The sequence below is a fragment of the Anoplopoma fimbria genome, chromosome 24 (genome assembly GCF_027596085.1).
Source record: "Anoplopoma fimbria isolate UVic2021 breed Golden Eagle Sablefish chromosome 24, Afim_UVic_2022, whole genome shotgun sequence".
Taxonomy (NCBI): domain Eukaryota; kingdom Metazoa; phylum Chordata; class Actinopteri; order Perciformes; family Anoplopomatidae; genus Anoplopoma; species Anoplopoma fimbria.
This window is the reverse complement of record NC_072472.1, coordinates 21,750,296-21,894,474: the sequence shown is the minus strand read 5'-3', so window position 1 is coordinate 21,894,474 and position 144,179 is coordinate 21,750,296. Positions and strand designations below refer to the sequence as shown.

The 144,179-nt window shown below is 43.0% G+C and overlaps 2 protein-coding genes across 4 annotated transcripts; both read right to left on the bottom strand.

Moving 5' to 3' along the window:
- Positions 1-30,304: 30,304 nt before the first annotated feature.
- Positions 30,305-62,075, bottom strand: usp25 (ubiquitin specific peptidase 25). Of its 3 annotated transcripts, XM_054625203.1 has the most exons (26): positions 61,816-62,075; positions 57,520-57,597; positions 56,706-56,850; positions 56,178-56,301; positions 54,733-54,895; positions 53,066-53,152; positions 49,883-50,020; positions 48,775-48,851; positions 48,529-48,602; positions 47,842-47,993; positions 46,331-46,458; positions 46,112-46,207; positions 45,792-45,956; positions 43,814-44,052; positions 43,614-43,684; positions 43,281-43,509; positions 41,984-42,253; positions 41,277-41,416; positions 39,772-39,948; positions 38,201-38,296; positions 36,932-37,110; positions 35,651-35,729; positions 35,454-35,533; positions 35,021-35,144; positions 32,677-32,869; positions 30,305-31,247 (listed from the first exon to the last, which is right to left on the bottom strand). In XM_054625203.1, the coding sequence occupies exons 1-26, from the start codon at positions 61,855-61,857 to the stop codon at positions 31,075-31,077; spliced, it is 3,519 nt and encodes a 1,172-aa protein (XP_054481178.1). In that variant the 5' UTR covers positions 61,858-62,075; the 3' UTR covers positions 30,305-31,074. The 3 variants fall into 3 exon arrangements, with proteins under 3 accessions (XP_054481178.1, XP_054481175.1, XP_054481176.1); XM_054625200.1 differs by lacking the exons at positions 38,201-38,296; positions 39,772-39,948 and having other exon boundaries at positions 30,307-31,247; XM_054625201.1 differs by lacking the exons at positions 38,201-38,296; positions 39,772-39,948 and having other exon boundaries at positions 30,307-31,247; positions 48,775-48,848.
- Positions 62,076-71,534: 9,459 nt separating this feature from the next.
- nrip1b (nuclear receptor interacting protein 1b) lies at positions 71,535-110,671 on the bottom strand. The gene is made up of 2 exons (XM_054626542.1): positions 110,615-110,671; positions 71,535-77,930 (listed from the first exon to the last, which is right to left on the bottom strand). Exon 2 carries the CDS (start codon positions 77,493-77,495, stop codon positions 73,848-73,850), a length of 3,648 nt encoding a protein of 1,215 aa, XP_054482517.1. The 5' UTR covers positions 77,496-77,930; positions 110,615-110,671; the 3' UTR covers positions 71,535-73,847.
- Positions 110,672-144,179: the final 33,508 nt, after the last annotated feature.

Here is a 144,179-nt window from a genome sequence, read left to right as displayed (position 1 = left end):
ACAAAGCGGTTAATTTAATTGATTCTGTTGTTTCCTAGCGGCTAAATAACCCTTCATAAATCGCATGTTTGCAGTGAGACAACAAGAGCAATGCTCATAATGTCTAGCAGTTAAGCGCTAGCTTTAAGAGCGTGTAATTAGCATGTAATTGACGCCTTGTTTTCAAGCAATAAATTAGAACAACTTGACGGGCCGTTTAGCTAATAAAAGACGCTAAAAGCTGACCTACATGCGAGCTCTTTGGAGGTTAGCGGAACTGAGACGAGCAGCCAATTAATCCTTTAGTTGATCGAAAATGAATCGGCAACTATTTGAACAATCAATTCAGTTTGGCCCCATAAACTAAGCTTTCACCCCAACTCTGAACGAAGAGGAAGCATGGTTGTGCTGTTGCATATTTAAAGCAGTGCTGGGTGCTCGTGGTGTTTTGGGTGTAGATGAGAAAGAACACTGAGCTCCCCATGAGTAAATACCACAGACTGTCACAGTGATAGCCTGGTCATGTTAGCATGCTCGGTGCTAACGCAGCCCTGCATCGCGTCGTGTTGGGCCCGCTGTCCTGTGCTTCCTCTATAAACACCAGGAACCTCTCTCCAGGCTTTGATTGTGACCTAACGCACGTAGCCACTAATTTGCTGATGGGTTTAAAAAAAAGCCCCTCAGTTAAGATCACTTCCCCAGATAATGGGAAGAGTCGCCCCCCCTGTGACCTGAGTGGAGTGTCCTTTGTCTCACTCCCAGTGTTTGCCTTGGCCCATTGTGTCTGCATTATCCAGCACCTCCACCCCTCCCTCGCTGCCCGGCTTTAGCGCGTCAAACCTCGCTGCACCACACTGGACTGCCCCCAAAAGAGGAAATGCTAAATGCAGGGAAGCCATTTCCCAGTGTGCCCCTGAGCTCTGTATGGCCTCCCCTCCCCCGTGGACCCCAAACCCCCCCCCCACGTCTGTGTGACGACCGTGGGGCCGAGGTGGTGAAAGGAGCCGAGCTGTTTTAAAATGGTGTAGGGAGTCATGGGGCTAGAAACACTGGGCTCGACACACACACACACACACACACACACACACACACACACACACACACACACACACACACACACACACACACACACACACACACACACACACACACACACACACACACACACACACACACACACACACACACACTGATTCCACAAATTCTGCAACCCCTTTGCCGGCAAACAAGCAGGACGAGCTCCTGTCAGCTCAGAGACGAGCAGACAAATTGCTAATGATCTCTTGACCCGAGACAACGGCCACGGTCCAGAATAGAAATTTGATGGAACACAAAATAAGATGTGTAATAATATGTTAATCCTGTACACCGAAGCACAAACAAAGATCAGCACTTTTTTGACATAATGTGTTTAAATAGCAGTAGTAAGTATCATCATAGCACGCTTTCACTTATAGTGACAGGAAAAAGTTGTGGGGAAAGGGATAAAAAAAGTAAACGTTCCCTTTCTTTCTTTTCTTTTGTCCTTCCCTTTCTTCCTCTCTGCTTTGTGTCAGTGAGGACAGCTGGATAAGAAATGGATCACTGGTAAAGGGACACAGTCTCCATCACAGACATGACCTCACCCCCTTTATAAGCAACCCATTGGGGGCCATTTGTGCTAGAATTCAATGCCGTGTTTTTGTGTGTGTGCTTGCTTGCATGTGCCTGCATGCGAGCTGCGTCTGAGTTGTCTTTGCGATACTTCGTTTGCATGGCTCTCGCTTCAAACGCCAACATGTTGTTCTGCTTTCCTAATTCATATGGCAATAATAGGTTTAACTGAAAATGTAGCCATGGGTATTCATATATTGCAAAAAACATCTGTGTTGCTTTCCACTGAAGGGGCCCAGGAATTGGCTCAAAGTCATTAATAATTCAATAAAGAATCTGACTTATGATGCATATCATCTGTCATCATTATCTCAATGTGAAATGACATCTTGCATCCATCTGTCCTCGATACTATTAATCAAAGTAAGTCGTGCTATTGACCCATGATGCTAGGACTGTATTTCATAAAGTTTATAAAGTTGTTTCCATGAATCCATGGAAGACATATCACGGCCCCTCGGGTCTCTTAATGCGTAGCTTTCAGATCCATGTTGAAGTATTGATATTTCTTTAGATAATCACTGGCCACATGGTGAGGAGTAAAAAATGATCTCACTGTCTCTAACATAACGCCTCATGTCTGACGCCACATTTACTGTGGCTGCATGTCCGTTAGATCTACTGAGAATCCTCTCTGTACCTGAAGATGCCTCCATCCTGGTGGAGGGAGCCACAACACTGCTCAGAGCTGAAGGCTCTTGACAACAGAAGCTTGTAAGTTTTAACAAGTCAATGGAGGGGACTCAGAGATGTTCCTTACCAGCATAGCACACTAAAAAGTGAGTGGGAGAGCATCCCAGTGTCTGGTGCGTGCTGGAGGACCAGAGAGTCCTGACTGGGCCAAACTATTTCTTCCCCAGTTTCACAATATTTTAGGGAAAACAAGACAACTCAAACACTTAATCAACCACATAAGAAAAACCCTCTCAAGAAACATGATGATGTGATCTTTGATCAACTGATCGGCGGCCAAACACGGGGCTAGTGTCAATGATCTGAACCATAGATGATGATTCGAGCTTTGAGCAGAAGAAACCCCAGTCTGTAGTGGCACCACATAGGTGACACTAACTGTTGAAAACTCGTGCTGTAACGAAGCAAAAGTACAGGTTTAGCCACCACAACCACCCAGATCCCCCTTCCTTTGTTTTCTATTGATCTGGCGTCTGCTTCTCCCGCTCACTGATCGTCATAAAAAGTCAAAAAACTGCGCCTTGCCGGGGGAACAGCAGAGTCAGTTACACAGTCATTGCAGATGAAATAGCTCCGCAAACTGCTGTAGATGCGTGTGCCAAGGTCGCTTAGTCCCTCGCACTACTCAAATCAAATCAAGCCAAGCCGAAATGGACATCACAAGGAGCTTCAAAAGCGGTTGATTATCGGAAAAACTACTGGACCAACTTTGGTCCGGACTACCTTCTTGAGCGTAATCATACAGATGGTCACGTTGGTAATACTCTGCTTTGTGCAGGAACTGGATCAAAAACCTTAAGAGGTCTTTCCAAGGAAGTGATGATTGTGCCTCCCAGTTCTGTCCAAGCACTGAAGAGAGACAAGGGTTAGGAACTCATTCGGCTGCATGAACAGCTGCTTTGTTGGAGCAGTTATTCTACTACTACTCACATCATATGCCTTCCTGGAACAGCAAGGATTACCATTCACTCACTGTGTGCCCACATTAGTCAGCAAAACTAAACTAGAGGCATGTCCCTTTATCCAGGCTCAAGACGCTAACTGTCCACCATTGGTCCGCCAGTGAGGAGCTGTGGTGTGTCATTAAAATACGTCACATTTTCTTCCCATTCACAACAGAAAAGGCCCCCGAAATAGAATGCAGTGGTGGACCTAAAGTCTGAGGTTTGTTACTCAACATATTCCTTGTCCTTCAGGTAAAAACTGTCTTGTTCTGCCTGGATACTGGTGTGGGACAGAAAGTGATGTGGACAGAACAGGAGGGACAAACAGGGTTGTCACTCTTTGTGTTTAAATGCTATTTTGTAATTCGATCACAAGTCGAGCAAAACAATACTGAAATTATTGTGACAACTATCTTTACAAAGTTATTTGAATTGCATTATGGTTGCAAACAGAGTACGCACAACTCGATTTACAGAGATGGATTACTCTTCGATCTCCCAAATAACCCTCGACGTGTGTGCACCGCCAGCCATAATCCTGTACCCACCAGGCGTACCTTTTTTTATAATGGTGTTTTTGTCTTTTGATTCTTTTTTTATTAATTAAAATTACTTGATATGCATTTACACAAATACAGTTGCAGTCGGTGATATGTATTTTTGGGGGGCTTTACAATGCTCTGGAGTCTGATCACACAAAACAGGAAAAATACTGCGTACAATTGCGCCTTAATGAATGGGGTGGCAGTAAATAGATGTTTTTTTTAAAGGCTAAACGCCAACAAATATGGATGAAAGCAGGTTATTTTGTTAGGTAAAATCATGTTGTGAATTTTTTTTAATTATTTCATATATCCTTATTGGAAATGTTTGGATCACAGGAACGGGAAAAAAAAAATCATACGCAGCCACCACTGGAATCTAATCTACAAATAGTATAATACATATACATTAGTGTAGCCTGATCACAATGAAAAGACATGCCTAAAAAATGTTGATTTAGAATTTAAATGTCCATGTTACAAAAGAAGCTTAAACCCTACTTTATATTGTATTCACTGATTAGGAGGGTACTCCGTTTGCTATTTGTCGCTGTCCATTAATGTTGCCGTGGTGTACTGTGGAGGGAGGGAAGGGCCTCCAAAACGTCCAAAGTTTTTGCTTCTGTCTATCTTCTTACCTGTTTAGCTTGGTTGTTTTTCAGGCCTGTTGGCTGGTCTTTCAAATGTGTGTGGTAATCAGAGTTTTATGGTGGTGTTGTTTCAGTATTGTTAGTGCAAAAAAACATTTTAATAAACAATTAATCTCCCTCTATCTCTTATTTACTCACCGAGTTGACGGCGTAGGTAAACGTGGGAACGTAGCCGTTTAAGGTACCCTCAAAGCGCGCGGGCCTTTCTTGTGCACGCTATGGGATGGAATTTTCCTGCCGCTGCCGCACCCAAACAACGTGGTTTGTTTCAGCGTGTCGATTTTGTTATCGCGTGCCACAAAAGTTACAGACTGAACCGGATGCAAAGCAGTCGGTTCTAAGAAAGAGCCACCAGTCGTGGAAAAATAAAACCTGCTTTTTGGGGCAACGCCAATGATTTCCAATTGCAAACACCACTGCAGGGAACAGAGTTTGGGTTAAGGAGATATAAACACCCAAAGTTTTTCAGTTCTAATTCTATTTCTTGTTTCCCTGTAGGTCTGTTCAGGTATTCTGGCTATCAAACAACTCATGTGGAGTAGCAGTGGCACTATTAACATGCATGTTTTTCTCTTGGTTGACTGGCAGAAAAGGAAACCACCTCCTATTTCCTGAATAAGTCAGATCCTGCCTTCTGTCAGAGTTTCTGTTTCCATCCTGAATGGCACCTCTGTCATTCACATGGCAGCAGGAGGCTAACAGCTAATAAATCACTGCTACTAAGTGAGCTTTTCCTTTCACTGCATGCAAACAGCAACCGGGCTAATTTATAACCAGAGGCAGCATGAGGGAGAGGCTAAAATTGGCTGTGCAGGTCAGGCAGGTTATCTTGCGACATGTCTTAATCTGGCATGAAGGACAAAAGATTATGAGTATCATTCATAAAAACATGAAAGATGACATTAAATAATCCAGGCTCTGTAGATAGAGAATGAACTGTACCATACCAAATGACTTAATAGTGACCCACAAAACCCTTTAGTCCTTTTCTTTAGTAAACAGCACCTGTGCTCATATGAATTCAGAAAAGTTTACTCACCTACAATGTTTGTTTATATTAAGGTTCAAAAACTATTAGGGGACACATTATAGGAAAAACATAATTTTTATGCACTGGTCAATTTTTTAATTTAAGCTATTTTGCTTCTTCCATAAACTTATTTCAGACTAATGGAAAAACATCCAAAATACCCATTTAGGTGTTTGTTTTACTACTGTCTCTATGTAGTAACCCACCAAAAGTTACCATTAGATAAAGCCTCATTTGCATATTTAAACAAATAAGTTAAACATAAGTAATCAACTGGGGAAGTTTCATGGTGATATTTATTAGTTAATTGTTTTACTCTATTCACCTGTAGTGTCTTCAAAATGTATGTAATTCTACAAAACATATTTTTAAAAGGCCATTTTCTCTAAATGAGTTTTTTCTCAGACTCTGATCCATAAATCTCTATTTCAGTAGCTCTTACATATACCAAACTTTCGGGTTCCTTCCTCTCTACATTCTGGAGGTTTTTAAAAAGGGGTTTGTTCATATAGCGTTCATAGCCTGATTTATACAACATTTTATTAAAAAAACATGATGGCAAAACTGTTTTTCAAAGTGAGTTTCAAATCTTTTCTCGGTTTTTTACTGCAAGGGATTTTGTTTGTTTTAGAGCACCATCATTTGCTGTTTATTGTTTATATATTTCAGTTTGGGTGATATTCATCCTTTGCATTTCTATGAATCATAAATCACAATAGTTAAATGAATAAGGGGAGACACCCCAGGTAAATAAGGTAAAAACAATGAAATAATAGATTCACCACGAAACTTCCTGACTTACTAAAATTAAGACAAAAATGTTTTTGTTGCAATTCATGCTTCTATATTTTGTCACGTTATACAGCTGAAGCAGTAGCCAGCTCAACCAGGACTGACATTTTTTCACAGTAACTTTATTAAGAAGGTGTGCAGCGCTGCTTTATTAGCTTGTGACCCACATGCCCGAAATAGAGAACTAGATTCTGCAGCGGACAGTTTGTGTGTATTTATAAAAGGAGTAGTAGTGAGTGAAATCCTGAAAATGTTCCCAGCCTGCTTAGTTAGTTAAAAAGACAACAGTTAGTTATGCTGCACTAGAGAGCACACTGTCATTGCATTCATACTGGCACAATATTTTTGCTTTAAATACCACTTTTAACAGGAGCAAGGAGCCTGTTAATGGCGGTCGAGACACTTCATTCCCACGTTACTAAGATGTCTAATGAACGGAGGGAGCGAGGGAGGCACAGAGTGAGTCCGCCACAGAGACGGGCAGCGATTTCATCAAAGAGATGAGGGAGCGAGGTCAAAGCCCCGAACGGCAGAGGAACCATCGAGGTGGGACACGTAAATCACTGCGCTCAAGTTCAAGCTCGGCTCGTTTCACGGACGCACCACGCAAGTTCTCTTAGTTATTCTGGGAGCAGAGAGGACTGAATTAATGCTGCAAACTTGTGAAGAACTTTTCCCCCACAGAAAATTACAGTATATTATATACAGAATTCAAGAAATTACAAGTTATTTTAAAGTATTTTGTGAGATTCGGTTAAGGACAAGTTTGTTGAAGGATTATGGGGATTTTCCTTTGTTTAAACAGTTTTATCTCAGGCAATGATCTGGGAGTACAAACCTAGCTTTAAAAGATGTAACATTTTTTATTATTTATTATTATAATAAAGCAAATGTATGGGGAACATTTTTGCAATATTTCCTGATCACCCAAATTACAATAAAATCTTGAATATATATTAAAAAAGAAACAAACGTTTAGTTTTAACACCTATATGCAAGTCCAGTTTCACTTACATTTATCACATTGTTCAGTCAGCCTGCAGTGATGCATTACTTTGCACTGTCAGCAACATCCAGCATGACTTGTTTCTACGGCGATGAACCAACTGCTAAAAATCTACAACAAGCAACCTCTTAACAGAGTCCCAACAACACCTGGACTCATGAAGAACTGTATCCTGGGCCAAACTTGGAACCTTACGTTTCTTTCTGATTATCAAAAATAAGTCTGCAATGCATTTCTCATCTTTGAATGTCAACGTAAGCTTCCATGGGGACATTTCTGTAAAATAAATTACTTTAAAAAATTTTATAATGAGACATTAAAAGTGTGTAACAGTTTTGCCAAAAATCTGATGCTCAGTGTCTCAGTACTTCACTCAACCAACATGTGAAAATTCCAAAATCAGGAAAAAGTGAAACCGCTGAGCGACTGACCAACTTCAGCAGCGAAATAAATGGCCTCCACAACAAAGCCAGCTGAAACATGCAGAAAAGCGTCAAGGTTTTGAGGCAGGCACATGTTCCACAGTGACAATGTCATACTTAAAAGAAAAGAAAAAGACAAGTGTTCAAGGCCATTGTGCTGCCTGGACCGAGTGCCCTTCTCTTTGACCCCTCCAGATTCCCTTCCCCCACCTACCCTCGCACTCTACCTTGACCCTCAAAACTTGTGGTGCAAATTCAAAAACGCACAAAGCCACCTCTTGTCGCCAGAGCTGACTAATTCATTCTGACACATTAAAGGGAAGTGGAAGAAAAAAACGATCAAAAACCGAGCAGCGTCCGACTGTGAGACTCTAAACAGGTAAATGCTGGCAACGCATGAATCAAATCAACGAGGGATCAGACAGAGTGAGGATCCGGGGCATGTGGAGACTCCTGGTTGGCCTACAGAACACAACTTCCCCCACCCAAAAAAATTGCTAAGAGAGGGAGAGAGAGAAGAGCTTACCTAGTAGATCCTGACATCCGAGCCCAAGAATGACAGATTCCTCTCTTGCCTATCTCTGATCCACTTCCATTTTTCGGAGCTCCCATATGGCACCCCCCACCCCTCCAAGAGGCAGAAAGAGTGCGACCGACGGAGAGACAGTCAAACACACAGGGAGAGGGAGAGAGAGAGAGAGAAGAGAGAGAGAGAGAGAGAGAGTGGGGTGGGGGCATTATTCCTGGTGTGGAGATGAAGGGGGCTGTTGCAGCTGTGCACCCCCGTCAGTATCTCCTCAAATCCAATCCTCTCCTCCATGTGTGTCTGCAGACCCACAGAAAAAAAAAAAGGCAACGGAAACAAAGTGATCCTCTTACACACAGTCCCGAGAAAGAGAGAGAGAGAGACGGGGAGAGGGGCGAGAGAGAAACATAGAGAGGGAACGGCAGGAAAACAAGTGAGCTAGTTAGGAGGCCGAGGCAGCTGGAGAATAGCAGGTTCAAGTTTTCGGCGTTTCCCTCTGCTGTGTCGTAGGAGTGGGAGGGAACAAGCCGGAGCATCTAGAAAGCCGAGGAAATAGTGCATAATACCTTCTTCTTCTCTCTCTCTCTCTCTCTCTCTCTCTCTCTCTCAATATGCCTGGCTGCAACAACCCCCTCCTCCGGGCGCTGGAATGCAAGGCAAGAGTTTCAAGAGGCCCAGTTAGACAAGCCTCAGAGTCACTGCACCTTGACCCCCGGGTCAGACACTGTGTGTGTGTGTGTGTGTGTGTGTGTGTGTGTGTGTGTGTGTGTGTGTGTGTGTGTGTGTGTGTGTGTGTGTGTGTGTGTGTGTGTGAGGGAGGGGCAGGGAAGTTAAGTCTGTGTGTACTTAAATTTGCAGGGGCCAGCCTGGCCTCACGAGATCACATAACCGTACCCACACAGCCACTTGACGGTGATAATACTGCTGGACATTTACACCAGTGAAGCGAGTCACGATCAATGTTACGCTGATTGGAGATAAGATGAGATGAGATGGAACTTTATCAATCCCAAAGGGAAGTCTTGTGCCGGAGGTTGATCGAGGATTACCACAGAAGAATAGGAAAAAAACAATAGAGTAAAAATATGAAAGTAATAAATATAAAGTGTATACTGACACCAATGCATAAAAACAGCAATACGAGTAAAATAAATCAAGCAAAATAAGTAAACTTAAACCCAAAAAGTATATTACAGCAGCATAAGATAAAAACTAGAGTAAAAAAAAATCATAAATAAATAAATTAATTAATAAAGCACATAAGACCAGGGCCTAATAATAACTAAAATAGGAAAGTCCTTTTGTGCATGAGATTGAAAGTATTCAAATTAATATTGCACAGGAACAGAGGAATAGTATTAAGCTGTATTACATTACTCCCTATTCTGCTTTTTTACATTCGTTCTCAAAAAATAATTATTTGTTTATTCATGATTGTGTGGTTTGCTATTACAGATGTTTAAATGACTGAATTTGAAGACGTTGTCATATGGGCCATAATAATCTAGAGATAGTTAAGAGTCAGTTTGACAAACACAAGATATATTTTGTTTGTTTTTAAAGTCATTTTACAAAATTAGCTACTAAAAACCCCCACCATGAATAATAATACTGCTATAAATGGAGAGCAGGAGGACATTTCTGAAAACACTATATTGACAACAAGTACTCAACAGCAGCATGTAAGATGTTATGAGAAAAAAATAAAAAAAGACTTCTAATGGGCTCCATTCTAGCATTTCACACGGTTTTGTTTGGACGCTGTGCTGAAACAAGTTTTTGAATCCCTCCAATCCGGGAAGGTTTGCGTCATTTGAATCAGAGAAGCTGGTACTGTTGGTCAGGGCCCAGTATTGTAGCTGCGCTGCTTGTGAGAACCTATTCTTTAAATTCATTCAAGTGTCCCAGCTAATACGGGTCTCTCTCTTGCCCTCTCTCTCTCTCTCAATCCCTCGCCCAAACTCCCCATCAGTAAATACCTTTTAGCAAAGTAAGACATGTTCACTAACAGTTATAAAACAAGGCATCCTGACTTATGACTGTTTTTCTATACCAATATTTGAGATATAGATTACATTCAATAATGAATGAATACATTTTTTTTTCCACTTTAAAAGGAGACATTTTCAAGTTCATGTTCTTGTGTTTTGGGTTTCCACTAGAATATGTTGACATGCTTTAATATAAAATAAACACATCATTTTCCTCACCTTGCCTGTCTGAAAATACCTGTATTCACCCTCTAAAACGCTCTGTTTTAGCGTCGTCTCTTTAATACCCCCTGCTGAAAAATCCCGGTCTGCTCTGATTGGCTGACGAGAAAAATATGGCGCACCTTTGCAAAGGTAGATCTCGAGCTGTGGGTGGAGATACACAGATGGTATATTTGAATGAGTCTGCATGTGACATGGGAAGGGGAGCCAAATCTGATTGGCTTGTTGAATCACATGTTTTCAAGTTTAAAATGTAACATAATGACACTAACAAAACAAAGGAAGCCTCTCACAATCACTTCCAGAGCTCAATAATATGACTGTAAAAGGCAAACCAAAAAAACAGATCACTTACCATATTTCTGCTGCCCTGGCAGTCCTGACAGGAAGATCCTGTTAAATGAAGAGTACACATTAAGCACCGTCCGAGACCCAGCTGTGTGGCCCCCATGAAGTGGGGTATAATGAGGTTATGGACCCCACATCCAAGGAGATGCCTTGCCCAATTGGACACTCAAATGCTTATATAAAACCTGGGTTTTATCTATTTGCATTTTTTGATGGAGCTTACATAACAAGATTTTGTTTTGGTGAAGGAAAATAGAAAATGGCGTTGCAATATGTGTTTTTAGTAGAAGAAATGATATGAAACAATTATTTGAATTGAGTTTATGCCTCGTCTTCTGCGATTTGATTCATTTGTTGATTCAATGCTTGAGTATAGAAAACAAATATATTTTTATTTTCAACCCCTCCCAGGGCATTAGTTAATACAATTATATTATTTTTTATAAAAAAAACAAGAGAGTTGTGATATTAGTCACAGGTGGGTTATTGTCAGTAAATCATTAACTGTTTTATTTTTTACTGAAATGTCAGTGTTTTGTCTAAAACCTTTAACGGTCTGTGCTGCAAAACTTACTATGTACATGAATGTAAGCTACATTATTAATGATGCAAGAATAAAACATTAAAAGTGTTATGAAACCATTGGCATCTAACAGTAGTTATTGCATTCTGTTATGTTGGGATAATTTGGATTGCCTGTCCGACTTGGTGAATCTCCCAGACTCGCTATTAAGACTTCAATTAGAAACCCTGTCTGTACACACGGGTGAAGAGTGGAATGCTGAGGGTGCCATCCTGGGCCTCATTCTGTCCCGACATAAGCTGCTTCCTCTGGGTTTTTTCATTCATTCATAAAGCATGTGTTTCTGCAGCATTGTGCCGCTGACAGCCACTTCTATTCACCTCTAACCCAAAGTGACAGCCATGGACCACGGACCCAGAATGAATGGTCAGATTCTCATACCTATATTTAAACAAGAACAAAGCTCTTCAGTCTTTTCTAGTAAAGGACTTTAGGAATGTTCACTGCAAATGGAAACATCTTTGGTAATATGTTTGCTTGTGAAATTTTTGTTTTTGAAAATATAATGTAAAGCAAACTCTCTTCTTATTAAAGAAGGCTGATAGAAATGTGATTATTAAATTAAAGTACTTGATTCAAGAAAAATAAATTGAATGAAATGTCCATGCCTTGCAACTTTCTATTCATTTAATTTAGGTGTGAAGTGATGTCAGTCTAAAAAGCGGAGCTATCCATATTATTCTCATCTTCTAAAAGGTGAAACATTTGTTTCAGCCCTATTACCCTCTCTGTTCACAGCATTGTTGGAAAGTTCAAAAATTATATTTTAGGATTCTGATAATATTGGGCCCTTAGATCGTTTATTTTCTGTGCATTCATTTCGGATGTGAGTGGTTACATTTGCTCGAAAGATTTGTGCTTTAACTCGTAGTGGCGCTTCACATTTCCGCTTAAATAATTGCCACAGTCTCTGAGCATATGAGACATACTGGTTTAAACTACCAATATGAAAAATGAAAATCTAAGAGTTTGTCCATTGTTGGTTAAAGGCTCTGGATTCGCTGTCTACGTTTCTCTTTTTGGAGCACGCCATTTGAAATTACTTCTCTGACTCACACATTTCTCCGACTGTTGGGTCTCTCTCCCCATCTATCCATTTTGTGAATATCTTACTCGAGTCGAGGGCGAGGCTTATCGGAATACACATATTTGAACGGACTAGTAGCATCAAGTGAGATGTAATTGGTTGCGGTGTTTCCTGGACCTCTGAACGAGTGCTGTAAAGGTTGGAAACGCTGCGCCGGTTGAAAAAGAAGCACTCCATCAAAATTCAATAATGCTCAATTATCAATCGGGTTTAGGTCTGGGTCTCGGTCTGGGTCCCGACTCGGAACGTGGTTCCTCTATTAGTGACCCCCGCCATAAACCAACCTCCACAATGCAGCAGTGGGAGTGTAATGAACTGTAAACTCATATATCATATACATGGCTTACTTTATACAAGTCCAAAGAAAGAAGTTAAGTTTTAAATGTATCATAACCAAGCAAAGGTTAAATATCTTGTATTGCATTATAATTTGGCTTCAAAATATTTAGTCAAATGTAGATTTTTAAGACCTCCTGTTGCTAAAGCATTTATAAACGCATTGACCGTCTTGGTAAAATCCTCCGACATGTTAATGGTGCTTATTTCAGTGAACTATTTATGACGGTCACGTCTGAAAAGCCGTGATTGCCCGTGCAGTGCGCGCCTAGTTACAAAAATTCAGAGGAGCACAACCAAGCGCCTCGACCACTTGTGGAGCCTTCGAGCACGAGGCGGCAGCCATGATTTTGTCATCTTATGGCGCACCCACCTTGAGCCGCATTCACGACAGCAAGTATAAACTAAGCTTTAGTACTACGGATTATCCCACCATGTCACACCCAGTAATGATCCAGATAAGGGATCCGCATCAAGAATTTTTATGTATTAATGTTTTAAATAATTTAAAAAATCCAGCATCTGGATTTTTGTGGCCATGCTGATATTGATATTTGGGTATGTATTATATGGAAGGACACTGGTTCCTTTCTATCGATGAAACTGAAGCAGCTAAATGGAATTCAGCCATCATTCATTCTATTAATCACACCGGTGCTCTCCTTACTGTGACATGTCGGAAATGTCTTCTATGAATAAATATGCATTAGCTTTTCTTATCATGACAAACTGTGATATCGACTGATATCAGCAAACATAGCATCAAGGACTAATCTGGTCTCATCGATATGGTGAAGCTTTAAATTGTAAAATGGTCTCTAATTTAAAAAGTCCCATTTGTCCCGTGGCTGTTGGGATCAACTAAACAGGCTAAATCTAACCTAACCTGACAGATTAACATTTTTAAAATTCAATATTTGCACATAGTGATATAATGATAAAATAAACTAGCCTATATTGTTGTATTTCTCCTCACCCTTAGTGTTGTTGTCCTCCTTCTATGCTTATTCTGCTTTAACAGTACATGCAGCATAGATGCATCTCAAGCCTGCTGCTGCCCTCCACAGGTAATAAACACACCAGTTACCTGCCAGTAAAAATCACAGTGACAACAAGAAGCATCTGAGAGTCAGTGTATGATCTCCTCCTGACTTCTGCATATCATCTACATTAGCATTACATTACAAAATACCAGAAATGTAGAATGTCCCACTGTTTCTGATCTAACCTTGTATAAATTCAGCACATAAATCAGGAGTTTACTTTCAAGGGAAAGGAAGGCAGGCTTTTTTTTCATTGCAGAAACGCAGGAAGAGCTCGCTCTCCAGGACTTCCTCTGGGAACTCCAACCAGAACGTCTGCGCAAACACAATCACTTTCATTACAGCGGCTCTGACTGGAGCAAAACGTGTGCTGGGCATTGGTGAGGACCAAACACTGGTGGGACTAGAACCAGGGGGACTGTGAGGGAAGGGGTGGTGAGTAAATGACTGAAGTCATCCTACATATGCTCAACAGCCACAGCAGCACAAGGAGGCCGTCAGGAGGCCGTCCGTGGGGGGCTGTTGGTTGCCCAGGGCACATTGCCCACTATTGCCCAGCTCCAAAACCACGATGCTCTTGCGCCTAGTCTCTGCTTATGGCTGTTTAAAAAAAGAGGAAACTGTTACACTTCATCTTATCCTGCGGGGAGCTGATCAAGAAAAAAACAGGGGCAGACTCTACCGTACGTTAAGGTTACAGATAATTTATGATGTTTAGATGTAAAAAGTACTGAATTATATTACTATTTTAAGTCAATGTACCTTATAGAACAAAAAACTCCTGCACACTGTCTTCTTCACTTGCATATAAATGTATTTTAGTCACGACGTTTCGGTACGTAGACCTTCATCAGGTTATTTTTAAAAATAATCAGGTTATTTTTAAAAATAACCTGATGAAGGTACCGAAACGTTGTGACTAAAATACATTTATAGGCAAGTGAAGAAGACAGTGTGCGGGACTTTTTTGTTCTATATTGTCTACCTAAGGTATTCTCCTACGCACCTGTCGTCCTACTGGAGTGCAAAAGTTTTGCTCTTTTTAAGTCAATGTACCTTGAAATAAGTTTCAAAAGGCCCCAAAGCACTGAAACACATGCAACTCAACTGTATACTACTTACTGTGTACTTCTACTTCAGAGTAAAACATTTACCTGACAGAAATATTACTTGTTACGCTGCACATAAGAATTTTACTCAGAAAATATAACAATTCAAATATGATGCTTTATTATACATTAAACTATCCAGCATCATATCAGAAAAAAGCTCCACCTTGAACAGACATTAAGCACATTTAAGTATGTTTGGTGATGAAGCCTTCCTTTCACTCTTCACTTGAAGTGAACATTTGCATGAAGTTTGACATTTTACAGTGCTTTATTAATGGTTGTACTATTTATAGTTAACAGTTTTACTTCAGAAAGAAAGTTTGGAAAACTGTTAATAAAATAGTTGTAAACATGAGTTTATGGTCTCAATCTCTAGTTCCAAGTCTTCTTCAATACAGCATGATGTTCATTTAGTAAATTATGGTCCATTTAGAGTCAAATAGACCATAAAGCAGAGTATGATTTAGTAACTGGATCAGGGATTTCTTAAAGAATGGACTATACAAAGTATGAGCAGGGGGGTCTTTTTCTGAAATGGTGGGAATAGATGATGGAACTACGCAAAGAAATGTGATAAGAGCCGTCTTATTTAACGTCATGGTGAATGATATGTTTAAGGAGGTGGGTTGTGGTTTGGGATGTTGCCGTTCGCAGTGATGGGGCCATTTGAAAAAGAGGGCTAGCTTGCTTGGTTGGAAAAAGTGCCATTGTCGTCGGAGAGAAGACCATCTATGGGGGAGGAAAATATCATTCTTCACCTGAACGGACGAAAGTCGGCAGCGGTCTAAGCTGATGTTGTGCCAGGCTGTGATGATGGTCCATCAGTGAGAGTGTGGGTACTGTTGGTAATCTTTAAAAGGCTACTAAGAGAACGGTCTGGCGGGCCGCAGGAGTCCTTTTCACCACACACAAAGAAATGCTGCTCGTCTTTTTCTTCATTAGCTCCAATGTTAAGCGCCTCCACGAACCTTGGTGCAACTCAGGTTAACACTGGATAAAAAACTAAATTCCACAGGTCTTTCTGTTCTGTTTTCTATTTTATTTTTCATATCGGGTTTCTGTAAATTTGATGTGTGAGTTTCCTGCATTCAGTTAATACAAGGCTGAAACTGAGATATTTTGGTTTGGCTGTTATTTCTCATCGTTAACTGTATAACTGAATTATATACTGTTATTTAAAACAGGATTATTCCCTTAACCTCTCATTTGTTATTAGATGAAGACTGAGCATATCACAGAATTAAAAGAGGAAGCCCATGCACTTTTTTAGTTAGTCTTCAACAAAAATACTTCTTCTGGTGGGGATAAATCCACTGAGAGGCTCCAAAATAAAGCAGGGAAGAAAAATGAGAGAAGGAAATTAGGTAAATTGCTAACGGCTGCTTGACTGTTGGTTTAGTGGCACGTCGGCTCTAAATGAGGGAGGGGCAGCAATTTTCCTGGCAACTTCCCTTTTTTGTACAGATGTAAGATTGATTCCTGCAGCGATAACAATGAGTACAACTGACTGTAACCTCAACTTGTCACAAGGTTTAAGGTAATTTGCTCCTGATGCAGTGCAGACCCATTTCTACTAATTCAATAATTTACCAGATAAAAGAGCAGTGTGTTCATTTACCTGGATAGCGTTAGCCTGCTTAGTAGCTAGGTGGTTAATTAGAACCAAATGAGGCAGATTAACAAAAAACTGTAAATGAGGAAAACCTAAGATGCATTAGCTGTTGCCAGGCCTGTCATAGAAGTATGCAGGGAAATGAGGAAAGGCTGCATCAGTTTGAAGGTCAAGCCCGGGCAGAACAGAGAGCAGAAACAAAGGAAGAGTCACTAGATTTAACTGAAGGAAAACACAATGTATTATGGGAGAGTTTGTTTGGGCTCAATATAAAAACAAATAAGTGTCAAGTAAACCTGGTTGTTATAATTTTGACATTTTGGGGCAAAATATACAAAGTCATTTTCAACAAATACACTGACCGCCTGTACATTTTCAAGGTTAAAGCCACAGACTCATTTCCTCCCCAAGGCTTTACTGGGTATTCTGAAATGTTTCTTTATCCTGTTATTTTTTTCGTGGCCCCATCTCGCCGCCGCCAGTGAGGCATTATCTAAGTAGACAGACGTCAGTAGGAGGGGGTTAAGAATTGGGTTTTAACAGCCGCAGCAATTTCCATAGTGATACAGACGTCCCTGCAGACAGGTCTGACTACTCTGGCCACTGGGGCAGTGTGAAGTTCTCAACAATTGATTGGTTTGCATGAAATGTGGTATACCTACCTTAAATTGGAATCTTGGCTTACAGCTGCCAAGTTTTAGAGCGAGTTCCAACTACGGTTTGAAGTTTGGATTTTTGTCAAAGTCATCACTTAATCACTTAATCTTCACAGTAGATTGAATTCCAAAGTTGATGCATTGGGCTTTTATATTTCATGTTGTTTTCTTTGAACTGAAGAGTACAATGACATAGGTTTTAACCTTGATGAAATATTGAGATGTTCCTATGCTTTTACTTTCTGCATTAAGAAAACAATAAATCAAACAGAAATACATGAATTGAACAATGCAGCTTCAATTTATTACATTCTATAAGAGCTATAATAATCGTTAGTTTACATTCATGTACGTCCAAAATATCATTACTTCATCATTTTATCCTATTTGACAATTGCGTGAAATTGTCATATTTAGTGCAGGAATTTTTGAGTCATGGCCAAAATGTGTTTTATGAGGTGACGGTGACCTTTGAACAACAAAATATAATCATCACGAGTCCAAGTGGATGCCTGGGCCAAATTTGAAGAAATTCCCTCTGGGTGTTCCTGAGATATCATGTTTACAAGACAGACGGAAGGACAACCCGAAAATAGAATGAAATTGAAATTGAAATAAAAAGGGAAAATAAATCAAACAAAGAATGCCTTCAGGATTCAAACCAGGGATACAGCAAGAATGTGGTAAGACCACTAGTTCAACAGCACAATCCCCAGCTTTAAGTCCTGCTCCCATTTGAGACTTGGTTTAACCATGTAACTGCTGCTGATACATATTAACCAGCTTACGAATTGGATTTGGATACAAGTAAAACCTTTTGGGGGATTGTAATCATTAAGAAACTGGTCATTTATGTAGTTCAAACACATTGTGTCTTTCATGGAAATCAGTCTGTTTGAAAGTTACTATAATTGATATACTAGCCCGGCAGCTATCGCAACCAACATCAGTCATGCACACAACTTCTTCATAGTCAGTGCCAGCATCAAGTTTACCGTCACATGTCAAACTGTTGATATAAAGAAAGGTTCTTTGAGGACAGCCTCATAAATACCTCTAACACCGCTTATTCCCTCTTCCTGCCAAACAGCCGGAGGGTTCTAAATAAAACTAGATATGCCAAGTGAGTTGGCAGGGGGAACAATGCTCTTAGTGAGTTCCTCCGTGATCTGTGCCACGAGGTGGGGGAGGGAGGGCAAATTAAAGAAGAAAACTGTGGGCTGGAAGGGCTTAAGGTAATGATTTATGGCCTTGGGTTTCAGTGAATGTTTCTTCATATATTAAAAGCATCAGTCCTTTTCTTTATTGAATGGAAGCCAAGACACTGTTTTTCTTGATTGTGACATTCGCTATATGGGAAATTGAACGCTGAATGTCTGGAGTGCTTTTTGTGAGAGTTCTTATTGCTCCGCCTTCCTTTCCCTTCGTATACATCCACACTTATACGTTTCCGTTTAAAAACGATCTCTGTCCACGCGGGCGTTTCAGCATAGTTTTTTTAAATGAGCATACAGGTGCTGGTGTAAACAGAAAGTTTACAGATAATACGATAGAGTATTATACTACTTTAATAAAAAAACGGTCATGCTTGATACTTAAGAACTTCCTCTAAAATCTTCCTCCATAAACTCAAACAGACACATTTCGTGGAAGGTTATAGAAGTTATATTTTTTAAACTTAGTTACAACCCTGCAGGTCTTGCTCTATCTCTCCCACACAGACATCAAATTTACTTTAAAATTAACAGTTATTCAACGAAGCTTACTAGATTAAGGGTCCATACATTTGGTCAACACACATCGGTTTCCTTGTCTTTTCTCTCACTCGTAGCTCTGCCGGTGGCTGAACTCTCTGTCGTACTGGAGAGGAGATATTCTTTTGTTCCTTGAACTTCACAATAGTTGTGGAGAACAAAATAAGCATTGATTAGTAAAGGAAAGTCCTCCGTTTCGCGTCTAGTGCCCTCCTCAAAGCCTTAAACCGTGACTTCAGACGTCCGCTCCGGAGGGCTGATAACACCGCTGGACACGCCGCTCGCTAATTGCTCCAATAACAGCTGATTCCTCCGCATGTCAGCAGCAGTAGGATTATAAAACGCAGCATTTAACTGCACAACAGCTGCTAGTAAAGAACGCAAGGTCAGCCACGCCTGTGATCAGTTATCCATGTGGAATTAACCTGGTAGTCGATTGTTTGTTTTCTTACGGAAAAGGATCACATGGTAAGGGCGTGACAAATTAGGGAAGGACACGTCGTATCTCCTAAGACCCAATCAAATAGCAAACGCGGGGGCCTACGTCATCGTTTCCAAACTTCTTTGTTTCCGCCTGTCCACACCATTCAGGGAAACCCGGCGTTTTCAAACTCCTCCGTTTTCGGTGCCCGAAAACTCCGGTAAAGTGTGGACGCTCGGTGCAAATGCAGCAAAAGATATACGTTTTAAAAGGAAAACATAATAGTGTAGACATGCCCTTAGTATGCGTTCAGGACTTCATTTCTTATTAGCTGCTTCTTAAAGAAAAAGTATTCAATAGCACCATAGAGTTACCTCATCAAGACTAAGAACTTATTACAAAGGATTAGCCAGAGGAAGCAATGCATTTTATAAAAATAAAAGGTTAAAAATATGAAATACATGCAAAAGCTGCCACTATCTGAAGTTGCTTGAAAGGAATTCCAGAAAAGAAAAACACACTGCTTTTGCCATTCTCTTTGTTTGTCTTTGTCCTGATAGCATCACTTTACTTAAAAAGGTATCAGACAGAAATAAGGTTTCTACAGTGATCATACATTAAAAATATAGCCAGTTGTTCATCACTGGTTAAATAAACAGCCACAACAGGCTATGGTCTGGCTTACTACTACAATCCTATAATCACTTTTTGCCATTTTTTCCCAATGAAAGTATCTAGCCCAAACTCCAACAGTTCCTAAAAGTTGCCAGACGACGTCATCCATCCATCATATTCCGCTTATCAGGGTTAGGTTTCAGAGGCCTTTCCCCAGCAACGCTTTCCAGCTATTACAGGGCAGCCCCCGAGGTTTTCCAGACATTTCATTTCAACCGCTTGTATCCATGATCTCATTCTTTTGGTCACTCCCCAAAGCTCATAGGTTAGGGTTAAAACATAGATGGTTTTGAAATGTGTTTGACTTTGCGTCAAGAATAAGGACTCAGCTCCCAATGTGGTTATACAAGAATCGAATTGTAGCAACGACCCCAGTACCCCATATTCTTGCAGCGCTACCCTGGGGACACGGTCCGAAGCCTTCTTCAAGTCACAAAACACATGATGTAGACTGGATGGGCAAACTCCCATGACCCATCCAACAGTCTACCTCTACCAGGGACATGGATTGGTCTTCCCTCCCGAGTCTCTGCCTCCTCAATGGAGGATGTGTTGGATGGGTTCAGGAGTTCATTAAAGTGCGATTCAACAATATCCCCAGTCCGGTTCTGCAGTTCTCCTCCACTTCAGAACATAGCCTGAGCAAAGCCCTGCTTTCCATTTCTGAGTCATGTAACGGTTTGCCAGAACATCCTTGAGGCCAACTGAAAGACCTTCACCATAGTCTCCCCGAACTGAAGCCAATCCACTAGCACAGAAGTTCAACAACAAAGCTCCACTTGGGCTCAGATCAGTCAGGTCGTTCCTCACCATCAACCCTTTCCAAGTTTTCTTCATTGTAAGCGCTGAAGAACCCTAGCAGAACTGTAGTCCCCAGTCGGCGCCCTTTCCAGAACTCCACTCCTAGCGCTTTGCATGGAGGTGATACCAACTATATCTAGTCTGCACTTCCTGCACCAGCCCTGGTTCCTTCCCTGCCAGGGAGGGGACCTTTGCCTGCCGCCTTACACATATATCATACTCTAATTTGCATATCGGTAACATCACCTCACATCATTCAGCATAAAGCTTAGTGGTTGTGTTAGTTGCAGCAGAGGAGCGATCCCTTATAGCCATATAAAAAGATAGGTAGAGAAATCTTTAGTCAAATAATGACAAACTCACTAAATGGACATATTATATTTGAGGTAAAAAAAGTTTAAAAAACACCCTAACACACACAGACACACACACACACACACACACACACACACACATTTAAAAAGGAAGGTGTCAATGTAACCATAGAAACTCACTACAACTGCTCTCCCACAACTTCTGACTGCCTGCGCACAGCGCAAGAGGACAGGGAGAGCCATGGACTAGGATTACTTTAAGCAGCACACATGAAAATGAATTACAGTTCAATATATAGATATATTTCTTTCTTCTTTCTCGGAAATGAAGTCGCTAAGAGTGTCTTAAAAGTCGCCAAGTTGGCAACACTGGCATGTGCTTCATCCTGTTGCAGTCTTATCGTGGCAAACACATGTCTGGCCCTTTCCACGTGTTCTGATTGAAAGAACACAGTGCCACATTGTGTTTGTGGAAAGAGACGGGTGGCTCTTTAAACCTTTTACTAAGGGATGGTCATGTATGAGATGACCTCACTGCCTTTTCTCCCCCACTTGTCTTCAAACTCCCCGACAACGCTGAGCTGACGGACTCATGAAAGTCAACAAGGCAAGAAAAATGTGTTTAAACGATACAAAAGCAAGTGACAGAAAGTATGCCCCAGTTTTGCAGTTGGAGTTACCTAATAAATAATAGGAAAAGCGCATAAAGACCGCAGCCCTCAGCGAGATGCTTATTTCCCAGGCAACCGAGCCAATAGCGACAACACAGCCAATCCCATGAGAAGAAAGATTTATGCTCAACATCACTCATTACCACCAGAAGTTGATTAGAGTTGCCCTCGCTGACGTACCCAAAGAAGCAGATCTCAGCAGTTTGGTGGCAGCTGCCTGGCTTCCCGTAATGAGGCAGTCAGACAGCCACCTCGTCTTTTGTTTGTCTGCTGATGGAAATCTTGTTTGGCCCAGCTGCATCTCCATGGAAGTGGCACCTTGAGAGCCCCCCACCCCCCATCCCTCCTCACCTCAGGCTCCTTCTCCCACCAAGTTTTCTCATCACATCCCTGGTGCGAGGCGGTAGCTGCTGTGAAACACCAGCCCCTGGCACAGAGCCCAGATGGCATTTTTCTCCCTGCACAACTTTTATCTGACCATAAAACACAGCCCAACGAGGGCAGGACTCTCCGAAAAGCGCCATGAAGCACAAAGTGAACGGGCAGCAATTTCAAATCCCTTTTTTCACCATCAGCTATTCCCGAACCCGACTATAAAGAGGTGCTTGTTAATTGATATTCAGTTTAAGGGGGATTAAAGACCCATGCGGACAAAGATGTTAAATATGTGTTCAGAATGGCTGTGTGAACAATGCCCTCCGCTGCTTTCTATTCAGCCCGATTGCAAATTGCCAGCAGCGTGAACCTGGAACGGTCCGTGCTCTGAGAGGCTTCGGCCTTATTCAGCTACTGCAGCTGCAGACGACTGAGCTCCCCACAACACACTTGTTGTTGTTTTTTTTCACATTTTAAAGCATGAATTCTTTGACGACCACAAAATGCTGACTCAACTGAAAAGTGTGATATTTAACTTTACTGGGCAAGAAATTACTGTGTAAACATTTACTATCCGCAAAGTTGAAACCATACGCTGTTTCTTCTGCAATCTATTGGCTTCAAAGGCCTCGCTGCGAAACTCGCCGCAGTAGCACAGTGGGGCCAAAATGACCAGATGATCTCGCAGTAATCGTTCCCAGGTAAATAAAAGGCACTTAAGTATTGTGATCATTGAGTTATTTGAATGTATCAAGGTCTAATGCTAGGCTATTGGTAGGACTGCGTAGGAGTAGTGGTGTAACGGACCATTGTCGATCCACGGTCTGAGTTGCGGATTAATTACACAGTTAAACAGTTACCATCAAAGCGTGAAATATAGTTTTACTGACAATCTTTATCTGCCAATATCCAGTAAAATATGTTATTAGGACTTTGGCATTTATGCTTTTCTAGTCTCAACATAAAAAGATATTAGGGATGAATTATGACCTGTTTACAATACCTCTATAATACATCATTAAAACTAGTAACGACAAGATTTGTTTTAATCAATAAAATACAATATCTTATTCCCTTACCATTTGAATTGTGTGTTTTTATGAAGAAAAAAAACCCACTTAAGATGAGTATAACAAAGTAAAAGGATAACATTTAGAATATCTGATTTATTACTGACTTCAGAGCAGTTAAAATGACTTTTGAGACGGTGGCCAAAAAAATTGTCTGGAGCTTTGACCAGCTGCTATAATCAAATAACAAAGGGATCTGTATCTGCCAATATAGATCATCAATAATCGGCAATTAGTATCAGTATCTGAAAGTGATATTTTCTCCCTTTTTTGATTTTGTGCTGATCCAATCTGTGATCCGATCCGTGACTCTTATCCGTGATAACATCCGAACCCTGAGTCAGTAGCTCATTGGGTAAGAATTCCAGTTCTGACGGATAAATTCTTAACTTTTCAAATAACTATGATGTTTGACATCACTCATCACTGTTTTGTACATATTCTAGAAGACTCTTCAGTCTATCTGAAAATGACTCTACTTCTCTCTTGATTTATTCCCTCAGTAAACATTGTAAACATGAGTTTATGGTCTCAATCTCTAGTTTCAAGTCTTCTTCAATACAGCATGATGTTCATTTAGTAAATGATGGTCCATTTAGAGTCAAATAGACCATAAAGCAGGGGATGCTTTAGGGCGGGGCAACTGTGATCGACAGGTTGCTGCCGCTACCAGAGCTGTATCCGGCATCAATACGTCGCTCATCAGCATTCAAAATATTGTAAGTTATGTTCATTGGCTGCAAAAAAAAACAAGAACATGGTGACGGAAAATCGAACTAGAAGCTTCAAAACTAAAGTCCACAAACCAATGGTTAAAATCTCGATGACTACATGCACTTCTTTTATAGCGTCTAAGACAGCGTTGCTAATCCAGTACCTCCAGCCAGGAATTGAACTTTGTGAAAAACTGGCAACCAGTGTAAGCTGGCTGGACCAGGAGTGATGTGTTCTTACCTCTTAGGGCCTGTTAAACTTTGGGCAACAGCGATCTGCACCACTTGGAGTTGGTAAAGGAAGCTCTGGCTGATAGCAACATAAAGTAGATCACAGTGGTCGAGGCGAGAGGAAATAAAATCATGTATAACTTTTGAAATCGGAAGGAGACAAAAGAGATCTTTTAGAGTTTCTTCTTAGCATGAGGGATGCCCCCCCGATACCCGTTTCTAAACGGGAACCGATAAGAAAGTGGTTAATAGGCGGGGTGTCGATAAGGTTCAGAGTTTACGGTTCTGCTATCGGTACTTTAGAAGTTACCGAGTTAAAAACTGCTGTAAACCTCTTTCCTTTGTCCCTATCTTTGCACGAGGGGCAGAGTCGTGTTTTACTTTAACACACACACACACACACACACACACACACACACACACACACACACACACACACACACACACACACACACACACACACACACACACACACACACACACACACACACACACACACACACACACACACACACACTTCGGCTCAGTACTGCTTGTTTGTATATTGTCAGGCTGAGGCTGAAGCCATGACCCAGCCCGCCCCCCCTCCTCTACCACCACCGGTCCCGGCCAGAGACCCCCTCCCTTCACCACCACCGGTCCCGGCCCAAGTAGCAGCGAAGATGACACAGGAGATAGTGAACGAGTGTCACAGGGCTGTTACAGTTTATTGTGAAAGGCCTGCGCTCATTCAAAACAGTGGAGTCAAAGGGATTTAGGTAACAAGTCAGTCAGTGTATATTGAGTAGTTTGATGCATAGTTATTAATAAGGGGAGCAGCTGTGATGTTATAAGTTAGTGTTATAAGTTAGAACACTAACTTATAACAGCACAGCAATGTTCATTCTTTTTTAATGAATTGTCTTTTTTTTTCTCACAAAATAATCAAAAAGAACCGATAAGCAGTATCAATAGTAGTATTAGTATCCATAAAATCCTAACGATATCCATCCCTACTTAGCATTCTATGACATTTATTATGTTTTGTTAGTTAATGATATACAATACTAAGACTTTTATAATGCCATTATATTTTATGGCATACCATACTTGACTTTTTAATGATGACATAATATGTTATTAAATATGTTCATGGTTTACTGTACTTTCTGACACAATAATCAGCTTCAATAATATTCTCGGGAAGTGTAAATCACACAGAATGATTACAGACCATATCCTATTATTTCATGATTTTCAAAAAGTTCATACAAAGCAAAAGAGGAGATTTTGTCCGCTTTCAATATTCAACAAATTAGAAACATGCTACCTCAGAGTTTCCTATTCTAGTCCTAGTCCTATGGACTCTTCCATAGTTCCCACAGACCGTGTAAACACCGGTCTACTTGCTACCATCGATGATGTAATTAAATGAAGTCATCAGGATTTTGACTTGCATTAATTTCAGGTTCAACTACGTTGCACACTTCCAGACCAACCTTGGTGCCTCAATAAAAAGTATTGGACTGACTGCTTATCTTTCACTGACTTTAAGTTCCATGTATTTTGACGCTGACTGATTAATAAATCTAGTTTGACAGACACTAGATTTTGTGGCCAAGTGTATCACATTATAAACAGAGTTTTAAAAAATATGCTGGCAGTAAGCTAGTTAGCAACAGACTCAGGGAACAAGCAGTGGGAAAGTTATTATTAGTATTAGAAATTACTCTTAATAGTAAAACTATTAATACCGCACAGTAAAAGTCCTGCATTCAAATGTTTACTTCAAGTGAAGACTGAAAGAGAGGAATTATCAGCACGATGTAATTAAATGTACTTAACGTTTGTTCAAGGTGGAGCTTTCAATTCTGATATGATGCTGGATAGTTTTATGAATAATCAAGCATCATATTTTAATTGTTATATTTTGTGAGTGAAGTCTGGATCTGCAGCATAACCAGTAGTATTTCTCTCTCAGGTAAATGTTTTGCTACAATGACTTCCTCTGAATAGAAGTACATAGTAATTAGTATACAGTTAAGTTGTATATATTCTAAGTGCTGAGGGGCCTTTTGTAGCTTATTCGGGTCACCATAACGTCCATATGTGGGGCGGCTGTGGCGTAGTGGAGAGCAAGGTAGTTCTCCAATCAGAGGGTCGGTGGTTCGATACCCGGCTTCGGCAGTCAATGTGTCCTTGGGCAAGACACTTAACCCCAAGTTGCTCCTGAAGGCTTGCCATCGGTGTGGACTGGATGATGAATGTTAGTTAGAGTCTGATGGTGGCACCTTGCATGGTAGCCTGTCATCAGTGTGTGAATGGGTGAATGATATGTAATATACTACTGACTGTAAGTCGCTTTGGATAAAAGCGTCTGCTAAATGACTGTAATGTAATGTAATATGTAAGTATCGTAATAAGTTTATAGCTGTCAGAGGACCTTAAAGTTGGGGGCCACAGTCAGTTCCCTGATGGTAAAGTCTGGCCCCTGGTGTATTTCCTGTGAACCAGGTTTCCCCTGTTTTTTTTTACCTTGAGTAGCTGTGACTGTGAACATGGCATGTTTTAAAGCCACACTGTGCTAGTCACATCAATGTCTGATGGCTAAACTGCAAACATTTCTTTGGCCACAATTGGGATTTTTTTTTGGTTACAAGAATCGTTTCATATTCACAAAGACATACCCAAATTAATTAAAATGAAGTAATAAGGATAGGGATGTCAATATGACACCAAAGTACTCAAATTACTATTTGTTTTTAAGATAAGATAAGATAAGATAATCCTTTATTAGTCCCGCAGCGGGGAAATGTGCAGGCTTACAGCAGCAGAGAGTTAAAGTGCAAAACAAGAGACATAGTAGAAGAAAGACAAGATAAAAATAAAAAATGAAAAATAAAAAATAAAAAAACAAGTATTATAAATAAGCAATAAAAACAGTAGAAAAACACAATAACTGAAATATAATATTTACAGACAGAAAAAAAAACTACATTATTAGAATACACATGTAACGCCGCGGTCTTGACACTTACTTAAAAATGGCCGCCACTCCGTCCACGCCGTAGGGCTCCTCCAGAAGCCTCGTCATCCAGCGGGAAACAACTGTGCATTTTTAGAGACTTTATAAAACTAATAAATACAATGTCTTCTGTCATTAGTTATCCATTTATCCGTGTTGAACTGAGTTGTTCTCGTTACCTTTTAGCTTTAGCCCGCCGAGGAAAACGCAAGAAGTATCCACGTACCCATGATGCATTGCTGTCTGTGCCTTTCAATACCCATACTATGATAATATATCAATTTATAGTTTGTCAAATGCAGTATGCCAAAAATACCAAGATGCTATGCTGCATTAAATCCCGCCCCGAAATGTAAACCTACAATAAAGGATGAAGCCACCTGAAATTTAAGCACAAATGTATTTCTAACAGATAATTAAACCATATTTGTGTGGTAAGGGTGCAAAATAACTACTGGTGACGCTAAATAAACATGATAGAGCCTTATAAGTAAAGTGCATGTATATATTTAAGACATAAATGAACATGCTATTGTATAAAATTCACTGAATATATAATGTAAAGGACTTGGCCAGGTATTTGTCTCAGCTGTTCTCCCATTCTATATCAAACTGCAGGTCATGCATCTGGTCCTCTGAGGTTTAAATTTGGATGCTGTTAAAAAAAGAAAAAATACAGTTCAAAGTGCTAATTAAGCCTGTCTATCAGTATCATGACCTGTATTAATTTGCCACCGTCTCTACTCCATAATCATAGTATTTGGCCTCATGCACCACTTCAAGTTAGTAGAAATAATGTGCAAAAATGAGGGGATGCTGCCGCCAATAATGATAATTAATGCCGCATAAACATTTGCAACCCCAACCAGTTCTACTTAGAAGGGTCTCTGAAAAGGCCTACTGAAAGATGGTTACATACACAACACAAAGCTATCTTATGACAATGATTAAATACTCGTAAACAGAAAGGTATTCATCTTCAGGCACATGGCGAAGAGTCAGCGCATCAGGTGTCACAGGGAGTCTATAGGTGCTCAGACAACGGAGGATCAGTAAAGAAAAGACTATTGTCACAGTCACTTTGCTGTTTCAGTAAATGTAAGGATGGGTTGAAGAGGAGTTTTCTCATCTGTTTATTGGATCTGCTTCAGTGCGATTAGCAGGAAGGATGGATATATTAGCAGATTAAGCATGGTGAGGCCTGGAGGTTTAAAGAGAGGTGTGACAACACCAAAGATGCATTAGGGCAACCGTCAAAATGGCAGTAATGAGAAACTGTTAGAAACAGCTCCACTCACCTCAGTTTATTTGCTTTGTACCACAGGGAAACCAACCAGATACCGTGCTGCTGTGAGAGTGTTTGTTTAGTTTTCGGTTTCCATGTTTTTCTTAGTATGGGTGTGGACATTTTAACTAACTGCTGCTTGTTTGTTTGTGGGGATATTTAACTCGTTATTTTACACTTTGTGATTAAAGCTGTTACAGTAAGACGCAGTGTTGAGAAGTAATACAAGTAAAGTACAGTAATTAAGTTCAATTTTCAAGTACTATATGCTCTTCTATACTCAAACTAAACTACAATTCAGAGGGGAATATTACAGTTTTACTAAACAAGGTACAAGATACGTTTTAGTTTAGTACATCTTACACGAAGGAAACATTTTTTAAAAATGTAAGAAAACCCAGCAAGGATTCTGTCCAAAATCCAAATAATACAGATTTGAGCTAAATCATTTTGTATTTCTTTGGGTTATTTACTCAGGAGTGACTCTTTGGAGGGGCCTGACCCCAACGTTAGGAACCCTGGACTAAATTACCTAACTGAATATAGAATTGTTACATCTAGCTCCACCTCTAAAATAATACAACGCTGCCTACACTCAATGCACCCCAACCTCATAACAATAACAGTACTTTGTATGCCTGAAATGCATTTTGATGATATTTCTTTAACTTTTGTAAGATTTTTTAAATAGAGCTTTCACTTACAATATATTATATATGAAATATAGTATTTTTTACTAGAAGTAAAGGATGTGAGAACTTGTTGAGATGGGCTCCTCAATACATAAAAAGGCTCTTATGCAGGATCAAATCAAGTCCCTATGAGCCAGGGTTTACAGTTAAACTAATGTTTACACTACTAGTTTTTTTAAATCAGCTTGTGAGCAGCAACATCGGTTCAACACTCAAACATCCATCCAATGACATGACTGTGGCTGAAAATGTGGCTTCTTGCTTTAAAAAAGGCCAGAGAAGACAAGCTGGCAACTGGTGGTTCAACACTGGCACAGGGAGATGTGGAGGAATGCACAAACAATGGCGTCTTGTCACTAGAGGTTCATCCCAGGTCACCAGCACACTCTGTCGTCAGCCTGAGTCGAAGTAATCAGAGTGTGTGCAAAAGTTTGGGTTCATATTTTGTGATCCTGTGACAGCTGAATAAATATCAGTTTTGAAAAAGCATGTGATGAGCACACTGAAAGCAAGCAAAACATCAGCTTGTCTCATGAACACAAAGGACGGGCGTGGAGAAGGCGGCAACGTGTGCACGTAACCAAATCTGTGCAATACACTGGAGAAAATACATTACTCCAGATGGATGACTTTTCACGGTTTTGAGTTATGGCTTGGAGTAAAATTCAAGACCAACGCACTGCATATTAAAAACTATTCGAAAAAAGGATTTTTGATTTATGAGCTGCACGATGCTGGTGGCAACGTTTTGGAAAAATGCTTTCCTGCTTTCATCACATGGCTTGTTTGTAGTGATCAGAGTTCCCGGAAATTTGTGTTGCTCCAGGAAATTAGTCCAAAACTGCATCATTAAATAAAAGTTATGAAAGTCTGATTCAAATAAGATGCATAGTACCAGCTGAATTAGCACAGGATCACATATAGGTCTCTGACCACAGATCTCAGGTCAGTGTGACACAGAAACTCTACTTACCATGCTAGTGCCAGTAGCTCTGCCCATAACCTTTATGTCTCAAATAAATAATCATAATAAGAAGAAGATGGTAATGTGACACCTTTATGCAATATCAATAATAATGATGACGTCAGAGCAAACAAAAGAGAAATCAACATCAGGCAAAACATTTGTTTATTTGGCCTAAAAGGGCCATAAATAAAACTTTATTCTCTCGATTTATTAACAAGCCACAGGAAGTCCGTGGCCGTCTACCACAGCACTTAAAACACCTCATTCTGGCGCAGTCCACTGAGACATGAGACCGTTCTGAGATACTTTGAGCCGCCCGATAAATCTGAAGGCTCTCATCCTTACTTCCTTCCTTAGAAAAAAGAAACAAAAACGTGGTAATACTGTACCAAACTGGAGGCGGAGCAGCGGGGTGATCCTTTCTCACGCAGAGGAGGGGGCTTCAGGAAGGGTTATGAGTGCGGTTGGGGAAGCTTGAATCAAACAGCAACAACAACAATAATAATCAACTATGAAAAACCCTCAAACGTGTTTTCTTATTTTTTTTTGTTAAAAAAGCTGAAGCAGAGTGTGCTTGGCTTTCAACCGCTGCAGGATGACCAGTTTTTTTTTTCCATCTCCTCTCTCATTTCTCGACTCCCTCCTCAACAGTCCACCCTCCTTCCTCTGTTCTGTTTTGCTTCGAAATAAAAAGTGAAATAATATTTATAATGATAAAATCTATAGCAGCAAAAGAGTAACAGAGGAGTAACAGCTAGAAGCGTGAGAGACCCCTGGATTTAGAAGGAAGGCATGGGTTAAGAGAGTTCCATGGATGTCTGCCGGGGGTTGGACCCCGTGATGGCGGAGAAGCGTCCGTCCGTCCGTCCGGAGCTCATCTCCCGTCGGTGGGCACCCTGCCAACGGCAGCCATGACACGGCTGAACCGCTCGCTAAGCTCCAGCGTGGAGTAGGTGGGCAGCTTGGGAGGGTCGTGGAAGCTCTTGATCTCCGTCGAGCAGTCCAGCAACTTGGGGAGGAAATCGGTCAGCTTCTCCTGGAGGTTGGCTGCAGCATGAGGAGGAGGACAGACAGACAGACAGAAGCAAAGGGAATTATTAACTGGAGGGGCATCGCAGCACACAAAGTGGTGAAAGTCAGATTCCTAAACGCAGAAATCACCGGGTAAATATTTTCCGTGTGATATCACGAGGCAGCTTGGAAGCATGTTCCGCAACAGAAACAGATTGCAGAGCTAATGATAATACTCAGCTTTTTTCCTGAACACGAGCCAAGAACTGTTGAGAAGGACCAATACTGGAACACGCTGATAAAAGCTGAATCCTCTTCACGCGCATTTCTCTAACAAGAAAGTATTTTCCAGGAAAGAATTCTTTGTGCAATCTGACAGACAATCGTTGGTCGTATGTGGGGCGGCAACTCAAATGTTTGTCCTTCGATCTATCAACTTATTGCTTGAGCACTAGTCATATGGTGTTAAATGTATTTGTGCCATTTGATGAGGCAATATACTGACAGTTGGCAACACTTTACTTTAGGCGTGTATAAAAGCAGAATATAGATGTATAAAGATGTTTTTAAGAGGGCTGCAACTATTCATTTTCAACTTCATTTTCCTCAAAAAATGAACACATTGTTTTCTCTATGGAAAATGTCCGAATGTGAACAATTCTTAGCAGTTCAAAGAGCTAAAGGAGATACATTAAAATGACTTGTTTAATTTGACCAACAGGTCAAAATCCAAAGACATAAGTAAAATCACATATGAAAAAAAATTGTAAATCATCAGATCATATGAGTTTAGTTTTGCACATACATTTTAAGCGAATTTCCCATCTTTGGCGGTCAGTAAATGATGACTAATCAATTATTAAAACACTTGATGAACAATTTGCTGACTCATACAAGTGTTTAGTTAAGCATTTTTCAACAACTATTACTTCTTCTCTGGTCATTCATAAGCAGAGGCTGGTGTATAAACAGATGATGAATGCCAATATAGAAAAACGCTGGTCTAATTATGTTAAAAATGTTGAGTTATAATTGTTGGCAAATACTCTACATTATTTAACACATAAAATGTTTTCATAACTACATGATAGTGTGTCCACAATGTAAATGCTAAATTTAAGTATCAACTACATGTCTTGTAATCTGTAATAATTCTCTTTTATGTTAGACTTTTAGTACTATGACTTTATAACAAAGCAGTTATTGCTGGGAAGCTCTGAAATCATCTGGTCTCCATGAATGTTTACTAGATTAAACAACATTTTAATTGTCAGATTTCCCAGGACGAGTGGAAACGCTGCCCGACCTCAAAAGCCCTTGGACTGTGTGAACTGAGCTGTGGCCCGGTTCTGGTGATCTTTGGCACGGGTAAAGGGGAATGTTCTAGTAACCTAGGACCTCAACTCTCCAGAAATATCTAATAGGCCATGTCTGTCCCTTCCATCTCCGTCTCTCAGGGACTCACGTTCCATCTCCTGGCCCAGGTAGGAGCACCAGCGGTTCCTCATGTCCTCCACTGCCAGCAGGTCCCTCTCTGTGTCGTGGATCAGCAGCAGAGGGATGCAGGACACCACCAGCTCGTTCATGATGCCGAGGCCCGTGGTCACCTCCGGCTCTTCTCCAGACTCAAACATGGCCGCAGCTTGCTCGTTTAATTTCTGTGGGGGGGACCGTAAGGAATCTTTACTGCATGAGATTATATGAGTTACTAAGACAATTGTGTAATACATTAACATTACTATAAAACAAGGAATCTCTGTTCTTTTGTATGAATGTCTGTATGTTCTTCACAACTAGAGAACCAATCTACTGCACACTTGGCAGGTGTGTTGCTGGGGACCAAAAGGATGAGACACACGACACGTTCAAGTATAAAAAAAACTTTGAATTAAAGAGCACTCTGTGCAACAAAGGGGGCGGGGCCTCAGGGGCAGGATAAGCGTGCCGTCTGCAGTTTCACTTCTAACTGTTGGATGCTGGGTGTGCCAACGTTACTCTTCTTCTCTTCCCTGGAGTCAACAAGCGATCAGTGGTTCTGCCGCATGAAGCCAATGCTTCATTTCTTAAACCTGCATTCTCTCTGCTGTCCATCAGGGGGCGACTCCTCTGGTTGTATAGAAGTCTATGAGAAAATGACTCTACTTCCCTCTTGATTTATTCCCTCAGTAAACATTGTAAATATTAGTTTATGGTCTCAATCTCTAGTTTCAAGTCTTTATCCAATACAGCATGATGTTCATTTATTAAATATGGTCCATTTAGAGTCAAATATACCATAAAGCAGGGTATTCTTTAGGGCGGGCTTACTTTGCTTGACAGGTTTGCTGCCACTACCAGAGCCGTATACGACGGCTCTACGTCACTCTCCTGCATTCCAAATATGGTAACTTGCGTCCATCGGATTGATGGACCCACGGTGACTACGTCCACTTCACAGTCTATGTCGACAACACCGTACGCAGTAATAGAGGGAGCCCAGCAATCGGGCCGCCCCGGATGGTTTCCCCGCCAATAGAATTCCTACTACTATTCTTTGACGTACTTTCATTTAGGGGATAATCATGGGGCATGTTTCAGAACTACAGTTCCACCCTTAAGGGAAGAGCGTTACAGTTTGAAAACTCTGCTCTGGACTCATGTATTAGAGGCAAAGTTTGCTTCAAGGAAATGAAGATTACAAATATCATTAAGATTTGTAATAACTTATATCATATTTGTGTTGTCTTAGTTAATTGTTTTTGTTGCAAACAATATTCTTATGTTTTCATTTTCCTTTTCATTTATTTCCCTATTCTTGCTTTTTTCTTTCTGGTGATGTTTTGCATTTGTTCAAATAGATAAGTATAGACAGCTAAAGCACCAGCAGTAACCTCAGAGTCATCATTGATCTCACAGAACATCCTCCTGCCACTAGAACTGAAGAGGGTCGTGAGGTTCTTGCAAGACTGTGGATTCAAGCTTTCTTGCTGTTCTTGGCCAGAACCACCTTGTCGTCACAGACAAACTCCCTGACCTCCTCTGAGGAAACAAGCCTTTTTTTTTTTTTTTTTTTATGCAAGCCAGTTTGGAACCGGGGACTGTAGGGCTGGTTATGCATAAAAAACCCCACCCAAGTACATTAACTGTGTCAATGTTAGCAGTGTTTTCAATTAAAACAAGAGCTGAGGGTAAACAGCTGAGCGGACAGAGCCAGAGGTTCTGGCCAGAGATCTGAGATGACCGTTCGGGGCTGTGCGGGGCTTAGGTTTGAGGTTAGCCGAGGACACGCTTGTGTCTCATGGTAATGTGTTTACACTCACTGGCCCTCCTGCTTCCTATTCCCACTCCAATGATTACATTATGAGCACAATGCTGGTGTAAGGTTACTGAGTGCACCGCAGAGGACCAGTGCGAGGCCGATTCGACCAAAATACCCCTCAACCCCTAACCAATAACACACAGAGAGCAGCCTGGAGCTATGGTGGGGGTGAAATGAAAACGGGCTTCACAAAATCGCAAAACGCTGAAAGGATTTTCATCTGGCAGCATCAGACGAAAAAAAAAAAAAAACTCAGAAGAATCTTTTGTGGGCTGCGAGCAAGCCAAAGCAATATCTCAGCGAGAGCAAATTTGATTATCGTGCCACATCTCGGTGCTGAAGGAGAAATGTCTGGCCGTGTTAGTTTTGCTGAGTCACTTTAGCGGGGGGGGAGGAGGAGTCTGATACGGAGTTACGGGGATCACAGGGACAGAGCTGCTGGACACAAAGGTAATACCATCTGTATCCACTCATTTCAATAGAAAATCCACACATGCACACGTTGTCTCACCAGCAAACACTCTCGACGGTAATGACCGAGCAGCTCCTCGTCGTGCCCTCTGTACTGCCCTTTAGACAAAAGCTCCTTGTTGTACTGGTATGAGTAAATCAGATACATCAGAGCCTCCATGTAGCTGGGAAGAGAAGATAAACAGATGTTACATTCAGATAAAAACGGTATCAAAGCTGCACTGAGGACTTGTGAAAGGAAACCGTCTCACAGAGGAAATAAACCTGATGAACTCACTGCTAACTACAACGCTAGGAGTTGGCGCCCTCTGCAGGGGACATGTCAACATTTACTGGCCACTACAGACAGGGAATTAACTGAAGATAAATGTCACGTGCAATAGAAAACTCATGCGAGTTAAAGGCTTAACAAAATAGTTAAATGTTTCCGCTACTTGATATTAAGGAGGAGCAGAGCTAAGGTGTCGCCATACTTTGTCTTCTGAAAGAGCTCCAGGCCAGTCGTCATGAAGATTGTTGTCTCGCGGAAATTCCGGTAAGCCTGATGCCACATCTGATGAAGATAAACAGAGGTTACCGAAGGCATGCTCACTCAAACACATATCCAAAAAGTCCCATTGACCAGACTCAAATCTTCTTTTTTTGGCAAATAAAAGAAACTGCTTCTGACCTCGTATTCATCCATGTTGACCTCCTCGGGCTTGATTAAGTCCAGTTTGGCACGTGCCACATTCATTATGCTCTTACATCTGTTGGGACACACACACACACACACACACACACACACACACACACACACACACACACACACACACACACACACACACACACACACACACACACACACACACACACACACACACACACACACACACACACACACACACACACAACGACACAGGAAGAGGAGTTGGCATTAACAATGAGATGATGAGTCACTGCGAGGTACTCCTGGAGATGAAACAGTCCACCCTGCCCCTAGGCCTCAACATGGCCTAACAAATCACTCTTTAGTGCTGAGAGGAGAAGTGAAACGCTCCTCCGGAGGCTCCTATTGAGGCCACACGCACACGTATATCTAATTATCTCGCTCAAAATAGCAGAGGAGGGAGAAATCAATTCTTCACTCATGAATATGGATCGAGGCCATCGAGCATGGTTGAAAAGTTTTAAGGGATAGTAACGGGCATCACCAACCCTAATGACATGAACAGCACAATGTTAATAGGGAGGGAATCTTGATATTTGCCAGCAGTAGATACAAAAAAAAAATGTATTAAAAATGTATCTGTCTCCTAAGATTTGTGTTTGAACAAAGCAAAGAGGGATAGGAAGGATTTGCAGCAGTGAAGTGTTGACCAGGCGAGACAGTCAGTCTGTGCTGAAAGTGAACTAGTTTGTCAGAGGGAAGGTCTCTGCTGCCCTCTGCCGGATATTATGAGTATATTAATTTAGCTTTCGTCAGGAAATTCATTCTATTAAGTGACTAAGAATCAAATGCACTTAATTGTATAGCAGATTTATATTAAAACACATTGTTAGGGCGAGTACACATTCTTACTGACACTTTTTATACCATAACGTAAACTGAAGACAACTGACATATTTTATTGATATTTCATATTAAATTTGATGCATAATAACAGTACAGAACAACTGCTTATAATTTATCCAAACTGTGAATGCGATAACTTAAGGAAGTTTTTGTAAAACGAGCAAATCGATGAGTTTTGACCAGATTATTTCCTGAATATTGGATATGTGAATATTGGATCAGAGATGAGTTCTTCTTTAGGAACTTTTAATTAAATTCTCTGACAGTGTTTGTATATAAAAATATATATACTGCATATTGAATATTATTTTAAAAAATGTTTTAAAGTTGTCTTACACCCCTTAAAATCAAGAGGCACCCGTGACCCCCGGTTAGGGAACAAGAGACCGAACCCACCTCTCATCGAAGGCCAGGTTCCGGTCAGCAAACTGAGTGAGCAGAGTCCTCTCCAGAATCTTCTTGGGCGCCTGGTTCTGGATGAAGTAGACGATGATGTGCTGTAGTCGGTAATCGTTCTCAGGAGGCGTGTCCTCCTGGGCAAACCTCAGCAGACGAGCATACTCCAGCTTTATGGCCTGACCAGAGAGACGGAGAAGTGACGAGTCATGATTAAAAGCCAACTACGGTTTAGATGGTATGGGCATGGATACTGCTGCTTATTCCGGTCCTCTTAGGTCGACAACTTAAAAAAGGTCACCTGCAAAGGATTTTACTTTGCAATTAAAATGAATTTGTGACGTGATAGTTTTTATCTTAGTCGGATGACTGAGTTGATTTCTGGAGTCATGACGCACTTACAAATTTGTGCTCTGCAAAACATTTCAAGAGATCAAATTGAAATGGTGGGACTGCAAACAGTCTAATGGATTCTGTAAATGTTGGACTTAGCCGCTGCCAATAATGACATGTTGACAACAAACATTGTGTGTGTGCAATCATAAGTATGCCATCTTCCCTCTGTGCTGTGGAAAAGTCACAGGTTCAATGAGTATTCAGAACCAAACACACAACACAGCTAATGTGTGTCTGTGGGACTTGTGCTTGAATATCAAACACTTAGTTTGTTCACTTGCTCTCTTTTGAAGCCCTTCTCTCTCTCTGAACTTGAAAATAAAAAAAAAAAACTGTTGAATACGCAATTTAACAAGATTATTATAGAGTTGGAGTCAATTTAGGGACACTTATTTGCATCTTGACTTTTTCCCCCATTAGAAATTGATCTCTCTCTTTTGTTTCACCATTCAACGTCTGTATTGAGAAGTGGTGTGTAGCACAGTCACGTTTCTTCTCGTGATACGAGAGGCAAGTGCTCGATTTAAAAGGACACACTTGACTACTAGAAAGTTCAAAACAAAATGATTTTGGCAAACATCGGGGTTCTCAACAGGATGTGGCAGATTTTAATAATCTAATGTGCTGCTCAGAAAGTTGAGCGGTTTGGAGCTGAGCACATGTGCCGCACAAGTCCGAATACAGATAAGTTTCCCATCACGGTTTCTCCGTTACTGTAATAGTTTCTAAAAGCTGTAATAGTAACTGTAACTTTTTTAAATTGTGTATACTGCACTGTCAGAAAGTACACAGGAAAAGACCAAGACCATTAAAGAGAAGGTGGATGGAGGTGGAGTGAGCACGTGTGGAATGAGGAGAGGTAGAAGTGTGTACCTTAAAAAAGGCGGTCTCTGGCCCGTTCTTTTCATACACGCTGCTGGATTTGCCAATGGCCATAATTACACCCTGCATGTTGGGGGTCATCATTGCCTGCCCGGGGAAGCAGGAACCATGTCAAACAAAAGAACAGGTCCTCGTGACGAAACCGAGCAAAGGTCACCCACTGTGTTATGTGCTCAGAGGCGCTACGATGGAGCGTGCCGCAGTCAGGGGCATGCCAGTCATCACTTCGCAAGTCCATGCATTTGGTTAGAGCAACGCAAGGGACACGGCTAGTTGGTTCAACGGCACAATGCACAATCATCACGAGGACGACGTGTGAAGATGAAGGCAGCCATGTGGCAGCTGTGTGTGGCATAGGGCTGTTCAAAATTTGTTCTAAAATAGCACATTTTTACCACGTCCATGACACCGTGTCCTTACTGGCCCTGAGCGACGTAGCAACGTTAGCGCTCACCTTTTTTCAGACTCCCTGTTTCTATTCATTCCTGTCGCTAGCTTTGAAAGCGCTGCAGTGGACGAGGAACGGCTGATTGGTGGATTTGAAATGAGAAGTGATCTAAACGTTTCCTCCTCATTTCAATGCAAATAAACTAAAAAGGAGGCAGCTTGATGAAGGGGGAGGACCTGAGAGCTTCCTACTTTCATTTATTTCCAGTAAATATCACAATATAAAACATGATTTCTGTTTAAAATGAACAAACGTAAGAAGACAGCAAGTTCAACTCATTTAAACTTTTAGGTGTTTGTGTCTCCAGCCTGATCTGGAGCGCACAGCTGATACCTCGTCACCAGGTGGTATGTTTACATGACGTAATGTAACACTTGCTGTTAGGACACAGTGTCTCTCTCTCTGTGGTTGAGTGCTCTGTCATCATTACGGTTGTTGTGTGTATATATACATACACGTATATATATATACATATATATATATATATATATATATATATATATATCTATATATAGATATATATGTGTGTGAGTGTGTGTGTGTATATATATATATATATTCAAATTTAGAATATTGATTGACAGCCCTAGTGTGTGTGAGACAGTGCAAGAATCTGGAATACTGAGCAACAGCAATGCACTCAGAACACACTGACCTACAACTACTGCTGTTATCAAGCCAACCAAATGAAAAAAATAACATTTTTCCATGATAACTTAAAATTCTGTGCAGAATAAAGTAAACTTCCTCCATGTGTGCATTTGGATTTGTACGCTGGTGAAAGTTAGGTATGGACGTAGCAGACCTTTCTTTGCCTGCAGTTAAAAGGTCAACCCGCCTCCGTGCCAAGATGCAGACTAGCTCTTGGAGAGACTTTTCACACGAGAGTAACTCAGGAAGGCCAACAGAAGAGGTCCACCTCATTAAGCAGCTTGTTCAGCCTCGAGCCAATGCTGAAATCAGCCGGCGTGAAGGGTTAAGATTTTCTCAGGTGTGAAAAACCTTAAGCAGAGCCGTGTGAACGGGCAACGATGCTCTCACTCCATATGTCAAACAGGCACAGACTTCTCAGCACAAAAAAAGAGAGAGGAGGATTTGTCTGGGCGAGGGCTACCTCGTCATCGTACCCCCCCTCTTCTGACTCAATGACAAAGGTCCCCACGTTGGGAATGGCCACCTCGACCGTGCGCTGGCCAGGCGACTCGTCCTCCGTGACCAGGTCAGGGGGAGGGGGGGCGGAGGTGGAGCACACCTGGAACTCGGGCCGAGGGGAGGAGGGAGGGGGAGGAGACTGTAGAAAGAATGGTACAGATGAGACAGGAAGGACAGAGTACTGATGGAGAGCAGGGAAGGCATGTAGAGGAGGAAAAACAGGGAAATATGAGAAAAGTGGAACACAACTGTTGACAACAGTGAGGGAAAAACTCCTTAGTTCTATTACTGTACCAAAGTGCATTATAGAGTTCAGCTGAAGATAAAAAAGAGGCTTCGGCAGGCTGAGTTACTCAAGAAGAATGTTTTAAGTGGCCCTATTATGCTTTTCCACTTTTACCCTCTTCTTTAGTGTGTTATATATATATTTTTGTACATGTAAAAAGTCCGTAAAACCTGAAGTCCACGCCTAAAAGGAGTTACCCTTCCCCTCAGAATCACTGCTCCTGAGCTGCCTGAAACGGCTCCATTGAATTCTCTCCTTCACTTCTGTAACTTTATGAGGTCATAATGTTACGGAAGTGACGTAAAACTCCTTCCGGCTAGTTTGGCCCTCAAACAACAAAAGAGAGACGGAGCTGGAGCTCTGGAGGAAGAGTTTTTTTTAAATGTGAAACGTCGACCAATCAAAACAGAGCGGGCTAGCTGACCAATCAGAATAGACTTTGCTTTCTGGAGGGAGGAGCAAGCACTACAATGGAGCATTTCAGAGAGAGGGTGAGAAGAGGTGCTGCAGGACAGCCAGGATGAGAAAAACAAGGCGGATTATGAGCATTAACGCATGTAAACATGTTGTAACTGTAACTTGAGATAAAAATATGCATCCGGAAAATAGCGTAATAGGGCCTGTTTAAGTTATAGTAATAATAGCATTTTTTTCCCTTTAGAGCAGCTCAACGCAAAACTGTGCTGTTATTGAAAAATGTGCTAATCTATTTTATGAACCTGCATTGACTGACATTTGGCCACTTGCGAGCAGCTGAAACAAGCTGAACACAACAGAACACTGATGTACTGTATTGTCACCTTTTAAATTCTTATGGTGAACCGTCATGCTGTTTTCGATTAGCTGCATCTCTAGTAAAAAATATTGATTACCGCGTGTTTGTCTCTTGTATCGACACTTGAATGTTACATATTAGGAGCCAGAAATGTCATCACGTTTAAAAAATGCAATATAAACCTGAGCAAACAATTAATCCAAATAATGGTCTCTGAGTTTACTCTCTCAACAGAAAAAAAAAAAAAAAGACTGGATGAAATAAAACAGGACAAAATAAAAAACACAGGTGGATACATCTCAGTTTGTTGATTTGCATTAAAAAATGACATGCGAGAAAGACAGACTTGGGTGACAACAACTTTGTGTAAGAGCGGCGTACGGCTTGTTTTGCGTGTTTTACATACAGCGTTCAACAGTGCCTCGGGGCTCCTCTCCTCTTGCTCAGCAGCGGCCCTGGAGATGGCCCTCTCTGTGTCTTCCTGCAGGTGTTTGGAGTCATTGGTGGGCGATGGCTGCTCCATGTACTCTGGCTCCTGCTGGGGTACTTCAGGAGGGCAAACAGCATCATGAGAGAAACAAAAAATGTAAGTTTTCTTTTCACACAAGCATTTTCAAATGTTTTTCTTTTCTCACAAAGAGCACTAGGTCTACATGTATCTGCATTAGAGCACGATTGCAGAAATGATCCATAGCGTTCATAGGAGTACATGTAGGACTCTCTTATATTGGACAGGTGCCTAGAGTTAACTGTTGTTGAGGTTATAACAGCAATAACAAAAACCTTTCACAGCCCAATGTGCCATGTGTCTACCATGTGTCTACTTCCATAGAAATCCATTTAAGTGCTGTGTGTTGAATCATAAACATCAAAGATCACTTTCTTACAGCCAGCTATTCAGGCCAAGACCTTTTACTGTGATATACTGTATATATTGTATACAATAATACACACATGCCACAGGGAGTTCCATGGCTGCATGCCAATATTTCATTTCCTTAATATTTTTAAACTCTTAAGGAAACAATAGTTTTTTCTGTATTCATCCTCCTACCAAGTATTGATTTTCAATTAATCATTTATACTCTGTACTCTGTGTGTCATGACCCTGACCTGTGTTGTCTGGAGGGCTGGACTCAATACTCATGGGCTGAGGGGAAGAAGACGAGGTTGAGGTGCTGGATGCTGCCGAGGCGGCTGCAGCTGCGGCCGCAGCTGCAGCCAGGGCAAGCTTCTCTTGCTGGGCCTTGCGGACCTGCAGGGCGTCCCACTCCTCGACCTCCTTGTCGAAAAGCTCGTTGTCCTCCCTCACATACTGCTTCAGGTCCGGAGGCAGTTTGTCCATGCCGCTGAGTATCTGCCCTGTTTCTTTATCGAACTCCTCTGCAGAGACAACACAGGGAGAGAGACAATAATTGTAAGCTTATTGCTGCAATGTGATTTTCTTTATATATATATATATATATATATATATATATATATATATATATATATTTTTTTTTTTTTTTTTTTTCACTTAGAACACTAGAAAACAAAAACTCTTTTGCCATCAGACTCAAACTTACTTTCTACAGGAGAGATGGCAATACAAAGTCTGAGTAACTTAACCGGAAGCTCGTGGTTAAGGCTATGTAGTTACCAGCTACTCTCTGTATGTGTTTAGGCCACAAAAAACATCTGTGTTCATATCTACATTTAGATGTAGAGGGGGTGGCTGGAAATTGTCGAGACTGCTCATAGAATAAACTAAATAATATTATTATACCATGTACCTAAATGTATCATATAATACAGCATTAGTTGTAATGACAAATGTAATATTAATAACTTAATAATTGTTATTGAGCAAAACTCACTTAAAGGAGAATAGCTGGTCCACCCGAAGGTCAGCCCGACTTAAGTGAACCTGAGCAGTTGTTGCTAGCTTCGAGCTAAAGGCCTTCACTTTAAACAACAGTAGGCGAGTTAGACATAATAACTTGGCTTGTGTCTTGAGGAGTGTAGCATTTATTCACCAACAAATAAACTGTACACACATTGCACTGCTACGTTCACAGCTTTGAAGTTACTGCTTACTTCATATTTATCATCACACACATGCTCTCTCTCGAGCAGATACAGGTGATAACCTCACAGCTAACAAATTGATGCTGTGGAGACTCAGTGGCCGCGTGTGTCCACGACAATGCACACAGCAATGTGCATGTTTTGTGCAGACACTGCAGCTAAAAATGATGGATATAAAGCGTTTGTACATCAGTTATAGTTGCAAGTGGGCGGATTGCTAAACCCTTCAACTACAGCCACCCTGCATGCAAGGCAGGAATTTTGTTGGTTAATGATTGGTGAACATGTGTTGGCTGTTGGTCAGAAAAATATTTCAAAATCAGCATCCCTAGTCCATGTGTACCTTCTATGAGAAAGGGCTTCTTGTCGTTGATGTACATGAGACAGTAGGCACTGGCGTTGCGGTAGCCTCCGAACGAGTCCCGGACCAGCTCCTCCCAGGACGACTTGGTGACAGAGATGTCGTTGTACTTCATCCAGCAGCGCTGGTGTGGGTCGTAGATGTAAGCCCAGTAGTGACCTGCGTTGGCCTGGCCTTCATGGACGAGCACTGCATGGAGCCGGTATGGAACCTGGAACAACGCAGAGGAGATTTGAAATGTTGATTAACAAGCAGAGAAGTTAATTCTGCTTTTTGTATTTCAAATATGTCCGATTCCAGGAAAGTGCTGCTCACCTGCATCATGGATTTGTCAGAGTACATGAGCTCAATGGTTCTGTGGATTCTGTTTATACTGCCCTGCAGATCTGGTGGGAAAACAATCATATCCAATCTATCAGTAAGTGCCTTTGGCAGTATTACAGAGGTATATGTAATTCATGCTTATGACCTAAGCATACAGGGTTGTGAATAGGAGGCAGGTACTGTAGACCTACCACGGGTGTCGTTTTCCACTTCACTCCTCCAGCGGTGCAGGCAGCCCTCCAGCACCCTCAGCTCTTCGTCGGTGATGTGACGCGGGGCAGGGTGCATGGGGAGGTCGGGGGGTAGCCGGGACTGGGTAAAGGGCTTATGGATGGGCACTCTCTGCTGCTGGGCTGCAGTGGGAGCTGGGCTGGGACCTGAGGCAGGGCCTGAGCTCTCTAGGGGAGGCAAGGGGTCCTGCTCGGCTGTGCTGCAGGGGGCAAGAAACACACGGTTTATCACATTAAACATAAATAAAAAAGGTCTGGTCCAGTTTTACAATACCAACTTGTTTGCAGCTTAAGATAATGCTACAAGAATGAAAAACTAAATCCTATTCAGGCTAGGGGTCTAAATCAGAAACCACCTGAAGTTGTGCCAGTAAGGTAAGCAGAAGGCAGTGGAGCAGCATTATTAAGGCAGTTCACAGAGCCTCAGTGTTGAGTGTCTGAAAGTTATTTTATTATGTTTGTGTATTCTGAACACACAACCTCTGCATGTCAGTCCGTCCTGGCAAAGGAAGGTTTACATTTGGTCCCGGTTAAGTGTTTTTTGGGGAGTTTTTCCATATTCAAGTCAAGGATCTTAGGACAGAAGGTGCTGTATGCTGTACAGATCATAAAGACTGAGGCATATTTGTGATATTGGGCTATATAAACAGATTTGCCTGTGTTTGTGTACAGTAGTAGACAGGATGCGTCTATGCCTTCAGGTAAAGATGGCTAAAATAGTATTCAAATCAAATTGGATATATCCCTCTTCTTAAAATTCCATCAAACATGTATTGCAAAAGTTCTCTCTGCTACTTAAAGATCCATTTTTTAAAACATTAAAATAAATAGAGAAGACAAAGGGCTGAAACATGATCCACGCCAACTTCAACGCTAGGCCCAACTGGCACACACGCCCCCGGTGAACACACTCAGGTGCTCTTATGCACTGGTTGAGAGCACAGCTGAGGCTTATGGGAATGTCATCAGTTTAACTAGTATGTGGTCATTTATCAAAGTATTGGAGAAATTAAAATTTGACTGATGGTGGTGCTGGATGAAAAGTCAGGGGACCTCCATGAGAAGGGCATGAATGTCTAAACAAACTGACATGGCGATCCATCTTATGGTCATTGATTTAGTCTGGACCAAAGTGATGGGTGGACCGACCGACCAATGTTGCCATCCCTGGAGCAATACTGCATACACACAACAACACTGAAAGAACCAATCAGATGAAAAGATTGGTTCTTCAGTGGCATGTATGAGTAATTAACAAAAATAAAAGTCGTGATGAATAGTAGTGATGAATCTACAGAGGACTATCAGCTGAATCTGCAGCTGTTTTGGCTTTACGGAGCTTCAGAGTGTGTCCATTGCATTGTTTAGCTACGTGGCCTTAAATGTACTGTTTTGGTGAACTCTCACCGTTATCAGTGTCATTTTTAGCCGCACAAGGTAGCTCTGTAAAGCCACTGTACACAGACAGACCCAGTTATAGACCAGCTGGTGAGCTTTTAGCAGCTAAAGAGACAGCAGAGATATAAAACGGAGATAAAATAGAGTGAATATTGGCCTTAACGTTGATCCGGTGGTTAGAAACATGAATCCAAATGAATGTTGCTTTGTAACTAATGTATGTTGGAATACACATCTGTTTCCTAACAAGTTTGCTATATCAACTTAAAAAGGGGATATGTCAATGAGTTCACAACTCCCAACAGAACCGAATAAATCTGTTATTTTAGGCTGAAATAGTTACCAAAACCTACTAAGAAATAGAAGGAAAAAAAACCTTTGTAAAAAATAAAAATAAAAAATAAAAAAAATAAAAAAAGACTTCATCAATTCAACCAGCCATTTGTTACAAGTTTGTGCAGTTGGAGGAGTTTGCTGAATCAGACTTACTAAAAAATAGGATAAGAACAGGAAGGGTAGGCTATCTTGTTATGAAACTTGCCTCGGTTGGGACAGCTGTTGTCCTGTTGTGCCACCGGGGGGCGCTGACGAGTCAATGTCCTCCACTGGGGAGGTGCACACTGGCTTACTGGAGGCAAACTCCATGGCGTACTGGAGGACATCTGCCAGAGGGAACCTCTTGGGGCCGGAGCCGTAACTCAGATACCTGAGAGAGAACAGAGAGAATGAGAGAGTGTACACAATGCCAAGAGAGATAGGAATAAGAAAAGAGGACATAGAGACAGACGCAGAGTTAAACATTTCTCTCTATGGAGAGCTTTGTTGACTTTGGCTAAATGATCATAGGTAGACTAGCAGTACCTCTCCAGTCGCTGTTGAAGCAGTGTCAGATGCTCTTTAAGCCTCCTGATCTCCTCCCTCTTGATCCTGGTTATATCCCTGTTCCTGTCCATGTACCTATCAACAGAGAGACCACAGCAGAGGCTTCAGTCTCAAACACACTTGGAATTGATTGTTTTCCCCAGAAGACATAAATCCCGTAGATTATACAATCATAGCCAGCACTAATATTTGTATTACCTGTCCATGTAGAGCATAGAGGGGAACTCCAGCTTGTTATGGATCTTCTCCGGTCGGCCCAGGGCTTGGTTGAACTCAAATCTTGACAGTTCAAAGGTCAACACAGGAGGGAGTTCTGTGAACCAGTGCTGGAAGAAAATATAATGTTGATTTTGGGATTAATTCTCTTATCGTGTCAGGATATAGAGTTTGGTAAAGATATTTTCTCTTTAGAGTAGAGTTTATATATATATATATATATATGTTTCACCACTTGTTTCACCACTTGTGTACGTAACAGTCCTGTCTATTTTTACCTTTATCATTCCAGCATTGTTGTCCTTTTCCCTAGCTGTTAACTTTGAGAGATGCAAAATACCGGAGTCAAATTCTTTGTAAGTGCACACATGGCAAATAAAGCTGATTCTGATTATATTATGCAGCCTTAATTACTATGATTGCATAGTAGACTAACGGTGCTTAAATTAAAAATACGTAGTTATCAGTGTCACTGAAAAATAATTACATCACTCCAAAATAGTGACCGTAACCTTAATTGACCAGCTTTATGTGGAGAAGGCTTGTATTAGAGACAGGCCTTTATGTCTAATTAAATACACTTGGTCATATTTTATAATGAAGTTTCCTTCTTCTCTGATCTGCTCCAGTTTGCCGTTACAGTTTTGTTACAGCATTATGCTGTTGATACAAGCTCAACGCTTCCTGTATCCGTTTCAAATTAAAAGCCTTAGTGTGTCAGTGGATAGAACCCCTCCTCCTCCTAAAATGGCCTGGAGCCGGAACGTGTTGAGGAAAATGCAGCGACTTGTACGGTTCTCACATGGTACTTTAAATGTAGCTACTGCCATCTTGTGGGAGTCGTACTTTACTACAACAAACAGTTTGGCTGGCATTAACACATATACACCCACAATGACTGAAATAGGATAATAACACTTTAGATGAGTAATCCGGAACACAAGTGTTGAAAATAACATGATTATATCATCAAATTATTAGTGAATCGTGAATTTCTTCACAACAGAAACTTGAGCAATATCTGATCAGATATTTATATGGGTTACATTTTTCTTGGGGTAACCCTGTAGTCCTATGTGATGTGGATGGACTGTTACTCCTGCTCTGCCTCGAATGCTCCCTCCCTCCGTCCCTCCCTCCCTAGCGATGGCTGGTGCTTTTCCAGAGGGCTGGGTGCAATACTCATCTGTGCACTGGCCTGGTAATTAGCTGCTCCCAGCTGCTGTGGGACAGCGTCGGCAAGGCCACAGCTCACCGGAGGGTCACACCCAGAATAGCACAGGTGTGACATCAGGACCAGGAGGTCAACCCTTTGGAGAGGATCCACTTCCTCAATCCTAAATAATATAACCTGATTGTCAGCTCTTAAATTACTGCTAGTGCACCTCAACTAAAATGAACTTTATCCATTTTATTTAGTTGAACTGATTTCGGTCATCATTTCCTGCGCAGTTCAGTGAAAACAACCGTAGTCGTACTGCTTTGGCACTGACCTCTTGTCCGGACCTGGCAGAGTTCTCTGCCGAGTGCAGGGACTCGATCTCGCCCTCAATCATTGCTGCCTCCAGGCATTCATGAAGATCCTTGAAGCCATTCACCTGCAGTGGGTACTGCCCGAACATCTCTGTGTTCTCAAACTTTTTACCTGTGGAATTACAGAAAGAGTGAGAGAGTTCATCACACTGAAAGGTCACAGGGGTGCCAGTTGGGCAGAACAGAGCGAAAGGCAATGAGCGTGAAAGCAAATGCAATAACTCCACACTCGTTTGCTTCCAAGCGGATTTTCACTTGTTCAGCAGTCACTCACTCATCGTTACACAGCTGCACAGACCTCCCTGCATCAACTACTGGTGAGAAGCCCCCCCAAACAAAACAGAGGGAGAGAGGAGTTGCTAGCGGACATGCAGATGAGGCATTAAGGTCCACTGGCCCAGCTTTTCAGTGGCTCTGGGCCAGTATTGTCACGCATAATAAGCACAATGTCAATCAGCCATCAAGGTCTTCCACGATCAATGCAGCCGCTCCCCTCTTTTACATGGACCGCGTCTCATTAAGACAAGGTCACCTTTCATTACTAGGGGCAAGGACGGCCCCACGCTAACGCACCGTGTCTCTGTGGTTCCCCCCAACCCCCCCTCGCTGTCTTTATTTGCTGTTTCGAATTGAACGGCTCATCTCACCTTCCAGGACCCCCACGGCAAGGAAGCGACCATAGAAAAGCTCCACCATGGGGTTCTTTGGCTTCTCGCCCTCCCTGAAAGCACAAAAAAAGGAGAAGTATTTAAAGGAGGCAGCTCTGATTCAGTTCCAATGTAAACAACGTTCATTTGATTCTCTGCTTTAAAACTTGCTGCCCAATAACACAAACGTGCACATATCTACTGCATGTCCACTCTTTCGACCTCTGGATCGAGACTTGTGGCTACCTGTCTTCCTCGGCCTTCATCTGGAAAGCGTCCTCCAGCCAGTCCAGCAGCTTGTGGGTGAACTCGCTCACATCCTGCTGTTGAGGAGAGCATGGACGGACACATGCAAAGTGAGAAATTACAGGGCTGCCTTTGGGGTGTGCAAGTCACAGGGTCAAACTACGAGACTGAACTGGACATAGAAGCAAGACGGTCCAATCAGTCAAATCATTGTTACGTCTGTCATCTGCTGATGAACACTTGTGAGGTGACTCGTCTTAACGGAGGAGCTGGCAGAAAGCTGAACTTCAAAGGCGACCCGCATGCCACGAGGCCATCATCTCATAGACATCGATGCCAGCCGCTAATTCAGGTCAGTGCCTCTCTGACTAATACAGAGTAGTGACATGACTGATGAGAGTGGAAGGCAGAGGGCTGACCTCAGTTAACCCCCACAGAGACTTAATGCTTATGTAAGAAGAACAGAGCGGTCTTGTGCATCTGACATGTTACCTAACATTATAGGATATTCGCACAAACGGCTAATTCCTAGTTGATATAGTTTTTTGCTAAATTCAGAGGATCGGGGATTGAGGATTATTAGTTATAGATGAGAGAGGTTAAGTGTCTCTGATCCAGTAGAGCTGAGTCAGTAGAACGACAATGAAACCGAGCAGTCAAGTCTGTGGTTGAAAGGACTGAGCGCATAATGGATAACAATGACAATGAATGATTGAAGTGGCCAGTGAGTTTGCTCAGTCTATTTTAAATAACTTGGTGATCAACTGTATCAACAGCAGCATTAAGGTCCAGTACAACAACGAAAAGTTTGGCATCTGACTAAAACATTTCTAATCATTGTTTGAGTTCAGGAAACTATCCCATTGCCTGGAGACCAATTTCTCTAAAATTGTACTTTAAATTAGAAGATTAGAGATTGGTCTGTATTACTGTTAATGGATCTAGGCTAGTACAGTCTTAGATGTTGTCGTAAAAGTGATTAATAATTGTTAGGATCTCCGCAGAAGATCACCTCCAACCTGCTCGCTATAATGACGTTCTTTTCATTGAACGCTGCCCGTGCTGAGGGAGTTTTATCATGTGGGGCAGGTTGCATAGAGAGGCTAACCTGCTGCGACTCGCTGGACTTGAAGGCGTCTTTGAGGATTTCCACAGCGCGTGATGGATCCACATATTTCCTCTTGGACCCCACCATGAGGGAGAAGAGGTTCCTCAGCTCCTGCATGAAGGGCAGGTTCCTGTGTTCCTGGAAAGGGTTAAAACAATCAGAAATTTAGTGAATCAGACTTCAGACGAGCCAGCGTTCCTCATCTCAGAGAGAAACTGAAAATATTCCCCAGCAAATGAATATCACCAGCCCAATTTTAGATTCAAGGTGTCAATGTTTATTTGAAACAAAGAGTGAAAGCATTTTGCAGTTTTTACTTTTAAATTTACTTGAATTAAACATTTAAAGTGGGCTTGAATGAAGACTTACCAAATAGTTAATAGATTCTAGTATTTCAGTGATCCTTTGTGTTTTAAATATCCAGCATTCTTCTTTTATCAATCACTGATGTGGGTTTTCTCAGTGCTTTTTGAAACATTCCCAATTAATGATATTTTAAAACAATTTAAGTATATATTGTCATCATGTACACTCAACTGAGGGGTGAGCTTCTGTAGTAGCTATGAGAAATGAGATTAGCAACAGAAGATGTGAATGATCCACCAGTGTCTTGCAAGCGCTGTAGTGAACAAGTAGTGAACTCCGTGCATAGGATGTGAGCCTGACGTTAGCGAGACTGCAGTTGAGAGAGAGATACACAGCTGTGAGGAAACTTACTTCATACAGCTGGGCAAGCGGCGGTCATTGCCGGATATAACTGAGAAACTTGTTAACATGTTTTATATACTGGTCTGGGCTTATAAAAATAAAAAGGGGAGATAAAAGGTGACCCAAAGTGATTTGGGTCAGAGCTTCATCAAAACTGAACTATTTGATTTTTAAACTACATGAGCATATACAAATCTTATTCATGGCTTCAAATGTTGTGTTAACTATAAGCTATTGTTTTCTTCTTCATGTATCCTCTATTTAAATATGCATGACATAAGTGTCATTTGAGGACCATGGTTTTAATTAACAACAAAAGTTGTTGTAAAGAAAGGTTTCTCTGAAGTCTTCATCGGTAATTTGTGCAATGTCACCATGGTGGCATTATGAGAGTGAGATAGGGAAGTAACGTGACTTAGCGGTGCATTATAACATCGCACTTATTTTTACGTGCTAGTGAGTCAGGGATGGATGCTGATGATAAGATTAGATTCTGAGCTCCAGCAGTGTCACATTGCTTAAGTAAAAGGTCAGTGATTAGGACTGAAGGGACTGATATGAAGAGAGGACTGCCACAAACCACACTTCCACAGCAGAGGCTTAGACCAGATTAGCAACAGGCTGCTAACCCAATGGTGGGTGCTCAGCATCTTCTTTGATTGTCCATATTCTCCCCACTGACAACGACTCTGACTGTAGCTGGACACATTTGAGCACCCAGATTTGTACAACTTCAGGACACACACACACACTCTCTCTCTGCCTGCTCATTTCTGTTCTGGTGGAGGAACCCCGAGGTTTAAATCAAACATTTCACAAATGGAGGGAATTCTTGTAGCTTGCTAACAGTGAGTTACATGAACTATCGGGGTGAAACGCTAAGCTGCAGTGAGCTTAGGGCACAATCACACAGCTGCTGAATGGTGGCTCACAGCTCCAAGAGGGTCAAGCATCCAGAGCTAAAGCACTGGTAGCTGTGGAAGACTAGACGGGATATAAACAGAACTGATGTGGTGGCACACACACTGGCGACTGAACCAAAAAGCATTTAAAAAGCATCACTCTCTCACTTTGTAATTGGTGGAGGAAAGGTCAGGGTCCTTGCTAGGCCTTTAACGATTCAATGACAAACGATTCAATATCATCGTTGTAAAGTGAAAAAAAAACACGATACATTTCATGGTCTATAAGATAAGTGTGTATTTTGAAATTCCCAAGGGACGTTTGTTGCACCATTCCTGCCAAGCACACTCCCTTTCTAAACATTTAAACAGTGCTGCCGGCTTTAGCTATTTGGGTTAGTGATTGGGTGTAACAACAGCGAGTGTGAGACGGCTGGTTTAGAGAAAGAGAGCGTGTGAACGGAGCAGTGCAGTGTGTACAGTTTATTTGTCAATGATCGGATGCTACAACTCCTCAAGAGCCAAGACCGGTTCTTGTGTTTCGCCTGCCACCTCCTAATTAAAGTGAAGGGGTTTCTTATACTCTATGGTTAAACCAAAGAACTTAGCCATAGACTTCAACACAGGCTCACTTAAGGTGGGTTGACCTTTAAGGTGGACCAGCTATTCTCATTTTAGTGACAAGCTGCTAACCAGCATTGACCAGAAACCAGACCTCCAACTACAGGTTGTCTATTTTCATTGTTTGTATGAAAAAGCATAGATTGATTTTCATTCAAATGTCTGAAAGAGCCTAGTATTAAAACAGTCAAATCACATTTTAGTTGCTTTTGTGAGTTGATAAAAATGTAACCGATCGTGTTAAATAGGCATATGATGACGTCTAATATCGATCGCAGGCCCCTGAATTGAATAAAAATCCAAATCTTTTCTGTAGATCATTCTCATGTATTTTGGTTATGTCCTAAAATTGTACAGTTTTGGGGAAATGTCCATATGGTTACTGTCAAAATTCTGGGATATGATATACCTAAGTCATGTATGCTGCTTTACTTTGGTAGTATGACCGGAGATATTGTGCTAAGAGAAGACAGGTATCTGCTGAAAATCTTGTTAGCAGCTTGTAAGAAGGCTATCACGAAGAGATGGTACAAGGAAGAACCACCATCACAAGATGGTTGGCTGTTAATTGTGAAGGAAATATATGATATGGAACTGTTAACTCACAGGATAAGATCCCAAGAGGAGCGATGTCACGAGAACTGGGAGAAATGGACAATGTTTACATCTCAACGATAAGACAGGATAAAAAACCCTGAATATATCTCAAGACTTATAATGCTTTTGAAGGAACAGAGCAATCCGGAGCCCTTTTGTTTTTGTTTTTTCTACCCTTTTGTATGTATGTGATCTACCTATGATGGAAAAAGCAACAAAAATAAAGTGTTAAAAAAAAAAATCCAAATCTTTTCATGGCAGACTTTGTAATATCAGCAAACTTGTTATCGTTCTCCAAAGAACTGATATAATGACGTATGGTGATTTAACTTTTGCTTTCACCGCTCCGTCTTACCTTTTGGTTCCGAGGAAGGTCATGGACTCGGGCTGGCGGTGAGTAGTGAAGCACCAGCCTCTGGAACTCCAGCAGGTTGAACAGAGACTTAAACATAGAAGAGGAACAGAGATGTGTTAATAATATCTAATAATAAAGACAGCCTTGGCCCACACACATTGTTTCATGTCTGAGAGAAACCATGATTAAGTGCAGTGAAAGCTCTAGTGTTGTCTTAATGAAGAGAGGCCTTTCTCACCAACAGCAGGCATATAATAACCTAAGACCTTTTGCAAAGGCTTGTATTACAACCTGTAAAGCTGGGAAGCTGCAATAACTGCAACAAGGTTTCAACTTTGTATAAATATAGTCACACTACATGGTACACTTTCCATGCATGCTATACTGCCTCTCAGTCACGTTGCGTCTATCCTCTACATTTTCCAAATTAAAACAAGGCTCTTAATCAAAAGCTTACGCTCTCTGCAATTACATCAAGACCTCCCATCTAGCAATTCCAACCCATGCAAGTCAATCTATCTCATGCCTCTGCCAGCTGTGGTTCATAAAACAGAAATTAAAGTTGGACCATACACAAGTATGACGTCAACCTGACACCTTTCTGCACGACTCGGAATACCATACAGACAGTGTTTTTGCAGCATGGGATACAAGTACTGAATAATAGTCTGATGTGACATAAGTATGGAAGGAAAAGCATTATAGAAAGTGTTACATAACAAGCAATATCACCTTAAAAAACAGGATATCTATCTTAGTTTGGTGTGATTTTGTTTCAAGTAAGGTCTATGAAAGTGGACGTTAAAAGTCCTCAAGAGTTGTTTACTTCTGTTCTGGAACCACGTGCAGCAGGATCAGGTTTAAGCACTGCCTCCGTCTCAAGGGTGGGGGGGTTACATTACACCATGTGATGGTGTATCCAGTGTTCATCTAGCATATTTCAGCTCAGGTCACATTCTACCACTGCATCCGCCAACAAACAAGACACTGAGTCTTTGTGACAGCTGGGCTTAAAATGTCCCAGTATTTTTCAGCATAAAAACATTCAGAATACCGTCTCTCCCATGACTGCTCCTGAGGATGACCGCAGCAGATGTAAGCATCAATCATTACGATTAAATGCCACCTCATTAAGAAATGCAAAAGTCAAGGCCTATGGGCCCATTTTTGTAGCAGAACTAATTGCAAATGTGCATGGAGAGTTATGTAACTGTATCTTAATGCGTGTGTGAACAATTTGTTAAAGAATCTCTTAAAGTGGACGGAGACTTGGGAAAAGGAATCTGCAAATGTTTGTTCAGAATGCATTTATACGTAATCAATTTTCTAAATCTGTAAAAAATCTCCACATCTGCAGTCAGATTTGCAAGTGATTCTTATAAACATTTACAAATATGATTATGCATAGATTAAGATACAGTTACACAACTCTCCACACACATTTGCAAATAGGTCTTCATAATGGCCCCATGAAGACCTCAGCTAGTTTCCCCATTGCCGAAGAAGTAGTAGTAGTAGTAGTAGTAGTAGTAGTAGAAATGGCAGAAACAAACAAGGGAACACGAACAGAAAGAATTGTCTATAGAAATGCTCTTAAGTAAAGCCTAATGTTTTAATTATCTTTTTAAATGTTCTTGGACCATAAGTGAGTATGTGTGTGTTTCCACCTGAATGACAGCACTGAACCAGCAGGTATTGCCAACATTTTTCAGCCCCACGGGGCAGGTGTCTATCCTCTTCCTGTCATGTGGGTTGGGTGAGTCGCTCCAGACTTCAGTGTGGGTCCGCTTCAGACTTGCCTTGTTCTCTGCTATGCTGGCCTCCAAAACTCTATAAAAAAAAATTAAAAATTAAAAAAAAAAGGCCATTTGTTTTTCTAAAACTAGAATAACTCTAGTAATTGTGAACTTTTCATTATCTTATCCTATTAGCCATTGTTTAAAATCGTCCTAATTAGCATATGAATTCTTGAGTTATGGCCAAAATCATGGTTTGTGAATTCGCAGTGACCTTTGACATCCAAATTCTACTCAATACATCCTCGATTCCAAGTGGACGTTTGTGTAAAATTTGAAGAAATTTGGCGTCAAGGCATTTCTGAGATGACATGAGAATGGGGCGGACGTGAGGTTGAGGTGACCTTGACCTTTGACCTCCAAATTGTAATTAGTTCATCCTTGAGTCCAGGTGGATTTTCCTCGAATATCGCGTAGACAAAAATGGGTTGAACGTGAGGTCCCAGTGACCTTGACCTTTGACCTCCAAAATCTAATCTAAAGCTTTATCCCTTCCCCACGGCTGTTGCCAAAACAAAAAAATGCTCCCTTCCTGATAGCATCCTTCAATTTAAATACAAAGAGTAGAAAAGCGTTTCTCCAACGCGACACAGTTAGCGGTTAGCAGGGCTCCTGTCAACGGCCAACATCAGTTCTATCAGAATGGGGTTTAATTAAACTGCCACTGTGGGTTATTAAGGGTTGTCATTTAAAATATCATATTCATGGAGGCTTTTATTCTCCCCTATCATGACATAATAAGCTAATCACATGAATTACAGGTTAGGTGACTATTAGCAATGCCTTGGATGGTGAATGAAAGGAAAAACATGAGGTTTAAGTGGTGACTTCAAGTATTGATTCCATTATTCCACATTAAACCTCAAGCCTTGTCTGGCAATGGTCAAATTATTCAAGACCCAATTTTAAAAACTGATTTTCTTTCAAGACAGAACGGTGCTCTCTTTGCAGAAGTGATTTGTTGTTACATGTAATTATCATGTGATTCACAAGAGATCTTGCAGAGTACAGATGCCTTCTAATTAGTGCCAGCTGATGTGATCTGCACCGGCCACAGTTGTCTTTTTAACCAGTGAATCATTTTTCACATTCAATCACTGTAATTGTTAATAGAATGTGGAGTGCGGCTGCCAATAACATTGGCAGGCTGAGAAGAGTAGTCCTTAGAATCTGCTCAGGACATCTCCGATTACAATAGGGGTCTTGTGTTCCTATTTTTTATTTATTTTTCATTTGTGCAAACTGTTTTTGAAACAGTATGGTCAGATGTTGTGTCCAGAATATTTGTCATTAGTCAGTAATGCTGCTAAGCCCACCTGCTGATGGCCTGCTCCTCATCAGTGATGCCAGTCTCCCTGAATGCCCGGTTGGACTCCTCCAGGCTGAGGGCGATTGCCCTCTGCAGGTCATCTTTATCATCCCCGGTCAGGTCAATCACATCTGCATGAAATAAATACACACAAGCTGTAATTTGGTTTGCATGAACAGGATTTTACAAGGTTTCATGGTTTGTACTGTACAGTTAATGGAAGTGTTCAAACCTCTCAAGTTTTTTTTCACATTTTCTTTAAAGGATACTCATTTTCAACCAGCTTTGTCACAGCAGTGATGGCCTCCCTCCATGTTGCCAGTACCCTATCTGCCAACAAAACTCTGCCGGCAAACGAGCGCAAGCTCTGGGGGGGTAGCAACAAGGGGGAGGACGAGGCGCTGTTCGTTTCCAAACACTGCCCACACTGTGATGACACAGAGCTGGTTGAAAATTAGATGTGTCAGTTTTCTTTTAAACATCCCTGTGAGGTCTCTTGAGCTTCTGTGCTTAAAATCTTAAGTAAGCCGCTCACTTGTGTCTGCCTGGCTGCCGACGCTGATGTATCTGTCGCTGGCCACCTGGGTCGTCTGGTAGTAGGTCGCCTCATCTTGCTGAGGAACCTTGGCGTTCTTCTCCGTCAGAAACGCCACAGCCTCGGCAAGGTCTCCATTGCTCACCTGCAGTAAAAATGTGTTTGATGAGGCTCATGTCAGCAGGTATAAACACAGGACAATAAATATCCTGCGCTCAAGTTCACTCGACATGAACTTGAGGCTTGTTTCAGCTCAAGCTTTAATGTATTTTCAGCTTTAGTTTCTGGGTAAGACTCGACTTCAGCTGTTGTTTAGGATAGCTTAGGCTTACAATAGTTGAGGAATACAACTGGTTAACAAAGAAGGCAGTGATATGGAAAAAGTTTGTTGATCTAATGTAAAACTGTGTAATTATGTGTGTGGTTTTAGTAGCAACTTCTGTGGAACAACTTGTCTCGGTGTTGACCAGAGATTAACACGGACCAGCCGTTTCTAATGAATGGTTCAAAATTGGGGTTTGAGGTAGAGAAGCTTCCCACCTGTCGCTTACATGAAACGGGTCTTACAAGGAACATGTGATGATGCTTCTGAGAGAGTGGAGCCGCTAGTTTGCTGTGTGTGTATATGGATGATTTATGTGAAAACAGCTTGCAAAAAGAGAAACTGTCTCTGCTTTAGGGAATATCTGAATGTGTGCGTGTGCCAAAGAGACAGACGGACAAACAGCAAGAGAACAGTGTGTATATATATATATATATATATATATATATATATATATATATATATATATATATGTAATGTTTCATGGTGTACCTGCAGCGCCTGCTGAAGCAGCTGAACGTCTGTGGTGCCTGTGACCTCCCTCAACTGGTTAAGTAGCGTCTGCTGGTGCTATTGAAGGGAGAAGAGGAGAAGAGGATACAAGGCAGATTAGAGCAGAGCATGATGGGAGACAGGGTATCGGCAAATCACAAAACAATCCTAATGTCACATCGCAACGTTTTTAAATTCTAATTTAACATGATTTATATGAACTTGAAGCACAGATAAATGATCTAATCTGAGCCGCATCTAATCAGACCTGTCGATTCTCATCCCTATTAATGAGTTCACTGAAGTCTGATGACCTACCGATGTCAAACCCAGCTGGACCGTATGGCCTCAACACACAACACTTGACCTGGTGCAGCAGGCTACAGATAAGAGTGGCAGCTCAAAGGGGTTCTCTTTAGTTTGGGACTAGACACTGTAGGTTGTTTTCACACTGCACTACACGCACCCATGGCAACGACGCACACCATCTACGTCACAGACGTTTTTACACACTTTTAATGGAGTTGCTACAGCTACTACACAAAAGGTAATGGAACCCATTCATGCTTGGGAACACAACAAGTTATGAAGCAACACAAAACAAGCTTTCATCCAACATGTGTTTTGTGTTGTGCTCTTGCTTGTGGATGATAAAGGTGAACAAATCTGGACAGCTCCTTTATTAGTCATCAGCTATCGCAATTCTCCAAAACTACTGAACTCTCAAAGCAAATGGCCTCAGATCTGAGAGATGCATAAAGAGAACTGGATACAGTGTCGTAGGATAAAAAAATAAAATCCGGTGAGTTACAGGCATCTTTTTTTAAGTCTATGTGAAAAAGTAATTTTGGGCCCAATGGCATCAAGTGACGGACCGGAAATTGTAATTCCATTTGTCCACTCTGTAAAATTTGCTTGAAAGCCCGACACCCTTCCCAAGAGTTTGGGACAAAGTGCTCTCTGGCCCAAGAGTGAACATGGCCTAATATCACATTGCCCCAGACACAACATTTTGTTTACAGTGATGTCAGATGATACATAGGACCACATTCTGCAGGGGTCCAACACATTACTTGCCATCAGCGACACAAAATAACAGCGCAGTGATTTGGAAACTACGCATAAAATACCAGCTGGTTCAGGTCAACAGCCCTTGTACATAAATGCATCATACGCAAACTATAGATTAAACAGAATTAAATTCAGGTATGCAAAAATTGAATTTGGGAAGACTTTGTTTTAAAACAGAAAAACAGTTCACCACAAAGGAGGATTGTGTTAGTCTTTTACCTGGCACACCCAGAACAACATATCTGAATCAATGTTAAGGTAAGGCTTAGTATATTTAAGTCATATAGAACTGTCAGTCATGCACCCAAAACATTGTGCACTGCAAGTATTTTTCAGATTGTGTGCCTTGTCAAAAATGTAGTTGAGTCTCTAATTTTAGTCTACAGCACAACAATATCAAATTTAGATTACTGTATTATTAATTCAATAGTCAAGCACTGTGGGCAAACAGTTATTTTCCATTAATTGTTTTGAAGATGCTGTCACAGAGGGACCACTATTAAACTGGTGTTTTGTAAACCTGAATGTAAAAAACCAACTAAATCTATGGAAGAATATTTATCATCACTACAATATTATCATCACAAAACACTAATAATTGGAAAACTTGCATTTACATCGGAGCACTGAAAGCTTAGTCAAAGACATCAGAAAAGTAGACTGGTATATGACAATATGACAGTTCTCTACCAACCTCATAAAGGAAGCATTACTCTGATTTATCTGACATGTCACAGTAGACAATAACAAATAATCTGGAGGCAATGCCTGACAACCAGGGCTAATTAATAGGAAATACATTGTCTAAAATAAAGTTAAGAGAGAAACTATCATGAAGAAAACACAGCTTTTTACAAAAGCTCCAATCACAACAGGTCACTCTAATTATGATGGCTGCCTGTGTTTACAGTGTTGATATTCTGAAGAACTCCCTTACAAACAATTTATAAGATTGTAACTCGTGCTCTTATAAAATCTCTACAGCTGACAATGGTTCAACCCCTGGAGACAAGTAAACAAGAAGATGACAGTTTGTTTTGGTCACTGTCAGAGACTGAAAGTATTCCGGTTTGTTGGCAGGGAGAATGGCGGGGTCAGTGAAGTGAGAGTGGAAGTAACACCTGTGACAGATTTGGGCCGAGTCATCCACAAGCAGTTAGTCATACGTGTGCATGCGCACACACACACACACACACACACACACACACACACACACACACACACACACACACACACACACACACACACACACACACACACACACACACACACACACACACACACACACACACAACTCATCTCCATGTGACATGCCTGGCATGGTCGTTTGTCACACTGGTCATCTGCTATTAAGAGTTTGTGAATAACACAATAATACTCTGCACGACCCTGGTACAGGGAACAACTTTAGGGGCTTTACAGCAGGTTACTATCGGGTTCTCACAGCTGCTCTGTATGTGCATGTAAAGGAGGTGCAAACAAAAACTATTTGCACAGACAGAAACACAAGATTTCAACATTTCACTATCTGCAGGCTGCTACATGAAAACCTACACCACGCTCTCATGAAGCAATCTAATAATGGAGCACATGCAAAACAATCATGTATTTGTCAAAACAAAACATTAAAACTATGACGCAATGGCATTTTATTCATACTTAGTGCACTAGTATTACTCAGAACTGTATAAAATTGCTTTTTTAGTATGTCTCGGATGTCATTGTTGTTACCCATGGATTCATTTCAGCCCCAAAAGGTCAGACTGCATAATGGGGTTTGTGTTACACTGCTACTTATAAGTTTGAGTCATCAACATATGGTTAAGTATTTATTTGCTCCAGACTTCTGACTGGCACGAGCCCATCAGATATTCACCTCACACTGCTAGCTGATGTGTTTTTTAGATAAGGCAGCTGTGTCAGATTTGGTTTTAACACACTAAAACACAAACATCCATCTTCCGTAACCGCTTATCCAGTTAAGGGTCGCAGGGGTGCTGGAGCCGATCCCAGCTGTCAATGGGCGAAGGCAGGGTACACCCTGGACAGGTCGCCAGTCTGTCGCAGGGCTGACATATAGAGACAAACAACCATTCACACTCACATCCACACCTACGGGCAATTTCAGAGTCTTCAATTAACCTAAGCTGCATGTCTTTGGACTGTGGGAGGAAGCCGGAGAACCCAGAGAGAACCCACGCTGACACGGGGAGAACATGCAAACTCCACACAGAAGGTTGTCCAGCCCGGGAATTGAACCCGGGCCCCTCTTGCTGTGAGGCTAACCACTACACCACCATGCAGCTAAAATAAAAAAAAAACACAAACAGAGTGACTTAATTGCATACAGTGTGGTAAAACATGACTGTGATTACATAACCTTACTTGTGTGTTCTTCACATTGGGACTAGCAGAGTAAACTAATCTCAGCAGTCATGGTGTAAATCATAGCATCGACCCTAACTGAACTGTGGTAAATTGAGAGCACGATCAAATGTAACCTAATGATCTGCCTGAACGGTTATGAACAGTCACACACTTGGCAGGCAACCTGGCTGACGTTACTCAATCCCCGCCCAGCATCGAGGCTGCGTCCCTACCGTCGCCGGCTGGCCATATTTTGTAAACAAAGATATCAGATATGCATTGAGAAGAACCTAGGAAACATTTGCTCCCGCCCACACGGCGTATCCAGTTGTCCAAACTCAACGTACACGTTGCACTCATCACAGCAAATAAACGACGTGACGTTACTCTACAGCGTCAAATGCAGCTAGATGACGACACTAAACACTACGTTCAATCGTTCACTGACCTCGGCCTTGTTTATTTCAACTGACGACACATGTAGCCCCTGGTGCTACTGCTACAAAGGGAAGCCTTTCCCGCAGTAATACGTGTGAACACGCACACACGGCTGTGGTTTAACTCCACTGTGAGGTTAGCTAGCGTTACGTGGTGCCGTTAGCTAGCGTTGGCTAGCAACAACATATTGGCTAACGCTTTACGCTAGGCTAACGACAGGCCTTGTTAAAATAAATTGCAAGTTAGAAACGGCTCCTCGGCAACGTCCCGTAACCCAAGAGAATAAAACGACACTTCAATGTTAACCTACTAACCGAGAAGCGGACTAGAAAACTCTGCTGGTCCTTTGAGCCCTAAAACTAACTGGCTATACATTTAGGCTAACGTCAGCTAGCCACCAGTTAGCTTCAGTAAGCTTACCTTCTGAGAATGCTGCTGGAGGACATTCTGCTCCACGGTCATGGCGGGTTCAGAGATAAATTCAATTCAATTCAAACCTGGAGTAGCAAAACGCACAGGATATTCTTTTTATTGTATTCAACAAAAGCGAATTAAACACGATGCTAGGATGTCCCCTCCTTCAGCAGCGACATCACGGGCGCCATGGCAGAGTGACTAGCGCAGGTCGTCAGCAGGCATGAAAACATTGCTCTGCTTTGGCTGCGTTCCGGGATCGACTACTCACGTCTGCCCGGATCGCTCCTACGTCACGGATTAGATATATAAAAAAAAAACATTATAAGAAAATAAATGTTTGCCTGTTGTTTATGATTTTATCATTGAACATATCCTTTCTGGGTTGTGAAATAAAATATAAAAAATACATTTTACGTCAAGCAAATAGCTCATGTAGATAAAATCCTAATGTTCTGTAAGGACACTAAACATGCTTTATTAATACTTTTTGTATTCTAGAAAGCTGTGTTGCTCAATATTTACCCTACCTTAGTTGTGTTGGCTCTGCAGGTAGGATTGTTTGTTCTTCTTATCCACCAAACCCTTAAGGCGTTTTTGATATTTTGTTTGTGTTTTTTTTCACTTTCCTGTTATAAATTTCTCATTCTGAGAAAAAGGATTTCAGCCACAGCTCCTTCAAAATGGGTTGCACTAGCCGTAACAAAGGTTTCAATGCAGGAGAAGTAAAGTAATCACATAAACAACAAGTCTAACCGCAATGGGTACGACCCATCCGATAAGATTATAAAGATATCTATTATATAAAGAGTGAAAACAAACACTCAGATTACCTGCTTTGTGTGATGTCAATGAACTGATTTACTCAACATCATAATATTATAAATGTATACCAAAGTTTAAAGAGATATGATGCAGTGAGATGATGGACATCACCAATCAGGAATGTGACTGATTGCAACTGCAATTTTTATTATTCAATTGTTATTATTATTATTTCATGTCAGTCACTGCCTGGTGATACTGAGACTTTGTCACTACTTTATTCAATAAATATCCCTCATTATGATATGTCAGCAACATGACAGCACCTATTAGAGAAGACAGGACATGTTGCTGTATTAATGTGTCCCAGTGAGCTATTCTATGATTTACCCTCCCCTGTATTTAACCACTAAAAGCACTTTTATGAATAGGTGTGTGCTTAAGGGTTGATAAAAGTTTAATTTACTTCAATTTCATTTGACAAACACTTCACTGTGGCCATTGAGCTTAAAAATTAGTTTGGTCTGATATCTTTTATTTTGTGTTCTTTTGGTCAATATATTTTGTTTGAGCCAGATAAAGACGTGGACAAACCCTCGTGCCCTTCAGTATGCATACACTGTAATGTTGCTCAACCGCCGACTCCTGCTCTTTATCTTCAGCTCCTTTAAGTCAAGAAGTTGCATTCATCCTGCAGGAGGTGCTATAACTACAGCACAAGCTTGTGAAACCTCAAATTTACATTTGGTTTCATATTTAAATGTGGAGTAAGAATCACCACAGAATCCACACAACCACTGCTGGTCGTTTTTGGCTGCTATTAAACAGACGTGGAAAGTAACTAAGAAAGTGTACTCAAGTAGTGTACTTAGGTTCATATCAAGTTGTATTTTACTTGAATATTTCTATACCTCGACTCCATTTCAGAGGGAAATATATATTATATTATTATATATTTCTCACAGTTGTAATACATTATAATATTTTCATAATGCATTATAATTACTTTTATAATGTATTATAATGTGATCATTGGGAGCTTTGGGGGAAGTTATGAGGTATAGGCAGATATAATACATTAATGATACGATACAATACTTTTACTTAAAGGGCCAGTGTGTAGCATTAAGGGGGAAGTATAAGCAGAAATGGAATATAGTATTCATAACTATGTTAAATGATTTATAAGCTGAAACTAATCATTTGTCATGATTACGTTAGCTTAGAACAGGCTGTTCATATCTACATAGGGAGGAGGGCCTCTTCACAGAGTCGGCCATGTTTCTACAGTAGCCCAGAACTGACAAACCAAACAGTGGCTCTAGAGAGAGACTTTTGGATTTTAACATTAACTGAAGGACATCATAGTTCTCCTAAATGTGTGTTATTATGGTAAGGATGGTGAGATGAGGGGCTTTAAATTGGTTCCAATCTTTAACCTCACCACTGTATGCCAATGAATCTGACACACTGTCCCTTTAAGTAAAGGGTCTGAATACTTGCTCCACCATTTACAAAAAAATAACCAAGGAAGTGGAGGTGATCATTTCACAGTGAATCCAATGTAAATACAATTTTCAGTTTAACATAAGCCACCATGTGCCCGAAGCAGTTTTAAAAGTCTTAATGTCATCAAATTGTGGCCCACTTATATATGAAAATAATGGATAAAGGGTCTAAATTCAGTTGTCTGACGAGCAGAATAACACCTACGTCCAAACACTGGGCTTTCAAATGTGTCAGCTGTGATTAATTCAGAGCGAGATGGAAGAGAGCAGTCCTCTCCCACAGAACTGGGTCATCCTTTAGATGTTCAGGAATAGCATTGTTTGTAATAGTCATAACTGAGGCAGCCAGTATGCTTTGTTAACATGAACTGTGTCATCTAACTAGCACATATAAATATTAATGGGAATAGTCAGAACTGTGTGGTGTTATTGGGGGGAAGAATTAAGCAACACAAACACATTGTGCAGGAAGATTTCATTAAGATTTGAGCATTTCATTACAGGTAAAACGATTATTAAAATCATGCTAGAATGCCACTTGGCTACATCATACTAGATATCACTACATTCTTTTGATTTTTTTTATTCAGTACAAACATTAGCTGCCATCGTTCGGCCTTCCTCCAGCAGATGGCAACACCCTCCTTTGGAGCTCCAGCCTGCATAATGAAAGACTCCCACAGTAGCAGCAGGAATGTGCAAGAGACAATGAATCATGAAAATGATTCCACTTGGTAAATCAAGTAGCATTATAAATCACAAAGTCTGCTTCCAATTTTTTTTCCAGCGCTGCACCTTAATCGATATTTCATACCATCTACGTTGCAGTGTGCTGAAATATTGACTGACCAGCAGAGTGTTTGTGAGGGAGGGTTAACCTAAGCACACAGAACACGTCCTATAAAAACAGCCTTCCAGTGTTAGCGGACGCATCACACAGTTTGACCTAAAGGCAGGAAGTAGAGCTATCAGTTAGAGGGATCTGGGAGGCTGTCAGGAAACCAATCAGAAAAATAAGTTGATGAATCAATTGGCAAAGTCAAGCGGTGGCGGTCTGGATAGATCCTCGGCTGACAAGAGCTCAGACTTGTTTGTTGAAGATCAAAACAGATCCTGAAAGTGAGCCTGGGGGCTGAATGATAATAGCCTCACCCGCACCAGGACTTTTTAAAATTCCCATCTGCTCTCTGTCTCATTCAGTAATCCAACACAAATACAATGCAAAGCACAAACTGTCAATTTAGAAAATCTGGGATAGTAAAAACCATAAAATGAACAATATATCCGAACCAAAGTAATGATTTGAACATTAGAATTTGATGCAATTTCATCAATGATATGACAACCAAGATGGATACAGATATTGTATACAAACTGTATACAGCTGATTGATAAAAATGTGTCATTTCTTAACATACAGGTCCCACATGTTTCTTGAACCCCTTTTTGGAAACATATTGTATATTGTTGATTAGAATTTAATGTTGGAATTCAAATTTATCTGCAGCGGATGTGAAGCTTCTGGGGTCCCTGATGATCTGTTGCCCCAGGACATCTGCTCGCCCTCTGGGTAAACCCAGCCTGAATGAACAGAAATATTACATTACTTCATGTATCATGGGAGCAGAATAATTCCGGTCTTTTCTTAAGGATTCAATGGAGATGTATGTGGTTATAGATATAAGTCGCTGTCTGACTTTTACTTTATTTCACTCGATGCATGTTTCAGCTGGTGTCTGCATTACTGGGATTCCTGAAAAAGAACAAGCAGGTTTAGAAAAAGAATGGATGACAATGTTTTGAGCAAATATCACAGTCAATGGTGTATAGCCTATCACTCTAATAAGACCCATTCCAAGGCCACCAGGTTGAGTTTGTTCCACATATACACATTTTTTTAGCAACAATGTTTTGGAAACAAAATCTTAAAATCCATCCATTGTCATCTTCTCTGCCCTCTTCAGTCTGTTGGTGCACTTGCCGGGTTTTATTCTTTGTCCATGTTTTCCTCCGGGGGTTTTATAGACAGGCTGCAGATGGATACCGTACAGTTATTGTGACTGAAGAGATTTATTCTTTTTTATTAACTAAGGGCTTGTGGCAATTACACGCCTCTGAATGTGGCTGACAAAGCATCATCCATTATCATCCATCCTTCTTCAGAGCTGACCATTGTGCTGCTCACTATAAAAAATGGAGCTGTGATAATTCTTTTGAGTGTAGTCTATCACATACAGTAATGGCTTTACGTTCAAATGAGTTGGCACAGTCGCTGTGATATTTGATATAATTGTAAGGCTCTCATCTTGAGGTAGGCGGTTTCTCCGAGCACCCTGACACTCGTGATCCTTCACAGAACTGCTTAGCTGGAAAATATGAACACAGGTAAACCAAATATGCAGCATTTCAGGGGCGTAAATGAAGACAGCAAGGCCACACAGGGATGCATCGGAAAAAAGGGCCTGATGTATATCCTTGTCAAGGATATACATGTATGTGTTTATGCTGGGACAACATTCCAGGAAAATCTTTGTTTATTTAATTTTACAATATGTGTCTGTTGATTTCCTGATTTGTTCTGTTATGTTGTTTGACATTTTTAAAGAAAGATGGAAAAAAAGCCACTTCAGATATATAAAAATGACCTCTCATAAGTAGTGCCTTTTGCTATATATTCCGTTTAAATGGCAAACCCTTCTCCGTCTTAGTTTAGTCCGCATTTTTAAACCTATAATCAAACTATTTTCGTCTAAATTTCTTATTTTCTTTGCTATTTTTGTCATACAGATATGCATTGATGATTGCTGGGTTATATGTTGACCAATGTGAAGTCTTGAAGAATTCAATCAAATTCAGCCACTTTCTTGCAGTAAGCCCCAGAGGTTACTTTCAACACCGCTGATATTTATCTCTCATAAAGCATGAAACAATAAAAACTGATATGTCATCTGAAAAGCATTTTTTTTCTTCAGACTGAAGCTTGGACCGTATATGAGGTCTCCTTCTTTTTACTAAGGCAAGATAAGCCTCGGTGTGTTTTTGCGGTCAGGGGAAATTACAGTGCCACGACGAGATCTTAGTCGCTGATCCTCATATTTAATATCAAATGCAGACGCGGATGTCTATCATAGATGTTAATATGTGATACAGAAAATATGAACACGGTGTACCTGAGAGGCATCACAGCACGGCAGGGTTTTTAGTCGAGGAACACATGTGAATATATTTCATTGGAAGCAGTCATGGCTGCAATAATACATAGTTCATTTAATTATGAACAACACTGATTGTGTCCTTTCCCCTCGCTCTCCGGTGCAATATGAGCATTGATTTTATGACAGAGTAAAGAATGAAGTAGTTAGACCCTACCGTGGCTGGATGGAGGGCGTCCTGACAAGATCTTTAAGAAGATTTCAGCCTTTTTTTCAGGTTTCTGATTCCCGTTAAGGCAGACATTCACCACTTCCACCAGTCCCCTTTAGTAATAAATAGCATTTCATATCCTTTATGATCATTTTAAAGGCAAAGTTAATGACTCAAACCAGAATCTGTCCATGTGAATTTAGGAATAATAAGGAAAAGAAGGAGAAACTGTCAAATGTTGCAATCATCATTTCCATATCAATGCACAACAGCCGTGTTCGATTTGAGACAACACTACACAATTCATGCACTTTGCAAATAAAGTACACACTGTACACAGTGTACTGCATGGAAGCATACTAGTGGAAGTTGAGACAGAGCAGTCTACAGCCATGCTATTGGCTCTGTGGGGTTGGTGCTTTTAGCTAAATGCTAACAAAAAAACATGGCAACATAATCACATTATTACATAGCTGTAATAATTGTTAGCATGCTACAAAAGCCAATTAGCACTTAACATAAAGTACAGCTGAGACTGATGGGAGTTTTGCAGGTATTTGGTCATTAACCAAAGGAAGGTCAGTGACCTAAGATATTATAATTCATCCGGAGGGGGACTGTGAAAGTTATTACCAAATTTCATGGCAATCCATATAGTTGTTGAGATTTATCAGTCTGGACCGTAGTGGTGGCCTGGCATCCACAGAGCCACGCTGCTAGCATGGCTAAAAACAGTCAATAAATGAAATTAGGAGCAATACCACCAGTTGGACGACAAAGACTGTAATTGAGATTTGTAGCTCTCATACTGCTGTTTAGCATAACTTAATATATCACAACATATTTCCGTCCCCTCCGCATATCTTACAATTTGATTGCTCAAATGTGTTAAGTGCTCTTCACATGCTTTTTGTGATCCCCTCTGAGTGCCAGATGCAGCGTTATGATATTCTTCTCTGTACGACTTCACACCGAGTGGAACATCAGAGCACAAACTCAAACGTGTTAAATTTGGCATGGTGCTTTCCAAATGGCCCATAGCCCCCGCAGCACAAAGTTCACATACCGAGCCGCTCTCAGCCAGACCGGTTGACACTGGACTGCCCTTTTCACATTCTACCGGGGGGGATTTTCAGAAATGTTTACTTGCAAAGTTCATGACCCTACAGATCAACCGCCGTGTCATGTGATGAAACATACAGGAAATGAGTGGTGAATACATTTCCTGAAGATTTTTCAGAGTTCTAATTTTGGTGAGATCCCCGACATTTCCGCTTTCTGTTCGGCCTGAACAAAAACATCAACGTCAGATTAAAAACATGGAATCAAAACCTTCAGACCTACGAGATAGAGCTTCTTTGAGAAGACTTTTACCCAAGAGAGTGCTTCCACGTCCTGAGAAGCTCGCGGAGGCAGAAGACATTGGCAGGCCGGAGACTTGACCTTGTTACTTCTCCCTAAGCCATTTGTAAAACATTTACCCTTGCGCTTATCTGACACTGCAAATATCACGCATGTTCTTCCATGTAGTGTCAGCCGGGATCCCTCAAGCTGACAGGCCTGCACTGTGGACCACAGGGACTCTTACTTGTCATGAATATTATATCGGGTGTGTAACATGCCTGCATGTGGCCACAATAAGGAAGCTTTGCAAAAAATCTCGCATTGATCTGAGAAACTGTAAAAAAATAAAACAACTGTAAATTCTTGCACTTTACTCCAGTCGGCTCTTTGGTTAAGTCTTTTCACTTTGTGACCTGTTGTTTCCACCCGTTCTTCACGAATTCAAGATTATTAGTCATGTATGACTAATCACCGCTTCATGCGCAAGGCCATGGGAAGTAGCAGGTCAAGAGGGTATCAGGTATTAAGCAAAAGAAAGGGCTTAATCCGTGCTGCCACTTGTCATATTTACACAAAGTGTCAGAAGAATGGGCTGAGTGTAACGACAGAAGGGGGGAGGAGGAAGGTGGGTGGTGCTGCTGGTTTGTTGCGTGGTTTCTGTGTGTTTGTGTGTGTGTGTGTGTGTGTGTGTGTGTGTGTGTGTGTGTGTGTGTGTGTGTGTGTGTGTGTGGAGGGAGGGAGGGAGGGAGGGTGAGTGCCACAGCTGCAGGCCAACAGTTGATCCTGTCCGGGAAACAGGATCAGCCAGGTCAGGGCGAGGAGGAGGGGGTGGTAAAAGGTCATGACCCTGTAGGCGGGAAGTTAAGGAACAGACTTTACAAAGAGGTGCATCTTCAAAAGCAAAGGCCCCATTGGGGGGAAACCAGTATACGGTTGGGAAAATAAACCAGTTTGACCTCCTTTCTTGGAGCAGGAGTTTCCCCCAGGTGTTTGCTCTAACCTCTTTATTGTCGTCTGACAATAAAGAGGTTAGAGCGCTGCTCACATGCACGTTCGCCCTGCAGCGGCTTTACTTCAAGTCAAAGTACGGAGGGATTTTTAAAGTTACTTTTACTGGTATCTTTTAGGAGGAAAGTATTTTAGCATTTAATTAATACATCCCGCCCCTGTGACACTCCAAATGGGGTCATGTGACCCATAAAATGCTAATTACATTGTGTGTGTGTGTGTGTGTGTGTATGTATGTTTACATAACACGTGAGGTCAGACCATGTGCTCAAAGTTCAAACACTCGCATGAGGAGAGGGTGATTGAACATCTGTGAGCATATTTATCCCACCGATCACCATGACAACCGGTGACAGATAGCTCTGTATGGCCTCCATGTGAATAAACAAGGCACCTCAACAAGAGGGTATCTCAATTCCACGCATAATGGTTCTCAACGTTCCACGTTTTCCCGTGATGATGAGCCCCTGATCAGGCTCGTTCAGTGCGGCTGTTAGGATTGTTAGTGTGAAGAACGAGCCTCTGCAAAGGCGGGAAATAGTTTTTAAAAAAGTGCCTCAGAAATGTCTGTTGTGAGTCCGTGGCCTCTAGTTGAGTCTTGGGTGAACCTGCCTGACATCATTTGGCCTCACGCTGAGGTCAGGAAATCAAAGAGAGAAGCCTCAGACAAACGGCCGATTGTCAAGTTTTACACCTTGACCTCAGCTTAAACTCGCGACCCCCTCCCTCATGTTTGCCGCCCGCTTTGGCATTCACAGGAAATCAAGGGGTTACTGGCAGTTCAGCTTCGATAAGAATCTTTGAAATGAGAGAAGTTCACAGAGGGGGAAAGGTTACCAGGAGTTTAAAAGAGAGTGCAGCCAGTCATGGGGAGTATTAAATAAAAAAGGGAAGTCAGGGCTGAGAAACTGCACTGCGATTTCAAAAGCGCACCGCGGACAAAAAGCCGTCTGTTCACCCGCCTGGACTTTGTATTCAAAGCCCGGTGCAAGGGGAAGTTCTAGCCTGAACTCATCTTCACCTTTAGGCAGTCTCAAGATACGGCTGATTTACTGGAGTCAAGAAAAATGATCAGAAACGGATACTTGCTACACTGAACACAATATTTTAAGTTCTGTATTGGCGGAGCAACAACGTCTATTTGGGGTTCTGAACAACAGACGTTTTGGTCGTGTGAGGCTCGTCCTTGGGTGCTCAGTGTACATCTGGTGACCTCCGTGTGTCCTCCCTCCGTTCAGTGTCTTTCCTGCCTTTGTTAAGACTCAGCACTGTAAGTGAACAGCAGCCAACTCAGAAGCAGACGTTTCAGGGCAAATACAGGACATCCTCTCACTCCACTCTAACAGGGTCTTTGATTACACAAAGTGCCATTTGGCTTTGAAGTCCCTTTTAAACAAACAGTATTCTTTCTTGTGAGGCAAGTCAGATATTGGGACGTATGCTGCCCACCAAAGACTCACATTACAAAGTTAAATCGTTCACCATGTCAATAAATTTATTTAATCATTGAATTGTGTGAAGTGATTTCACATGAATTAGAACTAGGCAGCGCAGGACCCTTGGACAAGAGAATATAATTAAACAAGTATTTCAAGTAAATTAGAGGAATATAAATTTGGCTTTTCCCAGACAACATCTTCTAATATATAACATACACCCCCCCCCATGTGTGCATTAGATAAAAAACACACACTTCTGAATAGCAAACTAGAAAAAGAGGAACACATTCATACTAGGTCATGCATTTTAGTACTTTATTTTTGAGATATCAGTGCAAATGAACACCAAAAAAATGAAAACATAAAAAAAAAGAAAAAGAAAAAAAGAAATTATGTTTCAGGTCTTCACATGAAAAAATGAAACATCTTTTTTTTTTTTTTATATATATATATATATATATATTTGCTGCTACAAATGTATTTCTCAGATGCACAATGCAGATCTATGATTGTACGTCAATCCCCCCACTATAGCCCCGAGCTCTTTCACAGAGCTTTTGTTAACCAGTAACAGAAGAAAAAAAAAAAAAAAAAAAAAGAAAATCACAAAAATATTCAATGCACGTTTATTTTTCACACATTTCAGAATTAACTTGCTTGAAAGTCTCCGGTTATTTAGGGACTGCTCGTTTTCTAAACGGACCTCTCTCTGTGATAAAAAAGACCTATTTTTAAGACTTGACATTTTCCCCCATCACCAGTAGGGATACACAGGTAGTTCCCATGCGTCTGCATGCAACAGGCAGCAGTGAGGAGAGTCAGACATTATTACACAACACAGCGCAGGATAGATTATCATTTACCACATAGAGACACATGCAAAGAACAAACCAACCAAAAAAAGATGGGCATAGCATCCTCTGCCTTTGTATGTACACTTGTACGCATATAATTCATATTTACATAGGGCATTAAAAACTAGGGCAATATCTTTTCTTAAACATTACAAAATAGTCATCTTTCATACTGAAAGTACTATTTACACAAATATATTTAACCATTGTGAAAATGTATTAATAATCGAAGAAACGTACTTCATAGGTATATGTATTAAAAAGATCACAAGACTAAATGGATAAAGCAGTGTGTGACATTACTGAAAAGAATACAGTACAATAAAAATAAGGAGCTAGATAACGGGTATCCCTCAAGACACCAAATGTCTTGGTGATTATTGGGGGGCAGGTACACATATCCAGCTGCTTGGAAAACAAAGATGTACCTGTGGTCTTCTCTTAATTACCATGCAATTCTTTTGACATTTTATGAGTTAAGAGGCTGCCACAAAAAAAACAAAGATGTCCATAAACCACAACAGTTGAAGAAATGATGATGAAAAGAATCACAAACTGTCAAATTCTCAACAGATAACGATACTGACATTTCTTTTTTTCATTACATGCCATTAAACCATTCTGGAAAAAGGACACCCGAGGACTCGGCTTTCGATAGTGCAAACTCTAGGTGGTCCTTCATGTGAAATGAAAAGAAAAAAGCAAATGTGCTTCACTCTTGAAGTTTTTGTGTGTACGAGGAGAGAAGTGGTGGGGGTTTTACCCAGGATGGTAAGATAAGTTTCTCAGCCATTTAACTGTTGCTCCAGAAACCTGTTTACACACAGTTGCTCAATGGTAAGCACCACACGCACCCTGTTGACCCATCTGCTCAAAACTGCACAATCTGCAAAACACATCGCCCTGAATTTGCACTGTCGAATATTGCCCTTAAAACGTTCAATTCAAACAAAAGCATAACTCAATGAATTGTGACTATTCAAACCTCCGTTGCTATACTCTCCCTCCACTGGTAATTATACCACACTGTGAATCTCGAGGAGAATCAAGACTAAGCATTCATCATGGTAGGAGCCTTACTGAAGCTACTGCAGTTTTCAAGGTCCTCCAGTGAAAGAATTTATCATGTACATTGTTGTAATAGACCGCCGTGTCTGCCCTAGAATGACTTTATTTGGAATCTTATCTAAAATTGATGGGCCTCTGTCTTATCTGAAAATGTTCTGATGGAGAAAATAAATAAATGTCCACTGAACTGAGCGCTAACATTTTTGGAGTCATCAATAATAAATGTTGCCTGAAATGTTCTTCCTAAATCTTTTATGGCAGGCAACAAAGGGGACATGGAATAGTGATATGTGTAGAATTGAGATACGAATAAAAGTGTAAAACAAGACCAAATTGTAAAAGGATGACTTCATAATGGACTGAATGAAATATGTAGTGCATGATAATCACTGAAGGGAAAGGTTCAATTTGTGACAGTTTTGCTTGAATCAATTAGACATTTTTGCTATGAAAGACCTGTTTTGTACCATTCTATGACATCGCTATTTAAAATTCAGAAACCAATGCAAGTATGCATTTGAATTGGAACTTGCTCTATTCCACCAAAAAATTAAAAAAAAATCATGTTTGCATTCTTTGTTATTTGTCCCATCAAACCAATTTGGCAAGTCATTAAAAAAAAAAAAAAAAAAAAGGAGAGTCAATGAATTCGATTCCGCTTTGTATTTTGTCTATAGTTGATACAACTTCTACTCATATGATTGGCTCAGCCCCTGGCTCTCATGGCTGTGCTTGTCATTGTGGTTCGGTGATTGCGGGATGGTGCTCAGACTGTGTTCATAAGCATGCATGTCACTGATTGGCTCTTCTTTAACTCTGACCATAGAGTGGGTTCCCTCTGCCTGATCCCGCACCTCCTTTCTCAGCTGAATGCTGCCCTTCTGCAGCATGTAATACAGGATGGGGTTGGAACGCGAGAGCCTTGGAGAGTCCGGGTTTGAGTCACAACCCTCCTCCTCCTCCTCCTCATTCTCCTGACTACTCCATCTCACAGGGCTCTCAGGCTCCTGCTTGACAAGAGTGGGCGGGTCCCGTTTTTGAGCGACCGGCCATGGAGCTGGCTGGCGGCTCCAAGGGGTGCGGATAGGGCTGTCACCTGCAGGGGGGGTGGGCAGTGGTCTGAGATTACTTGGAAGCCCTGAGTTAAGGGAACCATGGGGGTGCCAGCCCGGCAGGTGGAGGAAGCTGTGATTGTGGGCGGGCTGACTGAGAATGCTGCCGTTGGCCTTGCCATTGGCCTGCAGGACAGAGGGACTGGGTGTCCCCCGGGGCTGCTGGGACAGCTCCTTCAGACAGTTGTCAGAGAGCAGCAGCTGTTTGAGCACATTGAAGCCCCGACTCTCTCTGGTGAGGGTTTCACTTGGTGGACTCCTTGGTGGAGCCTCCTCTTCCTTCACGTTCCTCTGATGGTCAGGCTCCTCCTGAACAGCAGAAGATGCAAAAATGTTTATGTCGCCACTGTCTACTGCTCTTGGAAAGCTGGTATGATTCAAACTGTCAGTCCGGTCAGAGCAGAGGCGTCTCTTCTTATGACTGGGGCTTGGATACTCCCTCTGTTCCTCTTTAACCTGCCTGGGCTGGGACTCAGCCTGCATAGCAGAACTGGTATAGTAGGTAGCAGTCTGTTGTTTAAGCAGCTGGCTGAGGAGGCCATATTTAGCTATGACCTCTGCAGGACGTGGTTCTGTTTTGAAGTCCTGCTGACAATCTGAAAGGGGGCTATTCTTCTCATAGCCACTGAGTCTCTTTCTGCCACTATAGTCCTCAGACATGGCCAAGGGCGGTCCCACCTCTTCCGCAAACTCAGATTTGACCTTCACATCCAAAGGGGGCCCATTGGCACTGTCACAGATAAGGGAGGCACCAGGGCTCTTCTCATAGCAGCCCCCTGCTACCTCCACACTCCTCCTGCCACTGCCACTGGGCCTATCTTTGCGGCCCACTGTAGCAGTGGCCGAGCCTGTTCCTAGAAGAAGCTGCAGCACAGTGCGCCTCTCTAGAAGGTTCTCGATCTGCGTTGAAGGAGAAGAAGCTTCCTTCTGACTGAAAGGTGTACCACTGCCCGAGGGTCCGTCTGAGAGTGGAGTGGTGGTGGTCCTGTGGATTGGGGCATTGAGCCTTTCCAATAGGGCAAGGGGCCTGCTGGCATCTAGCTCCTGCCCATGCCCTTTGCCTGAGGGGATGGGTGGGGAGGAAGACGCTGTGCCACACTGAGCCAGATTTTGTAACAGTTTACTGGCACTGAAGGCAGGCTCTGAAGCCTTCTCAGCAGGGAAAGCTTTGGATTTACACAAATCCAATGGGCTGGATTGGACATGGGGGGAGGGGTAGGAGTACGGGGACAGTGCCCCACTAGTGTCCCTGCTGAGTGGTGAGTAGAGGGGCTGGGCTGGGGCTACAGGTCTATCTATGGGGCTTTTTGTCCTGGTCTCCTCCCAGGGCACGAGTCCCTTTGGTTGGCCACGAGCCATGGTGGTCATAGTTATATCAACAGGCGAATCAGGGTTACCTACGCTTTTATTTATCTCATTATTCCTGCGCTCAAGAAGAAGCTGCATAAGTGTGACTTTAGAGTGTGATTTTAGGTCCTGGCTCATTTCAGGCTCCTTGATCTTGCACAGCTTTGATCCTGATGGCTCTGGCTTCCACTTGTTTATTAAAGATTCTGTTAGTTTGTCCAGAGAGGAGGTAGACATAGAGGAGGAAGAAGATGAGGAAATAGCAGTGGAAACAGACGGGACAACAGTAGAGGATGATGAAAAGTTTGCGTTAGAGGGTTGAGCAGAAGCTTTGGGAGAGAAAGCAACAGGGGCGGAGGAAAACACTGTGGTTGAAGAAGAGAGGGTAGAGGTGGAAGAGGAGAAGGAGATGGAGGAAGAGTGGGCAGTAGTTTTGGGCCCTGTGTCTCGTGTATTGGCCCGGCTTCTCATGGAGAGGTCAATGGGAGAGCAACTTGAGTAAGAACTCTCTGCATCACTGCTGTCCTTGGTCAGGCTCCTCTCCTGGATGGAGCACTCACTGTCCGATGTGACTGAAGAGGAGCCGCTTGGCGGCAGAATGCCGCAGCTGTCCTCCAGGTGGCCATTCTTGGTCAGCTGCTTCTGGTTGTTGTGGTTGTTGAGAAGCAGCAGCAGCAAGCTGCTGCATGTCTGCGGGGGACGGGTTGGACGTGAGTCAAAGCCTCGCTTCTCCCTTGGTGGTTGGCTGAGAGTGGGGTTCGGAGCATGTGGGGGAGTGGGTGGGGAGCTTTGGCTGTGGCCACGCACCAAAGAGGGGCTCTGTGGACTGGACAGCACCCGTCGAGGGAGTGTTGTTGTTATTGTGGTTGTTGTTGTCATTCCATTTTGGGTTGTTAAGGAGCTTAGTGTGTCTGGAGCTCCAGGCAGAGTCCCTCCCACACTAGGTGGCCTGCTGTCCTGGCCATGCTGCTGGTTTGCCATGGCAGCTAGTCTCTCGCTAGCAGATCTTCCTGAGAGCTGGGCTTTGAGCGCATGCTCTCTAGAGTACTGCTGGAGATGGGCTTCGCTGGAAAGCAGCAGGGCCAGTTGACTGCAGGCCACACTGGGCTTGGGTGAAGGTGCCGGACTAGAACGGATTTTCACCATGTTGGCCACTGCCTTCAGACGCTCCGCACAGGACACAGATTCAGCAGTAGTAGGGGCAGAGGGAGGCGTGGCACTGTGTGCTGACCGAGGTGATTCTGGGGGCCTGTCCTGACTGTGTCCCCTGCGACTGTAAGGTGTGTTGCTGTGATTTTGAAGTTTGCTCTTCCTCATCAGGCCCTTCAAGCGGCTTGAGGCAGTCCCATACACAGGAACTGGCTCTTTATCCGCAGGCGGGGCCTTGGATGGAGAGGAACACTCGCTGGGGGAATTATTAGAGTGCTGAGACATTGCCACACTCTGAAGCCGTGAGCTGAATGACTGAAGCAGGGAGGCCAACAGGGTGCTCTCCCCGGCATGAGGAGATCCCTCTAGTGTTCCATTTTGCAGGCCTCCCCCTTGGCCATTCAGCTCCATTGGGGGTGAAGTCATCCGCTGGGTCCCTGGATCATTCCAGGCACCAGAGCGCAGTAGGCGGGCCTTCTTCAGGTGCTGCGAAGAACCCAGTGTGGGCCCGTTTGTTCCAGCCTTGGGAGCTGTGGGGCCATGGTTGGGCAGTTGAAAAGGCCCGCCCACCTTGTCACCCTGGTCCTGGTTGCTGTGGGCAGCCTCAGACCTCCCGCTCACCGTGGCCCCAGGCCCGGCTACCACTGGATGCATCAGTAAACCTTCCAGATAAGTTAGAACAGCTGAATCCTTGTGTGTCTCAGGGCCAGGCTCCTCCCCATGAGTCATGTTCAATACTAGGATCCCCTCGTATGGTTCAGCACTGCTACTGGGAAACAAATGTCCACTAGGTCATCTGGTTGATAGTGGCATGTACTTCCTATATACCATAAAGAAGTCTTCAGCGGGGTGAAGGACGCGCTGACCAGATTGGATCCCTTTCTGTAGTGGGCACAGTCAGCACTGTGGTGACACAGCAACCATGGTTGGAGGCAATTGGGGGCAGGTGGGCCTCCCAGGCATTGTTGTTTGCCTTCAAACACTGTAGGTTCCCAGAAGGCCCAGCTCCACGATTATGCAAGAAGCAAGTGAGGAGTCAGCGGGATTTCACCACAAAGATGTTGACACATTCCGTGGCTTTGGATGTTTGGGATGTCTATCCTAAGGCCTGGCTGTGGTCCTGTCAGTGGCGCCTTTCAGCTTTGCAGATCTCACATCGGGGACCTATGGGAGTGAGAGAGAGAAAGAAGATGGAGGGAGAGATGGTTGGGTGGAGAGAAGAGGAGAAAAAAGGAGAAACTGTGTGAGAAGCGGGGATTTGCACAGCAATAGATCACATTCATTTCATCACCTTGTCTGCCATCTCTGTTACTTAGCAACATTTCAGATTGACTGCACACGGCTCCTTCTCCTCTCTGCACTCTCCCCCCACAGCCACCGAGCAGACGACAAATGTAGATTAGGCCTGATTGGATCCAAATTGAAAATTCAAGCCCACTACCTTGAAAACATTCAGGTCCTGAGCTGTAAGCCCCTCACAGTGATGTCTTTCAAAAGTGAAGGGCCTTGTGAGAGCTGTGAATAATTTCTTATGCAGCTTGTCATTTCAGTGGATTATCCCCCCCCACCTCCACACACCACCTCCTGCTCCTTATACACTTGAGCAGCATCTCACACGACGCAACCCTAGACACAAAACAGGAGCCACCCACCCACTCACCCGCCCACATGCACACAAGTAAGCATTAATCACGCATGCCTAGACACAAGCATGAATATGCGCATGGAGACATACATGTACATGCATATTCTTGCATGGATTAAGTGAAAACCGGTCTGGTGGCTCAGTCTCAGGTATTAATACCTGGCCAGCTGTGAATCCTCGAAAAAGCTTAGCCCCTTTGAGCCTGGATTGTTTCTGAATCATAGACAAAAGCAAAACATGAACTGACATGACGTGATGCGACTCGTGTTTACGGGTACAGTAGAAAGGCAACGGACATCCACAGCAAGGATATAGCTAACAGACAAGCTGTACTTGTGTGTGTGTGTGTGTGTGGAGGGGGGGGGGCTTAAGGATCAGGTGCACCTGTCACACCACACCACTGTCAGGAGGGCAGAGTCGATGACACTGGGGTGAGCATTGTGCCAGTTGCCATGACAGTGTCAGCGGCGCTGCCCTGGGAGACCTCTGCTCTGAACCCTGTCAGCGTGGTTTCCGTGGATACAGGACACCTCCGACAGTCCTGGCCGCGTCCCATAAAGGTTAATTAATACAGAGCTTCCCCCTTCGCCTCGGCTGCTGTCCGTGTCCTTTACCGATGCCGTCCTCACCTTTGGTGTCCGCTGAGCGGACCGACATAGCAGGTCACACAACAGGACAGCAGCCCTTGATTATGACGAAAGGCCATGGCAACCCACACGGCCACCGGCCTAAATACTTCACAGAGAGCAGTAGCTAGGGCCAAAAACAACAAGGCAACAGGCTTCTAATCAGGCTGAAATCCATCCCGGTGGCCATGGTCCACAGGTTGTCATGACAGTAAGGGCAACTAGGTGGCACTTTTAATGCCACCTTGAAAAGGAGCTGGATTTAAGTTGATCAGTGCGCAATTAAGTCTGAGTGTAAGCAGGAAAACAGGTTGGCGGTTTTAAGACGGCGCGCTAATTAATGGAAGAGAATCATTTTCCCCGAGATTGGCCCATCAGCGTCAATTACAGTTCAAGGCCATTTCTAAGCGGATGACCTAAATCTGACAACAACAAAGCCAACCTGGTCATACTGGGCCATCTGACGTCTGCTGTCATGCTAATCTTAGATGCTAAGGATTAGGGGTATTTTTCCCGCCAGTGAGCTTAGCGCAATTATAATAGAACGCCCTGTAACACCAAGTTAGATCAGCGCAGTAAACACTTACACATGTTTACCTTCAACACAGCTTGGCTATGTAACTAACATCCCCCCCCCAGTTAGTGAGAGACGAAATGGAAAAGGACAAGAAACACTGATCCTATTTCCAACATGGGAAATTCTGTTAATCTGTCTGCTGCTGGCAGTGAACCTTTGGAATTACAGTTGACCTTGTCTATGTTTTTGCCCAAAGAAACTTCAATACAGAGCAGACAAGGCAGCACAGGGACACTATGACACTGCACTATACTAGTTAATATACAGCAGAGCCATTGAGCTCACTATCTCACACAAAGCACAAATAACTCTTTAAACAAAGTGTGGACCTTCGGGCTCTTGAGAGACACAGAATGACGGAGCCGGTGTCAAAAAGCCCCGTGACAGCAAGGGCAAGAAAAAATATGTTCTCCTCAGTGACAGAGCTCGGCTAACAAATAAATGACCTTAATATAGGGAGAGCTGTCCTCTGAGCCGAGCCCCTAAAGCATACGGCCCTCCTCCTCTCCTCACTCACAATGTGTGATGTGTGCATTACTATTACATTATCTCCCCCAGTGTATACATTGGAAATGACCTTACACATCTGTTAACATGTCATCTCATTGGTGGTGGCACCCCAAAAAGCCTGACCTCCACCCCCTCCGCCCGCCCCCTCCCCCACCGCGGGACACCACAGCGCCCGATGAGCTGCTCTACGGTTTCTGTGGTGATTACCCATTATCCTTGACAATGTCAGCCAATGACAGAGCAGGCACCATTCTAAAGTGATTTTTACCCCTACAGTCGGCCACGTACGTGGGAGAGGGAGGGCAGTGTGATGGGGAGGTGGGAGGGGTGGGTGAAAGCACCATCATCCCCTGGCTGCTTCGTTTGTTTCTCCCCGTGTTTCCCTCCTCTTGTGCTTAACAGACACCGTGAACAGAAAAGGTCACTGCTCTCTCAGCCGCCGCCAGAGTTACATAGAATTACCAGAAGGGGCGACGTAAAAACGTGCCGATGCAGATGTCAGGGATTGAATCTCAATAAGTGACCTTCATTCCCACCGCTGACCTCCAGATTGCACCCGCTGACACAAAGGCATGAACACACTTCCTGTTTAATACAGCCTCCCTTTTATCTCCAAAAAAGTGACTTCCTGAGTGACCTTCATTGTCTGGAATGGTAATCCATTTAAAATGTATGAGACCAAACAAAAGAATTAAAAAGGGGAAGAGCCAAAAGGAGTGGCAGTTAAAGTCAAGGTCATTCACTCCGCCAAGGCTTTTCTACTTGACGCAACAGCTGGTGTCCATGCAAGGCTCCGGGCGTTAATAAAAAGTGACAATGCTGCCCAAGCGGTGTGTATTACTAATGTCTGACACCAGCCTGGCAGATGTGTTCTCCCTGCATTTAAGGGGAGTCAAGGTTAAAGGAATTTAAAAAGGAGAGGCGATGCCTAAACACTATTATATCATGTAATCTGCGGCCCAGCTCGGCTGCACATACTCAACAGGGTAGCTCACTTACACATGCGGCGTGACCGCTATTTGTAAATCCAATATGGCCTGACATGATTAAATAAGACAAAACATAAGCTACCTGACCAAACGCCGTTGCTCCGGGCCTTCCGCAACGAGAGAGCGAGTGCACCGGAGGAAAGTTGAATTAAAAGCTCTTTGTTCACCTTGAGAGGGAGGTAAACAAGAGGAACAACACGCTCCCGAAACAGCGGGAGAGCCAGGGCAAGAAAATGTTTCTGCAGATAAGTCAATCAGGACGAAATAACAATGCAACGCAATACACACACACACATGCGCGCCCACACAATGAGAACTAGGGCACTCTGACCCACTTCTAAGGATGCACTGACCAAACAAGTCATGCATAGCACACATGCCTCCATGTGCACACACACAGAAAAAACCTGCGGATGCACCCCAGATACAGGAAATGTGATGCACGGATCAGTCAGAACTCTTGTGTTAAGTAGCACAGGCGATATAATAATAATCCCACTCAGGGCACTTGCGTGTGAGGAACAGTGTGAGATGACTGAGTGCTAAGATTACAGACTTGGACAAAATGGGACCAGAGTGCGAGGGTTCTCGTCCTGCATCTGGCCTCGGATGAGGAGCGCGGGGGCGGATTTTTAACTTCATCTGTGCTCATCAGTACAAAGAGTTCTTGGGGTCGAGAGAGAGAGCGAGAGCGCAGAGGAATTTGTGCACGCTGATGAGTCATCTAAGCAGTTCAGAGCCCAGCTGACTGGCGGAAGACCTGGCCAAAGTAGCCAGAGCAACAATGAGATCACTGCACTGTATCGTAGACTCCAGACAGTCTTTCCCCCTTTTTACCTTACATGCACAGGCTTTGCACGGTGGTGCTTACGAAAAATGTTTGTGTCCACAGTAAATATTTGTGTGCCATTTGGAAGACCCACCCAAGGGCCATTTCCTGTGTGGCTGAGAATTAGTGCATCAATTAAACACACACACACACACACACACACAAATTCTTTCTTAATGAGCCGTGGCCGCCATCAATCTATACCTCATTCATTTCTATTGGGCTCCTAGGTAATCTTCTGCTTCCATCGGCTGTCCAAAATGGTGCTCATTTCCCTCCTGAAACAACACACATTTTCCATTTGTAAACACTGGTGGTGGAAACAGGAGCGGATGATCGCCCCCGTGGCCGGCATCGCCGAAAGGCCGAACTCGGCTCTGGAAGCAGACTGCAGCGGTGATGTCTGAGGGAAACGGGCCACTTTGCAATTGAGATCAAATGTCCCACTGTCAGGCGGCCCTGAAAGCTGGATAAAACCAGCTAAAAACCTTGGCCTTTAATGAATCATTTCCATAATATCCTTGGCATCAGCCTTACGAGGGCGATCGCCGTGAGTCAGCAAGATGTCTGCCTTTATTGGGTTAAAAGAGTACTGCTGCTCTTTTTTAACTGGGAGTCATTTGGGACGGTTTGGAGTAATGCGGTGCGTGGCAGAGGTCTAAGTGACAGAAAAAGAAGAGGACATATCTCTGTTATCATTTTGCCTTTTCATAATGCTCCCATTGACCTACTTTCTATTTTTTAAATCACCCTAATGCTCGCTCTGAGTGATGTTGGGGAATGATAATACAGGGTACGTGGGCTGTGAAGGGACATTCCCTTCCATTGATCAAAAATGCCATTTGTGTTTTATTTAAGTAAGAATTCAGTCCTATTCAAAGTCACACAATTAATGGAATCCTTTAAACCAGTTAGATTAATTTAACCCAATAAAGTATAAAACAATTATGTTTAACCTTTTTGGGGGATTTCTCTCAAGCAGCACCAATCCAGTTGGCAGGGCAGAGCGGAGTACACGCCAACGAACAGGGGACTTCCATAAGATTAGTCCTCAACCTGGCCACCCACGACGCCCAAACCCAGTGCTCACCTGCTGGTCCTGACAGTCCAGGTTCATGACCAAACCCCCCTTTAGATACAAGTTGGTACTGTGGCACAAACATAGAGGCAGGATAAGTAATCTACCTTATTATCCACTCCACCTAAATACTGTCCATAAGAGACATGAGGCAGTAACACAGTGTACACCAACAATGTAGAACTCCATCTCTTGGAAGGTTTAAGTATATGCGCCATTTAGAGCTACATTGTGAGGGAAACAAAATGAGAGAGTGCTGCTCACCATACTTTCCCCGTAATGCAAGGCTTTTAGAAAACATTGATCAAACAAGCTTGCCCTCCTGCCACCCAGAAGGACCTTGAACCATCCGTGCTCCCTGTTGTTATGCAACCTGGAGAAGACCCAAGTGTCAGCTTTAGGCGGGCCTCCTCAGCTATTCAAGTTCACGTTGTATGCTTCACACGATTCTCGTCACAAGCAAAACACTGGACAAAACTCATTTTAACTAGTTATTAAGATCAGATAACCGGAAGATTATAATGCAATACCTGCCGCCGCTGCTCAGTGGGAGCAAATGTGTTTTCTGCTGAAAACACAAAATGCTATTATTTCTGGGACAAACAAAAGTAGTTATTGTGACAGGCCTGCTTGTCACACTGCTTTGAATTTTAGTCTAAAAGCAAAAACTTGACTAAATATGACCAAAGCAGTTAGTCAACTCAATCAACATTAAACAGAGTTATTCCCAGAGAATCTTTACATTACTGCAAACAGGCCAATTTTTCAGGAACATAAAGTTTTACATCCACCATAAGGGATTGGAAGTCACACTACCTCTCTCTTCGCACATTTCACCGCTTATATGAGCAGAAGTCATCTACTGCAGACTACTGCATAGCCTAGTATTTACAAAGTAACTTTCAATCCAAAAAACACTGTGATCTAGAGATCTACGGTTGGGATTCTAAAGGGGATTTTAAAAATATACTGCCAATATGAAAGACTTTTCTCTTTGTATCATCACTTTTTCTAGGCTTAGGAGTCAGATATGAGAAATGTAAAACAAAACAAGAGTGTAAGAATGCCTGTGCACACGATGAGATACAATACAGTTCTCTACCGGCATCAAATGCTGCAGGAAAGTGAAGATGTTACATTTCCAACAAACTCTCTCTTTACCTGCGCCAATATCACCATGATCCCCACTTGAACCGGAGATAAATCCATTATCTTCTAGACATTAGGGCAGAGCCCACTAAATTTAGCTGACCTCCTCTTTATATTTAAACGTTCCACTCACAAGTGAGTCAAAAAGCTAACGCAGCATGGTTTTACAATAAAAAGAGATGCGAGGCCTTGTCTGAGCTGCTCTTCGTATCGTCCAGTATTTGTGGATGTTGGAATTCATAATTACAAAATATGACCTCAGACATATGTCTACACGCGACTGCCCCTCTAGATAGCCTGGACCAGTCATGTTTAATCGGGCGGAGAAAAATTATTAGTGGAATAAACCACTTCAATGGATTTTGGCAGCACAGTGCATGTGGTTTGGTTCATAGGGACTATTTATTCTTGTGCATCACGGCAGGGGTAGGTGTTTGCAGTCCTATTCATACATATACATATGGATCACTAGTGATAATAACAACGCTGAATCATAAATATGCTTCTGCATTTCAACAGAATCCCATTTAAAAACAGGTGGGCTGGATATGACTGCGCTTCATCAACTTTTAATGGTCAGGTTGTGTCAGTGGACGGAGGGTTGATGATTTGGGCAGATCAGTGAACACAGAGATCCGTTCAGTGGCCACTGACTACTGAACTGATTAGTGCAATTGGCTTTGAATTATGATTTCACAGGGAAAGACATGTTCTGGGCCAAAAAAGTAATCACTAAGAAGTATGTGAAGATGAAACTGTCTTTCTTTACGGTGAGGTTTAGTCGCCAATAAAAAAAGGAGAGGCAGTTGTCAAAAGTAGTTAAAACCACTGCTGGTTTTCTATCTAAGTAGAGGTTAACCCTCTGATCCCCAAGCTGTTTTGTTTTTGTTGCTCCCGTCACATTTTGATCTCTGTCGCTTTGATTTCCACTGCATTATATGAGTTCTCAACCTCAGCACAGCCATGGCTAGAAGTAGAGAGAACTAAAAAATGTTTTATTTTGTGCAGTATAACACAGTTACAATGCCATAAATCATAAAAAAGAAAGAAACTCTTTCTGTGATCATTTATTTTACAAAAATTGTAAAATGCTAGAATAGATATATCATAACATGTTTTTGTGCAAGTGTGCAAGAAGAAAGGTTTTCTGACAATATGATTTGTTGTCGTAAAGATGAAAATCTGACAATAATTATGTTTTTTGCAGCTTCTGGCTGTAGTTTGGGTGATTGTTTATGGAAAACTTGCTTTTCAATAGCCCCGGCGGGTTTTGGGGTTCAGAGGGTTAACCGCAGAAATCTGCCTACACCTGGCAGCCCAGGTGTGGCCCGATTGAGCAGCTTGAATGAAAACCAGCAGGAGCTCCAGGGTGAGTGGTTTGAAAAAATATATATATATTCCTTTGTTGCCTTGAAAACGACCAGGTTTCCTTTAACTGTAACCAAGAGACAAACACCACACCGTCAGCCCTGACTCAGACGAGCTCGAAGGGCCAAGGCTCGCGGGATAAAGAGTCTGTCTTCACTCAGTTGGCCCGTCGACTATTAAATCAGACAGGGAGAGATGGGCAAGGCCGGCACCCGAACTGCAACAGGCCTATTATTTCCCTGTAATGGAGGAGCTGGAGAGGATGGAGGCAACTATCCGCTGTTAAATGTAGTAAAAAGTTCCAGACAGAGTAAAAAAAGCCACACTAAGCCGAATGCTAACACACCTATTCTGCTGCGGCTGGGGGGGCCGATCGCAGACACACATCGGGCTCCAGCACCTTGTCATCCTTAGCTGTGGAGGCCGATACAGGTAAAGTGCAGTAATCAATTTGCTCGACTGGCAGGAGTGCTCCTTTAGAATACTAATCAGGCCTCCCCCTCCCCCTCTCGCCGTCCCCTCCGCCTTTCTCCTTCACCTTTCTCATGACTTGACACCCCCCTTCAACACCCCCACCTCCACCTCTCCAGTGCCCCAGACCTGACCAAATGCTAAAGGAGGGCGGGCTGTCTTCTGCACAGATAACTGCTGCCACTAATCAAGCCTACGTGCACCAGGGCGTGGGATTAAAAGAGCTTGCACAGCTTGACTCAGGCACCGAATGGCGTTAGCGTGCACGCTAACAAACATGCACACACATAAGGTCAAAATAAAAACCTATAGGGAAGCCAGCGTCTTGTCCTAGAAACACACACTAACCCAACAGCCTCAGACGAGCAAACAACACAACAAGGTCAACTTAAAAGCTGATGTTGGGTGAACATTCTCGGTGCTATAAAAGAACACACACACACACACACACACACACACACACACACACACACACACACACACACACACACACACACACACACACACACACACACACACACACACACACACACACACACACACACAAGAAGATTAGATCTAAATTTACTCCGCCAGTCAGAACGGGACTCGGTGGTGAGCCACCCGTCTCTATCTCTCTCGGAACACATGTCACGCAGGGAGCTGCAGTGTTGTGCGGTGTCTAAAGCACGGGGGGGGGAGAAAAATAAGAGGAACAAACTTGACTGTGAATTGACAGGGCCTTAATTCCCGTTCGTTTTTCATTTGGAGGGACGGCTTACAAGGGGGGGGGGTTTCTCTACACCATATCAAACACATACCGGAGTTGCCTGGAGGCAGTAACAAAGCGCCCTCGATGTTACACCGCGGACACACAGACACACACACACACACATATATATTTATATAAATACAGGCGATAGGAGTGTGTGACAGGGGGGAGAGAGAGAGAGAGAGAGAGAGAGAGAGAGAGAGAGAGAGAGAGAGACACAACGCCAACCTATGCATCAGCAAGGATATTTCATTATGTACATAACGAGTGCCATTAATCGCTCTTAACAAGAGGACACAACCTCACCTTGGCAGTCCCTCACACACACACACACACACACACACACACACACACACACACACACACACACACACACACACACACACACACAGCAGGGAAGGTGGGGGTGGGGGTGGGGTTGGGGGGCATGGAAATATCTACAGTGCGCGCAGAAATTAAAATTCACCACACTGTGAGGATCTGCCGCCTACTTTTGACCGAGCGCATCGCGGTCCCCCGGGTGGGGGCGAGCCAGCAGTCACGTAGAAGCCCCTCATCTAATGGAGACGCGTAAAGACACATAAAAAAAGAGGAAATAAATATATAAATAAGAGTGTGTGGGGTGGGGGTGGGGGGAATGCCGCAGTGGCGGTTGCCGGTGGGGGCTCATGCCCTTGACATACTGACACGGGCGGAGGAGGGAGGGGGAAGCTGTCATGTGACACTCTTGTCACTCGCTTGATCACCCGCCCGCCCTGCCCGCCCTGCCACCTGGCAGCCCCCCCACCCACCCCGACATCTCGCCCACCTTCGTGCGACCTCATCCTCCGCTGACCTGACGCCACTTTGCCCCCCACCACCTATGCCCACCGTCGCCACCCCCGCCCATCCTGCCCCTCTGCAGTCCCTGCACCCCCCCCCCCCCCCCACCCCCGTCCGCCCCGCCCCACCCCTAGCGCTCTGTCTCCCCCTCCTCCTCCCCTCTCCCTCCCCCCGCGGCTGTGCAGCAAGGTCAGGCGGGTCACCGTGTCCTCATCTGTAATCCGCTGCCATTCGTCAGCAGCCCCGGCCCGGGCTGGAGGAGAGGGAGGGAGGGAGAGAGGAGAGGGGAGGAGAGGCAGGCGCTCCGACGAGGGAGAATGCCCAATTAGGCAGCTGTCACACACACACACACACACACACACACACACACACACACACACACACACACACACACACACACACACACACACACACACACACACACACACACACACACACACACACACACACACACACACAGCACAGCTCAGCAGAGCTGGGAGAGAGAAAGAGAGGAGGGGAGGGAGTAAGGCTGCAGAATCAGCCTACTGTCCACAGACGGGGGTGGGGGGGTGGGGGTGTACATGAATCCTTTCAGCTGTGAGTGTCTGTGTATTAATATGTTGTGTGTGTGTGTGTGGGGGGAGCAGTTGGGGGGTCAACTCCAGTTTGGACATATATGTCTGCTATCTGAGATATGTCAACAGGAGGGGCGGACTTTTGAGGATACAAGTCGAATTTGATGAAAGTGCAAGTAGTCTTAAAATGAGACTAGAGCAGAGTATTCAGCGGGGCACTTCTCTGTTCTGTAACCACAAGATGGATGAGATGATCAGGGAGGACTGGCCGGGTGCTACTGGGAAACAGGAAAAACACCTAATTGCCAGTTAAACCAATCCAAAGGCTGGGTCAGCGGGTACCGCGCCAGAGTGGACTGTGGATGTTGTTCACAGTACCAGACGAGCAGCACATATCAAACGGTTGACAAATATCCCATAATTGGATCGTTCATCACCGGCGTACACATCTGTTTTTGAGTAATGGGGAAACAAATCAGCTAAAATGATACAGAGACGACTCCCACGCCGGAGAACCGGGGGGGGAAAGATTTACGCCGGAGCGGTTCAGGACTCGTACCTATTGATTGTTTGGTCTTAAACGTTTCCTCGTTTAATTGAAAGTAATAGTCAAAATGGTGCCATGCCAGCGAGGTCGACGAGCAGATGCGATCGAAACGCAAGGAAACTCTCCTCTTTCCTCAGTTCCACTTCAAATGTCAAAGTTCATCAGGGTTCAGTGGAGCTTCAAATCCAGCTTTGAGTGGTTGCGGTTCTAAAGGGTTGCATCACACCTGTGAGGGACACTTATCCCATAAATCCTGTCTGAGCAGAAGGTACAGTTCATGGAGACTAGATGTCATGGAGTTCGGATGCATATGTTGCTCCACCCTAGAGCTACAGGTGTCTAGGGGCCAGGCGTCCTCCCTGCTCCACGCACAGGATGGAGGACAGTGAAGGCCGGTTGCAATAATAAAGTTAGAGCATGTAAAGGGGATAAACAGTGAAACCCCAGAGCGACGCTCTGCAGACGGGACTTTCCCTGCTGCAATTTCAATGTCAATTTATAATTCATCACTAGAAGTGACTTGTTCCAAGGTACCAGCACTTTCGCTCATTTTATTTCTGTATTCTGTGGCAAAATATAAACCCCTTCACTGTTTACTAGCAGAGTTGGGCAGTCAAGCATGCAACACAGCACAGTAACATCACATTGCCCTTCTCAGTGCAACTGGGAAGACTCAGCTGGGACAAACAGTCAAATGACAAATATGACAATACCTCAATATGTATACCATGTGGAACCTCAGTTTTCTCTCTAATACTGGTAACACTTGTGGGCACTCGGAAAAATGTTCATATGGATTCCATTGCTTTCCATTTTTTGTAAAATTAATTATAAAATAAATTCAACTTGCGATATTCTTTTTTTATGATTTATGGCATTATAACTGTGTTATACTGTACTTAAGACATTGACTTTGCTCTACTTTTAGAAATGACTCCATAAAGGTGCAGAACTCATACAGCAGGGAAAAACAAGGTAACAGTAAGCAAAATGTGACAGAAAAAGATGGAGATGGAGCTAGCTATCACATGTTCTTTGCAGGCTCTCAGCCACACGTACAGTCAGGGATCATCTAGGTTTATTTAGAGTTGGAAGATGTGTGAAGCTAAGCTAGCTGTTGACACTCAGTAAATCCCTATAAACTGCAGGCTACCTGCTTGTTAAACCACAAGGCCCTGTTATTTTAGAGGCATCGCTGACGGAGCTGGGCCGGGCAGGAGGCAACGAAATATAATGCATCTCTTTTGCTGCTCAGTAATTAGTGAAGTAATCAGTAACTGATCACAGTTTTCTAGTGTTAGCAGTAGTGTAAAGAAATAGTGCAAAAACTACTAGTTTGATTGTATGGGGGGTGAAAGGTTATTTCTGAATTAACCAGCCATAAAAAGTTATAATTTGACATTAAACACCATTTATTTTACTATAAATCTAAATCTAATATAATATTAGATAAATATGTAAAAAAAATACTGCAATCCAGTCCTCCTCGTATACTTTGTAACAATGTAATAGGACAAGGAATGTCGTGAGACAAAAGATACGATGATGTTTATTAAGGTCACTGTAAATCCCTATCAAGTCCCACAGACACACCACAAGGCCTTATGGGAATACTTGAGTCATTTCTGTTGGGCCGTATAACTGACGCGGCTCCACCCACCTCCCTTGATTGTTATTATAATGACTCAGTGTTTTGTCGGCCAGTTCCTGCTCTGCTCCTCCAGCACTGAAAGTACCTAAAGTGCTCCCAAAGTCTAAAGATTGTAATCTGCGATGTCATATTGATGCATGGCCCGAAGCGGCTCCATTAGCGGCCGGGGAGACTGACTTTGTGGACTCATACGATGTCTGCCTGTACTTTTTTTTTACATCTACAAGGGAATTTAGATGATAGTAGAGGCTATTAGTTCTGTTCCAGAAACCATAGCCTTATCTTCGTCCAAAAAAATCAGCCCCATTACTTTCCCCTTGTACTTCTTTTCCAATCCATTGTATGTTGGTGTGAAATCATAGGTGAGGAGGTGTTTCTCATTACTGGCTATGGATGATAAAAACGGTATTAGTCTAGAGGTAATATCAAAATCTCAAGGCCAAATTTTCGGCGGTATAAAAATAATAACTTGATTCTATTAATAATGTGATACTTTACTGGTGGAAATCCTCTCCACTTTTCCCAACACATGGAGGTCAAAGGTCAGCTACATGTCCGAGCCCCTAAACTGGAGCTGGTGGTGATCCAGTGTTTCTCTTTAAGGGAGACACTACAGGCAAAAGCACTGTTCTTCATGCACTGCTCGTTTTAGAGATTTACATTCCATGGCTTGTCTTCTTTCAGACTAGTGGAGAGAAAACATCCAAAATACACATTTAGTTATTTCTTCTACTACTTTGTTTATTTTTGTCTGTAGATTTCTACTAAACTCCCCAGCAATGACCATTTGCTAACGCTGCATTTTCATATTTAAATATCACATTTTAGAAAAGTAAATCATTGTCTTAATGTCAGTAATTAACTGGGGATGTTTCATGCTGATATATATTAGTTATTTTTTACTCTATTCACCTTTTGTGTTTTCCAAATGTATGTTATTTAAGAAAAGATATCTTTAAAGGCCGTTTTCTCTAAATCTCTAAAGACTTCTTATCTTTGTTTGGGTTTTTACAGAGGTGTTTGTTCATATTGTCATACATGATTTATACAACAATTTCTTACTAAAGACCTGCCAAAATGTTTTTTTTATGGCTGTTGACAGTATTTTGGATTGATGAAGTAATACAAAGAGTCTAATATGTCAACAAAATGAAACAAGACTTTTGAACCTGAGTTTAGCCAATATATAACCGAGAATAATGCAAATTTCAAGGCTATCTGTTAAGAGCCACATTTGCATTAAACATAACATTTTGGAAAACTTGTTTTACAAAAGAAAATTGTCTTAATGTAAGTAATCACCTAGGGAAGTTTCATGGTGGTATCGGTTAGTTTAATTCTCTACCCTATTCAGCTGTAGTGTCTCCTCTTAAACATCACATCAGTACAGCATTCTGCTAAAAACAGGGACTTGATCTCAGGTCCTCGGGCTGAAGGGTCGTCTCTCACCGCACCACTGTGACGCCTTACATGAAACCCTGATGTGTGTGCTGCTGCAGGACGAGACGCTGTTCTCTCCATGCAGTCACCGTGTAATGGGCACTGCAAGTCGATACCCGATTGACCGTTGGACACATGACTACAATGTAAACAAAAAGGGGACGAGCAAGTTTACACCGCGTTATCTGTTCTCTCAGTGCAACTGCATGACATTCAGTGATGAGCTCTATTTCGTTGCTCTAGTACAGTGGTTCTCAACCTTTTTTCAGTGATGTACCCCCTGTGAAATATTTTTTCAGCCAAGTACCCCCTAACCAGCGCAAAGCATTTTTGGTTGAAATAAAGATGTAATACACAGCGCTGTGCCATCAGTGTCTGATTATTAAACTGTCAACACTGAAGATTGCATTGTGGCATTGAATTCAGTCCATGAACTTACACTTATATTTTATTGAATATTTATTAAATAACTATTTTGAAAGGATTTTTGAATGGATGCTAATTTTAAATATATTCTTTAAAAATCTCAAGTACCCCCTGGAGTGCCTTCACGTACCCCCAGGGGTACACGTACCCCCATTGGAGAACCACTGCTCTAGTAGCACCTGCTTGATGGAAATTTGTAAAAAAAATATATATATATATATATATATATAAAAATGTGTATAAAAATAGATTAAGATTGACTTTGTAATATCTGTGGAGGGACTACAAATGGAAAACGTGCAATTATCCCTGAAAATTAATTATGAATAAATATATTTGATAGGGATTTTCATCTGTCAAAAAACAAGTAAGAAACGCTAACGCTTAGCAGAAATTCTCTTTTAGCTTACGATCACATACATGCAACAGATACGTTGACCTTTTTGTGTCTCAACACTGGTCATATTTCAGTGTTTCCGACCCATTAGCTAAATATTAACAGAAGGATTATGATGATTTATTTCATCATAATCTATCACGTATCAATCCAAAACTAGAATGCCCCTGTCAACAAGTCATGTTTCCCTTTACATCCATGTCATTAATTCATCGTTTTTTCTTATTAGACATTTGTGTAAAATTGTCAAAATTAGCATATTGATTCTTGAGTTATGGACAGAAACTTGTTTTGTGAGGTCACAGTGACCTTCGAGCACCAAAATCTAATCAGTTCATCCAAGTGGATGTTTGTGCCAAATTTGAAGAAATTCCCCTCCAGGCATTCCTGAAATATCACGGGAACGGTGCGAAAAATAAAAAAGACGAATTACAGTGGAATAAAAGCGCTATTACACAAATCTCCACGTAGAGATTTTGACTTTGTCATAGTAGGGAAAGCACAGGTGTTACTGGTAACATTAACGCTGGCTCTGTTCTATTCAAGTGTCCCACCGAGCCGTGACAGTGAGCCAGGACCCTGAAACTGAAGCAGCTAAATGGAATTCGGCCGTCATTCATTTTGTTATTTACATCAGTGCTTTCCCTACTAAAACCTGCCAGAAATCCCTCTGTTTTAAAAAATATTCTCAACTTGTTCAAATGGACACTTCAGGAACCAACTGGGCGTGCAGGGAAGTTTTTCAGGCTTGACATCATCAAAATGATGAAAGATTGCACTGAAAATATTTGTTTTCTCATTGCAGCCATTTAGAGGCTGCTCCTAATCAGAGCTAGTTCACTATAGTTGAACTGTTAAACAGCACAGTGTGCTCATTGGAGTGAAAATTGGTCAAAAAGGTTCAGATTCACTTCAGCTAAAAACACACTTTATAGTCTAGTCGCCCAGCTGAAGAGACTTTGGAAGCGTTGCCATTGGTTCTCTGTCCCTTTAAATAACTTTTTCCCCCTCTTCTCTACCTCCCCCTTCCTCCCCCTTGAGGTTTTATCACTGTGACTCTTCTCTCTTCCATCACACACACACACACACACACACACACACACACACACACACACACACACACACACACACACACACACACACACACACACACACACACACACACACACACACACACACACACACACACACACACACACACACACACACACCCTGGATGTGTGGCTGGCAACTACAAAGCAGTTAGCCAAGCATCTCTTGGCTCCGAGCAGAGAGAATAAGACACTCTCATTACTGCCCTTAAAAAGCTCCTGCCCTCACAAAAAAAAGAAAAAAACACTGTAGACCCAGACGACGGCGGAGAAAAGTCACGGGAAAGATTCGAGGAGTAAAAGGCCACAACTCAATTGTGTGTGTGTGTGTGCATGTCTGTGGTTGATGGTTTCTCCCCCCCTCCCCTCGGTTCCCCTTTCCTGTTCCTCTTTAATGTCACAGGGCTGGCTCATATGACCTTGAGCGGCAGCGTTGGCACGGCAAGAGCGAGAGCTGCCTCGCCTGCGGGCGCCCTTGAACTGGATCTGCGAGACAAAAAAAAAAAAACCTTCACGCGGCCCGATAGACATCTCAGGCCTCCTCCTCCTACACCCCCTTTCTCCTCAGCTCTTTTATTCAATCTACGCGACTCCTTATCTGTTCCCCCTGGTGGGAAGAAATTTATCAGAATGCTGTATCTTTAACCTCGCTGTCGGACTGAGATAGAAACAGAATTTCAAAATGTCTGACCGGCCTGCACAGATTTATTTTCAAACTACCACCTCCTCCTCCTTAATGCACAAGCCCTGTGCGGTTTCCATGAGATGGCCATCCAGTCCAGAGGTGTTGTTTACGTACTAGTAAATTCCAGACTGTTTCTCCCTCCCCGCTCTGCTCTGAGCCGTTGGCACACGCCAACCTAGAGCTTCAAAACAAACCCCCCCCGACCCCTCCACTCCAAGGATGAGCGCCAATCAGGGTTCTCTGACGAGGAGATGGGGGGGAGGGGGTTTGACAGGTTGACGATGACCTGCCGGGTCCCCGAATGAAGACCTCAGATTTTCCAAAGTAAACACCGCAGTGCAAAGTCCAAAGTCTGGCTCCGCTCTTGTGTGTGAGTCCAGTCTACTGTAAAAGCACAAAGAAGGCTTTTTTTTTTTTTTTATCAGCATGCAAACATTGCGGCACCCTCCTTGCGACGGGGACTCAGTACCATCAGGGTTCAAATAAAACAGTAAATATTTGCATTGCCTGTTAGAGCAATGTGTTCAATACTGGGTGTTTGAAAAAAATCACGAAAGGCCTTTTCTTTTGAGCAGAATGCGCACACAGCGCGCAACAGCGTGTGTGTGTGTGTGTGTGCAAAGGACTGTACTGGAGGTCTGGGCACTCTGAGACCGGCCCAGCCCTCCTGCTGGTTCTCTCCATGCCTGACCTTTTCCAAACTGTAATGTTATCACATGTCGCATGCAGGCCTGCTGGAAACCATCTGCTAAAGGCAATGTGGTAGCTCCCTATCACCCAAAGAAAAAAAAAAAAAAAAAAAAGAGAGAAAAAAACCCAAAAGAAAAACACTGGCCGAAGTGGCCGTGTACTGGTTCTGACTGGTTTACATGCTCAGCGTGTCCCACCTTCACATGCTGAAAAGACAGACGGAGCACTCCCCACAGGCTGTCGTTGAGCGACCTGAGCCGTGAGCAGTCTCCTCAATTAGCGCTAAGGGGCTTTTGCACAGAGACATGAAGTTCTGGGGCTAAGAATAACACGAGACAGGTCTGCTGCCCGGCGGAGGCAGGGCTCCGAGCTGTGGAAGCGAGAGGGGCCGGGTGAAGCTAACCGGAGTCCCTCTCCTAATCTGACCCCCCGCCATGTTTAGCCCCACCTCAGGATATTATGTTATGTTTGCTAGTTCGACACCTTGGCTAATAGGCCTGTTTTTCTTTTGCACAGAGCGAAACCAATATGATTAACATTTGTTTGCACTGATATATGGATGCAAACTCTAATGAGCCGTCTGTTTATTTGCTGTGGAATCCCCTCCCATCCAAAACTTAAATCTAGTTTTCATATCAGGGATGGGGGCATGACATACTAAAAAGGCCCACTATAGACCCCCCCCTCGCAGAAAAGCCCAAAAAACTGTCTGTGTTGTGGAGGCACCACAGCGTCCTGGTAGATTCATTACAGGAAGATTTGTTCCACATAGTGAAATATGAGTGAGCTCTACTGCCTGAAAATTGCATTGCTCCATAAGCAGACCCCGATGCAGGAATAAGCCCTGATTCTCAGTTTTTTTATTTTATTTTATATATGAGCTCAAAACAACAGCCGCAGCAATTATTTGCAAGGAAGAGATCAAAACCAGTGTTTATCCCGCTTTGTCTTTCTGAAGACACAGAGGATATGGAGGCGCAGACCCATTTCAAATCAATATCAAAAATATATGGAGTCTGTGGATAAGTTCTTCCCCCGTGGCTTGAGGGCAATTTGTCGAAACATCAACACGAGCAAAATTCACCTCCACTTAGGATGTCACAAGAACCGACACTTCAGTACCACGTCGATGACAGAAACCTGCTGATGGTACTCGTCTTTACAAAACAACGTAGGTACCGGGCCAGATTGCGTTCAAATGGAAAGTATGCAGTAAAATCCCTATTGGCATGTCTTTATTTTTCCCCGTTAATGATACAATATGAACAACAAATTGGTGTTGATTCCGATAGGAGAGCTAGTTGAGGTTAGCTATTAGCAGCTGGTCCTGCTTGGCTAAGTAACAGAGCCACAAGGCTCTTCTTATATATATATATATATATATATATATATATATATATATATATATATATATATATTATATATATTTTTTTTTTTAAACATAAAAATAATTTATGAGTTATACTATTTTAATTAGTTGGTAAGTACTATTATTTTGTTGTTGCTGTGTGTTTTATTTGTATTGATATATAAATACAGATATTATTAGTACAGCTAACATACAAAAACAAGTGTTGGGCGAAGGTACCTTATAACGTCATCATGATGTGTTCAAATGTAATCTCATAAAATGCAGTGTTTGGCCAGAAACAGCAATATAAAATCAATATTAGAGAAGAATTATGACATGTTTAACTCCTAACACTATCCTAACGTCCCCACTCAGACCTAAGTCTTGTTCTGACATTGAAGATCAGCGATGGGTCTGGTTCAGCCAGCACTGCAGCCATCCTGGGGTTCATTTGAAAAGTCCAATGGAAGACAATTATATTCATTTTTTTGGTCAGAAGAAATGAATGCCTCATGAGGGCTCATGTAGGCAAATTACCTCTTCACATATCTCGTATTGGCACAGATGATATGCAAAGAGGTCGCTGCAGCTGAATAAGCATCAGCATCTCTCGTCTCTAAACCACAGATGAGCTCGGTACAGTAAATAAGCTGACCTGAATTAAAGCAAATCTGGGAGAGAGCAGCCTTTATTTAGAAAAAAAACAGCAGCCTGCGTGTCAGGGGGAAGGGAAATGTGAATAGATCTGTGCTCCGAGCTCGTCAGGTCTGACTGCGGTAATCAAACGCTATTACCAGATCTGAGAGGGGGGGAGAAGGGGGAGAGGGGGAACGTATAGGAGGTGGCAGTGCCTCAGAGGCTCCTGAGCTACTGTAAGGCGTATATGTGCGTGTGTGTGTGTGTGTGTGTGTGTGTACGGCTGGGGAGCGAGGAGAGACCTCGGCGCTCAGCTTGGGCAGTATAATCTATGGTTCATTTGCAGCTTTTTTCTCCCGGCATGACAAGCCGTTTACAAGACGTAACCCTCTGCTGCTGACCCAGTTCTGAGTGGCTGCGTCCCCGCGACAGGGCCCTGCCTCCCCATCAGGCCCTGCTCCTCGTCTAACTGACGATAACACCGCCACCCTCTGCCTCCGTGAACTGTGGGGAAAAAAAGAAAAAAATAGGTCGCCCTGACCCACTTTTCTTCTTCTTTCTTTTTTTCCTCTCTCTCTCTCTCCACCCTAACATCGTGCAAGGAGTGCTGCAGAGCATGATCGAGGGAGACAGTAGAAGGGAGAGGGAGACAAAGGAAGAAAAGAAGTAAAAAAAGAAAAAAAAAAAGAGAGACTTCTCTGTGATGAGTCCTGCACTTTGGCGTTGCGTTCCTATGGCCTTTTGAAACAGGAGGGCCGACCCTTATCAGTGGGCCAGCTGTGTGTCTGGCAAAAACACTCCCACGCCTTGATGCAACAACTGCAACCGAGGTTAAACGCCATCTTTGGGCCCCGCCACCTGATTCTACACCTCCTCTTCTAGGTGGCCGTTATCTCACGTCTTTCTCAGAATGCTAAATGGGATCCGAGGCCTTATTTAAACACACTGCTCTTTTTTCCGTCATCTAACACCCTGTGAAGGTATGACATGTTGCCCCGGCCAGAAAAAAAAGATGAGCCACTCTTGCTAGGGGGTCGTTACGGGGGAAAGCTGATCCGGGGGCTGCCCTAATGCCAGGTAGCATGACACTGCCCCCCCCCATCAAATGCCTCTGTGCCGGTTAGGACAGCTCATGATGTATCGCAGCTCACGCACGGTGCTCACATGCAAACACCCCCCCCCCCGGTTAAGTCGAGCTTGCTCACGCATCTCTTCGGTAATCCCTCCGTACGTTAACCACTCCTCTGACAACAGCTGAGGGTTCCACTCATTTGTAACACGGATTCCGCAACGCCCTTTGCATCGGCGTTTAAAAGCCATTGTGAGGACCTGATCAACGATGCACCTTTGGCTGCTAATTTAAATATTAATGCTCCGGCCAGAAATAATCGCTCACTCTGGTGCCTTGCCGTTGCTTAGCAACCATTGTTTTGCTTCTGTTCGAGGGCTATATTTGTAGGAGTGAGTGACATTTAATTATCACGTTTTACCTTTAATAATTCTATGAAACCACAACATGACTTGAGTATTAAATTCAATTAAATTCAGTTTATTTTGTATAGCCCAAAATTACAAATTTGCCTCAGAGGGCTTTACAATCTGTACACATGTTACATCCTCTGTCCTTCCCTCACATCGGCACAGGAAAAACTCCCCTAAAAAAAACCTTTAACAGGGAGAAAAAAGGAAGAAACCTCTGGGAGAACGACAGAGGAGGGATCCTTCTCCCAGGATGGACAGAATGCAATAGATGTCATGTGTACAGAATGAACAGCATAACAGAGATACAACACATTCAATGTATATGACATAAATTGTTCATATAATCACAGTAGTAAGCAGAATAGCGAAGGAAAACATTAAGACTACTTATAAAAGCAGCAATGACTATAGTGGAACTAAAATAATGATATAGGGAATAGTAATAGTAATGTGACTAATAATAATAATCGAAGTAGCAGTGGGTGTCAGCCGGGTCACAGCAGGAGGCACGACCACGGTCCAGGGACCGCAACGGGGATCAGTATCTTTTTTTATGTAACACCAACCCCTTTACAAACAGACTCTTTGAGCATTAGCCTCATGTTAGCGCCCTAGTGTCACACAGTTTGCCCCGCACCACAACATTAGTCCCACCAGATGCTAGCCGCTACATGTGTTCGCGTGTGTGCTCATTTGCATCATCCACGGTTTGACACGGCGCTCTAAAAACCAGAGGAGGGTTGACCCGCCGCTAAACTCTCACCAGCGCGGTGCTAAGCCCCTGCGTGCTAATGGTGACCCAGGGCACACAGACATGTTGGTGCCTCAGAGACGAGTCATGGAGTCATGGAGCCCGCTGCTCCACTTTCCTCTGCTACCAGAACGCCCTGCCCGGGTCTTACTTTTTTTACCATCAAACATACAACCTGCAGAGAGCAAAATGTCCGTTAGAGAAAGCAGAGTAAGGGGGTGTCAGGTCATTTTTTTCGAGAGTGGGGTGGGGGGGGCTGGCAGAGGTTCTAGTTCCAGTTGAGGGGGTGGATGTAGGTCAAGCCTTGCCTCCTCATAAGCACCAAGGTCAATGCTGAATGGAAGGGAAGGTGGCTTAGAGAGAGAGAGAGAGAGAGAGAGAGAGAGAGAGAGAGAGAGAGAGAGAGAGAGAGAGAGAGAGAGAGAGACCCTGGATAAACCACATTCGTCTGGCTCTTGTGCCAGCACCAGCCTCAGACGTGTAAACACAGTTACACAAGCACACAGCTCCTCTGTGCTAACCTCAGGTGTGTGTGTGTGTGTGTGTGTGTGTGTGTGTGTGTGTGTGTGTGTGTGTGTGTGTGTGTGTGTGTGTAAAAATAGATCTTACATGTTATACAGGCTTAAAGGCCCTTATGCATCGGGGGTTTATTTTCATGCGATGAATTCACACTGTCCAAGATATTTTTGTAAATGTTTTGTCACGAGTACTCAGACACAGAAAGTGAATGTTAAAAAGCCAATACATTTTATTCAGGAGCAAGGTCCATTTTTCTGAGCTTTCGCATTAAGGCATCACCCAATCACGAGAAACAGACAGTTTCAAAATAAACACCACAGTGTAGAACAATAAATAGTGGGAACAAAGCCTGCAAACTGTATTACTCCAATCAACCTTGATGAAGGCAGAGGCACCAGATCCACTCCTTTCAAAATAAAAGCCCTAGACATATGTTATGCGTACAAGTTTAACAGAGGGAACAACAATTCACTCAGAAAATGTAGCTTAAGGAAACTCAATGAAATGGTTTACCTCAGACAGACAACCGGACTCTGTTCTGGGTCAACAGGATCTTGTTGGTCCTCAGCATGCTATTCAAACCTTTTATTGAAAAAATTCTGCACCTGTTGCAAATTTGTATCGCTGATATGAAAAGACATTGATGACAAATTCTCTTTTTTTTGTATTGTTTATTTGTCACTCCCCCCGTTGTGTAAAGGACCTTGACCGGAGCTTCCATAACCTTTTAAAACCCATACAAGCTTAAAATGACATGAGTTAGCATGACATGAGTTAGCATGACATGAGTTAGCAACACGTGTGCTTCACTGCTCTCTTTGGACATAACGCAGTTATACAAGAGCACCTCTGATGGGCTGAGGCTGAATATCAAACTTCCAAAGCTACAGGTTCCTCTGGGCTGCTTTGTGTGTGTGTGTGTGTGTGTGTGTGTGTGTGTGTGTGTGTGTGTGTGTGTGTGTGTGTGTGTGTGTGTGTGTGTGTTGTAAAGGTGTATCCAGGCAGGCAGCAAATGCCTCTCTGATTTTAAATGTCAAATCCTAGCAGGGGATCACCTTTATTTTATTTGCGTCTAAAGACAACTCTATGCACATAATCAAGACGGCTCATGAAATGTTGTGGACCACAGGGGAGGGCACAGCGCTAACGATTGTGAGTGTGACTCCCGCTGGGGCCATCCATGATATATGAAAAATGTCTGAAGAAAAATGTCAATATTTGTCAAAGAACGGTGCAATATTCTCAGGACCTCAGGCAATAGGTGCCAAAATATATAAAAGAAATCTTCAAATAATCGCGGGAAAGTTTTTGTCGGGCTGAGATGGAACCGATGAGGTTCTGTACCACTGATGAGAAGAAAAAGTGGCAGATTAAAACAGTGTCCTCATCCCTCCACTCCGATCTGACGCGACCCTCCTCACATTAACACATGAAACAAAGTGAAATGTCATATTCACATCCTGTTTTCTACATTGTTTTTTCACTGTTGAAGCTTCTACTGGTGTTCTTTAAATTACATCATTACGTCCCTCTTCTTCTGCTATTGGATAATGGTTCTCCAACTGGAGAGTTGGCACCACCTACCGCTTATCTTCAAGGACCAACTGCTAATAAGTGTACAGCAGTAGTGGATGGAATCAAGCTTTCATTCACATTCTCTTCACTCTTGAATTCGGTTAAGATTCGAGATACGTTTGGATGGAAACCTGGCTTATGACCCAAAAACACACCGAGACAACACAGGAATGTCTGAGGGACAATTTTGAGAATGTCCCTGAGTGGCCAAGCCAGAGAGAGAGACCTGAAAATGGCTGTCCATTGACGGTCTCCACTCAAACTCGAGAGAGCTCGAGAGGATTTGCAGAGAGGCATGGCAGAAAATCCCCCAAATCCAGGTGTGCAAAGCTTGTCGCGTCATATCCAAGAAGCTGGAAACGCTGCCAAAGGTGCTTCAGATAAGTACTGAGTTAAGGGTCTGAATACTAATAATTACATTATTTCTTCTGAAGAAATTTGGAGACTTTTCTTAAATGTTTTTGCTTCGTCATTATGGGACATTTTGTGTAGATCGATAAGGTAAGAATAAAGTACTTTAGCACAAAGCTGCATGATGAAAAAATGTGAAGGGGTCCGACTACTTCCTGAATGCACTGCTTTCGTATCACTTATCTCCCCTACGGAAGCCTCTGTGTCCATCCCGACCATCTGATGGCAGAGTCTTGCATAATGCCTCCCTCCTTCCAGCACACGATGGGTTCCTTTTATTAAAAGCTGAAGACTATGTTATGTCTCAGCCTGTTTTCTAATAACGCCACAGCGTTTGAGAATCCCTGACATTTGGCTCCACACAATAAAGAAAGAGGACGTTTCTGTGAAAACAAGACTGGAAATTAGTCTTGGCCTCCTTGTATAGTTCCCCGGAGACCCTGAGTGCAACCTTTCCTGTTAGACACTGTATGACATTCATATCAGGACCTGGCTTAACAAAATATCAGATTAACTCTCTTATCATTATCTCAAGCTTAGTAGTTTTGCTGAATTACATTTATTCAATTAGATTGTTATAGGTACATTGATGATGTTACATTTCAGTTGTTTATAAAAAGATCGCATTATAAAATTGTGACCCTGCTTTTTGTTGTCAAATTGAAAATACTTTACAGATGGGTGAGTTTGATTTCTAGAATGCCACTACAAACACCCAAATTATTGTGCTGACAATATTTTAAAAGATCTCATAGGAAAAAAAGTAAAAAATGTAAAGTTTGCATAGTATAAAACCGTAACTTTCTTTCACTCTGGGATTAATATCTAGGACTAGATAACATTTTGTGTCACAACACACGCCAAATGAAGACACGGCATGAAAATGGTCTGCGACTTGCCTAAAGGCGCTCTATAGTGTAAGGACACAGCGGTGTACAATATTCTGACTCGGATGTACAAAGACTCGGATCCATTATATCCTATCCATAACAAAGTGGGCTTTCCCAATTTACCGAACCATATGGTAAACATATCCAGGGGGCAGAAATGATAGAAAAAATACTCTGAAGCTGAAACAGGAGCACGCTCTGAGGCTAGACACAGTGAGCCAGCGCGGTTCAAACAGCGGGGCAGCTGTAGGGAGTCAGCGAAGGCAACTGCAGTAACACAAATCCTAGCAGCCAGCTCACTCGGGACATGAATCACTCTGGACATGAGACGACCTTTCCCTGACATATGCTGGTATCAGTGATTGAGAACTGAGAGGATGACTCAACCCGCTCCGGTGCGTCACTACCGCGGTCAAACGCGGGGGGTGGGAACTTGTAGCCAGCCGTTCAAAAATTCAGACGGGGGAGGCCGCTCTTCCATGATGCCACCTTGACCCTTTGACCTCGGGTGGGGGGGGGCAACCACCCGAATGAACGGCAGCCCCCCGCTGCTGCACGCACACCCGCGTGGGCCCCCCCCTCGTCCTTGTAGACATACAAGGTCAGGAGAGAGGATTGGGGGGTGAGGCCTGGGTGAAGGGTGTCACATGATTGGATTTTCTTCTGGAGAGTCGCTTAAAACGGCCTACTTGGCAATCAGGTCAAGGTCACACTCTTGCCTTAATGCCACAGCAAAAGACGAGATGTGTATGTGTGGAGGAGTGCACAAAGAGAGATTGGGGGGGGGGGGGGGGGCACGTACTCCTCTACATGTTCAGCAGTCCTTGCTAACTTGAAAACACAAGCTATGATTCTATTAGCCGTATTAATCTTCCTGCTTAGTGGACACTTTTATTCAAAGTCACTTACGCGATTATCACTCTTGCACATCTCCCTCGGTTGCTGCAGCTGGATATTTACTGGAGGAATCCAGGTTAATTGCCTTTGCTCAAGGGCAGAGGGTGAGCGGGAGTATGAGCCAGCAATCTTCTGGTCACCAGTCCATTTTCCCAAAGTAATAGGTCATACGGCTGCCTGGAGTCATCCGCCTTGGCGCTCTCCATCTCCTCTCAAATGGCCTCTCTACCGCTGCCCGGCCTTCTACCGCGGTTATGAGGAAGCTGCACTCCCGAGCCGCGGTCTCTTCGGTCTGTTTACCAGCTTCAGTGAGGACGCCACCTCGCTAATGGATTCACAAGTGGACTGGCGGTTCACAAAAGGACAGCGTGTTTCGGGGAAAGTCCAGAAAGCATTTCATGGAAAGATTGGGACCGGGGTTGTGCCGAATGTCCTTGGTCCATTATTTAACCATGTGGTTAAAATATTTTTATTGGAAATGCAATGGGTCATTTATGTATTCATTGCCAAATTTAAAATGGAGTGAAAGGTTTCTGTAAGTCAGTACAAGGCCAGTCCTTTTGCACCTTAGGAGATAGACTCTTTTGGAAGAACAGCCAATCGGTTTGCATAGAGTGACACAAAAATGAGGTATTTCAAGAGGGATTCAGTGACATTCCTCCATTGGAAACTAACGTGCTGCAAATCCATCTGAACTCTCACTGCTACAAGTCTCCACGGCCACCCGCACAGGTCCCTTGTTGCCCAGCAACCACTCAGCTCATCACCAGAAGCCAAAAAGTTACACAATTACAGTTCTGAGCCAAAAGGATTGTGGCCTGGTTCGGCGCTTTAGTCCGGCTTCTATCAGATGTTGGTGTGAATGAATGAGGGAGAGGGGAAACCCCAGCTCCTGTGTTTTCCATCCATCTTGCAGAGCAAAGCAATGTGAAGGTATTCAAAAAATATATATATTGACAGCAGAATGGTGTATCATGAACTCTGAATGGCTGGCTGCGTAAGATAGAAGCTCTAAGGTACAAAGTTTAACGATCAATTCCACTGAACTTCACCCGTTTTGCAACGGATATAAATCCACCACCTCGCGGCATGTACCGCATATGCGTCCCCCGCTCCCTCCCTCCTCCCCCTGTCATCCTGTGCAATATATCCATCATTCATTCATAAATTCTGAAAACTCCTCTTTAGTTAATTGCCTGGGAAAATTTAATTTCAAACGAAAGCTTTTAAAAAGAGAAAGATATAATTAAGTTGCAGGGATCTCTCTGCCCCCTCCTTGCCCAGGAGGGCCCTGGGGTGGGGGTGGCGGGGGCGGGGGGGACATGCGCTGCGAGCCGAGTGGAACTGCGCCGCACTGCTCCGTGTCAGGGAAGTCATACACCCATGTTAAAAGCAGAGCGTTACGTAAAGCCTCCCCCTCTGCACAGGCTTACTGCACCAGACGCTGTGTCCTTGCCTGGGCTGCTCAAGGTTCCCAAAAGGACAGGCTGCTAAGAAGTTGGGAAGGACGGGGCCCTGTGATAGCCTGCAAAGAGGAGGGAGGGCGGGAGGGAGGCAGGGAGGGGAGGGGGGGAGGGAGCTGCTGCCTGTGACAGCTTTGGACTTTGAATTCAGCGCCAGACAGGCTCATGCATCAATCCCTCAACTTACAAAGACAAGCCACTAACCTTGACGAGGCCAGGGACTCTTCAGGAATGAGTGGCATTTTCACTTAGCCCCGGCTTCTCCCCTGCACTCCCGCCACATAACCTGGTTAAAATAAGACACAGTTGAGTAACAGCCGGCCTCACTCCCTGGACTTTGTGACCCGGTGTTCTAGCCCTCTAACCCTTAGGCCTCTTAGGCCATGTCAGGGACATATGCATTAATACACAAATAGCATTTAGCGCGCGGAGCAGAGGCCTTGTCCGGTGCCTGTTAGGAGCAGCTTTGTTTGAGCGAGGCATGATGCAAGATCCTGCAGATCAACAACTGTTTTATCTCAGACTCAGTTACAAAAAAATGCTCCAACAGTTGCAAACGAGAGCTACGGGCATGCAAGCAAGTATCTGCCGTCTTTCTCCTCTGTGAGAAAACAGGGCAGACGTCCTCCATCGTTCACACAGGCTGGGTATTCCTCCTATCTATCTGGGAGCGTCTGCCCTTGTTGCTTTTGCATTCCCCCCCCCAACCCCCACTCTGTCAAGCCTGCGACGTAGGCCTGCTCGTGGCAAGAGAAGAGACCTTCCCTATCCGTCTGACTGCAGCATCCTGGCAAGCACGCTCACCACAATGGTAGAGAGAGTACACCTCTACCGCCCCGGGGGCAGCGGCACTGCTACAGGAGCAAGAGAGGGGGAGGGAGGGAGGGAGGGAGGGAGGGAGGGAGTCAGATCCACACAAGCCCAGCAAAAAGAGTCAGCTCCTCTCACGTCACCCAGGAGGCCTGCTCCTCCGCGCTACATCTCCTCAGTCTTTACTTAAAGTCGGGGGGGGGGGTACAGCAGCGAGTCGTTGTTAGCTCCGTAGCCACCGCAACAAGGTAGCTTGGTGCCGTTTGTCTCCCTGCTCCGCCTCATTGATCGGCACACTTAGGCTTCCACAGCTGTTGTTTACCAAACGGGCCGATACTTTATGTGGGTAAATTCATTTGACCCTCTCTCTCTCTCTCTCTCTCTTTTCCCTCCCCTTTCGGTGAACAATTTCTGCAAAGTCTAAATAATTCACGGCAATTGCAATCAACGGCGATCAATGGGTGGAGATAATTGAGGGGCCCTGTCATTGCGCCAAGGCCAAGGTGAAGCGTGAAAGGCAGAGGGGCGGAGAGTTGGAGGTGAGGGTGAAGTGGGAGGAGGAGGGGGAGGTTAGGAGAGCGATTTCATTCAACAGATGAGATCTGGCTAGTGTAGCTCTCGGGGGTTGCAGCCGAGTCGTCCATCTTTCTTCCCCTCTAGCATTTTGTCATTACAGCGTTCAGGAGCGACGGCAGCGAAGACGCATTTAGCGGATCTTGCCTCGTCATCAAAACGAGGCCCATTGACTTTGCAGGCCTTCTGTTGGCGACAGAAGCACCAATAGGAGCCCGGAGTGATCGTCTCCAAATGAGATAGTGCTGCTATAATGGAGAGCCTTTACTTAAAAACAGCCTATCTTCTGAACAGCACACAGTGGGGAGGCTCTCCAACTGCCCACACAGTGATCGGATTTCAGAAAGCAGAACTGACTTCAGTCATTTTGAGCCTTGTTTTCTGATGCGGCAGAATCATTCTTTGGGTATTTCAGTGGTAGAATATTCAGAGAAAGAAAATACACATCATCCAAAAACAGCACATTTCCACATGCCTCTTAATACATCTGCCTATCTGATTTAATATTAGGACAGTGGAGCTCCACTGGTAGTTTATCGTTCTATATTCATTAGGGCCGCACAAGTAATCAAATGCTAATCACCATCACAATTTTGGCTTCCCACAATTAAATTAAAGTGATCAACGTTAAGAAAGCTCCGCTCTCCGAAAACGCCGCTGTATATCAAATCAAGCGCCTCTTTAACCAACAGCCATCCAGATGTTTTCGCTCCACTTTTGAGGAGCCTTCATGCCGCTGCACACGCACTCTACAGCGGCAGCCTGTGAGAAACTTTCCTGAATGACTATTCTACTCTGCAGCCCAAAGTAGAAGAGTCATTTACTGAATATTACTCTTTTAGCAAATCTGCTGAAAATGCATTGAATTTTGTGTAAAAAGGACCTTTTTAAGTCTTATTTTGATGCAAAGATGTATTTATTAGCAGGAATGTAGAAAAATATTCAGTTTTTAATTCAGCCACTACATCAATCTGTCTTCACTTTACTCCAGCTCAAGGCTTGACGTCTTCTCCTCGTCAAATGCAGTCGAAGACATTTTCAATTCAAATTTTATGCAACCTGGCCCTGTTGTGTGTATGATACTGTAGTCTGTAATATACTTATGTGAGATAGGCAGTGAGGAGGAGGAGGCACAGAGGAGAGTGAATACTGAAAACAGATCATTTGATCAAGCATTATTGACTACTCTCCTATTGGGTATTTGTCTCATCAGTTTGAGATGAATGCTTTAGTCCAAGTTTGAAATTCACAACATAACTGCACCATGTAAATCTCCCAATAACAGCAGCAGTGCTGAGATCCGTTATTAGTCGAGAGTGATTACTGAATAAACAAACAATAAAAGAGAACAATAATTTGGCTTAATGCACGCTCCCCACAAACATTATAGAGCCCGAAACAATTAGAGAAATGAGCTTGTGGCCAGAGGGGGGTGTCCGGTGAGAATCCTCCCTGAGCTGACAAAGAGCAGGCCCGTAAGTAAGTAGAGGAGAAATGCTTCTCCTCCTCAACATCTACTGTCAAAGTGCCCTTGAACAATGTTCGGTGGCCAACAACACAAGTGCTGGGCAGCTCCCAGGTCTATAATAAATCAAAAACCCTGCAGTAAATGCATGACACTTGTTCTGGTAGATTGCACATTAGGTTTTTGGGGGATTTTCAGACTGTATCTCAGCAATCAAAAGCGAGATGCCACCCAGGATTTTGTCAGCCATGTGCGTGTCTCATGCTATTGTGTGACTGACAGGTTTACAGACAGCGGGGGTTTTGAGCTGGCACAGTGGTTAGAGACGCTGTTAGAGGAGATAAGTGCCTGGGCAGGTACTCCTCCTGTATCGGTGGCATCATCCTGTATAAAAAATACATTACAGCAAATTACTGAAACAAGGGGAGAGGAAAGTCACAAACTATTTTTTTTAATTCTACAATGAAATATATCGTCAATAAAAACACAAAAGAAGTGCAGAACGCAGCTGCACAACACAATTACACACTGCACGTCAAAGCACGCCACTCTTCTGCAGCAGCGGCGGCCGCGTTTTGATGGCAGATAAGATTTGCTGTCAGGAAAAGGCAGCAGATGAGAGAGCGTTGAGCAGCAGAGTCCGGCCTTGTGACTGTTCAGCAGGCCTCGACATCATTTGCATTCGTCTATTTGAATGTCCTCTGGTTCTGTTGCAGGCTACTGCACATCACTCAACAGCAGCTCCCTGGACAATAGCAGATGGCCCAGTCAAATCGAGCCACGTCCAACACAGAGGCTCCTTTTGAGTGACCGGTCAGACAAACACCCACTAGTTCTTTTAAAAGTGCTACTTTAAAAAAGCCAGGCTATAAATGTGCAGGTTTGAGTTATCTGTTGCAAAAGAGGACACGCTGAAGTACCTTGAACATCTTGTGTAAGTTCAGGTCAAATAATTAAGCAGCTTAAATGCTCAACAAAAGAAAGGCTAAAAGGCAGACCTCCAGACACAGACGGTATTTAGAAGGCTTTACACAGAGTTTGACTTCTCTCCACCTTACTTTTAGATTGTCGGGGTTTGTAGTTACAGCGGCTCTGTGAAAGTTTAGCCCAGAACAGAGCGCTTTTTGTTTTTCCTCATCCTCCCGTTACGACATCCAAACAGGTTTGCCGCTGGGGAAGCTCTGTAAATTGCCCTTTTGGAACGTGAACTAAAGTTCCCTGCCCTCTTTCCTGTAACTCGCGGCAAACTTCAGCCCCTGACCTTTTCGCCCCCGCGCCGATCCAAAGTCCAATGAAGCAATAGGGCATTTCAGGAAAAAGGAACACCTACGCAAAAGGCCATTCAGAAAAAAAAACCCCCCAAAAAAACAACTCACTGGTAGTTACTGAAAAAACATCCAAGTCTTTTGAACTCTATCAAAACATATCTGACATGATGGCGCAGCGATGTGACAGGCTGCAACAGACCAACTGCATTTTGCTCTCATATTCTCATGACCCTTCGAGGTTAAAGACCAGCAGGGTTTTTGCAAAACAAATTGAGCATCATTAATAAGCCATAACTTCATGGTGCATTAAAAAATTCCAAATGTTACCTTTACTCTGATTGTGATATAAACGTGTTGTAACATCAGACAGGGGAGACTTTGCTTAGTAACATTTCTAACTACCTTCGCCTACACTGTATGTACTGTATATGCTCCAGGAGGTTAGTGCCATTGTCAGACTTCCCCGAGTTGCACTTCAAAGCCTAAGACAGAAAATGACACCGAAGGGGCATATATATATATATATATATATATATATATATATATATATATATATATATATATATATATATATATAAATAAATGCTCAAGGCAAATGTAAGGCTCTTTCAAGACATTAATACAATCAACCCCACCACCACCACCACCACCACCACCACCAAAAAAGGGTATGAGTAAAAAGCCCCAAGTGAATTATGAGTACAGGGAACCGGGGAGATTTCTCATCCAAGACATAGCTAGATATTAACACCATTCATGACTCGATTCAGAACTACCCTCAAGGCCTTGACATTCATTCAAAACCCTTCTAGATGTGTTTCTTATTTATAAAAAAAAAGGGAGCACGACCTGCCAATAGTCATTTACAGAACAGTGCAACTGTGAAGCCTTTCCCATTGGTGGTGCTAAAAACGACTCCCAAAATAGGCGGCCGACTAGTGTTTGACTCCAGTGTGACATAAACTGTACCAACGTTACATTCTGACACTGTGCGGCCTTATGGTGTGTTTTTTTCCACCATTAATGATGAGGCGATATAATGCACTGGGCGGTCATAGTGTGTGACAGTAGCGGTACAGTACGAGCAGGACGCTTTCATTGGATCCGGAACATGAACTAGAATTGACATTAATTTCCTCACACGCATACATACCTAGAATTTAGCCCGGAATGGTGGCCAGGAAGCACGGACAGCGGCGGGTCTAACTCGGCGGGCTGGAACAGACGCCCACAGACAGGCTCTATTCTGCACTTCTTTATGCAGCGTTTTTTTTGTTTTTTTCTCCCCACGACACGCAAACAGCCCGTTTCGCAGCCTCGACAGGAACAATCCTCGACGACCCGTCCGAGTGTATTTTTTCCAACCCCACCACCACCACCACCACCACCACCACCCTGCTCGGTTCTAACAGTGATTCTCCAGATGTGACAGTGCGTTTCTGGGTTCGGAGCCCCTACCTGCGTCGTCAGCCGGAGAGGCGCATCGTTGTTGCTCGACAGGAGGGAGGCAAATCCAGTGAGAGAAAAAAAAAAAAAAAGCGACCGCGTCCGTCTTGACACTTCAGTCGGGCGGGACAAAGATGGCGAGGCAAGCTTAAAAAAAAAAAAAAAAAAAAAAATCAAAATGTTTAGTCCCAAAAAAGACGCCTCGGTGTTTTTTTTGTTTTTTTTGTTGTGTTTTTTGTTGCGACTGTGGCCGAGCCGAGGCGTGTAGTCTGTGGGAGGTGTTTATTCTCGGAGTCCCCTCACGGTGGAGAAGTGAGCGGAGACAGCCACACTCCTCCTCCTCCTCCTCCTCCTCCTCTGACACCACCCTTAAAGGAACAAGACTCCACTCAGCTGCTGCCCACACCCCCACTAATAATAATAATATCACAATAATAATAATACAACACAATACCAATATTAATAATAATGACCATTATAATACTTATACAATAACACAACAATAATTATCTGCATTAAAGGGCAGATTATGCTTTATTATTTTTCATGTTCATTCATTTGTTATTACTGTTATGCTGCTCATTCTGTACACATGACATCTATTGCATTCTGTCCATCCTGGGAGAAGCTTAATTGGGCCAACATAACTCACGATTGTGGAAAATGGAATTTACATAACAGTTGATTTATTAATGTGACTCTCATAAGTCTCCCAACTTTGTGGAGTAGTTATACTGAATCACTAATTGGGGTCTGCTTAAATGTAACATTTACTGTAACCTGACTATTATTGTCACATGTTTTAATGGAGGGTCATCTCGAACCCACACTTTTTCTCTTCTGGAATAAAGATTGTTCTCCTTAATTGGGCCAACATAACTCACGATTGTGGAAAATGGAATTTACATAATTTATTATACGACAGTAAGAACCTTTGCACATAGTCATCATGTTTTGTTTTATAATGAATGGTCAAATGCCAATGAATAGGCAGCCTGCAACAAAAGATCTTAATGGAGACTACACAATAATTCCATAACCTATCCCCTTAGAACAACAGCAGGTTAATAAATGACCATTATAATAATTATACAATAACACAACAATAATTATCTGCATTAAAGGGCAGATTATGCTTTATTATTTTTCATGTTCATTCATTTGTTATTGCTGTTATTACTGTTATGCTGCTCATTCTGTACACATGACATCTATTGCATTCTGTCCATCCTGGGAGAAGGATCCCTCCTCTGTCGTTCTCCCAGAGGTTTCTTCCTTTTTTCTCCCTGTTAAAGGGGTTTTTTAGGGGAGTTTTTCCTGTGCCGATGTGAGGGAAGGACAGAGGATGTAACATGTGTACAGATTGTAAAGCCCTCTGAGGCAAATTTGTAATTTGTGATTCTGGGATATATAAAATAAACTGAATTGAATTGAATTGAATTACCAGAAGTAACTATTTTTGTACGTTTTAATTGTAACTGAATTATTTTTATTGTTAATGTGAGTAGTACTTGTGGTACAAACTAATACCAGGGACAGTACTGTTACTATTAGTGCAAAAAAAGCTATCAGTAACATTAACAGTAGCATTAACAATGGTATTACGTATTTTAGCATTTCTTTTCAACAATCACCAAAAAGTTATTCCCAGTAAATATCAACAGGACAGAGAGTGGAGGCAATTTTAAAGGTTCAGGGGTTTACAGAATAAGTTAAAGTGGCACTCCACTGATTTCACACATACAGTTCAATATACCTGTCAGGGGGAGAACATACCCCTCTGCCTGTTAAAACAGTTGTATAATGTCTGCTGTGACTCTAGACTCTAGAGGAACTTTCTTCTTTTTTATCTCTTTATTGTTAAAATCTGGAGGAACTTCCTTAAATGGACAGTGTGTATGATTGAGTGGCGTCTAGCAGTATGGTTGCAGATTCCAACCAACTGAATATTCCTCCACTCACTCGTTCAAAGACTGTGGTAACGTGAACCGCAGTGTGCGAGATGGTGGTTATGCCACTCTCCTCGTTCAGAAGCCATCTTTACCATAGTAAAGCTACTTCAGGAGCAACAGAAGTCAGACGCTAGCTAGCAACACCACAGATTTGCATTCTGTGGCTCATGTTACCACAGTTTCATAAGCGTGTAGGATGACTATGTCGGGCTTCTGGTAATGTAAAAACACAAAACACCCTCTCTAGAGCCAGTGTTTGGTTTGTCCGTTCTGGGCTACTGTAGAAACATGGCGTCACAACATGGTGTGCTCCGTGAAGAGGACCCCCTTCCTATGTAGATAGGAAGGGGGTCTAAGCTAAGCTAACGAAAACACTTGGATTCTTAGATTCAGGTGATAATCCCATTGGGTTACATAATGGGGAATGTAGAATGTTTTTGGAGCTCAAACCATAGTAAAGACTAAAGATCAACAATTCTCAGCCCCAGCAGCAACTGTTTTGACCAGTTGATTTATTAATGTGACTCTCATAAGTCTCCCAACTTTGTGGAGTAGTTATACTGAATCACTAATTGGGGTCTGCTTAAATGTAACATTTACTGTAACCTGACTATTATTGTCACATGTTTTAATGGAGGGTCATCTCGAACCCACACTTTTTCTCTTCTGGAATAAAGATTGTTCTCCTTAATTGGGCCAACATAACTCACGATTGTGGAAAATGGAATTTACATAATTTATTATACGACAGTAAGAACCTTTGCACATAGTCATCATGTTTTGTTTTATAATGAATGGTCAAATGCCAATGAATAGGCAGCCTGCAACAAAAAATCTTAATGGAGACTACACAATAATTCCATAACCTATCCCCTTAGAACAACAGCAGGTTAATAAATGGCCTTTCAATTAAATTGAGAATTAAGTAAGAAGTGGCCCCAGCCAACCTTTTAGTCAGCATCTCCTGAACAACTCATCAGGCCTCTCCCTGGATGAGCTCAAGAGTATGAGAGTTTAAAGAATATATCTGCCACAGCACTGGGGATTTACAACCTGCACCAAGCACACAGTGACCAAAGTGGAGAAAGTGAAAACAGCATCGACGTCATCGAGGTGCCCTTGAACGAGGCACCGAGGCAGCCCCCCAGGTGTGAATGTGTGTCACTAAAGTGTGAAGCGGGGTGTCACTCTTGAAACAGCAGGTGCCTATGAAAACCTTAAACTTGTGATTGTGCACCAAATTATTATATTCCTTTATTGATCCCCATGGGGGAAATTCAAGTGTTGCAGCAGCTCAACTACACAGACACAGACAATAAATACACATACTATACAACAAAATAAAGATAGAACAGGAATAAAATAAAAATGTACAGTATATCCACATAGAACAGGGTACAGGGGGGGGGGCTTCTTAATAACTTTCTTTCTTTCTTCTCTGGCATCTTGAGCTAATCTGTGCTATCAGGTCCACTGGCCCGCAGTCGGTCTTCTCAACATGGCCTTGAACAAAATGTCTCTAAGGACCTGGGGAACATCAGTGTTCTCATGAATAAGAACACAACAACATAACCTACTTCTACCCATCCCTGTCTCTGTTTCCCTTTTCAAGAGGGGGGTGGCTCCTCCTCCTCCCCCCCCCTCCCACTGCTCTGCTATCACATCACGCTGTGTTATTGGCCGCTTGCATTCATCCAGTTGGATACTGTGGCTCCTAACCTGCTGCAACCCCACCGTGGTGTTTAAACAGTAATTCAGTTCATTGCCAGAAGTATAAACAGAGGCGGCACTTAACATGTCAGTCAGGTAAATTGGATAGTTTTCTTTTACAAGGCTGTTGTTCACAGTAGGTGTTACCTGCCATTTGCATTTTGAGTGCAGCAGCAGTTAAAAGTCCGATCAAAGTCCTCGGCGAAGTGCCGTTCATAAAAAGTTGATGTTTGCTGCTGTTTATCGCCGTCCTCTGATTGCACCACGAGTGCGGCTCGGGAAATAATTTTTGTTGTTCTGCCTTAACTCAGGCGAAGGGACCGGCTCAGCAGTTTGGATGGCATCTCACCTCGTAACCTTTTGAACCGGAGTGACCTTTCATCTTTGACCTTTGACCCCCGAATGCCACATAAATGGAGATACAATATCCTCCCTTTCATTCCTCCCCCCCAACTAGAACACGCTGAACTTTGCCCCGGGGAGCTTTTCACAGAAATGTGGCTCAGGAAACTCTGTCCTTTGACCTCAAGTATAAGGACAGATTGTGGTTGACAAAAAAAAAGTCTGAGGTCATGTTTGAAAACATTGTGTCATGATTTGTATTTATGTATCTTAACACATTCTGTGAGAAGCTGCAGAGGAGGAGGCTGGTTGCGGATGTTAACCGGCTGGTTGCAGTGTTTGGCTGGTGACAAAAGAAGAGGAGGAAATGGAGAAAAAAAGCGTGTCGCCTTATAAAAAGGGAAGGTTAACAAGCATTTAAACGTCATTAGGAAAACGGACTTTGTTGTTTTACAAGACTGACTTTTTACAATCTTGTTAACATTGCAAACAGTAGTAGTAAGTTAAACATTGCTGGAGTGTTATTAGAGCAAAAATAACAAACAGCTGTAGAGTACAGTGAAAATTAAAATGTCTAATTTCAGGTTATGCATCAGATTTTTCATCTACGTGTATAATAGGCTGCTGTGATAGAGCCAGCTCATCTGTGACTCACCTCTGGTGTCAGCAGGAGTTCACTGAGCGGTTACTGGGGCAGATTATCATTCAAATCTTTGGACGGGTTATGAAGATATGATTTGCTCCCATCATCCAGAAATAGATGGATCTGACACCAGCCATCTTTAACATTGGTTCTTTATACACTAACACTGTACTGCGCTGAATGTTTTTAAAGGTATAGAAAAAAGAAAATAGATGGAAAACACATGAATGCGTGGGCAAAGGTCAGCTCTGCAGTGTCGCACTCTTGGCCCAGCAGCTCAGACAGAGGAGAGTTTTAGATTCAGACGCCTGATTGTCTCAGAGGGAGGGAGATGGAGTGTCAGCAGACATTAACCCTCCGGACCTTTGACCTCTGCTCCCCAATTTCAACCGCAGTGACTCCCAAGGTTTTTTGGAGTGAAGGAAGGCTCCTCTTGGGGAGGAGGCAGGTGCGATCTGCGGTGGGAGGGCCCTGCTGGAAGTCACACCACACTGTAACCTTTGAACTGGAATGAGTATGGGATGGCTGTGACATTCCCCACGTATGCAGCTGCGGGGAGGGGTTCGACTGAAAGCATGTGATGCTGCAAAAAAAACAACTTGTATTTGGATTCTTCAACTGCTTTGGCATGAATGAAACCCTGCTGAGGCCATATATTTAATTCAACAAAGTCAACAAAAGAACAAGGACAATAATAATAATTAATTAAGCCTTTATTAGTCCCACAATGGGGAAATTACAATTCTCTGCATTTGGCCCATCCCGGAGGAGCAACTGGGGGTTAGGTGTCTTGCTCAAGGCCACCTTGGCATGTTGACTGTAGAGGGGTTTGAACCACCAACCTTGTGGTTACGGGACGGGCGCTCTACCTTGGGTGCCACAGCTGCCAAGGTAACCACGTTCACTTTTTCAACCAATTTTTGACAAGGTTGGCGCCTGAACTTTCTAACATCGCCACGAAACTGACATTCCTCGCCTTTGTGATGAGCGGGGTTACTCATTAACAAGTGAAACTGTCTTTATTGGCGAAACAAACTGTTGAAGGGAGACAAAAAAAAATGTGTGACCTCTGTTCAAAATAAACAGACGGGAGTGATTATGACTGGATTACGGCAGACATGCTAAACAGCCATCTCGGTCGTCTCGGTAAATATTCCACTTTTGTCCTTGAGGTGTTTCAGGGAGATGAAACTGTGTCTGATAGACAAGATAGATAATTCCCGCGCTAAGATAGGAGATACACTGAAAAGTCACAGCTGTCACTGTCGGGAAAGGTGTGCCAAACTGCTGATTCAGTCTGATGACCCCATCTCACATTATTCCTTCATCTGACTCACAATTAGTACGTCCCGGGAGTTATTTAGGTTTGCTCCTCTGGGAAAAGTGCTCCAGAAAGAGCTACATTGGGTCATCATGGGACGCCGAGAGTCGTCTTCTGGGTCCGGTGACGCACAGACAGTTGATGTTACGCTCACAGTCCAGGTATGTCAGTGTTATTTAGGGCAGCCCTCTCCGTGTCTGGTTTCTCCGGAGAGCCAGTGATCCGACTGAAAAGGATCCACGGCGACCCTGCGGAGGGATATCATGATGGTAGGCCTCACAATAGGGAGGGTGTCTGCTTTCCCATTCAGAAGCTTCTTCGGTCGGCTACAGCGAAGAATAAACACCTATGGTTGCAAAAAATCTTTTAGAAAAATCTCCAAGGAAGCCTGGAGCTGTTTTGTGAAGGTGCGACTGTCATTCAATATTGTAAGTGACCTAAACGCACACTGCATGTAAAAGTTTAGAGGTGAAACAACTAGTTCGCTCCAAAAAAAAAGAAAACTATAATCCTCACGTATTAAAACTTCATAATTTTTTTGCCCGGCAAAGCAAATGTTCTGCCAGGGAATCAACGGCTGACAGCAGTGGGAATGTTTACATCTCCCTACGCCTGTCCTCATATCTGATGCTTAACCCGTACCCGCTTGCTCTGAAACAGAAAAAATCAAGAGGAATTTTGGAGTTGTTTTTGGATAACTGTCAAAGTATGGGGGGAAAAAAACAGGTCACTGAGTAAAGCGTGGCTGCCTCCTCGTGTGAGAGCGCCCTATTCGCGTGTGTATGTGCGAGAGAGAGGCACAGTTCACGCGTGTGAACGGGAACGCAAGACTGGGTCGACTCCTGTGTGGGTGAGTTGCCTCGCGTTCCCTCCCTGAACACGCGCCGGCCCTGCATCTTGTTGACCTACTTGGTGCTCTTTGACTAATCCCTGACGATTCCGCGGGTGGTCCGGGAGGAGCTCTCCTCCAGTTTCCTTTTCCGCATTTGAATATCAGATGGCGAGGGCGGGGCATCGCACGGAGAGAGAGAAAAAAAAAATCTCTGAACCGCCAAGGGATTTGAAGGGAGCGCCTGCCAACACAACACGCAATGTTTTTTAGTGCTCCCTGCACCTCCTCTCTCTCCCTCCCCCGCTTGCCATCATGGGCCTTCTTCTTTCACCCACTTGTCAGGCACAAAAGGCAGCCATTTATTTGTATTTTTCGTTAATATTGAACCACTGTTTCTGATACTGTCATTTTGTTTGTACGTCCAACAGTGTGTGTGTGTGTGTGTGTGTGTGTGTGTTTAGGGGCCGAGCTGTACCGATCACGTAGCCGTCCCCAACCGTTCAGCTATTAGTGCTGCTCTCTCGGCTTACACATGTAACAGGAGTTTCACCCACCAACACACAGCTGACACGCTGTCTTCTTGTACAAGGTTTTATTACTAATGTATCGGGGGGGGGGTTCCGATTCCTCTTTCACCTTCTGGTTTACGACCCTTCATTCACTAACGCCATTTTGCAAGCATTATGAGTCAGACATATACACGCCGCTAGATTTGTGTGAAACACCTTCGGAAACCTTTAAAAAAAATAAGCGTCCCATTCAAAGCTCTCATCATGTTTCTGATATTGATTTTTGATGCGATAGTGGAAGCGTGATGTGTGTATTTGTTTAATAATTGTAGCAGTGGAGCAACGCCCTATCAGTAGTCAAAGCTGCTGGGGTGGTTGTTGGCTTCACACTGGGCGAGCTGCTTTGTTTGACTGGGGCTTTACTGGGAGGACACAGCGGGGGCTGAGCTTAAGAGTCAAATATCAGGGACAGAGGCACCTTACTGTCCCTGCTGCACTCTCTATCTCACTCTCTCACACACACACACACACACACACACACACACACACACACACACACACACAACACACAGATGGCGGCGAGCGAGGACAGTGAAAACACATCTCCGTGTCCCTGGGCCCTCGTCCTCCCTCCGCCCATCCACCACCGGCCGTTCCCACGGGGCCGTTAACATCCTATTGACCCTGCTCACTCATTATCAGATCAGCATGGAACACACTGGGGCACTTTAACCCACTCTGTATACACACACACACACACACACACACACACACACAAATACACACACATCCTGACACTCCACACGCACACCGGTTGCAGATTACCCTGCTCTCAGAGCAGTATTTCTGGACCTTGCAGCTTCGTAGAACCCCTCTAGAACCACAGTGGGGCACTAATCCAGCGATTGCCAGTCGGTGTCGTTGTGTTACGAAGGAGCGCTTTGCCGGGAGCTCAATGCCCACCGGTACGTCTCCACCGCAGATGCCGACTATTCCCTCGAGATGCCACAGCTTCCCAGCATCCCCCCCCTCTGATTGTCAGCGAACATGTTGACACGAATGTAGTGTGGCTACTAATGAGCTGCCAACCGACGACCACTTTCGGAGCTGTCAATACGAGACGGAGGCCTTGATTTTAGCTCATTACGCCAAGATGTCTCACAATAGATTAAAGCATAAAGAACACAGTGTTTTATTCATTTCGAAAGCCGAATCATCGGGGGGGGGGGACGTCTTGAGGAAATTGGAATGCAACTTGGACACGTGCGGTCTGTGACGTGCCGTCGTCCCCCCCACCCCCATCTGGCAATTGAAATTCACGACAGGTCCGAGGTAGTGTGATACTCATGTAGGCACAAAGCCTGCACGACTAATGTTTATTGATAGCAAAGCCTACATAGGCTGTCATTATTTCAAGGCAGTATGGGAAGGCTTAGCCACAGCGTTTGCATGTGCGTGCCACACTGTGTGTACGTGCGCGCGGCCTCTGTGTTTGTTTGTGTCGGCGCAAAAAACAGATTAGTGAAAACACTGAGGTAAAATAAGCAGCCTGACCTTGCTCTGAAACTGAAAGGCAATCCTCTGAATGATCCGCGGGTCAGTAGCTTTGTCCTTCAGACAGTTAAAGTCTATCCTTCTCATCCACCCCCCTCCCGCCTGTCTCACTGTTTCCTCCTCTATCATCCCTCTGTCTCTCTCTTTGCCTTTCTTCTACAGTAGCTACATTCACATTAAATCCCTCGTTTTTCTGCCCCTTATGTAAAAGTTCTCCTTCTCTATTCACCATCCATGCTAAACAGTCTGTCTCAATGTAGCACACACACACACACACACACACACACACACACACCAAAACTGCATTCAGAACTCTTGACGCGTGTGTCATCTTTTCATGTCTGGTCTTTGAACGCGGCTGTTTGTGTTATTTCAAGACGCGATTGTTCCCTGTGACAAGCCGTGATGGCGCTGATGTGTCTCATCTGCCGCCGCACCTCAAAGGCAGACGAGCAAGACGCAGAGAGGCGAGGCAGATACTACCAGCCGTATTAAAGACTTCCCCCGCAAACTCTTTGAGCTGTGAAATGTTTGACGCTTTTAAATGTGCAGCCAAAGCCGGTTGCCAGGTGAGCACTGGCAAAATCCCCCCACTTCCCCCAACAATGTCAGCTCATTATGCTTGAAATGTACAGGCTTGTGTTCATATTAAATATGAGGGCCCATTACTTGAATGCTCTATTGAATTTTGAGTTTGCTGCCAACAATCGGCCCTTTGCAAAACTTTCACAAGTCATTGTTCGCTTTAAAACAAAGTGTACATTTCAGAGATGATTGCGCGTAGCTATCAGATCATCTGTAGACATGCTATTTATTTTCTGCTGTATGCTGATGACACAAAGGAACGTGAACCCACTGAATTCTTCACCCTTGCCATCTTAAAAATGTAATTTTTTTCAATATATACACTTTTAATATACATTTATGTAACATTTAATATAGTTAAATGTTTATATTTTACCTTGTCTAGTTTCGTTAACAGTCGCGACAGCGAGTACCTTGACAGGTATTTACTTTTCTGCCAATGGACAGCCACGAAACCGTCACAAATCTGTACAAAGTGTGTAGTTGGGATCAAATTGAAGGCTAAATTTACAGGTGGGTGTGGTTAGAGCGAGGGCACCGGAAGTAGGGGGGTCGGAAGTGGGAAAGTGGAAATTGCCCCCCACCCACCCACCCTGTCCAGATCTGGCATCGCGACATCGCAAGATGGTCTCTAGTTGTTTTAGTTATAGGCTCTATGTCTATTTCTATGACAATTCATTGAGGGCAATGAAAAACATAAATTGCTTGTATGTGTACACACACTAATAAAGCTGATTCTGAACAGTTGTTCCTTATTGTGCCTTTAGTTATACTCATCAGTCAGTACAAACAGATATCTGCATTTGAATGCAGAATCTGGAGGAGGTGGGACAAGATCTCAGTACTGGAAGCGTTTTCTGTTTGTAGCCCGTTTGTAGTCCTAGCAGCGTTGAGCAATCGGGTTCGAGCAGGCTTTGGTTGAATACAACCTGTCTGACCCAAAGCAATCTGGGAACCTACTGTCTATTATCTGACGATGAATTTTATTGGTTTAACATTAGCTTGTAAACTGGCTACCTAGTCTCAGGTCAAGCTGCTAATCAGAGTATCAACAATGACCGAGTCACGGAAGAGGAAATCTTGGCCTGGATATCCACTGACTACACCGTAACCCCAGAAATACTGTCTGTTAACCCCAGAGGCTTCTCCGTGGTCAGACCAATAGCCAATGTGTTCCCAGATTGATTAATCATCACACAGTGTCTGACATCAGTATGATGTGTTTAAAACCAGGAGTTCCACTGATACTCAGAAAGTATGAGAGTTAAATTTAGTTAAACTTTGTTTCAAGCTTCCTGTTGGGATTTTATAAGCTTTATAAACTAAATCTAAGTTTGAAACGGCATACATACCTGAGTCATTATGTGTAGTAACTTTTCTCTTAATAATGCAATAATTACAAATCTGACATGTGTTTTTTAGTAACATGTCTTAACAATTTGCCCATAAATTTGATACCTTAACTTTTCCTCCTGCCCCATCATAGGGTCAAAATTTCATTATTTTTTTTTCAGTGCTAATTAACAAACTTTAGCATGCTAACATGCTTAACAAATATATAAACCTCAATAAACATCAACATGTTAGCACTAGTTCAGGTTTCCAATTTGTTTCAAATACACTTTCCCATGTCCACTTTATCTAGGAAATTAATAAAATAATAAATAAGATTCATTATTTATTTGGATCTACATTAGCCGGTATCAAGATAGCTACTCTTTCTGGGGTCCACAAATCTCAAATTTGAATCAGTTCATTCTCCAATAAAAACTTGGAAACAGAAAGTGAAAAAACAACCTCTTGATGCTTGCCTAATATCAAAGCTATGCCCATAAATACTATGGGAAAATAATAATAAAAAAGTTATAAAATATTTCTCATAAAACAGAGCAGAGAAATAACCGCCCTGTCTCTGTGGTTATGTGCATTCCGACGTTGTTAGCTCTTCTGAGTCGTGCAACTCTTTTCTGGACATTTTCCAAGTCTTTATTGGAGAATGAACTGATTCAAATTTGGTTGTCCAAGGTCACTAAACACCTTTTAGGCCATAACTCAAGAATTCATATGCTACTAATTAGTATTTCACACAATTGTACAATAGGATAAAATGATAAAGTGATGACATTTTGTAACTTGACCAGTCAACGGAGGCATACAACTGTGAGGTGGTAATTCTTGCTTGATTTCAGTTTACAGTGCCCCCCCCCCCCATTTTCTGTCCCAGCCTGTCAACCTTATTTTTCTAACCGTGACCTTTAGTTGTGTTGGACAGGCCTGCCTCCTGCCCACAAGAATAGCCCTGCGTGGACTAACACAAACAGAGGGCATCCATCACTCTGAAATGCATAGAAACAAAAACTGACACTACTGCATAAGCAGGGAATCATATACACCACAAAGAAACAAAGCCCTTTTCCCTGATGGCTCAAAGCGGTGGGTTGATCAACCAGGTTGTGGGTATAAATACAGCTGCGTGTGCTGTTGTGTCAAAAAGGGCTGCCGTGTTATGAGAGCACACTGACCCCCCCCTCTCCTGGCCAACCCCCACCATCACCTCCACCACTGCCACAGGATGACGGATCGATCCAAGAGTGACAGCGGCGAGGAAATAGAGAGAGATTCAGGATTTACATCGTCCTCTGACACGCTCATATAAACCCCCCCCATGATAAAGAGACTACACTCTGACAAGGACACCAGTCCTCGTTCAGCAGCTCACAAGTCAAAAGATTTGCCATCTCCCCTCCCTCCTTCGCTCTCTTCCTCTCCCGCCTCGCTCTCTTTTAGCAGATTTCAGCGCAAAGTATGTAACCTTTGTGAATTATTTAGTTTATTGACCTCTGCAGGGATTTAATATGAAGGTCGTTTCCTGCTGGCAGAGCGAGCGCCGGCGGGGTCCTCAGGTGACACGGCCAAGGTCGCCCGTCTCCCTCCAGTTAATAATATATTTGTCACACGCAGTGTGTTAGCCCCCGACACTGCGCTGCTGCCTTCCACTTGATTAGTGCAACCAATAAGGACTGCCAAAGATAATAAAGTAGACATTGGCTTAAGGAGATGTGTCAAATGTCCACAGCATCTCTCTCTATCTCCCCCCACACAGATACTCAGAGCACCAACACACACACACACACACACACACACACACACACACACACACGCCGAAATTCACACCCTCTCTTTCCCTCCTCCTCCTCCTCCTCTCTGTTCTTGTTTTATTGTTTCCTAGATGAAGGTTAAAGGGAGATGCTGAACAGACAGAACAGCCCGAGGGCCGTGGAGGGCCTGGCTGCGGCAGGCAGTGCTCTGGGTACCAGCAGCCAGTCAACCTCTGCACCCGTCTGTCCCTCCACAAGGCCACGCGGTGCACCGTGTGTGTCAGAGGGGCAAGAGGCTCAGTCGGCCAGGAGCCACGGGGGCAAGTGGGTTACAGCATCTGATGTACAGGGGGGGCAGTCGTGAGCCGCTGGTCCCTGACCGTGCCTGTCACTGATAATAATCACAGAGAGCTATGGAGCCTCATTAGCACTGCCGTTTGGCTGAGACAAAATGGCGCCCCATAGGTGAGACCAGGTGAATTATGGCGAGGGGAAGGAAAGCATTTACTGCAGGGGTGGCAAATGCGTTCTGGCATGGTGCTGTGATGGAGTTGGTGGAGTCTGTGAGGATATAGAGCAGGGGGTTTAAATCTTTAAGGGGCGAACAAGCCTTAAGAGCAACATTATTGATCTGATTGTATGAGTGCAGGTGATAATGGAGAACACAGGAGGCCCGGCGACGATGAGCGGATGATGGTGGTGGGAAAAAGCTGCCGCAGTCAAGGTTGAGCTGCAGTCTGTCCCCTGTTTTCTCTTTTCCTGGAAGAGTGTGTATCTAGAGGTCACTGGAAGGTGAGTCTGACAGCCTGCATAGGGCAGACAGACACCTGGAGATAACAGCTGACAATGCTATCAGTCAGGTATTAAAGACACTGTATTTACGGCATACAAGATACACACACAGTCTGTCCTTTTAAACCTTAAGCATTTTGGAAGAGCAATTGAGCAATTTGTGTTTCTCTCAAAAACGTGGAAGCTAGCATGCAAGGCTAACTCAGAAAGTGGAAAGTAGCATGCAAGGCTAACACTGAAAGTGGAAGCTATCACGCAAGGCTAACTCAGAAAGTGGAAGCTAGCTGGCAAGGCTAACAATTAAAGTGGAGGCTAGCACGCAAGGCTAACTCAGAAGGTGAAAGCTAGCAGGCGAGGCTAACTTAGATTGTGGAAGCTAGCACAAAAGGCTAACTCAGAAAATTTAAGTTAGCACACAAGGCTAACTCAAAAAGTTGAAGGTAGCACGCAAGGCTAACTCAGAAAGTGGAAGCTAGTTAGCTTAGCTTGCTAATGGTAGCACACTTATATATATCTATCTGTATCTATAGCTATATAAAAATAAATCTACATACATATATATGTATACGTATATTTACATATAATTATTAGTTACTTTTAGTTAATGTTATATCAATACCCGACCTGCATTATAGAAAGCAGGGGCTCTAGCTAGCGTTAGCTGTCTCTATTTCATTGGTGTAGTTGTGGTGACAGCAAATAACCAGACTGTGAAAACTCACATTAATGGGCCTTCCTGTAACCTCAGTGGAGTCCAGGTGGAGTCTCGGAGTAACATATGGAGTGCTGAAATCCCAGATGGGACTAACATCAAATAGCAGTGGTGCACAACGTCGGACCCCTAGCAACTGCCTGTGTGACTGCTGGAGATGTAGTGATATAATGAACTATTTTTAGTGCCCACCCACACAGATATTTGACCAACCAAATTAATACACCCACATTGTCAGCTGAAACCAAAAATATGCACCCATTGAAGGACAATACAGTAGGAGGTGCAATCATGGCAGTAAATTTAAACAAATTGAATTTATTCTTTTTGGCAATAACAGTTTATAAGCACATAAAGACACAAAATTAGTAAAAAAAAAAGAAAAATTGGAAAATGCTGTTTTTTTTCTTTTTATGCTTGCATGCCGCTGACAGCTGTGGCCAGAGGCACTATGTTTACGGGTTGTCCGTTATCTGGTCTAATTTTTGTAAACGTGATATATCAGGAACGCCTGCAGGGAATTTCATCTGGCACAAATGTCCACTTGGACTAAAGAATGAACTAAATTCGATTTTGCTGGTCAAAGGTCAAAGGTCAAGGTCACTTTGACCTCACGCCCATTCAATTTTTGTTAACACGATATCTCAGGAGGCAATTTCTTAAAATTTGGGGCAAACGTCCAAAGTTAACTGATTGGAATTTGTTGGTTAAAGGTCAAAGGTCACTGTGACCTCACTTCTGTCCCATTCTCACCAACGCGATATATCAGGGAACGCCTGGAGGGATTTCATTATCTGGCACAAACAATAATTAAAAAATGTTTGTGATGTTCCTCAGGTGATCCCCACAAAAACAAAACCACCAGTTTTTGTGCTTCATTGGAGTTTCTTGAAAATCTAAAGCTAAAAACAAAGCCCCTTTAAAATCATCACATTTAACAGTGTGTCAGTGGGAGCTGATGAAGCTGATATCATCTGAAACAGCGGAGAGCAAGTCGAGATGGGAGGTGAAATCTACCAGAGCATTAGCATGATCTATAATTCCAATGGTGGATAGACAGTACATTTTCACAGAATGAATAGATTTGTTGAGTCTATTAATGACCTTCTATTCTAGACCTTTTTCTCTATTATCCGAACCGCGCGGCACCATCCATAATTTGGATTCCTATCTTATAAATCATTGTTCCTGTCCCCATCTTTGCTCTATCATTACAATTAGGCTCAATAGTTGGATTCGTGTTTGGTAAATCCAGATTAACTCATCCTACCTCTGTATCTATAGAACAGATGAGGAGGATTAATGGATACAATGCGCTCCATTATATTTGAGACTGTCTTGTGTTGGAAGGAATTAACATTAGAGAGACCTTAATCGCTGCCGTTAGCCCTAATGCTAGAAGGTGACACTTTTTCCAACCTTGACATTATAAAGAATTAACTTCCCTTTTGCAAGAATTACTCCATCCATGCCATAAAATTGCTGAACACTAATAAACCGATATGCTGGGTGAAATAGCCAGTGAGCATGCTGCCTGCAGATTTGACTCTGTCTTTTAAGATAATGACTCCCTCCTTTGGGGATCTCTCCTGAAGCCCCCCCTCCCCTCAGGCATCCGCATGGTGAGGTCACCTGTGCAGACACTTATTTGCCTATTCATTAAGGCCGACCAGGGCAGAAGTCTATGGTAAGGTCTCCACTTCCAAAGTAACTCTGCGGCTCAGACCTCATTTGCAACCAGACAAGCCTATTGTAACAGCAAATAAAACAATATTGATTTTGCAAGTGGCAACAGGGCTGTGCATCTTATTGATCAGGATCAAGCACTTATCACTCTCCAGACCCAGAGTGTTCCTGTGTTAAGCGCAGGTCTCGGGTCTTAATTACGACGTTGGCCTTTACATGGTTCCTCGCCTAATGATGCCCCAATAACACTGCTGCGTTTGACCTTCCCCAGTCAGCTAGGCAGGTGGAGGTTCTGCTCCTCCTACACAGGATAACATTTTATTGTTCAATACTTTTATAGACAGAACTGACCTGTGTTTGACCTATATGTGGCATACTGCTGTTATTTAAACTGTAATGTCCCTCCTTGGTGTCGTGTCTACTTACACTTTTTATCTCAATCACTCCGTCAGTAGAGATCCAGAGAGAGCTGGCGAGGTGTCGGGATTACCTTGTGCAGAAAGTGACTCCTGTGTCAGAGGAAGGTTACAGTTCTTACATCACATGTTTGACCCCTGCTGAAGCTGCATGGTCTGCTGAAGTAATGCTGGTCTTAACTCCTGTAGTGGAAAGTAGCAAAGCACACTCAAGAACTGTACTTAAGTACAATTGATCCCAAAATATACTGTTTATACTTGTATCCTCTGCTTTTCAGAGACAAATATTGTACTTTGTAAAATAAGCTCCACCATGACTAGCTACAACCTTAAAATGCTACTGATGTGTTAATGCATCAGTAGCTAGCGAGGTGAACTTAGTAGGGTGCAGTTTGGTCTGTAAAGTGTCTTCAATCCAACTTTATTCAAACTCAAAAGCAAGTGTTGTATACTAAAGTTAGCGGTTAGCTGTTAGCTGTTAGGGGTTAGCCAAACCCACCGTTCAATACAATATAACTGAGCAAACTGTTATCCCTCCTCTGTGGGCGCAGAGTAGCTTTGGGGGACGGTGATGCACTCAGCTGTCACATCACTAGCACCCCCTACCGCCAGTTAAGAGTTGTGAGTGAGGAGTCAGCAGGCAGTCAATGGCAGACTATTAAACAGGTAAATAAAAGTATTTTGAGAAAGTGTGAATCACCGCAATCATGAGAGGCCCTTGAGCATGCAGCCATAACTGGCCACCAAAATATTATGCAGTCTGTTGCAGCAGATTGGGAGATTAGTCTTGGACGGACACAAAGGTGCACACTTATGGAAGCACACTTGCTACTAATCACAAGATCCTCCTGGCGGAGATAATGATATTCAAATAATGTGATATATATGATTATGTTAGACACACATACACTAATTACTATTTAAGTAGCATCTTGGATTTCCTTACAGTATTGCTCCTCCTCACTTGTTCATTTATGGTTAAAGAGTAAGTCTGGTTTGTTACATTGTCATTGTTGTCACCAAATAAAGAAGATAGATGTGAGAAGAGACACAAGCTGAAAACAAAGGCGATTGGAAAAATGTGCTACAGGTATGTATTTTCATTTTTCTTAATCATCTCCTAAAACAGCGGACTACTGTAGCTTTGTTACTCAAACAGCAGTAAATTGTATATTTCTGGGGGATTTTCAGCTGTGTAATAATACACATTTTATGTACTAGTGAGTATTTACAGCAGCAGAACAGTGTATGCAGGATTGAGTCAAATAAATTACAGTGTGTGTGTTCATGAAGGAACATTGCAACAGTGTGGTTCACCGACAATGGAGCTCTTTACCAGGGAGAAATTATATCAGGATTTGGCAGACAGTACTTCATCAGCAATATCAATACTTTCCTTTTTGTCTTTTGTTGCCAACAACTGTAATATATAATATTACCAGAGACTGCCTTTCAAATGTAAAAAAAACCAAACATAAAATGGTCAGGTTGATAATGTCAGACAACCCTTTGTAACAGATTGCTGACACTCTCTCTCCCAGAGTGTTTTGCCTCTATAAATGGCTGGAAAGTGCTGCTGTGTCAACTCACCAGTGAGTATTTATGCATTTCCGAGAGAAAATCAAGTTGTCTGCCGCTGCAGTCATTGACTTGTTATGTCTGACGCTCTTACTGGAGGCTCTGTGACTCATCTCACTTAAGTTCAACTCCACCTCTAAGTCTGCTGTGGCAGAAGCCTTGGCAAATGATTAAACGCACAAAACATAATGATAAAAATAAAATGCAATTATCGTTTAATAGACACTTTACACACAAAAAAACCCTGCTGTAGCTTATAGGGTAATGAAATGCACCTTTTCCATATGCATTAATGTTATCTGCCTCGGAGGTGTAGTTCTGATTCCCGGAGATGTCATGCTGTCTGAAAGATGCGTTATGGAATAAAATAAAACCATTCAAAAACTCATGAATATATTTACTCAGTCCTGCCAGGTCAACAAACCTTGATAAGACCATGAAAGAAGCAAACATACTGCGTACACAGTCAACCATGATGAGCAGTGAGTAGAATATATTTCTAACATATCGATGTATTTGACTAGCTAAGATGTTCCTGATGGCGTGTTCAGTGTGACAGCGATGGGTTTTCACAAGTAAACCTCCATCTTTTTTTTTTTATGTCTCAACATGTTTGGATGGGAAAAGGTTTGGCCTCTATCTGTAAGGATTTATAAAACAGTGCTCTCTGAATGTACCGGGGATCTCAGTCATAGATTAGTGGGCTAAGAGGGAACGTTGCCACTCAAGGTTCTGCTGTCAATCGTTGAATCTCGGCACTAGGTCAATCAATGGTTCCTCCGCTCTTTCTCCCTCTCTCTTTTCTCTCTTTCTCCCTCTCTATTTCCAGTGATCTTCTCAGATCAGTGGAGGAGGGAGAAAAATCAATGGAGTAAAGTAATCACTTGGCGGAAGATACAGCGAAGGGCCTGAGGCCCGCCCAGCTACCTGAGTTCCATTTCACGCATCAGCAGCTGCAACACAAACACACAGCACCGGCCCTGTGCTCCCATCTTAAACAACACGAGCAGCCCGACGCTCCGCACCTCTTTGTGACCTATTCCTCCCCAGAGGAAACTCACAGATTGCACTGCAGCACACCACCACCGTCTACCCAATAGCCGGCTATTGATCTGCAGTCCCACGCGCTCAGGCTCTGACAGCCCCGGCCATACCACATTTCCAAAAATGCCAAAGCGGCAAAAATATGCCTCCTTGCCTATGACATCATCGGCCAGCGTGTGCAGAGACAATGTCAGGACCGCATGCCCCCCCGTTCAATAACACAATAGTTTTACAGCTCTGAGTCTTCTAATTGGTGCAGCGGGCCATTTAATGAATTAAACAAAACCATTTGAATTAAGTCATTCACCATCAAGTTCAGGGGCGTTTGGCATGTTGATTAAGCTGCAAAGTAGTTCAACTTTATCCCTTTTTGTTTGAGTGTTTCTTCCACTCACTTACACAAATTATTCAACATCTGACCCCGCTCGCTCTGCCCAGCATTTGGCACAGCCCTCACCGTATGCCTGCTATTACCTTTGGCTGGCTTGAGAGGAGAGTGGGTGGAGGGTCACAGTGGGCGGCAGGGAGAAGGAGCCATGGGTGGGTATTTGTTTAACAATTCTAAAATGCAAATGACTGTATACACTGAAGAGCTGCTGTGCTAACAAAGGACCTAAGGGAGAGGTCAGCAGTGTTTCAGGAGGGTCAGGCAAAGGAGGGATGGCCGCCGCATTAAATCCTAACCAGACAGATTTCAGCATGTCCCCAGGTCTCAGCACCCATGTTGTTTATGTATGGGGTCAATACGGGTAGTCATTTCTGGTAGGGTTATCCATTTTAAGCTGCTCTGGTTCAGCTTTATTAGTTTGCATAGGAGCAGATGGGAGGGTGCTGCAGCTGGGAACTATGAAGTGTACGAGGTTATGTTTTGGGAGCGAGTTTCAATATACTTATCAGGCATGGTAAAATATTGCTTTGAGAATAAATATGCAATAGTCGGTCTAAGAAGTGGGATGAAAAGGGCATTCAAGATAATCAAATGCAAATTCAAATGCTGAATTTAAATGACACAAAAACTTTTTTTTTTATTCCAATCCTTCCCAAAGTTGTTGAAACATTTCACTCAAAAACTACAATTGTCAACCTCATGGGAGCAGTAGAGGAAACGCTGGGAGATCACCAAAGGCTAGCAGGCTTCATCCCCGGGCACCATAGATGTCTCTACAAAATTTCAGTTGTTTCTATATTATATATATTATATTTATAGATATTTCGGCGAGTGAACCCCACAAATTAGATTATATATATAATGTTTCCAACTTTATTTATTTTAACTCCTCATGTCGACTTAAGCAACCAAAAATAACTTCTGCATGGTTGTTTGGACTTCTGTGTGGTTCGGTTAGCTATGCTAATTGTGGGGAACAGAAATGAAAGTCTCAGCTTTTTGTTGCTCTTTGTCAAATGTTGCACTCTTCCTGCTGTCGATGTTCCTGCACTGCTTTTTTTAAACATTTTTGTAGTCCCTGTGACCATCGACAGCTCTGCTATGCCACATACTAATGCACATCTTGATCAGGCTCTCTCACTTTAAGTAAGAAGTTTGTGTTGCCTCCATTAAACCTGACATATATCAAAGCAAGACACCATCTGCTGTGTGTCCCCCCCCTGCTTTGGCATCGACATGGAACACACATCCACTCTGTTTGGAGAATTCTTCATTCTGTGGTGTCTCTAACAGCGTCTGACTGTACGAAGGTTTAGAGCAGGTGTATATTTATTCTCTGCAGTCCGCTCACAGAGACTCAGCTAAACATTTTCGCCAAAACAAGCTGCAACCATGTCAGGAGGTTTTGAGAGCGGCGTGGCCCCCGCTCTGCAGGAACATGGTCACTGTCAAGGCCAGGATGTTGACAGCAGAGAGATTACTCAACGGCAGACTTTAGGCTTCTCCTTTAGCTTATAGGCAGAACATGTTCCTGAGCAGCGCAGGGTCACCCTGATCTCCTCCCTCTCTCTCCCTCTCTCTTCTGTCTGTGTTTAAAAAATTTTTAGGGTGATGTTATCTTTTCACTCCCCTCCCACTCGCTGCTGTTCCCTGAAGCTGTCTCAGGGATGAACGCCTCATTGTTTTTCTTGCCCTTGCACCGCTTTCCAAAAATTTACTTTCTGGATGTGGATGTAGAGCAGATTCACACTCCATTTGACTTTTCTTTTTTTAAAGGAGGGAGGTCATGTCTGGGCCAATTTCACGTTACGCAATTACACACCTCACTTTGAAAACGTCGTAATTCTGTTTCAGATGAGGTTTGTAATTAGAGACGGTTGTTCCCAGTTCGTGACCCGTTTGCTTTACTTTTTCTCTTTGTAAAATGAAAACACAGTCATGTCTGAGCTTCGTACAGCTTAACTAGCTGCTCTGAACTCTCACAGGGAGTTTTTGGCAGGGAAAAGTTCACGTATTAATTTACATCCCTGGCTTCTATTTTAAAACAAACTCTACCTGGTACTGTACAAACCTTAAATTATGGAAATACACAGCGTTGTTATGTGCGACTTATAGAGCACCATATTGTTTTTTGACAACTGCCAAGTTGCTAATCAGTCGCCTTCCAGTTGTTACGCATTCTCCCGAAGCTGTCTGGCGCCACATGTCGAGGTGCTATCCATCTGTTTACCTAGGTTGCGTCTGTTTATTTTTTTATTCCGATCATGCGCGGCACCACAGCTTCACACAAATCAAATGCACCTTCAGATGTCGTTTTCTCTACGGGGGGCTGAGTGATCGAGGAGGAGACGCCGCGCCTCCTCATGAGGCTCTAAAATTGATGTGCCCTTTTGGCTCTTGTGAGGGTGACCTTAAAAAAAAAAATCTGAAACACTCAGCGAGTGGCACAGCCACACTGTCTCAACGCTGATCAATCTCAATCCTCCACTCAGCTCTCTCCTCCGCGCTGTTCAGACTCCAGAGCGGTTCAAATACAGAGCGTTCGCGTGTTTAAGTCCCCGTTACGTGCGGGCAGGCCGAGGGAACGCCGCACAGCCGTGCAGTCAGGTGGCGTGGGCTTTGTTGAATATTGAGTGAATGTGCATAACTACATTATGTCAGATAGTGAGACAGCCCTGATGGAAAGAGAAAGCTATTAGACGGGATGTATGAAGTAGCAGATGGGCCCGGAATTCAAATATGGCAGGCCCTGACTACGACTGACAAGCTACCGGTATCGTTGAGTGTCGTCTCCGAGGTAAGAATTCTGGGAAAAAAGTGTCACTCAAGCCAAAGTAAAAGGATGCAATCACTTTATCAACTATGGGCTCTGAAAAAAGTACTGCACTTTAGCTGGCTTTGTGTTTGGTCATTTGATAATCACTGTTGTCCCTGTAGATTTCTCATTAGCGCATTGACCTTGGGGAGGTGCACGCACCATTGACATCCTCACTATAGGCCGGAACACGCTTGCATAATGCACATGCAGGGACACTCTGATCGCATTGTCCGCTGAGGGCCAACTGGAGCGGAAAAGGCAGTGGAAGTTCAGGGAGCGTGGATAAAAAACTGAATGTGATGAAGTGCTGCAAGGGCAAGACGTCTTCAACGACCCCCCCTCCTCTACACCCGCCTCAGCTCCAACCAGAGAGCTCACACGCACACACACTGAGATTTCAAAATGCCAGGACACCCACACATGCTCCCCATAGCCCATTACCTCAACCTGCCTCTCCACCTCCCCCTGACCCTGTCATCCCATCTTTCCCCCTCCTTTCACTCATTACTCCCTCACCACCTATCTGCCACCCCACTCCAGCCCTCCACCTGTTCTCTCCCCTCGTCTGGTTTTCTCCCTCGCTCCCTGCAGGTCGACTCTCTGTTGATGTCAGGCGGGCGACACGGTGAGTAATTCTCCCAGTGATACCGGTCTCCTGACCTTTCATTGCACCTTAAGGAGAGAGGGAATTCTCTCCCTTCTCGCCGGGCGTCACTCCTCATCGGCCGTGACGGATCGCGGTGCATTCTGGGAAGGTTGGTGGTGGTGGTGGTGGTGGGGGGGTGCTTGTGCTGTCAGGACACAGAGTGTCAGGCATGCTGACCTCCCAGGTGGCCTACGGGCTGACAGCAGACAGACCTGCTATTTGTTGCCTGAAACACAATCTGAGGAAGATGTCAGGCGGCATCACAGCTGCACATCACCTGCCCCTGAGGCCTCTCTGTGCACTCCGCCTTCACTTTTATGAACAACCTCCATCCAAACGCTAACGCTGTACGAGTGACATACATCACGTCTACTGCGGCCATGCAGTCAGGGGCGTAAATATAGACAGTAGAGGCAGTGCCGTTGTCCTGGGGCGTGTGGGCTAGGAAGGGGGGCCCTTGGAGTGAATGGACAATGGATACCTCGCTAAGCCCCGCCCCCAGCTGATACTCTGTCATGCCGTCAGAGCTACCATGGAGCATCGCACTGTCACTAACTGCACTACATGAAGAAATATTAACTCATATTTTGAAAAAGGAAAAAGAGATTTTTAGAAAGAAGTAGATAGACGGATCTACAATATATGCGTTTGAAGGATATATTCAGGATGTGAAAATGATTCAGCAGTGAAAAAAGAAAGCTTGAAGCTGAAGTTAGAGATCACAGTGTAAAAGTGAACCACCACATCACTGGTTGAGGCTGGTAGGAACTAGTTATGATTGGTCTGTCTGCATTTGAGGGGTGTGACTTTACCAAGGGTCAATTTTATATTTATTTGTATAAATATTTGTATGTTTATGCAACATAAACTATAAAAAAAAGTATATGTACATATATATATATATTTATTTTAATTTAATTTATTTTTTATTTGCAATGATGATTTCTGGGTAATATGTATTTGGATATTGTCCGATGTCAAGCCTCTGTTGACAGACAGAGACAGAAAATACAATGATGTGTGTGTGGGTGTGTTTCATAACTACTGTGCACTAGGGCCCAACTTAACTACCTTACACCACTGCATACAGTTGCCACCATCAACGCCATCACTTGGTGTGTGTGATTGAACACCTTTTCTTTCCCTGAAGATGAAGTCTCTCTGTCCACGCCACTTGACTGGAGTCATAATCCTTTGTTTCGTCTGAGCTCCACTGACTGTCAACTCTGTGGTTCGAACAGGCTTTTTTTCTGTGTTCTGTGGTTTGCTTTGAGAGAAAGGTGTTTGATTTCCTCCCTGCCAGCAGCATAACTACCATAGAAAACACAAAGCCAGCAAACACATTTGATAACACGACATCACATAGAATGAGGAGATGAGAGAACTCGAGTCAGGGAGCATCAGCGAGTGCAGTACAGTTCAGACGGGGTTAGTAAGTGGAATTGGCAGAAGCTGAAGTGTAAGTCACAGGAATAAAATAAATGAGCTAGGACTTTGTTTGAGATCCTGTCTATGTCCTCCCCTCCTCCTGGCCTTCAAAGCCTCTTTTCTGCAGCTTCTAATTCACACCGGGCCACAAGAACGGGTAATTGCTGACCAGAAAACAGGTTTATTTAGCTATCCTATTAAAGCACACACATGGTGACTATGTCCTTCCTGTGCCGCCGTGCGATCAGAGAGGCAGCGCTAATGCTCTCAGCTTCACACACGCTCGAATGCACACGTAGGGGTGGGAATCTCAAAATTAGAAGTGGGATCACACCGGTGGTATAACAAGCGACAGTTCCTGTCTTTTCTTTTTTTAAGGAGTGTGGTTGTTGTACAAGCCTCTTGTTCAGGAGTCCTAATTTCCTCATGGTCCCTCAGTGACAAACCCTTTGTCAGAGACTGGGGCTTTGTAGATATTTAGGTGCCTGGGGAGAGCATTTTTTTAATTTTTTATATCATTATTATTATTCCAAACAATGGAGCTCACACAGGGACAGAAATGGGTCACAAATGGATTATCTATTTTGCGTTTGTTTGTTTTTTGACACCGCTTTCATTGCATTCTATATTTAGATGTTGTGAGGAAGCGTTTCATTATGGTGCCTTTGATAAAGTGGTGGATGAGCGGTGCCGCTGCAGAGCACAGGACCGCTTTAAATCCTTAAAATGAAAACACAGAAACTCTTCTTATATGAGTTTTGCAGTGAAAAGTAAACTCCCTCAATTTCACGTCTGCCTGCTTAGGGAAATATATTGCCTGTTGAAAAGAGAACTATGTACAGTGGGGCAAAAAAGTATTTAGTCAGCCACCAATTGTGCAAGTTCTCCCACTTAAAAAGATGAGAGAGGCCTGTAATTTTCATCATAGGTATACCTAAACTATGAGAGACAAAATGAGAAAAAAATTCCTGAAAATCACATTGTCTGATTTTTAAAGAATATATTTGCAAATTATGGTGGAAAATAAGTATTTGGTCAATAACAAAAGTTCATCTCAATACTTTGTTATATACCCTTTGTTGGCAATGACAGAGGTCAAACGTTTTCTGTAAGTCTTCACAAGCTTTTCACACACTGTTGCTGGTATTTTGGCCCATTCCTCCATGCAGATCTCCTCTAGAGCAGTGATGTTTTGGGGCTGTCGCTGGGCAACACAGACTTTCAACTCCCTCCACAGATTTTCTATGGGGTTGAGATCTGGAGACTGGCTAGGCCACTCCAGGACCTTGAAATGCTTCTTACGAAGCCACTCCTTCGTTGCCCGGGCGGTGTGTTTGGGATCATTGTCATGCTGAAAGACCCAGCCACGTTTCATCTTCAATGCCCTTGCTGATGGAAGGAGGTTTTCACTCAAAATCTCACGATACATGGCCCCATTCATTCTTTCCTTTACACGGATCAGTCGTCCTGGTCCCCTTGCAGAAAAACAGCCCCAAAGCATGATGTTTCCACCCCCATGCTTCACAGTAGGTATGGTGTTCTTTGGATGCAACTCGGCATTCTTTCTCCTCCAAACACGACGAGTTGAGTTTTTACCAAAAAGTTCTATTTTGGTTTCATCTGACCATATGACATTCTCCCAATCCTCTTCTGGATCATCCAAATGCTCTCTAGCAAACTTCAGACGGGCCTGGACATGTACTGGCTTAAGCAGGGGGACACGTCTGGCACTGCAGGATTTGAGTCCCTGGCGGCGTAGTGTGTTACTGATGGTAGCCTTTGTTACTTTGGTCCCAGCTCTCTGCAGGTCATTCACTAGGTCCCCCGTGTGGTTCTGGGATTTTTGTTCACCGTTCTTGTGATCATTTTGGCCCCACGGGGTGAGATCTTGCGTGGAGCCCCAGATCGAGGGAGATTATCAGTGGTCTTGTATGTCTTCCATTTTCTAATAATTGCTCCCACAGTTGATTTCTTCACACCAAGCTGCTTACCTATTGCAGATTCAGTCTTCCCAGCCTGGTGCAGGTCTACAATTTTGTTTCTGGTGTCCTTTGACAGCTCTTTGGTCTTGGCCATAGTGGAGTTTGGAGTGTGACTGTTTGAGGTTGTGGACAGGTGTCTTTTATACTGATAACAAGTTCAAACAGGTGCCATTAATACAGGTAACGAGTGGAGGACAGAGGAGCCTCTTAAAGAAGAAGTTACAGGTCTGTGAGAGCCAGAAATCTTGCTTGTTTGTAGGTGACCAAATACTTATTTTACCGAGGAATTTACCAATTAATTCATTAAAAATCCTACAATGTGATTTCCTGGATTCTTTCCCCCCATTCTGTCTCTCATAGTTGAAGTGTACCTATGATGATCTCTCATCTTTTTAAGTGGGAGAACTTGCACAATTGGTGGCTGACTAAATACTTTTTTGCCCCACTGTATATCTGGCCATGTCTGTGCTGATAATTAAGAAAACATTTAAGTTATAAAGAGCATTCTTATAAAAATAGGTAATCTGCTCCTGTGACTACTTTAAGGCAAAATAATCATATATCTGCATATTATGAGATTAAATTAAATAAAATACTGTTAATGTGATTGTAGCTAATTCACGGCTCAGCTTAGTTAGACTTTACAAAAGCTGTGGATAATATCTGGTACCTGGTATCTGGTACCCTGTACCTTGTACTACTTTTGGCACCACCTTGGTCGAGGTTCCAAGTGAGCTGAGTCGACACCAGAAGGTGGACTTAAAACACTGAGACAGCCTGCATACATCCCCCATTTTTAAACAGCCAAGCCACCGTCAATAGTGACCTAAATTTCTTTATCAGCTCTACCCGGTGAAAAAAAGTGTAGATCTTCCTCTGTTTGGTTGTCAATGAAAAGATTCAGTGAATCTCACATTGAAAATCATGTCATGACAGTTTCTCAGGGAGTCTCTATGGCCATCCGCTGCATAAGAACCCGACCCACACTGAGTGGGCACTATCAGCAGTTTAAAATGAAATAAAACAAAAGGATTGGTACCAATAGTAAGTCGAGCCGAGCCGTGCAGTGGAAATGAGGCACAAGTTACACCTCCAATAACTGAGATTGTTTTTTAGACTACTTGGGGTCAGCAGAAACAAGCTGAGACCACACTGACATATAATCACCTTTTAAGTTGGCAAACTTGTTAGCAAGCAGTCGACTTTTACACATCCAACAGATGTGTGGCAAAATAAGAAATCATATAGAGTTGTGTTTTTGGCCGCCTCGAAAAACGACATTATAGAACAACGAGAGTGAACCAAAACAGTATCAATGCAGGGAAACCAAAACAACGAGCCTTTAGTCGCTATGAAGCTCTGTAGCGCTGAGGAGAACAGGACAGGCATATAATGAGTCTTGAATAAGGGCTCTATAAGCAACCATGTTCTTGTTACACATAGTTATTTATTTATTTTTTATTTCTGTTCTGCCACAATATCACTGGTTGAACACAGGATTAAAAATATTGTTTTTCATCGAGACTTTAATTTATTAATTTAAGTTAACCTAAATTCAGCTTGCCCCATTAATACTGTATCGGTATTAAATGTATGCTTCTTTCCGTTCTGACACGTTGGTACACTCCCACTGCTGCCCACACCTTATTCATCAGCACTAGTGCACCACCACATGAGCACCAGCATTACATTATTTTGTCACCCAACAGCCATAACTCCTTTTATGGCTGTCACAGACAACACGGTGTGTGTAATTAGCCTGGCTGTCACCACACCAGTGGGAATGAAAGGGCACCTCGTGACCTCTGGGTCACGCCAGATCAAAGGTCACCTAATGGGCAACGGTATGACCAGAGAGCACACATCATCTGTGTGTGCGTGAGCCAACACATCGGAGCTCACACAGGTCAGCTGAGCCTCGTTATAGTTTCCAGTGCATCTTTGAGTTTAACGACCTACAGTGACACAGTGGATTATGTAAAAGAGGAGTAAACAGCAGCCTTCGAGAGGCGGGGACGAGGTCTGGCTGCCCTCTCCTCTTTGCTACATTACTGTAAGGTTGAAGGGCGAATGTGGCCCCGGGGACACGAGCCAGTAGATGGTGATGGGCTTTACTGAGAGTGACATTTAAGATAGGAACGACATCAAGTGTGGCACCGCTGTGCCCTGTGGCAAGCCACCACATGGAGACAATGTCAGCATGATCTGACTTTAACCCCAAAACGCAGCGGATCCCCTCCCCCACACACACACATATACACACACACACGCACGCACGCACGCACGCACACACGCACGCACGCACACACACACACACACACACACACACACACACACACACACACACACACACACACAAACATGCATGCACGCATGCACGCACGCACGCACGCACGCATGCACGCGCACACACACACACCTAAACAGACATATCTCTTACACATGTCAACTGCATCTCATGTCAAGTGACAGTAAACAAGATCTGCCACGTTCCAGATGTGGATGTGCTGTTCTTGCCTTGGGGGCGGATTTAGCTGCATGAGATTTGTTTGAAACACACAATAAGTGTTCTTCTCTTTCTGTTTCTTTTTGGGATATTCTAATTTTGTTTTTATTAAGAGCATCAAAGCTAAATCCCAGTCGCTACATTTAAAACATCATCCGACTGAAGTTATTCAGCTATATCCTAGCTAAATGTGTTCAGGATGAGCAGAGGTGTCCTACTGCACCAGCAGTGCTCAAGAAAATAGGTCTCATATCGTACGGGAGAAAAACAGGGAAGACATAAATTATAGTTTTTTGGGCGAGGAGCTGCATCGCCCGGTATAAGCACTCGGCACATCGGCAAGCCTCAAAATCCAATTATTGTATTCAGACATGGCACAGTGACCCTTGACTTAACATTAAAATGGTCAATTTCAGTAGAACTCACAGACCCACAGGAGGTGTGAGAAATTGTTTTTTCCCCTCTCGCTAAGAGCTTATCTTGAACACGCTATTATTTTTTATAAGAGATCTGTTTTGTTGCCCTGCATAAGTCAAGAAGAAACTACAACTCCCAAGGAGAATGGAGATCAGATAGGGAGGTCTGGGCAACAAGGACGGGGAAGCCATTTAAAGGTGACATTTCAGTCAACGCAGCAGATGCTGCCAATCTATCTTCCCTCGGCTCTATCTCCTGCCCTCGTTTCACATCCCTATCTCTCTCTCTCTCTCTCTCTCTCCGCCTCTCCAGCTCTCTTTTTCGGCTTTCTTTTGCGTCCTTCCTCTTTCTCCCCCCCCATCGCCTCCACCATTCCCCCACCCTGTGACGTGCTGACGAGGCAGCAGGGGAGGAAGCGGTGTAATAAAAGGAAGAGCTAATGAAAGGTCAAGCGGGGTCAACGCGCTCACATACCTTTGCCGGACAAGGGGGGAAGAGAGGTCATTTATTCCAAGGGGACAAACTGTTTCACTTTTTGACTGGGGGGGAAGCGGTGTTGTAAGTTCAAAAGGTCGCAATAAAGGACGCTGGGGTCGCAGCCTCTGGGCTGAGATTCTGCACGTCCCGGGGTCAAGAGGTCGACGCAGGAATGCTGGGTAAACGGGAGACTGGGAGGAGGGTCAAAGGTGTGGTCTCCGGCCCCCGTTTGGACGGACATCTCAAAGACTAGAGGTCAGACTTTACCTGCAGCAGCAGCAGCAGCAGCAGGTATATTGGCTGAAGGTGTAACTGTGATTTAATATCATAATTACTCACAGTGGAAGGCATATAAAGGGAGCTGATGAATCATATTATATTCAGACTGTCAGAAAAAGAATTATGGCGTTTAATTAAACCTTTCAAGAAGGACTGTTGCTGTATGGTATAAAATTGATGCAACTAATATAAGATCCCATGACACTCATTCCTCAAAATGTAGAGTCCTGCATACTGTAACTCATTACAAGACTGAGAGATATTCAATATTTAAATAAACACATGTAGAATATTTAAGATTATGGAAAATAAAGGTAAAACAAAAGCCCATACCCTTCTCATTGACATTACTGTAAGACGTATTGATATTAACAGAGCAGAGCTCAGCTCTAATGACAGATGGATGAGCTCAGAGCCACGTAGAAATCAGTAGGTGTGACACTGCCATCTACAGGAGAATGTGAGAGAGGCAGTGTTGCTGCACACTGGACTTCAGTTAAAGAAAATGATGCAGGGGTCAGCAACCTTTTTGGTCTGAAGAAAAAAACATTTTTGACTTCTCCTGTTAACCTAAATGCTGTATCAACATAAAGGTTTACATTCAGTTTATTCATGATACATTTCTTTCCTTTGTAAAATCTACAAAAGATCTGTCATTTTATTCCATCCATATTGGCAACATGCAGAGCAACATCTTTTTTCTCCCATAATCAGGACATTGTAATTATAAACAAGAAGGCTGCCATCCTTATGGAAATCTTTTACATCTGAGTTGAAATCATCAACCTTACAACCTTCCATCAATCTTGTTCATCAGCATTAAACTTAATAAACTCTGGGAGTAAGGCAAAACGATGCAGAGTAGGCTGGGTCTTTGTGGTGTGCTGGTGGGGAAAAAATATCATTAAACTACCGTGAATAACAGGACCATCAACTGCCAATTGCTGTGAGAGATGTCATTTGGCTGGGGTCACTTTAACGTTTACAAAAAACTCTTGTGCACACTTACTGTTAGTGTGCCGTTGGTAAAGGAACCGAAATGCCTAAGAATGCCTACCCCTGGTTTAATGCTATGATCACTGTCAATGCAATAAGACTCTACTAGAATTGAGTGAACATGTGTGAGAGAAGGTGATCAATAGTGCTAGTTTAATTAGACTACACAGTCAATTACAGAATTTAGTCCTGAAAGCTACCTTATAATAAAATATATATGGTGTATGAACTACCCAAAAAGTGAATAAAACATCTGAAAAGGTAATAATGTTTGCACTTAACCTGATCGAATATGTAGTAAAACCCAATAATGTAATAAAATGTCCTGACTGATATTGTAATAACATTCCTACCATTAATATAATATTATAATGTTATATTATTCATTGCTCTCTTATGTATTGTTAGCCATCTTCTGCAGCTTTTATCGTCTTCTGATGGAGTCTAAGATCCACTCTGGTCTAAGGACTACTCGGTTCATTTCTCATTGAGAGGGATTTCTTTGCCTGATAACAACGTACTGGCCATCAGTTGTACATTTCAAATCAATACAGCCTGGAGTTTACATTTCCATACATGAAATCATTTTCAAATATTAGTGTTTTAGGCAAACCTGACACTCTGGTAGCATTTTGTATACTTGATACTACATTATCCGTTAAATTGAAAAATGTATGAACCCATATGAAGGTAATACAATATCAGTAAGAATGTTATCAGAATATCAGTGAGGACATTTTACACATTACTGGTCATTTATTACATTATTGGCTATTGACATGACATTTTCACCAGATGTCGGTACCAACACAAGTAATCCACACATACAAAGAAAACCAAACAAATAAGTTCAGAAATTAAGTTATGTGTAATAAAATGGAATGACAAGGAAAAAGTATTGAACACGCTTACTGAAATTTATTTAATACTTCGTACAAAAGTTTTTGTTCAGCTTCAAGACGCCTCCTGTATGGAGAAACTAGTCGCATGCATTGCTCAGGTGTGATTTTGGGCCATTCTTCCACACAAACAGTCTTCACATCTTGAAGGTTCCGTGGGCCTGTTCTATGAACTCTGATCTTTAGTTCTTTCCATAGATTTTCTATTGGATTCAAGTCAGGTGATTGGCTGGGCCATTCTAGCAGCTTTATTTTCTTTCTCTGAAACCAATTGAGAGTTTCCTTGGCTGTGTGTTTGGGATCATTGTCTTGCTGAAATGTCCACCCTCGTTTCATCTTCATCATCCTGGTAGATGGCAGCAGATTTTTATCAAGAATGTCTCGGTACATTTTTCCATTCATCCTTCCTTCAATTATGTGAAGTTTGCCAGTGCCGTATGCTGAAAAACAACCCCACACCATGATGTTCCCACCTCCAAACTTCACTGTTGGTATTGTGTTTTTGGGGTGATGTGCAGTGCCATTTGACCTCCAAACATGGTTATGGCATCCAAAGAGTTCAATTTTGGTCTCATCTGACCAGACTATATTCTCCCAGTATTTCACAGTCTTGTTTAAATGTTGTGCAGCAAACTTTAAACGAGCTTCAACAAGCTTTTTCTTCAGCAATGGAGTCTTGCGTGGTGAGCGTGCATACAGGCCACGGCGGTTGAGTGCATTACTTATTGTTTTCTTTGAAACAATTGTACCTGCTAATTCCAGGTCTTTCACAAAGCTCACTCCTCCACAAGTGGTCCTTGGTTCTTTCTTGGACAACTCTTCAGAAGTTTGAAATAATGCCATCAGTATGTTTTGCAACAATAAGGTTGTGAAGGTCCTCTGTCAGAAATCTTGGGACACCTTGGTAATGAGACACCTTTTTATAGGCCATCAGACTGAACCAGCTGGCACTGACAAGGGGCAGGATTGCTTTCTAATTACTGATAGTTTATGGGCTTGAAATTATGTCATTCTTTCCACTTCCTTTGTATGTATGGATTATGGCATCTTAAAATAGCACCTTTAGAAATATATTTACTGAGAAAAATGGTGAAAAATACCTATTTTACCCGCTGTATGTCATGATATGCCTGGAAGAGAGACACATGAAGAGGTCGCCATTCCAGAATCAGAAAAGGCAGAGAGATATAATGTGAGGACTGTTGGCAATAAAAGAGACAGAGAAATGTTATTCAAGGAAATGGGGTTGTGATAAGGGAAAGCTTGGAACACCTGCAGATCAAATTCTTTGCTTGAAGAATTAACTCTATAGCCTCGAACTCTGTCTGTTTTCAGTGCTTTCTTCAAACATCATCAGGACTCCAATAGATATTTAGTATAGAACAAGTAAAGAGTTGGAGCAGTAATTCAGGCTACATCAACTGGCCCAGTGTGAACTTCTGTTATCCGACACCATCAGTTCAGACCGTGGTTGTACTGGGTAGCTTCCAGGCTGGACTGGGTGTAACTGGGTGAGTGTGAAGAATGCAGGGCGTTCCTGAAAAGTTTTTCCTTCAAAGTGAACTGATCATTGACAAAAATAATAAATAGGTGTCCACCAAGAGTTTGGATTCATGTATTCATAATGACATCAGATTTCATTATTTGCTTCATTATTATCAATACTTTATCTTTTTTATCAATCTGTATCGGCATATTAGAAACAATCATTCAAAAAATATGTAATGCTCAATGAATCTGTTCTAAAAAAAAGCTCATAAAAATCTAATTTAATCTAAAAGTTATCCTTAAAGGGGCACTGCACCATTTTTTACACCTGAAGTTCACTTGAGCCATCTTAAGGTGCATTACAGGAAAAGGTTGCATAATGCCTGATGATGTCATCATCAGATGCTTTTGTTATGCATCAAGGGAAGTGTAGGACAAGTCCAGGTATCTCAGCCTCTGTCGCTTTAATTTTTTACCAT

Excerpts from the sequence above, each read along its gene's own strand:
- usp25 (XM_054625203.1), bottom strand. The coding sequence starts at position 61,857 with ATGACCGTGGAGCAGAATGTCCTCCAGCAGCATTCTCAGAAG. Across the intron at positions 35,730-36,931 it reads AACCTGGCCTTCGATGAGAG|ATGTAAGAGCATAATGAATG; the intron begins GTGGGTTCGGTC and ends GTGTCCCAACAG. Across the intron at positions 32,870-35,020 it reads ACCGTCGAGAGTGTTTGCTG|AAATTAAACGAGCAAGCTGC; the intron begins GTGAGACAACGT and ends TCCCCCCCACAG.
- nrip1b (XM_054626542.1), bottom strand. The coding sequence starts at position 77,495 with ATGACTCATGGGGAGGAGCCTGGCCCTGAGACACACAAGGATTCAGCT.